This window comes from Budorcas taxicolor, chromosome 1 (genome assembly GCF_023091745.1).
Source record: "Budorcas taxicolor isolate Tak-1 chromosome 1, Takin1.1, whole genome shotgun sequence".
Taxonomy (NCBI): Eukaryota; Metazoa; Chordata; class Mammalia; order Artiodactyla; family Bovidae; genus Budorcas; species Budorcas taxicolor.
The window spans coordinates 118,275,890-118,420,068 of NC_068910.1; the positions used below are offsets into that span (position 1 = coordinate 118,275,890).

Sequence of the window (144,179 nt, forward strand, 5' to 3'; positions counted from 1 at the left end):
ATCAGGTAAAGAAAGCAACTGAAAAGTGGTTGCCCAGAAAAACATTGATTTAATGATATGAATTGCATTGACTAGTGGGTTTGTTGAGAGTGACAGAGGAAAACAGAGAGCCCAGGATCACGAGAGTGCTCTTGGGTTAAGCTGAGCCCTGAGGACAGGGAGAGTGACCACCCGCGCTGAGCGACACTTGCAGTCACCGGCATGTCGAGTGCATCTGACACCCAGAGGAGTTAGTAATTCTTTATTCCATTCATGTATTTTGAAGTTTCTTAAAGGATCTCTTTTTAAAAGACTAAGAAATATCTGTGAATAGTCACAGAATTCATGTCTTTAACATTTAATATGGGTCAGGATTCCCTGAAGGCTATTTGGGGCAATTTACTGCATGGTGCCTTAGTGTATTCTTCTGTAATTTTCTGACTTCTAGGTCTTTCCAACATCTACAAGTCAAGTCTCCTGCATTGCTGGTGGTTTCTTTACCACCGAGCCAGAATAATATACTTAATATTACTTGAAACAAAATATTAACCATATTACCAAGTATAGGTTGATCTATTTGTGTTTATTATATAAAAATCAAACATACTAGAGATACAGAGTTGTTGTTTAGTCACCAAGTTGTGTCTGACTCTTTGTGACCCCGTGGACTGTAGCCCGCCAGGCTTCTCTGTCCGGATTTTCAAGGCAAGAATACTGGACTTGGTTGCCATTTCCTCCTGCAGGAGATCTTCTCAACCCAGGAAATGAGATAAGATTTCCACGTTTCCTGCGTTGCAGGTGATTCATTACCACTGAGCCATCAGGGAAATCCAAGATATAGGGTACTTTTCATTTTAAAAGGCTGTTCAAGGTATTCACAAATAAGATTATATGTGAATAGTGCCCTTAAAATGGAAACAAATGTATAAAATTTGTGGACAACAGAATCTTGGCTTGCAGGGAGCTCTTGGGTGTGAGGGGTCTTAGATTCCTTCTGCTGCATTAGATCTCTGTATGCAAATCATTTAATCTCACATGTATAACACAAAAGACCAAATTAGGACCACTGGGCATCTTTTCTATTCACATGCTCCCTAAATGAAATTTAGAAAACTATGTATTGCCTTATACCTTTTGAATTGATTTTCAGAAATTTAAGTTATCAGTGTAAATAGTAGCAAAAGGCTTCAGTTCAGTTCAGTTCAGTTCATTTCAGTCTTTCAGTCATGTCTGACTCTTTGCAACCCCATGAATTGCAGCACACCAGGCCTCCCTGTCCATCACCAACTCCCGGAGTTCACCCAGACTCACGTCCATCGAGTCAGTGGTGCCATCCAGCCATCTCATCCTCGGTCGTCCCCTTCTCCTCCTGCCCCCAATCCCTCCCAGCATCAGGGTCTTTTCCAATGAGTCAACTCTTTGCATGAGGTGGCCAAAGGACTGGAGTTTCAGCTTTAGCATCATTCCTTCCAAAGAAATCCCAGGGTTGATCTCCTTCAGAATGGACTGGTTGGATCTCCTGGCAGTCCAAGGGACTCTCAAGAGTCTTCTCCAGCACCACAGTTTAAAAGCATCAATTCTTCGGTGCTCAGCCTTCTTCACAGTCCAACTCTCACATCCATACATGACCACAGGAAAAACCATAGCCTTGACCAGACAGACCTTAGTCGGCAAAGTAATGTCTCTGCTTTTGAATATACTATCTAGGTTGGTCATAACTTTCCTTCCAAGGAGTAAGTGTCTTTTAATTTCATGGCTGAAGTCACCATCTGCAGTGATTTTGGAACCCAAAAAAATAAAGTCTGACAGTTTCCACTGTTTCCCCATCTATCTCCCATGAAGTGATGGGACCGGATGCCATGATGTTCATTTTCTGAATGTTGAGCTTTAAGCCAACTTTTTCACTCTCCACTTTCACTTTCCTTTTTTTTTTGTCTTCAATTAAAGACATATTTTATTGATGTATGAGCTATTTTTGTTTTTTTTTTTAGACAAATAGTTCCATTTTTATTAAATGAGTATTATCTATCTCTAAAATGCTTTTTTTTAATTTATATTTTTATTTTTACTTTATTTTACTTTACAATACTGTATTGGTTTTGCCATACATTGACATGAATCCACCATGGGTGTACATGCATTCCCAAACATGAACCCCCCTCCCACCTCCCTCCCCATAACATCTCTCTGGGTCATCCCCGTGCACCAGCCCCAAGCATGCTGTATCCTGCATCGGACATAGACTGGCGATTCAATTCTTACATGATAGTATACATGTTAGAATGCCATTCTCCCAAATCATCCCACCCTCTCCCTATCCCTCTGAGTCCAAAAGTCTGTTATACACATCTGTCTTTTTTGCTGTCTTGCATACAGGGTCGTCATTGCCATCTTTCTAAATTCCATATATATGTTTTAGTATACTGTATTGGTGTTTTTCTTTCTGGCTTACTTCACTCTGTATAATCGGCTCCAGTTTCATCCATCTCATCAGAACTGATTCAAATGAATTCTTTTTAACAGCTGAGTAATACTCCATTGTGTATATGTACCACAGCTTTCTTATCCATTCATCTGCTGATGGACATCTAGTTTGTTTCCATGTCCTGGCTATTATAAACAGTGCTGCAGTGAACACTGGGGTACATGTGTCTCTTTCAATTCTGGTTTCCTTGGTGTGTATGCCCAGCAGTGGGATTGCTGGATCATAAGGTAGTTCTATTTGCAATTTTTTAAGGAATCTCCACACTGTTCTCCATAGTGGCTGTACTAGTTTGCATTCCCACCAACAGTGTAGGAGGGTTCCTTTTCTCCACACCCTCTCCAGCATTTATTGCTTGCAGATTTTTGGATCGCAGCCATTCTGACTGGTGTGAAGTGGTACCTCATTGTGGTTTTGATTTGCATTTCTCTAATAATGAGTGATGTTGAGCATCTTTTCATGTGTTTGTTAGCCATCCGTATGTCTTCTTTGGAGAAATGCCTATTTAGTTCTTTGGCCCATTTTTTGATTGGGTGGTTTATTTTTCTGGAATTGAGCTGCATAAGTTGCTTGTATAGTTTTGAGATTAGTTGTTTGTCAGTTGCTTCATTTGCTATTATTTTCTCCCATTCAGAAGGCTGTCTTTTAACCTTGCTTGTATTTTCCTTTGTTGTGCAGAAGCTTTTAATTTTAATTAGATCCCATTTGTTTATTTTTGCTTTTATTTCCAGAATTCTGGGAGGTGGATCATAGAGGATCCTGCTGTGATTTATGTCGGAGAGTGTTTTGCCTACGTTCTCCTCTAGGAGTTTTATAGTTTCTGGTCTTACATTTATATCTTTAATCCATTTTGAGTTTATTTTCGTGTGCGGTGTTAGAAAGTGATCTAGTTTCATTCTTTTACAAGTGGTTGGCCAGGTTTCCCAGGACCACTTGTTAAAGAGATTGTCTTTACTCCATTGTATATTCTTGCCTCCTTTGTCAAAGATAAGGTGTCCATATGTGTGTGGATTTATCTCTGGGCTTTCTATTTTGTTCCATTGATCTATATGTCTGTCTTTGTGCCAGTACTCCACTTTCACTTTCATCAAGAGGCTTTTTAGCTCCTCTTCACTTTCTGCCATAAGGGTGGTGTCATCTGCATATCTGAGGTTATTGATATTTCTCCTGGCAATCTTGATTCCAGCTTGTGTTTCTTCCAGTCCAGCATTTACCAGTTTAAAATAAAACACTTATTAAAAATATATGCAATGAAATCTATTTGTCTTGGCAATTTGACACCTACCACCCATTTTTAAAATGCAGAAGTAAAGCTTGTATTAATACAGTATGATTCCATTTATGTGGGCTATGTAGAGTGGTCAAATTTAAGAGACAGAAAGTAGAAGGGTAGTGGTCAGGGGCTAGTAGGAGCGGCAGATTAAAAATTGTTAATGGGGTATAGAATTTCAGTTTTGTAAGATAAAGTGTTCTGGAGACTGGTTGCATAGCAGTGTGAATGTACTTACCACTACTGAACTGTACACTTAAAGATGGTTCAAGTGGTAAATTTTATGTGATGTGTATCTTATCACAATTTTTAAATTAAAAATAGATTTTAAAGTGAAAAAAATAAAGTGAAGCTTTTATTTAATAGTGAAAAATATTACATTATTACTAGTTTCCATCCCCTTCCTCTATACAACTTTCTAAAAGACTTACCAGTAATTGGATGAAATCCATTACTTGTTTAGATGTTTCTTTTCTTGAGGTAACATTGGTCTATAACATTATATGTTTCATGTATATGACATTATAATTTCATGTATATGACATTATAATTTGACTTCTGAATATGCTACAGCATGATCACCACCAAAAGCCTATTTTTCATTCATCAACATATATTGACCCCTTTACCCATTTGCCCTTCCTCCAACACCCTTCTCCATAGGGGATCATTCTTTAACATTCCCATTATTATATAAAAAAATTACTTCCAGTAATAATTATGTAATGATCAGTAATAATCATTATTTCTTGATCAATTCTAAAGTTTTAAAACAAAACCTATTAAGAGGAGCAAATGTCAGTTTTAAAGATGCTTTAAATTCAGTATGTACTTTTGTGTGAACTAAAATTTGTAGTTACCAAAATTATTATACCTCCCAGTTTGCACTGTCTGAATTTAAATTTAAAACACAATTAAACTCAATATAATCATACAGAATAACCAAATTGATATAATTCAAGTTCTGTTTAATTTGTCTTAACAATCACCAGGCTGTCATTGCTTATTTAGATTCTACTGTTTAACTGCAGGAATACATAGAAGGATAGGAATTGTAGACACACACTCAAACTTGAAATGTTTTTTAACTGTTACAAATTGACTTTAAAAATGAAAGCATATAGCTGAGGCCTAGTATCAACACATGGGGCCAACAATGTAATTGAAAGTATTCTGAACTAACTTCCATGTAGAATACAACACTTGTTCAAAGATATGTAATAACACTGTGCTAATTTGGAGTTTACATAAATTTTATTAAAGGAACAATAATCATAACATGTTTAGCTTAACAAATTATGTGTTGAAGGAGGAGTATTTTACCACTGACTATTTAGAATTGCATGTATATGGTGATAACAGAAGCTGAGTTGACTTTTATTGAGATGTATTAGTGCTTTAAATTCTCTATAGACAATGCATCCTGCTTCTTTCCTGTGCCTCTACCTTCGATACTCATGGCTTATATTAATAGTATGAAGACACTGCCTGTAATCAGCCACCACAAGGTAGAATTTCCACTTCAGCATTCTTGGAAAATGGTCAGAAGCTGCTACACAGAGGGGATAGAAGAAAGGTTTTTGCTCCTTCAAAATCCATAGACTAAGTAGAGTATTTTAATATTTTTTTCTCCTTAGAGCTACCCTCTTCCTATGAGTGCACTCCTTTCCCAATGGCTTAAAGGTGGAGGTATATTTTTAATCTGTCTTATCTGCTTTTCCCATCTATTTAATTTTCTACTGTTTACTTATATAAAATACCAAAATCAGACTGATTATATTCTTTGTAGCCAAAGATGGAGAATCTCTATACAGTCAGCATAAACAAGACCAGGAGCTGACTATGGCTCAGATCATGAACTCTTTATTGCCAAATTCGACTTAAATTGAAGAAAGTAGGCAAAACCACTAGACCATTCAGGTATGACCTAAATCAAATCCCTTATGATTATACGGTGGAAGTGACAAATAGATTCAAGGGATTATATCTGATAGGCAGAGTGCCTGAAGAACTACGGTCAGAGGTTTCTGAAATTGTACAGGAGGCAGGGATAAAGACCGTCTCCAAGAAAAAGAAATGCAAAAAGGCAAGGTGGTTGTCTGAGGAGGGCTTACAAATAGCTGAGAAAAGAAGACAAGCTAAAGGCAATGGAGATAAGGAAAGATATACCCATCTGAATGCAGAGTTCCAAAGAATAGCCAGGAGAGATAAGAAAGCCTTCCTCAGTGATCAGTGCAAAGAAATAGAGGAAAACAATAGAATAGGAAAGACTAGAAAAAAGGAAATTAGGAAATAGGAAAGACTTCAATAAAAAAGATCTCTATCTCTTCAAGATACCAAGGAAACATTTCACGCAAAGATGGGCACAATAAAGGACAGAAACAGTATGGATCTAACAGAAGCAGAAGATATTAAGAAGAGGTGGCAAGAATACACAGAACTATACAAAAAAGATCTTCATGACCCAAATAATCACGGTGGTGTGATCACTCACCTGGACCCAGGCATCCTAGACTGCAAAGTCAAGTGAGCCTTAGCAAGTGCCACTTACGAACTAAGCTGTGGAGGTGATGGAATTCCAGCTGAGCTATTTCAAATCCTAAAAGATGATGCTGTGAAAGTGCGGCACTCAATATGCCAGCAAATTTGGAAAACTCAGCAGTGGCCACAGGACTGGCAAGATCAGTTTTCATTCCAATCCCTTAAAAAGGCAATACCAAAGAATTTCAAACTAGTGCACAATTGCACTCATCTCACATGCTAGCAAAGTAATGCTCAAATTTCTCTAAGTGAAGCTTCAAGGGTATGTGATCTGAAAACTTCCAGATGTTCAAGCTGGATTTAGAAAAGGGAGAGGAACCAGAGATCAAATGGTCAACATCTACTGGATCATTGAAAAATCAACAGAATTCCAGAAAAACATCTACTTCTGCTTCATTGACTATGCTAAAGTCTTTGACTGTGTGGATCACAACAAACTGTGTGAAACTCTTAAATAGGAAGGAATACCAGACCACCTTATCTGCCTCATGAGGAACCTGTCTGCAAGTCAAGAAGCAACAGTTATAACTGGACATGGAAAAATGGGCTGGTTCCAAGTTGGGAAACGAGTACGTCAGAGTTGTGTACTGTCACCCTGCTTATTTAACTTCTATCCAGAGTACATAATGTGAAATGACAGGCTGGATGAAGCACAAATTGGAATCAAGATTACCAGGAGAAATATCAGTAACCTTGGATATGCAGATGACACCACCCTTATGGCAGAAAGTGAAGAGGAACTAAAGAGCCTCTTGATGAAAGTAAAAGAGGTGAGTGAAAAAGTTGGCTTAAAACTCAACATTCAAGAAACTAAGATCATGGTATCCAGTCCCTTCACTTCATGGCAAATAAATGGGGAAACAATGGAAACAGTGAGAGTCTTTATTTTCTTGGGCTCCAAAATCACTGCAGGTGGTGACTGCAGCCATAAATTAAAAGACACTTGTTCCTTGGAAGATAAGCTATGACCAACCTAGACAGCATATTAAAAAGCAGAGGCATTACTTTGGTGATAAAGGCCGGTCTAGTCAAAGCTATTGTTTTTCCAGTAGTCACGTATGGATGTGAGAGTTGGACTATAAAGAAAGCTGAGCACTGAAGAAATGATGCTTTTGAACTGTGGTGTTGGAGAAGACTTTTGAGAGTCCCTTGGAGTGAAAGGAGATCCAACCTGTCAATCTTAAAGAAAATCTGTTCTGAATATTCATTGGAAGGACTGATGCTGAAGCTGAAACTCCAATACCTTGGTCACCTGATGCAAAGAACAGACTCATTGGAAAAGACCCTGATCTGGGAAAGATTGAAGGCAGGAGGAGAAGGAGACAACAAAGAATGAGATGGTTGGAAAGCTTCACTGACTCAGTGGTCATGAGTTTGAGCAAGCTCCAGGAGTTGGTGATGGACAGGGAAGCCTGATGTGCTGCAGTCCTTGGGGTCTCAAAGATTTGGACATGACAGAGCGACTGAACTGAACTTACATAAGATGAAACAGAATGTAAAGAAAAGTTGCAAAAGTTGGTAGCATAGGAGGCTGCACAGAACAGGGTCATAAATCTGAGTAAAAGTAACTGGAAAATTGGGAAAAGTAAAGGCAGGAAAGATGGTGCTGAGACAGGGTCATCTGTTATAGGTTAGGCTCAGGCACAGCACTGATTCCCTATGACTCCCCTTGCACCTGGGTGCAGGAGTTTTCAGAGTGGAATATAGAAGCCTAAAGGGATACCAAATAACCCACTGAGTTATAAGAAGTAAACAATGGAGCTTCTATGTTTATTTTATTCTCAGTCTTTAACATTTTCAGTCTGTATATGTTTTAGGGTAAAAATAATCCTACTATGTGTTTATAGTTTTAAAATGCATTTAAATGTATGCTTAATTTTTAAAAACTCATGGTGTATTTTTCAAAAAATACCAATACCAAGAGCCACAGGAAGTTTGCAGGCCTCAAGGATAAGTTTCAGCTCTGTTTTTGGCTAGAGTTGGAGAGCTCTCTGATGAGGCGTTTAAATGCTGCCGTTTCATCTTGTGAATTCATATACTTCAGATATGACATGATCAATCAGTCAAGTCAATATTAGAGATTAAAAACTGAGATGCTGGTAAAAATTGAGAGGCTGACCCACCGTGAATAGAGATTAGTCATAGATTTGCTTGCAGATAGGGCAAAATGTCCCTCAAAAATGATCTTGGAATCTGCTCAATGGTTGCAGAGATACCTGATTAAGACTGCAGAGTTCTGCATCATTAAGCAGGGGGAAAATTGGTTCTGTGAAACTTGATGAGCTGATGCCTTCAATTAGCTGTGAAACCATAAAGTTTCTCTTCTCATCAAGGTTCCAATCAAGTGCAAGTCGTCCCTAAGAAGAGAATTTGTATTCTGGAGGGCAAAAAGAATATATAAAAATATCCTAGAATGGCTGGATGGATTGATTTTTCCAAAGCTGTTGTCCCTCTGATAAAGACAACAGTATGTTTTTAGCATTATCTATCATCAAGTTAGTTGTGGCATTGCTTAGGTAACAGACTGAACTATGCAGAGAGACAGAGATACTGAGTGGAGAATAATTACAGAGAGAGTCACAGGAGAGGAAATAATGAAAGAAGAGCATCCAGGGAAGAGAATAGAGAAGAGGAATTCAAAAGAATGAAGACGAGCATGGCGGAGGCTAGAAGTGGTACAGGCACATGGATTTCCTGGAAGTAGACAGCATTTCTTGGAGTCGTTTAAAGATGACATAGGTTAAGTCTGCATGGTCAGATCCACCTTAGGACCATGCGCCATGGCAGCCATCCTAGCTCAGGGCTCTCTTCCTCACTTGTCTCTGTTTGCTGACTAGAGAGAAGTAATGGAGGATTCCAGGGCTCTGATTCAGGAAGGAGTTAGATCTAGGGGGAGACAAACAAGAGCCCCTGAAAAGAAGAGAGAGCTGTGGGAACTGCCCCTTTCCTCAGTGGAGGCAATAGGAGATAGTGGGCTGTCAAAAGGTCAAAAGGTAGGATTACTCATGCCATATTCCTACGAGTGGATGCTTATTCATTTGACTCTCCGACTGCTGATGCTGTTCTGCCAGTAAAATGGGGCTTAGGGTGAAGGTAGATTCACCATAACTCAGGAAGTTTCCTTTAATTCTTTGAAGGTGTAGGAGGAGATCAGAGCTGGTCAGGGACAAGCTAGGTGGCCTGAGTATGTCCGTGTATCTCTATCTCTCTGTCTTTAGTGATATGTATATAAAGACAGAGAAATCTACCGCAGTATTGATTCACATGCATTTTAATGACATTATTATTTTGTGCTGCGTGGTAATTGGTCATACATGATAAGGAGCTGGCATACGTGACTAACACATATGGTTTTCCAGAGCCCAATCAGGTTTATGGTTTTACTTTCTGTATATTTGGCCACCTATAATAAATGTCCATGTTGATAGCATTCCTTGATACCAGATTCTGTCTAATTCACATCATAATCACTGGCTTAATCCTAACTGATAAATCATCTTCAGGTATCCAGGAATAAAACATGGGATTGGGAAACATTTGGCTAGGATTTGACTCACTCTTTTCTTGGGATTCCTGGAGTGCTGAGATGGGTCACAGGGAGAAGGGAGCCACGTTTATAAAGGGGCCAAAGAGGTTACTGGGAGAAAAGGGATAGAGCCTCTAACAATTCACTTTCAAGTTCAAATTCTTTATAACCTTATGTCTAGAGTCATATTTTTAGGACTAAGATGATTCTTTTAACTCAAAGTTTGAGGATTCGATGACTGTGAATGAGTTCTGCTAACACAAAAGGACACCAAGATCCCAAATGAGAGCCCATTAGGAAGGAGGAGGGAGTCTAGACTGGATGACCTGGGCTCCACACCAAGGATCAGAGGCTCACAGTTGAAACTAGTTCTGGAAAAGCCTGGAATCCTCTTTGGTATTTATTGCCTGTGATTTGATAATAAGCAACTTGGGAGATTCTTGATTGGGGGTGCTAAAGCTTGAGATATAGTTTGGAGCAAAATCATGTTTCTCACTTGTTTATTCTTAGTGGTAAGACAACCTTAATGCCACAAATGAGTTTAAAGGTCTAATGATGAACACATAGTAGATCCATAAGCCTAAATAATTAGACACCAGGTATCTCTTCCCTGCCCACTTGTTTCTTTTCCCTAATGTTGATGACTTACTAGATTTTTAAGCTGCTTAAAAGCCAGAATCATTGCTTAATTCTCTATCTCCGTTACTCACGGTGTCTAGCACATGGCAGATGTCAGTAGTTGTTGGTTGGTTAGCTGAATAAGTAAGTCGATGAATTTTGGCCTAAGAACTTATTATGTATTTCTTTCTGGTTCTCCCATCCAAGTACTAACGAGGTCTGACCCTGCTTAGCTTCCAAGATCAGACGAGATCAGGCATGTTCAGGGGGGTATGGCCATAGACCCTGGTTCTATCATAAGACAATTTGAGGGCCAAGTTAGAGTCTTTCATGCTGTTGAAGTATACCAACATACATTTTGTCATTTTTTTAAAAGGACAATCACTAACTTTGGGTTGAAAAGGATCAACCCCACCATTCCTCAGATGCATGAATGGGTTGTCCAGAGTCCCTGATTTTATACCACACGTTATTTTCATCCAGCACTACAGAGGTATCTAGCAAGCAGTTTTCTTAACCTCCCCGATCCATCTCTGCTCATAAAATTAATTCTAGCTTTCTTCTTCCACCTCTCTCTGACTTTTCTCTTGAGAAAATAACTTTTTTTTTCTTTATTTTCCTTTCCCTCCCTCCCTTTTCATTTCCCTTCCTTCCATCCATCCTACTTTTCTCCCTTCCTTCTTTCTTTCTTCTCTCTGCCCCACGAATTCTGGTCTCTTTGACTAGTGAGCCATAGTTCTTGTTATCACTTTTAAACACTCACATTTATAGCTAACTACTTGTCTACAGGAAAAGAGACTAATATAATGACGATTAAGGACATTCCATTACGACATTCTTTTCCATTTTCTCTCCTAGATATTTCCAGAGGGAGAGGCAAGCAGTAGACTGAGTGGGTGAGAGAATGCCAATGGCTGATGAAAGTGAAAATTGTTTAACATTATTAATTCATAATGATATACAAATGGAAATTGCTATGAATATCAATTTTTACCTCTCAGCTTCTCCAGGGTTAAGAAAACAAGGAAAGTAAGAATTCTTTGGGATAGTTTCCTGCTGAAAACATAAAATCATTAATACATTTTCATGGGAGGTCATTTGGCAAAATATCTCAAAGCTTTAAAATATGTATTTCTTTTGACCCAGAAGTTCTACTTTATGGGCTTAATCTTTTTAAAAAATCAGAGACATGCACAAAGATTTATATTTTTAAAGTTCATTACTATTTATAGTAGTAAAAATATCTGAAATATTTAAATAAATTATAGCATGTTATATACATGAGATATTATGTACATTATGATATTATATTTAGGGTCTGTTGTCACATTATGAAAATCAGGGCACAGTATGCATTTTTTGACCCGATATAGACAGGTATAGGAAAATTCTGGGAGTGCCTTTGCTGATCAGATTAACAGTCATCCTCTTGGAATGGTGGTATTAAGGGTGATTTCAGACATTTTCTTACTTATAATTATTGATATGTTCTACTTTTTCTACAATTATAATGGTTTATTCTCTCATTATTTAAAAGGTGTCTATGACAGATGGAGGTGAAGGGGGATTCAGCCAGGCCTCTGATTTCTGTGTATAAGTGTCTTAGAGTCCATTCACTGATGGGAAACATAGCAAAGTCTATTCCCCCTTCTCCTAAATCTGACCTGACCTTGTGACTTGATTTGACCAGTGAGTATGACAGAAATAATGTTGTACAACTTTCGGGGCTAGGCCATTAGAAGCTTTGTTGCTTCCATTTTGTTCCCTTGAAGTGCTGCCATGAAACCACCACATAAGGAAGTTGGTCTAACCTACTGGGAGGAAGGAGGACTCACAAAAGAGAACCAAGGTACCTCAGCCAACAGTCAGGACCAGGTGCCAGACACCATGAAAGGCATCATGGTCTTTCCAGGCCAGTCAACTCTCCAGCTGAATGCAGGGAGGTGCCTGAGCCCAGGTGAGTCTGGCAAAAGAGCCTTCCCATCAACCCCTTAAGGTGAGAAATAAAAAATACTGTTGTTTCAAGCACCAGTTGGGGTGTTAACTCAGAAAGAGATCATGGAAACAGTGGCATAAACATTAATCTTAAAAAGGAAGTTGAGGCTGGCTACGGTTGTCCATAACTTCCTGAAAATATTACCTCGGATGTTTGTATAGAAGCTTCATGGCAGTCATGTGCAGCTTGTGTTTTGAAAGGTTGTCTGGTGATACTTGGGAATAGAATAGTATTACTTAGGAATAGTAATACTTAGGAATACTAAACAGAAAAGATAGAAAGATCTCTGTTGCCTAGTTCCTCTGATGTCTATTTGGGGAAATTTTCAAGATATCCTCCCAACACTCCACCCACTAGTGATCCACATACATTATAGAAATGAAAACTCAAGGATGAGGCCAATGAATGCCTCAGAAGTCAGCCTGAATTCAGCACCGGAGGGATAGAAATAAATACCCTCTCCAGGGCCCTTGGAGATGATCGAATTCACCCCACTGTTCAAAAGACAGCTCAGTCTAAGACTGAGACAGTAGTGGTGGCTTACTTCTGGTCACAAATAAGTGACCTCATAGGCACAGAGCTGGGAATAAACACAAGTCTCTGCTTCTCTGCATTACAGTTTATATGATAAGTAAGTAAGCGAAGTCGCTCAGTCGTGTTCGACTCTTTGCGACCACATGGACTGTAGCCTATCAGGCTCCTCTGTCCATGGGATTTTCCAGGCAAGAGTGCTGGAGTGGATTGCCATTTCCTTCTCCAGGGGATCTTCCCGACCCAGGAATCAAACCTGGGTTTCCTGCATTGCGGGCAGACGCTTTACCGTTTGAGCCACTAGGGAAGCATATATGATGTTGCCCCACTTATTCCAGACCAGTGAAATCTGAGAGGTAGGATAAAACACGTGGCCTTTGCTAATTTTAGGAACATTTCACATTTCAGTGGGATCGTAGGTCATAAAAGACGAGGGTCCAAAAAGTTATGCAGCCAAAAATATTATGCAGTCCTGTAAATATAACCATCAAATAAAATTGCAAAGGGGTTTCTTTCTCTGGATGCAAGACTGCCTGAGACCAGCAGAAAGTGAAGCTGCACAGCTTCAGTTTCACAGGTTGCGTTCCCAGCAAAGTATTTCCAAAGCCAGATGCCTGGCGATGGATGTTGTCTCTCTCCTCTCCTACTGGGTAATTGATATTTATTATAAAACTAAGCAGGAGCATGTGGGAAAAAGAATTGTGACAGCTGCTAGTTTCAATATTCAGTTTTTTCTCAGTTCATCTCCCCTAGGCATAATACTCATGGATGTCACACTCACTGACATATTCTTCTGCTATCAACTTCCGTTATCATCATTTTGTTTCTTCCATGCCAAGCCCTGCCCATTAGGTTTCAAAGCTATATCAGAAAATATAAGGACTATGAACTATTGTCCCATGCCCAAACTTGGCAGTTGTGTCTGTAGATTAGAGTCAAGGAGTTGGTTCTGCTGAGGGGCCCTCCTATTTCCTGCTTCACTTCCTCCCTGGTGTGAAGAATTTCTGGCCCAGGATTAAGGGAAGAATTTAAGCCACTGGCTCTTTCTGAAGCTTTCTGTTGCCAACCAAGACATCTGGGGTGTGACCTCAGCACTCCCTACTGGCATCAAGTTTGGCACAAAGCTCTGTGATGTCTGAGATTTCTTTACTCCTAACAGCCTTTATTTCTCACTCATCTCACTATTCTGCCAGCCAGCAAGACAACAGTTCATGCTTGCATAAATCTGGCAAGGGCCCAGGATATTTGTGTGTATTGTGGGGAAGCAGCTGTCACTCTTTGTTGGTGTGGAGCCCTTCCACTTGCTCTTTGTGGTGTCTGGCCTGGAGGTCTGGGGCTAGGGTTGGAGATCTGGGCAATATGTGAATCAAGAGCTGGCAACCTGCTAATCTAACCTAATCCTTGCTTTTGGAGAGATTTTTTTATCAGGGTCAAGGGCTCTAAATGCCATATGTATGGCATTTAGGGCAAGAGTCAGGACCCAGGAGGTCAGCAGTTTAGCAGACCCCGGGACAAAGTGAAGGGTAAAAGAATAAGACTAGGAGCAAATGAAGAAGATCTAATAATATAAAGAAGGCAAATTTTGGCAAAAGAGCTTGGCTTGTACAACATTTTGAAAAACAATTAAATCAGTTCACATTTAACCCTAGGGTATTTTATTTTCAAATCTAGACTCCCATCTCCTCTTGAAGCACCTTGTAGGTCTCCAGCCCAGGTAAGGTAAGACAATCCCATCCAGAGTTCTCTCCAACCACTTAGCTCATCCCAGAGGAAAATGCTCATTTCAGGTGTGCATTTCTCGGTCTTCATTTTCCCTTTTCTTCACAAAGCATGAGGTGGAGTACACAGGACACACATTATCCTTTCCTCTGGGTTTTCTCCTGAGGAATGGTTCATTATTTAAATAAAAGACTAGAATTTGAGAAACAGAATACTATCTGACATTCTAATGCTGCTTCTATTTCATACTATGATTTTTGCTCCCCCAAATCCTTCCTCCAAGTCACACGCTTGAGCCTGATCTTGGTGGAGAAATAATGTATGAAAGTCCACGCTTGACCTTAGTGTCACCACTGTAGGGGAAGAACCAGAACAGGTTTTCCAAACAATTTTTTAAAGGAGCCCTTTTTAAAATATCACTTACACTTCCATGATAGTGGTCAGACTTCCCGGTATCCTGTAAAAAAACTTTTTGTATTCATTTATTAAAATATTGTATTGAGAGACTATTAAGAGTCCAGGAGATGGACTGCCAACAAAATAAACACAGTCTTTGAGAGTTGGACCATAAAGAAGCCTGAGCACCAAAGAATTGATGCTTTCAAACTGTGGTGTTGGGAAAGACTCTTGAAAGGAGATCAAACCAGTCAATCTTAAATGAAGTCAGTCCTGAATATTCATTAGAAGGACTGATGCTGAAGCTCCAAAATTTTGGCCACCTGATGTGAACAGCTGACTCATTAGAAAAGACCCAGATGCTGGGAAAGACTGAAGGTAGGAGGAGAAGGGGACAACAAGAAGGGATGAGATGGTTGGATGGCATCACCAACTCAACGGGCATGAGTTTGAGAAAGCTCTGGGAGATGGTGAAGGAATGTGAAGCCTGGTATGTTGCAGTCCATGGGGTCACGAAGAGTCAGACACGACTGAGTTGACTGAACAACAACTGCCTTCACAGACATTATAGTCTAGTGCGGGATAAAAATATTAACTATCAAAGAATGACTCACAGAAATAACTACATACTCACCATTTAGGAGTCAGGATGAGGAAGTAGAGAGGAATCTCCCCTGTGGAAATGACATCTGTATGACTTGAGTAGAACTTGAGTGAACTGAGGTGGGAAGGCAAAGGCCCAGAGCAGGAAGCAGCCCCTCCCACCAAGAGATTTCCACATGGGGAAGGCCAGGCTGGGGTGGGAGGGAAAGTCACTCAAATTTAACTCACCTGGTTAGGAAACCATTGGCTGGAACTGGATTTTGCATGCCAAAGCAAAGGGCCTATTTGGTTTTTTCAAGAGTACCCAGAAAACCTACAGGACCTGCTTGAGACTTCCTCCTAACAAGGAGAAAGTGACACACAGAAAGCAGAGTTGACCGTTCACAGGAGAAAGAATAGAATTTCATGATGATTTTAGCTTGTCAATCCTGCTTCAGCTGCTGCTGCTAAGTCGCTCCAGTTGTGTCTGACTCTGTGCGACCCCATAGACGGCAGCCCATCAGGCTCCGCCGTCCCTGGGATTCTCCAGGCAAGAACACTGGAGTGGGTTGTCATTCCCTTCTACAATGCAAGAAACTGAAAAGTGAAAGTGAAGTCGCTCAGTAAGTGTCCGACTCTTTGTGACCCCACGGACTGCAGCCCACCAGGCTCCTCCGCCCATAGGATTTTCCAGGCAAGAGTACTGAAGTGGGTTGCCATTGCCTTCTCCTACTCATTCACTAAAAGAATTAGGAAAGATTCTGTTTGTTAAATATATGCGTTCAAGGAGTATTCCCTGGGTACCACACAGAGACTGGCTTAGAAAAGAGCAAGGGTGACCCTTAGGAGGATGAGTAACCTTGCAGACAGATGAAGTCTGGAGAAAGGTGACAGCAGGAGGGTGGAAAGAAGTGCAGACATATGAGATGCAAACCTAAATACATAATATTAATAACAGAAACTGCTTAGGAATTTAGTGATACCTTTAGAGTTTGTGTTTGTTATATCATTACCCCTACACATTTGACAAATACTAAAACACTTTGCAATTACACCCAAGGAGATGATGGAATTCCGGTTTAACTATTTCAAATCCTAAAAGATGATGTGGTTAAAGTGCTGCACTCAATATGACAGAAAATTTGGAAAACTCAGCAGTAGCCACAAGACTGGAAAAAGTCAGTTTTTATTCCAATCCCAAAGAAAACCAATGCCAAAGAATGTTCAAGCTACCACACATTTGCCTTCATCTCACATGCTAGCAAAGTAATGCTCAAAATTCTCCAAGATAGGCTTCAACAGTACATGAACTGTGAAATTCCAGGTGTTCAAGCTGGTTTTAGAAAAGGCAGAGGAACCAGAGATCAAATTGCCAACATCTGCCAGATCATTAAAAAAGCAAGAGGAGTTCCAGAAAAACATCTATTTCTGCTTAATTGACTATGCCAAAGCCTTTGACTGTGTGGATCACAATAAACTGTGGAAAATTCTGAAAGAGATGGGAATACCAGACCACCTGACCTGCCTTTTGAGAAACTTGTATGCAGGTCAGGAAACAACAGTTAGAACTGGACACGGAACAGCAGACTGGTTCCTAATTGGGAAAGGAGTACTTCAAGGCTGTATATTGTCACCCTGCTTATTTAACTTATATGCAGAGTACAGCATGCAAAATGCCAGACTGGATGAAGCACATGCTGGAATCAAGATTGCTGGGAAAAATGTCAATAACCTCAAATATGCAGATGACATCACCCTTATGGCAGAAAGTGAAGAAGAACTAAATAGCCTCTTGATGAAAGTGAAAGAGGAGAGTGAAAAAGTTGGCTTAACACTCACCGTTGAAAAAACTAAGATCATAGCATCAAGTCCCATCACTTCATGGCAAATAGATGGAAACAATGGAAACAATGAGAGACTTTTATTTTGGGGCTCCAAAATCATTGCAGATGGTGATTGCAGCCATCAAATTAAAAGACACATGCTCCTTGGTAGAAAAAGCTATGACAAACCTAGACAGCATATTCAAAAGCAGAGACATTACTTTGTCAACAGAGGTCATCTAATCAAAGCTATGGTTTTTCCAGTAGTCATGTATGGATGTAAGAGCTGAACTATAAAGAAAGCTGAGCACCGGAGAATTGATGGTTTTGAAGTGTGGTGTTGGAGAAGACTCTTGAGAGTCCCTTGAACTGCAAGGAGATCCAACCAGGTCCATCCTAAAGAAAACCAGTCCAGAATATTCGTCGGAAGGACTGATGGTGAAGCTGAAACTCTAGTACTTTGGCCACTGATCTGAAGAACTGACTCATTGGAAAAGACTCTGATGCTGGGAAAGATTGAAGGCAAGCGGAGAAGGGAACGACAGAGGATATGGTTGGATGGCATCACCAGCTCAATGGACATGAGTTTGAGCAAGCTCCAGGAGTTGGTGATGGACAGGAAGCCTGGCATGCTGCAGTCCATAGGGTTGCAAAGAGTCAGACATGACTGAGCAACTGAACTGAACTCAACAGAAAACATTTTGTGGCATACAGTCCCGAGGATTTTATTAGGGGCAAAGCCTGAGGAAAGAAAGCAGGGAGGTGACCAGTAGCTGGGTGAGGGTGGTGGTGGCTGTGACTTAGGATACCTCTGACACACTGATCGATTTCCCTTAGCGAATGGGGTTCTCCTTCTATTCCACTTCTGGAAGGGGAAGTCTGTGAAGGCTTTCTCATGACTGCCGCACACTTAAATAGGTGTGTTTTATTCATTCAGGCCACAGATAGACCCTGAGGTTCTAGGGAAGCCAGGATCTCGGCAGTAACTCTGAATTTCTCCTAACTTGGAATAACTCAGAGATTCAGAGGTGGGAAATAGGAAACAAGAGTAGGTATATCTCTTACCTTTCTCTTTACTTAACATCTCTACACATTCTCCTCTTGTCCTGTTAAATCCCTCTCATTACCAGTATCAGTTCAATTCAGTCGCTGAGTAGTGTCCAGCTCTTTGAAACCCCATGAACTGCAGCACACCAGGGTTCCCTGTCCATCACCAACTCCCGGAGTTCACCCAAATCAATGTCCATTGGGTCGGTGATGCCATCCAACCATCTCATCCTCTTTTGTCCATTTATCCTCCTGCCCTCAATCTTTCCCAGCATCAGGGTCTTTGCAAATGAGTCAGCTCTTTGCATCAGGTGGCCAAAGTATTGGAGTTTCAGCTTCAACATCAGTCCTTCCAATGAACACCCAGGACTGTTCTCCTTTAGGATGGACTGGTTGGATCCCCTTGCAGGCCAAGGGATTCTCAAGAGTCTTCTCCAACACCACAGTTCAAAAGCATCAATTCTTTGGTGCTCAGCTTTCTTTATAGTCCAAAACTCACATCCATACATGACCACTGGAAAAACCATAGCCTTGACAAGACAGACTTTTGTTAACAAAGTAATGTCTCTGCTTTTTAATATACTATCTAGGTTGGTCATAAATTTCCTTCCAAGGAGTAAGTGTCTTTTAATTTCATGGCTGCAATTACCATCTGCTGTGATTTTGGAGCCCAGAAAAATAAAGTCTGACACTGTTTCCACTGTTTCCCCATCTATTTGCCATGAAGTGATGGGACCAGATGCCATGATCTTCGTTTTCTGAATGTTGAGCTTTAAGCCAACTTTTTCACTCTCCTCTTTCACTTTCATCAAGAAGCTCTTTAGTTCTTCTTCACTTTCTGCCATAAGGATGGTGTCATCTGCATATCTGAGGTTACTGATATTTCTCCCGGCAATCTTGATTCCAGCTTGTGCTTCTTCCAGCCCAGCATTTCTCATGATGTACTCTGCATATAAGTTAAATAAGCAGAGTGATAATATACAGCCTTGATGTACTCCTTTCCCTATTTGGAACCAGTCTGTTGTTCCATGTCCAGTTCTAACTGTTGCTTCCTGACCTGCATACAGGTTTCTCAAGAGGCAGGTCAGGTGGTCTGGTATTCCCATCTCTCTCAGAATTTTCCACAGTTTATCGTGATTCACACTGTCAAAGGCTTTGGCATGGTCAGTTAAGCAGAAATAGATGTTTTTCTGGAACTCTCTTGCTTTTTCCATGATCCAGCAGATGTTGGCAATTTGATCTCTGGTTCCTCTGCCTTTTCTAAAACCAGCTTGAACATCTGGAAGTTCACAATTCACATATTGCTGAAGCCTGTCTTGGAGGATTTTGAGCATTATTTTACTAGCGTGTGAGATGAGCGCAATTATGTGGTAGTTTGAGCATTCTTTGGCATTGCCTTTCTTTGGGATTGGAATGAAAACTGACCTTTTCCAGTCCTGTGGCCACTGCTGAGTTTTCCAAACTTGCTGTCATATTGAGTGCAGCACTTTCACAGCATCATCTTTCAGGACTTGAAAGAGCTCCACTGGAATTCCATCACCTCCACTCGCTTTGTTCATAGTGATGCTTTCTAAGGCCCACTTGACTTCACATTCCAGGATGTCTGGCTCTAGGTGAGTGATCACATGGGTTGTGAAGATCTTTTTTGTATAGTTCTTCTGTGTATTCTTGCCACCTCTTCTTAATATCTTCTGCTTCTGTTAGGTCCCTACCATTTCTTCCCTACCATTTCTGTCCTTTATTGAGCCCGTCTTTGCATGAAATGTTCCCTTGGTATCTCTGATTTTCTTGAAGCGATCTCTATTCTCTCCCATTCTGTTGTTTTCCTCTATTTCTTTGCATTGATTGCTGAGGAAGATCCTTGCTATTCTTTGGAACTCTGTATTCAAATGGGTATATCTTTCCTTTTCTCCTTTGCTTTTCGCTTCTCTTCTTTTCACAGCTATTTGTAAGGCCTCCCCAGACAGCCATTTTGCTTTTTTGTATTTCTTTTTCTTGGGGATGGTCTTGATTCCTGTCTCCTGTACAATGTCACAAACCTCCATCCATAGTTCATCAGGCACTCTGTCTATCAGATCTAGTCCCTTAAATCTATTTCTCACTTCCATTGTATAATCATAAGGGATTTGATTTAGATCATACCTGAATGGTCTAGTGGTTTTCCCCACTTTCTTCAATTTCAGTCTGAATTTGGCCATAAGGAGTTCATGATCTGAGCCACAGTCAGCTCCCTGTCTGGTTTTTGCTAACTGTACAGAGCTTCTCCATCTTTGGCTGCAAACAAAATAATCAATCTGATTTCAGTGTTGACCATCTGGTGATGTCCATGTGTAGAGTCCTCTCTTGTGTTGAAGAGACTGTGCTATGACAATGCGTTCTCTTGGCAGAACTCTATTAGCCTTTGGCCTGCTTCATTCTGTACGCCAAGGCCAAATTTCCCTGTTACTCCAGGTGTTTCTTGACTTCCTACTTTTGCATTCCAGTCCCCTATAATGAAAAGGACATCTTTTTTGGGTGTTCGTTCTAGAAGGTCCTATAGGTTCAACTTCAGCTTCATCAGTATTACTGGTAGGGGCATAGACTTGGATTAACTTGATATTGAATGGTTTGCCTTGGAAATGAACAGAGATCATTCTGTCATTTTGGGGATTGCATCCAAGTACTGCATTTCAGACTCTTATTGACTATGATGGCTACTCCATTTCTTCTAAGGGATTCCTGCCCATGGTAGTAGATATAATGGTCATCTGAGTTAAATTCACCCATTCCAGTCCATTTTAGTTTGCTGATTCCTAGAATGTCGATGTTCGCTTTTGCCATTTTCTGTTTGACCACTTCCAATTTACCTTCATTCATGGACCTAACATTCCAGGTTCCTATGCAATATTGCTCTCACAGCATCGAACCTTGCTTCTATCACCAGTCCCATACACAACTGGGTATTGTTTTTGCTTTGGCTCCATCCCTTCATTCTTTCTGGAGTTATTTCTCCACTGATCTCCAGGAGCATATTGGGCACCTATCGACCTAGGGAGTTCATATTTCAGTAACCTATCATTTTGACTTTTCATACTGTTCATGGGGTTCTCAAGGCAAGAATACTGAAGTGGTTTGCCATTCCCTTCTCCAGTGGACCGTATTCTGTCAGACCACTCCACCACGACCCGTCTGTCTTGGGTGGCCCCACATGGCATGGCTTAGTTTCATTGAGTTAGACAAAGCTGTGGTCCATGTGATCAGATTGGCTAGTTGCCTGTGATTGTGGTTTCAGTCTGTTTGCTCTCTGATGCCCTCTCTCAGGGCCTACCCTCTTACTTGGGTTTCTCTAACCTTGGACGTGGGGTATCTCTTCACGGCTGCTCCACCAAAGTGCAGCTGCTGCTCCTTACCTTGGACGAAGGTTAGCTCCTCTTGGCCATGCTCCTGCGCCATCACAGTATGTCTTCCAGTATATCACATTCACAAAAACTTCTTCCTATGAAAACAATTTGTTTCCTAGTTTCCCATTCTCCTACATACTTTCTCATCATTCTCCTCCCGCTCTGACCATTCTCCGTGCCTAGCCAATTTCTAATCTTGCATTTCTCAGTCTCTTTCTCTGGCTGCTGAAAGTTTTGGACAAAATTTAAAGAAGAAAAAAGAACACGCTGCTTCATCTACTAAATAAATATTGAAGCTGAATAACTTCTGTTGATCTTCCTGGAGCTCTTAGTTGTTTCTTGTTGGTAAATTATGGCATGTCCCTCAAGACTGCCCTAAATTCCCTGCACTGCCTCAAATCTCAAAATAACCTTCGATTCAACCTCAAGAAATGACATCACTTCCTACTCTCCTGGCTGTGAGACAAGGGGTACTTAACTGCTTAGGATCTTTGTTTCCTCCTCACCATAATGGGGAAACAATGGTTCAAGGGCTGTGATGAGAATTAAGTGGGCTATGTTTACAAAATCACGGTGGTTTGTTAGCTATTATTATGTCCAGTAATAAATTATATTAGTGCATTATTTTTCTCCTCTAAATCAAATTTCAATAAGCTAAATATTGTTTAATAGGCTGTTGAACCTGAATGGGCTTATTTTGAACATGGAGAAACAAATTCTTTTCATTGTCAAGGCAGCTAGCTTTGTTTGAAAGATGAAGCTTCAAAATGTTATTTCATTCTAGTATGTCTCTAGGCATGAGATAATTAATAAATCACACCCAAACTCATAGTGAAATAATAACCTCATACTCAAAGACAGTCTTTTGTTTCAGAAATTATTGCTAGGACAAAATGTTCCCAGTATTTACATTCTTGCTGTGTAAACAACAGGATAATCTAGTCACGTATTTAGCTTTTAGCTCTTTCCTCCATGCTCACATATTATTTACTGCATTATTCAGTGTTGGAAATGGCAGTCATTAAGCTGATTCCTACTTCAGTTTTCCTGTCATTGCTCTAGTCACCTTAAAAATTAGCTTTTTGTCTTATACATAAGACTCCCTAATTAAAACCAGACTCTCCTCATTTGGTCTTATTCTTTCCTGCTTCTCTCAGATGAATTTCTTTATGTTTAGAGACTCCTCGTTGTCATGAGGACACAGCAGCAAACACAGGGGAAGAGAAAATATTAAACTCATGCACTGTCCTCAGTCTGCTTCCTGGGTTTGAATTTGGGTTTTACATTCAAGCTCACATGTTTAGTTCCACCCTAGGTCTCAGCTCTGCCGTCCGAAATAATGTGTTTCTGTTGATTGACGCCTTTATTAGTTTGCTCAGGCTGCCATAACAAAGTGCTTAAACAACAAGAATGATTTTCTCACAGTGTGAGGCCAGCTGTCTGTGATACAGTAATAGGAAAGGTGGGTCTCTCCTGCGGTTTCTTTCCTTGGTAGATGACCATCTTCTCCTCTGTCTTACATGTTCTTTCCTTTGGACATGTCTATGGCCTAATCTCCTCTTCTTATAAGGATGCCAGTCCCATATAGTCTAATTTTACCTTAAGTTCCTCTTTCAAAGCCCTGTGTCCAAATACAGTCACATGCTGAAGTCCTGCGGGCTGAGTACTTCAACATATGATTTCAGTCCATGAAACTTATTGGGGAAAAGCAGGAGGAAATGTGTTTTTATTAAAAATTCATAGTTACTATTGATTAGATGAGACATCCAGGCAAGCAGCTCAGTATGTAACATTTTGAAGGAGGCATCTTTTTTCATAATGCACTGTGATAAAAGTTTAATGAGGTGCTTTAATAAAAATATATAAAGATTTGTTCTGATTGCAGGAGGAGGACAGCAAAAATAGCAAACAGGCTGGATGTCCAAAGGGGTACAGTGGTTGCTTTGGGATGGAAAAATAAATTAGAATAATGCTTTATTTGCTGACATAAGCATTCTTTCACTGTTACTTCAAGAATTAGAAAATAAAATAATGAACTATTTATGCTTAATAAGTGGTGGTCTGTAAATTTCAACCCAAGTAGCTCTCGTGGCTCAGATGGTAAAGGGGTCACCTGCAATGTGGGAGACCTGGGTTCGATCCCTGGGTCGGGACGATCCCCTGGAGGAGGGCATGGCAACCCACTCCAGTATTCTTGTCTGGAGAATCCCCACGGACAGAGGAGCCTGGCGGACTACAGTCCATGGGGTCGCAGAGTCAGACATGAGGACTAAGGACAGCACAGCACAGCACTCGTACAGGGATATAAGGGGATAGGAGGGGGCAGTTAGGAGCCCCCTGTTGCAAACAGTATCCTCAAAAACTGAAAAAAGATTCCAAATTAGTTTCAAATGCTCTCACATCCTTTAATCTGTGGCACAGACTTTTCTGACTGCTTAAAAGGAACGAACACGAGCAAGACATCTGAAGGTCAGGTTCAATGTCTGCCTCCTCTCCTAGAAAAATATTTTGGTACCTCTTTTCCTCACTGGGAAATCCTCATCTTTGTATCTCTCATTTGGCCAAATATCATACAATCCTCCTGAGGATTGTCATTAAAACATTTAATTCATGTAATCACAGAATCTTCTTTTTTTTTTTCCAAGAAGGAAGGACACTGAAGATTTAGGCCAACCTTCTCCTTGATTTAAAATTATTCACAAGTAGAGTTTTCTAGGAGACCAGCTGGAGCAGTCTTATCACCCAGTCACATTTACTATTGTGTCTGTATTACAGTTCAACTTGTTCTAGAAAATCCTGGTCTGGTCACATATATTGCCCTGTATAAACCTAAGAAGCCTCTTTAACATTCACCGTAAAGACAATTTATTGTTACTTGCATTAAATAGATGTGGTTTGTATATTATGTTAGTGAATTTAAGTAAGTCACATAAATGGGTCTGCAACATGCCCAGAAGATAATTGTTACATATTTAAATAAATAGAGCATGCAGTCTTGCACTGTTCCTGTAAAAATCTCTTCATTCATAACTATTTCTGGTTACAAATACTGCATTTTTTGCAGCACCATCCAACAGATGTTTCTGGGACGATGGAAATGTCCCAAAATACCTTTACTAATACACAAATTCTGAGAAGTGAGCAAGCTTGGATATCTCATTCATTCATTCACTGAAACATTGGCTAAGAGCCCAGTGTGGCCTAGATAATGTGTCTAAGAACTGGGCATATAATGGCGAACAATATACTGTCCCTGCCTTTGAGGAGCATAAGAGCTAATAACTCAGACAAACTGGAATACCAGAAAATAATCTGTTATAGGGGCTGAGGAAATACACAGAGAGACATCTAACCCAGCTAAGTAAGGGGGGTTGGGGATTCACAACTTGCAGCATGCTTTGTACTTCAGTGAATTACTCACAGTAGGCCTGGCCTCATTCCCCACTTTAAAAAGGAGGAATCAGTCTCAAAGGGTTCTGTGATTTACCCAAGTCCACGTGAAAACTACTCAACCAGATGGATTTAGTTGAAAAATTCATATGCTTTGGACTGCTTTCTCAAAATGCCAATCAACATTTCTTCAAAGTTAATTTTTAAAGTCACCCACATTCTACTTGTCACTATAAAAATTAAAAAATTTCAAATTTCAAATTTTCAAATAAGATAAGAAGAGTGAGGCAACTACTGCAGTACTTTACATTAAATTAAACCTATGCTGCTGCTGCTAAGTCACTTCAGTCGTGTCTGACTCTGTGCCACCCCAGAGACAGCAGCCCACCAGGCTCTGCTGTCCCTGGGATCTCCAGGTAAGAACACTGGAGTGGATTGCCATTTCCTTCTCCAATGCATGAAAGTGAAAAGTGAAAGGGAAGTCGCTTAGTCTTGTCTGACTCTTTGTGACCCCATGGACTGCAGCCTACCAGGCTCCTCCAACCTATGAATGATTAATTAATGGTGCATACATAGGCATATTATTTGTAGTGGATTAAATTTTGCTTGTTATTATATCAAAAAATAGTGGATGTTATAAACTTTGTTAAAAAGCAGTACTTCAACTTAAATAATTCCACTTAACTGCTGTCCCTTCATCCTTGCACTACTGACAAGTAAGTGAGTTTTCAAGGCTCAATTCTTGAGCTTTGCAAAACTATATGATAAAATTTTATTGAAATACACATCTTTCTTCAATGACTTCCTAGAATCAGAGTGAAATTAAGCAAGAATCTAAAGGTAAATAGAAGCCACAGATAGTGAAAACAATCTTTGAATAGCAGAAATCAATTTTCTAAGGAAGGAAGGTGGGACAAAAAGGGATGGAACGTTTTTATTTTGAGCATCTATGATGTTCATAAAAGGAAAGGGAAAGGCAGCTTGTTTCATCATCTGTGGGGCCACAGGCTCAGTACTACAACAATCTAAGAATACTAGCTACATTTATTATTATCTTCCACATTCAGCCGGATGGTTCTCACTTGGGGTTACTCAAGCACTCATGGCCAGATGTTGGCATCTAACAGCTCAGCTGGGCTGATGGTCTGGAGGGCTCACGCACATTGCTAGCCATTGGCTGGGAGCTTAAATAGGACTGTTCACTGCAACAGTACGTGTTTTTCATGAGCTGGGGCTTCCTTCAGTATGGTGTCTGGATTTGTAAAAAGGGTTTCACAAGACCAAGTATTATAAGAGACTGAGGAGGAAGCTGCAATGTGTAACATCACTTCTGCCACCTTCTATTGGGAAAATAAGTAACAAAGGTCAAATCAGATTCAAGCAGAAGAAAACTGATGGGGAGTGACAAGGTCACATTACAGTAGAGCATGTGGCTGGACCAAGGAAGCAAGAGGTGCCTAGGAAGAAGACAGAGCTTGTTACATCCATCTTTGGAAAATACAAACTGTCACAGTCTTGTCTCCAGATACGACAATTCACATCACTCTTACATGTGACATATAATTACTTTCAAAGTCTCATCAGCCCCAAATCCAGACCTTGTCATTATGTCCAATGAGGGAGGATGTCTCCTCAGCTCCGGGTGCAGCTCCTTAAGCACAGCTCCTTGGGAACAGATCTCCTTTTCTAGCTACTCTACCACATCCTCCACCCCACCTCTGCCCTCCCCCCGAAGTTCAACCTAAGCCCTCTGCAGTGGCAATGCAGGTGGGGAGAAAGGCAAAATGGGACAGGCTGTTTACATTTAATACCGTCCTAAAAACACTTGTCCTCTCTGGGCCTGGCTCTTTCTCTGTGTGCACTTGGTGGGGTCTTCATGCTCCCATTCTGAGCTCCTCAGACTGCAGCTGTGACGTCTGGGCTGTCTGCTTCTTGTAGACTCACTTTGCTGGTATCTCATCGCCCTCCTAGCCAAGTCTCTTGAACAGGGGTTAAAAGGACTAGTGGCTTCCAGCCCAGTTGAATTAAATGACACTCCTTAGCTCAGGTGATTTCACCAAAATGATAAATTGATTTATTTATTTATGAACAAAGAAAAAATGTAACCCACTACTCTCCCTCCCATTTTTCCACCTCTAGTCCCATGGTAGAATGGTTTCATTGAAGGAACATTTTTTTCCCCCTGGAGAGAACACGCAGGTTGCCAGGCATCCAGGAAGTATTAATAGTTTCTCTTTGACAACAGCTCAAGTCTATAGAGCCTTACATCTCTTAAAATGAGAAGAGTTGGAGGAGTCAGTTTGGGTTTCCAAAAAGAAATGAATGTCACATTAACTGTATTGGCTTTGGTGTATGTCCAGGACTCAAAACTCTTAAAAAATTTTCTTCTGCTATTTCCCAAGTTCCTACACACCAAACCAATGTCTTCCTGATCACTGCCCTCAAGGCTGCAATATCAAAAATTAAGATCATCTCTCATTGCTTTATTCCTTCTCAAGCTCCAGGCAGAAGATTGAGGTCCGTTTATTATAGACTCAACTACTTTATTTAATGAAAGTAATACATTAGAAAAAAGTAGAACTTTAAGCTCCAAACACTAAATGAGACAAAGATGACAATTTAATTTATTAATAAAAATGTAATCAATCAAAAAGATAAAATAGTGATGAAAGTTTAGATCCTGATTAACAGAGCATAAAATACAGGAAATTTAAAAAATAATACAAATAAAAGGAAAATTGGGGAAAACAGAGTAGAAGACAAACTCCTCTACAGAGCTTAGCATTTCAAATGATAAAATAATAATGATAATGACAATAACAAGGATATAGAGGATTTGAAAAATAGTTAACCCAAGTGATTTAAAGTAGATGCCATACTTTTTGATGCCTCTCTGGTTTAAGTTATACCGTTCCATTTGGTGACAAAGCCCCTTCCTGCCTTCTCCATTTACTCATTGTAAGTCCTTTCTCAAATGCCAACTGATGCTCATTGATGTCTTGTCACCTGGATTAAGCATGGCATCTTATAAATGCCTTTGTCCTACACTTATTTCACTGCATGTTCTAGTATGACTGGTTATATTCGTGCCTGGGTTCTGGTGGATCAGAGAGGCAGCAGTAATCTCATCTCTGTATTCTCATTATTAGCACAATACATGGTGGCTGTGGTGAAAGAAAAGGTGGTAATGCAATGCGAGTACAGCCCACTTTATCAGTATAAGTGGGGGCAGCAATGGAAATAGTCTCTCCCATCTGTGAAAGCCCATTAATGGAGGTGAAGCGGAGCTGAGGGAAACCACAGTCTGTGCAGTGGCTGGCCCTTTGAGGCTGTAGCAGCCGTTACACTGAGATGATTTAATTCCTTCTCAAAACAATACACTCACCTCAAGTGCTCTATCATTTCCCACCTGTGAGGGAAATAGCATCAGAGAGAAAAGTTAAAAGCAGCTTAACAGTGGAGAACAAAGTAGATTGAAGATATTTCAAGATTGGGGTTGACAGGGAGAGGATATATATAGGCCCAACCACAAAGTAAGGTGTTATTCCCACTCCTGAGTAAAACGCGGTATCTAGACAAGCCACTCGGGCCTCTAGGCACAGGCAGCTCGGCTTTATGAGCCAGTGTGGTTTGAGGTGCACCGCCCACGCCCCTTCCCAGTCAGTCTGTGCAGCTGAGAATGAACCGGCCCAATTGCACTCCTAACTCCCTGCCCCCCGCCGGAGGAAATGGGCAGTGCGTGGCCTGTCTATGGGCGTGCTGGGCTTGGATTCTGCTCTCCGAGGACGGGGGCACTGGGAGTGGGGTTGGAAATTTGTCTCCTGAATGCTTGCTTGTCAGAACTAGCACCCTGGGTTTGGAGAAGCTTCTGAGAAGTGACTTGTCACTCTCAGCAGGCAGGAAGAAACTTCTCTACTTGTGCTTTGCCAGGTCTTCTCCAGTTCCCAGGTGTGGGCCCCCTGCTTACTTGCTGAGCTCTCTTCTCTGTCATGGTGGTGACCGATGGGAATTTCCATGAAGAAACTGATACAAAACAAGAGGAAATTAAACAGGGAGCGTGATAGCAAAAGCAAGTACAGATTGAAACTGTTTTGTTCCTGAAGGCTTTATGGAAGGCCTACTTGAGATGACCTCTTCCTAAGGTTTCTCCAAGGAGGCTTTTCAGGGAAAGCCTAATGGATCTTCTTATTGGGACAGTAAGGAGTTTGGTGGTTTGGTATAGTCACAGGTGAACGAGCTGGTGAAGAAAATATTGCTGTAGCCAAATCATATCCTGGGGAAGAGTTTGTTCTTTGTCATTCTTCTTTGTTGTGATTCTTGTATTAAAAAGCCCTGAGGTCATGTAAATAGAAATTAATCCAATACAGCAGCTCACACTGTCTGGTTGGGCAGCCAAACGGTAATTTAAAAGATTTGATAATTTAATCAGTCTCTCAATGGACCTTGTAAGAGGAAAGTCTAAAGCAAGGTGAGGATCTTCAAAAACCCTCTTTTACCATCCACCCAAGAAGTGTCTGTTTTCTTCAATTCTTTCTCTTATGCTGAACTCTCTCAACTGCCACTGACCTCCAATTCTTAGAGCAAACGTACACAACTTTAGTGTCATTTTAATTCCATGTTAGACACACCAATGAAGAATTCCCACTGGTCTTTCTCACTGTTCCCTCCTCATTACTGATTTCTTTAGAACCAAGGAGGGCCCAGAGATGACTTAAAATGCAAAAAAATCTTTGGAATCCTTAAGAATGAAAATTGAGAATGTTCATGAATTAGTCAATTGTTCATTAGTAAAATTTCTATTTTTCTGAAACTAAAAAAGAAATCTTGATGAGGAATGATACCCTAAAATGCACAATCAAGCAGCAGAATAAAATTGCCTGATATTTTTCCTCAAGTTTAGTTTTGGTGATTACTTTGGAAGGTGGGCCTTGTAAAAGAGGAGACAATCTGAGGAAGCGTTGTGCTGTAGACAAAGTTGGATTTAAAATTTTGCTTGATTATCATTGAGCTGGATGAAAATACAGACATGAATGATCACTTTATTTTTATAATTACATTTATACCAGTAATGTCTAATGTCAGATTAATTTATCATGTACTTGATGGTAAAATAACTGATGAAACTTTAGCAAGAGTTTTATCAAGCATTCCATTATTGAATGGAACGTATGTACAGAGGAGGGAAAATTGGTGCCAAATCTGTAAGAAACATGAATCCCAAAGTGGATGTTCACATGGCCACTAAATCTCTCAAATGTAGCAGCAAGACACTTTGCCTCAAAGTCTACCTTTGTATGTCCAAGAGAGGGGTAAAAACCATCAGTTTAAAAGAGGAGCATGTGTTAAGTCACTCAGTCATGCCCAACTCTTTGCGACTCTTTGGGCTGTAGCCAGCCAGCCTCCCCTGTCCATGGGATTTTCTAGGCAAGAATACTGGAACAGGTTGCCATTTCCCTCTCCAGGGAATCTTCCCAACCCAGGAATTGGACCCATGTCTCCTGTGTCTCCTGCACTGCAGGCAGATTCTTTGACCCACTGAGCCATTGGGAAAGCTCTTAAAAAAGTTAATACTTTCTAAAAAAGTATTTTGCTATAAAGATATACGTTTTCTTAGCCAGGACAAGTTGCTAGTCAGAGTTTCAAACTGAAGATTGAATTGCTATGTTTCCTTCATTAATGAAAGAAAACACCATGGCAAAGGGTAAAATAGGGAAACATGAATTTACTTACCATTTTGAGAATAAATTTGTACTCATAAATTAGCTTATTTAGCAGATTATTCTTCAGGGCTGAACCTTCAACACATAATATATGGAGTACACTGTGGATATTTATTAGCACAAGACAAATGCAAACAAGGAAATGTTTAAGAGGTGGGTAAGAATTTTGATGATAGCGAAAGGAATCACTTAGGACTCATTTCATTTATTGTTGTTGTTCACTCGCTCAGTCGTGTCTGACTCTTTGCAACCCTATGGACTGTTCTGACTCTTTGTGGTCCCACGGACTGTAGCCCACCATGCTCCTCTTGTCCATGGGATTCTCCAGGCAAGAATACTGGAGTGGGTTGCCATGCCCTCCTCCAGGGCATCTTCCCAACCCAGGGATCGAACCCTTGTCTCCTGCATAGCAGTCAGATCTTTACCGCTGAGCCACCAGGGAAACTCCAGACACAGTGTTCTTTCTCCTCAACTCATAGCTTTCAATAGCTGAACCACTGAGTGCAGCAACATTTTACTTGTGAGACAAGAAGACATGTACAAAAGTCTTGTTTTCTTCTGGCCACCTTTTTAAACATTGTTTTTGTGTTATGAAGCAAATGTCAACATATTATAAAGAGAATATACTATGATGTATCCAAGAAGCTGAAAGAAATTTCAATTAGAGTAATTCTGCTCCCAGGCCACAGGAAGAGGAAAGCAAATCCATTTCTGCCAACTTAATAACCTTTGGTCCTTTCAAGTTGCAAGTCCATTGCCAGGAGAATCAAAACTTTCATTTTGAAAAAATTTCTTAATAACAAACACGAGCAGAAAAAAATTGTAAAAACAGTACACCTAAATTAAACACATTTTATAAAAAAGCATTGACAGATATGAAAGAAAAAAGAACACTGAGGGGGGAAAACATGGAAAAAATGGAACAGAAAGATTATAATAAAAGACACACTGTGTACCCAAGAAAATTGACCCAGATTGGATAACTTAAATATACATATGTATAATATGTATGATATGTATAATAATACAAATCAGTAAAAAAATAGATAAGATGAAGAAAAGAATCTGAGAGAAGTGTAAGTCAATTACGAAGGAAAGAAAATCATATTTGTATTAATCTTCAACTGCTACATATATGTAAGTTAGCAAAGGAGCAACATTTTCAAGAAACACAAGTGGGAAAAAAAACGTAGCCAAGGAGTTTCAACTAAACTTTTCTTCAAGCATTCAAGGCTTAACATAAAAGAATCCAGGAATTACTGTACTAAGGTGCTATACTTGAAGAATCAACCAGAGGATTAACCTTATTCATTAACAAGATGACTGGGGAACCTGGCAAAGGAACTTATGGTAAGCAAAAGGTACATTTAATTATAGGTCCACATGAAACACCAACATGAGAGGAAAAGTGTAAAAGTAGTAGGTAGACTTTGAAAAATTCAACATTGTATCAAAATAACAAGGAAAAAAATGAGTGGAGAAGGGAGAGAGAAGGAGGAAGAGGAGTGATTTTACCAATTGCTACAAAAATAATAAATGAGACTCAAAGTGTATCATCTAAAAGTGGTAAAACAAAAAGTACAAACAAAAGGCATTTTGAAAAATAAAAAAACGTAGTAAAGGAATAAGTATAAATTTAAACACTAGAAAAAGAAAACTTCCTAAAACCCCAAAGATATTTTTTAAAGTACATAAACTAATCACTTAGGGAAAACATACAATAAATGTGTTGCAAAGAGTAAATATAAAAATCCAATGAAAGAATTAAACATATTGGTGATATCAATAGATCAAAACTGTTTCAATTCTCTATCAAAACAAAAAGATTATAAGACTGAAATACCAGTAAAACCCTGTGCCATATATAAAAGCTACCTTTAAAAGAAAGTGATTAAGAAAAGCTAAAAATTAAAAGATAGGCAAAGTATTACCAAGTTTTATATATTATATATATATGTATATTATATATATGTACTAATAAAGCAGTTTGAAATGCTGTGGTGGTAAAAATAGAATTCAGTCCCCAAATTTAAATGCTATACATGGATTCTTTATAATGGTGAAGGATATAGGCCGGATAACATAGCAATCATTTTTATGAAGCAGAAACAAAAGATGCCAAAAGAAACAGACAAAACCCTCATTTTTATTGTGGATAAAAGTCATATAAGATAAAATTTACCTTATTAACAAAATTTTAGGTGTACAGTATTGTTAATTATATACACATAGTTATACCACAGATCTCCAGAGCTTTTCCATCTTACATGACTGAAACTCTATACCCATTGAACAGAAACTCCTGATTTTTTTCCTCCCCGTCAGCCCCTTGCAAATATTCTACTGTCTGCTTCTAAGAGTTTAAATAGGACAATTTTCATAGAAGAAATAGAGAAAGTTATCAAAGGACAACTTCACAGATATACCAGGAGCAGACAATTTCACAGGAGGGAGTGTTCAAACCTTTCAAAGAGCAGATAATTTCAATGCTATGAACCTGTCTCCAGGTACACAGAAAAGAGGAAAAAGTAATCAAATTTCCTTTTATAAAGCAAGTATAGTTCTGACATCCAGAGTTTATACTTGATAAACTATAGCACAGACTTGATAGTTAGCATAATAAAAACTGTATTATCAATGAGTTGATAATAAACTATTATGAATAGTTGTAAAAATTGAGGAAATGGCTATTAGCAACTTGAATTTACCAGCACAGTAAAAAAAAGTCATGACCAAGTAGGATTTATCCCCAGAATATAAGGATTATTCAATATTAGAGGGAATTTGTTAATGTAATTCACCATATTAATAGACTTAAGAGAAAAGTAATTTGAATATCTCCATACATATTGAGAGATATTTGAACATAAATGGACATTCATTTCTGAGAAAAATGCTGAATAAAATAGTAATTGAGATACAGCCTTAACATGGAAAGCATATAGTTTGGTACTTAAAAGTAATCACTTTATTTAATGGAGAAACTCCAGAAGCTTCCCAATAAGATTAGTAACAAGGCAAGAATGCCCACTATTTCCATAACTATTTCACATTGTATTAGAGGCTTCTAACTAGCAATATTGTTTTTAACATGGGTGGTATGATTTTATAACCATTTTCTAAATTGTATATGTGTGTCTTGTGCATTCTTTTAAGTATCCATTTCAAACTAAAAAGGTAAAAAGTGCAACATAAGGAAGCCATCTATGTGTACATCAAAATGGGCTATTTGATGTATTAGTAATTTATGTTCATTTGTACAGTTTAGATTCGTGACTGAAGGATATAAAACCAGGCATTTTCAGCAAAATAAAAGGAAGCCTCGTAGATGCAAAACATGCAGCAGGAGATATAAAATGGTCTGTGGTCTTTTTATTGCTGGTGATAAAAATCTAAATCAGTGAAAGTTGATATATTGTCAAGAAGAAAAGCACAAACATTTTTAAGACTTAAGTATGAAATTTTCATCTGCAAAAGACAGCCAATGAAAGTTAATGCAAGTTTCAGCTCCAATATTTAAAGCATTTAGAGGTCATCACTCCTGTCCTTACCATAAAAACAAGTTGCACAAACTAAAAATCAACACCATTTCTTCGATTCATTAAAGAACTGAGTTTCCAGTGCAAAACACTGCCCTGAAATCTGGAGAGATAGGTAAATCCAACATCACAGTGAGATTTGCTTACCTAGAAGAGAGTCCTTGAAGGTATAAACTGGTAGAAATAACTTAAGTGGTAATTGTGATGAATGACTGATGGATTAGGATAAGAGTGAGTAACTCTTGGAGGTGGGGGGGGGGGGGGTCTAAGTTTTAGAGGTTAGGTTCAGTTCAGTCACTCAGTCGTGTCCGACTCTTTGTGACCCCATGACTCACTGCATGCTAGGCCTCTCTGTCTATCACCAACTCCCGGAGTTCACTCAAACTCATGTCCATCAAGTCGGTGATGCCATCCAGCCATCTCATCCTGTGTCGTCCCCTTCTCCTCCTGCCCCAATCCCTCCCAGCATCAGAGTCTTTTCCAATGAGTCAACTCTTTGCATGAGGTGGCCAAAGTATTGGAGTTTCAGCTTCAGCATCAGTCCTTCCAATGAATACCCAAGACTGATCTCCTTTAGGATGAACTGGTTGGATCTCCTTGCAGTCCAAGGGTCTCTCAAGAGTCTTCTCCAACACCACAGTTCAAAAGCATCAATTTTTTGGTTCTCAGCTTTCTTCACAGTCCAACTCTCACATCCATACATGACCACTGGAAAAACCATAGCCTTGATTAGACGGACCTTTGTTGGCAAAGTAATGTCTCTGTTTTTCAATATGCTGTCTAGGTTGGTCATAACTTTCCTTCCAAGGAGTGAGTGTCTTTTAATTTCATGGCTGCAATCACCATCTGCAGTGATATTGGAGCCCCCAAAAAAGTCTGACACCGTTTCCACTGTTTCCCCATCTATCTGACATGAAGTGATGGGACCGGATGTCATGATCTTCGTTTTCTGAATGTTGAGCTTTAAGCCAACTTCTTCACTCTCTTCTTTCACTTTCATCAAGAGCCTTTTTAGTTCCTCTTCACTTTCTGCCGTAAGGGTGTTGTCATCTGCATATCTGAGGTTATTGATATTTCTCCTGGCAGTCTTGATTCCAGCTTGTGCTTCTTCCAGCCCAGTGTTTCTCATGATGTACTCTGCATAGAAGTTAAATGAGCAGGGTGACAATATACAGCCTTGATGGACTCCTTTTCCTATTTGGAACCAGTCTCTTGTTCCATGTCCAGTTCTAACTGTTGTTTCCTGACCTGCAAATAGGTTTCTCAAGAGACAGGTCGGGTGGTCTGGTATTCCCATCTCTTTCAGAATTTTCCACAGTTTATTGTGATCCACACAGTCAAAGGCTTTGGCATAGTCAATAAAGCAGAAATCGATGTTTTCCTGGAACTCTCTTGCTTTTTCAATGATCCAGTGGATGTTGGCAATTTGATCTCTGGTTCCTCTGCCTTTTCTAAAACCAGCTTGAACATCTGGAAGTTCACGGTTTATGTATTGCTGAAGCCTGGCTTGGAGAATTTTGAGCATTACCTTACTAGCCTGTGAGATGAGTGCAATTGTGCAGTAGTCTGAGCATTCTTTAGAGGTTACCCCACCCTTTTTATCAGCTTTACCACCAGGAAACCCAACAAGTTCTCATGGTGATGGTATAAAAAAGATATTCCTTCTAGCTCTGCTTGGGGGAAGGAGAGTAATCCTTGTGAAATACATCTGCCTGAAGCCTCCCCCATAACAAAGGCTTACTTCTCACGGGGAAAGATCTTATCAGAGCTTAGCTCCAGAGCTATGGCAGAAAGGCATTCCCTTTACTCCAGCCCCATCTAGCCATCCTGCCTCACCTAAGGGAGGTGGGGAAGAGCTATGAAAGACAAAATCCTTATGAAAGTCATAGCCCAGTGACACAGACCCATGAAGAGGCTGAGATTTAGTGGGAAGGTATAAATTGCCTCAAATCCCACCCCCGCCATGAACACACATATACACCTCACCTTCTCAATTAGTGAGGTTCTAGTACAGTCACAGTACTCTTGCCTGGAAAATCCCATGGACGGGGGAGCCTAGTAGGCTGGAGTCCATGGGGTCGCTGAGTCCGGCACAACTGAGCGACTTCACTTTCACTTTTCACTTTCATGCATTGGAGAAGGAAATGGCAACCCACTCCAGTATTCTTGCCTGGAGAATCCCAGGGACAGGGGAGCCTAGTGGTCTGCCATCTATGGGGTCACACAGAGTTGGACCCGATTGAAGTGACTTAGCAGCAGCAGCAGTACAGTCACGGTGGATTAGCTCTGAAAAACCTACAGGACACTGATTCCCTCTGAAGAGGAATACTTAAGGAAGCCCAGAGTAAGATGGGAGGTAAAAATGAGAACACTAGAGAAATTTGAGGCCTCTGTGCCTATAGCTACAGCAGACATTAAACACAGCCCAACTCCTAGCCATATTCATGTAAATCCTCACACCAGAGACCTATGTATCTGACTTTCTGTTTCCAAATACAACTTATCTGGCTATCAACAAGGTGTGGCAAAAAGCAGGGAAAAACAGTCTGAAGAAGCAAATAAATCATTAGAACTCAACTTAGATATGACACAGACATTGAAATTATCAGACAAAGGGATAGCTGTGATGAATGTGTCAAGGTCTCTAATGGAAAGCATAGACAACATGCAAGAAAAGATGGATATTATAAGGAGAGAGAGAAATTCTAAGATAATCAACAAGAAATGCTAAAAAAAACTCAACATGGCTGAAAAATCAGTGTCCCTAAAGATAGGGCAAGAGAAAATCCCCAAACTGAAATGCAAAGAGGATAAAGAAAATGGAACAGAATGTAGAACTGTAAGACAGTTTTAATACAATGTGCATGTATATGCAATTGAAATACCTGAAGGAAAATAAAGGAATAACAGAAATATTTGAAATAATGTCACTGAGAACTTTCCAAAAGTGTGACAATATCAAGCCACAAATCCAGGAAGTCCAGAGAACACAAAACACAATAAATATCAAAAAAGTATGCCTAGATAGATCATCTTCAAACTGCATGGAACCAAAGTCGAAAGAAAATTCTTGAAGTCAAGCTGGGGCGGGGGGGTGGGGTGGCGGGGGAGAAAAACACCTACCTATGGAAGAACAAGGGTAAGAGCTACAGCAGATTTGTCAGAAAAGAAGCAAGCTAGAGGAAAGTGTAACGCTTAAAGTGTAGAAAGAAAAAAGCTTATCAACCTAGAATTCTATAGTGAAATTCTATGTGAAATTATCCTTCATAAGTAAAGGAGAAATGAAGTCATTCTCAGCCAAACAGAAATGAGGTGAATTCATCACCAGCCAACCTACTGTGCAAAAAATGTCAAGACTTTTTTCAGGTAAAAGGAAAATGATATAGGTCAGAAACTTAGATCTATGGTAAAGAAGAGACAAATTTTAGAGAAGGAATAAGTGTAGGTAAAGTAATTTAAAAAATAGTTGATCTAAAAAGTAACTATTTAGAGCAATAATAGTAATAGTCTATTCGGTGATTATAACATAGTGGATAAATAAATGAATGAATGTCACAAGGGATGAGGAGGAATGTTAGAAAGTTCCTGTACTAACACAAAGTGGAGTAGTTAAATTGAAGGTTGACTTGGTTAAAAATATACATGGGAAACTCTCGCTCAAACAGTAAATTTTGTTTATATAACATATAATTGGCATGCTAAGAGAGGAGAGAAACTGGAATCTTATAAAACACTGAAGCAGAGAAGACAGAAACAGAAGCTTCTAGCAACTAACAGAAAACACTTCAGAATCTGAGTCAGATTGTAGTGAGGTGGAGAAAACTAGAGTCTGTTGTACAGAGTGAAGTCAGTCAGAAGGAGAAGAACAAATATCATATATTAACATATATATATGGAATCTAGAAAAATGGCAACTGATGAACATATTTGCAGGTCAGGAATAGAGAAACAGACATAGAAAACAGACTTATGGACACAGCAGGGGAAGGAGAGGGTGGGGCGAATTGAGAGTAGCACTGAAATATATGCATTCAGTTCAGCTCAGTTCAGTCACTCAGTCGTGTCCCACTCTTTGCGACCCCATGAATCGCAGCACGCCAGGCCTCCCTGTCCATCACCAACTCTCGGAGTTCACCCAATTTCATGTCCATCAAGTCGATGATGCCATCCAGCCATCTCATCCTCTGTCGTCCCGTTCTCATCCTGTCCCCAATCCCTCCCAGCATCAGAGTCTTTTCCAAAGAGTCAACTCTTCGCATGAGGTGGCCAAAGTACTGGAGTTTCAGCTTTAGCATCATTCCTTCCAAAGAAATCCCAGGGCTGATCTCCTTCAGAATGGACTGGTTGGATCTCCTTGTAGTCCCAGGGACTCTCAAGAGTCTTCTCCAACACCACAGTTCAAAAGCATCAATTCTTTGGCTCTCAGGTTTCTTCACAGTCCAACTCTCACATCCATACATGACCACTGGAAAAACCATAGCCTTGACTAGATGGACCTTTGTTGGCAAAGTAATGTCTCTGCTTTTGAATACACTGTCTAGGTTGGTCATAACTTTTCTTCCAAGGAGTAAGCATCTTTTAATTTCATGGCTGCAATCACCATCTGCAGTGATTTTGGGCCCCCCAAAATAAAGTCTGACACTGTTTCTACTGTTTCCCTGTCTGTTTCCCATGAAGTGATGGGACCGGATGCCATAATCTTCATTTTCTGATTGCTGAGCTTTAAGCCAACATTTTCACTCTCTTCTTTCACTTTCATCAAGAGGCTTTTTAGTTCCTCTTCACTTTCTGCCATGAGGGTGGTGTCATCTGCATATCTGAGGTTACTGATATTTCTCCCAGCAATCTTGATTCCAGCTTGTGTTTCTTCCAGTCCAGCGTTTCTTATGATGTACTCTGCATATAAGTTAAATAAGCAGGGTGACAATATACAGCCTTGACGTACTCCTTTTCCTATTTGGAACCAGTCTCTTGTTCCATGTCCAGTTCTAACTGTTGCTTCCTGACATGCATACAGATTTCTCAAGAGGCATGTCAGGTGGTCTGGTATTCCCATTTCTCTCAGAATTTTCCATAGTTTATTGTGATTCACACAGTTTATTGTGATCCACACAGTCAAAGGCTTTGGCATAGTCAACAAAACAGAAATAGATGTTTTTCTGGAATTTCTTGCTTTTTCCATGATCCAGCGGATGTTGGCAATTTGATCTTTGGTTCCTCTGCCTTTTCTAAAGCCAGCTTGAACCTCAGGAAGTTCACAGTTCACGTATTGCTGAAGCCTGGCTTGGAGAATTTTGAGCATTACTTTACTAGCATGTGAGATGAGTGCAATTGTGCGGTAGTTTGAGCATTCTTTGGCATTGCCTTTCTTTGGGATTGGAATGAAAACTGACCTTTTCCGGTCCTGTGGCCACTGCTGAGTTTTCCAAATTTGCTGGCATATTGAGTGCAGCACTTTTACAGCATCATCTTTCAGGATTTGAAACAGCTCAACTGGAATTCCATCACCTCCACTAGCTTTTGTCGTAGTGATGCTTTCTAAGGCCCACTTGACTTCATATTCCAGGGTGTCTGGCTCTAGATGAGTGATCATACCATCGTGATTATCTGGGTCGTGAAGATCTTTTTTGTACCATTCTTCTGTGTATTCTTGCCGCCTCTTCTTAATATCTTCTGCTTCTGTTAGGTCCAGGCCATTTCTGTCTTTTATTGAGCCCATCTTTGCATGAAATGTTCCCTTGGTATCTCTAATTTTCTTGAAGAGATCTCTATTCTTTCCCATTCTGTTCTTTTCCTCTGTTTCTTTGCATTGATCTCTGAAGAAGGCTTTCTTATCTCTTTTTGCTATTCGTTGGAACTCTGCATTCAGATGCTTATATCTTTCCTTTTCTCCTTTGCTTTTTGCTTCTCTTCTTTTCACAGCTATTTGAAGGCCTCCTCAGACAGCCATTTGCTTTTTTGCATTTCTTTTCCATGGGGATGGTCTTGATACCTGTCTCCTGTACAATGTCATGAACCTCATTCCATAGTTCATCAGGCACTCAACCTATCAGATCTAGGCCCTTAAATCTATTTCTCACTTCCACTGTATAATCATAAGGGATTTGATTTAGGTCATACCTGAATGGTCTAGTGGTTTTCCCTACTTTCTTCAATTTAAGTCTGAATTTGGTAATAAGGAGTTCATGATCTGAGCCACAGAGAGCTCCTGGTCTTGTTTTTGCTGACTGTATAGAGCTTTTCCATCTTTGGCTGCAAAGAATATAATCAATCTGATTTCGGTGTTGACCATCTGGTGATGTCCATGTGTAGAGTCTTCTCTTGTGTTGTTGGAAGCGAGTGATTGCTATGACGAGTGCATTTTCTTGGCAAAACTCTATTAGTCTTTGCCCTGCTTCATTCTGCATTCCGAGGCCAAATTTGCCTGTTACTCCAGGTGTTTCTTGACTTCCTACTTTTGCATTCCAGTCCCCTATATAATGAAAGTTCAGTTCAGTTTAGTCGCTCAGTCATGTCCGACTCTTGCAACCCCATGAATTGCAGCACACCAGGCCTCCCTGTCCATCACCATCTCCCGGAGTTCACTCAGACTCACGTCCATCGAGTCCATGTTGCCATCCAGCCATCTCATCCTCGGTCGTCCCCTTTTCCTCCTGCCCCCAGTCCCACCCAGCATCAGAGTCTTTTCCAAAGAGTCAACTCTTCGCATGAGGTGGCCAAAGTACTGGAGTTTCAGCTTTAGCATCATTCCTTCCAAAGAAATCCCAGGGCTGATCTCCTTCAGAATGGACTGGTTGGATCTCCTTGCAGTCCAAGGTTCTATCAAGAGTCTTCTCCAACACCACAGTTCAAAAGCATCAATTCTTCGGTGCTCAGCCTTCTTCACAGTCCAACTCTCAAATCCATGCATGACCATAGCCTTGACTAGACGGATCTTAGTCAGCAAAGTAATGTCTCTGCTTTTGAATATGCTATCTAGGTTGGTCATAGCTTTTCTTCCAAGGAGTAAGCGTCTTTTAATTTCATGGCTGCAGTCACCATCTGCAGTGATTTTGCAGCACCCCCAAATAAAGTCTGACACTGTTTCTACTGTTTCCCCATTTATCTCCCATGAAGTGATGGGACCGGATGCCATGATCTTCGTTTGCTGAATGCTGAGCTGTAAGCCAACTTTTTCTCTCTCCTCTTTCACTTTCATCAAGAGGCTTTTTAGTTCCTCTTCACTTTCTGCCATGAGGGTGGTGTCATCTGCATATCTGAGGTTACTGATATTTCTCCCAGCAATCTTGATTCCAGCTTGTGTTTCTTCCAGTCTAGCGTTTCTTATGATGTACTCTGCATACAAGTTCAATAAGCAGGGTGACATTATACAGCCTTGACGTACTCCTTTTCCTATTTGGAACCAGTCTCTTGTTCCATGTCCAGTTCTAACTGTTGCTTCCTGACATGCATACAGATTTCTCAAGAGGCAGGTCAGGTGGTCTGGTATTCCCATCTCTTTCAGAATTGTCCACAGTTTATTGTGATTCACACAGCCAAAGGCTTTGGCATAGTCAATAAAGCAGAAATAGATATTCTTCTGGAACTCTCCTGCTTTTTCCATTATCCAGCGGATGCTGGCAATTTGATCTTTGGTTCCTCTGCCTTTTCTAAAGCCAACTTGAACCTCAGGAAGTTCACGGTTCACGTATTGCTGAAGCCTGGCTTGGAGAATTTTGAGCATTACTTTACTAGCATGTGAGATGAGTGCAATTGTACAGTAGTTTGAGCATTCTTTGGCATTGCCTTTCTTTGGAATTGGAATGAAAACTGACCTTTTCCAGTCCTGTGGCCACTGCTGAGTTTTCCAAATTTGCTGGCATACTGAGTGCAGCACTTTTACAGCATCATCTTTCAGGATTTGAAACAGCTCAACTGGCATTCCATCACCTCCACTAGCTTTGTTTGTAGTGATGCTTTCTAAGGCCCACTTGACTTCACGTTCCAGGATGTCTGGCTCTAGATTAGTGATCACATCATCATGATTATCTGGGTCGTGAAGATCTTTTTTGTACAGGTTTTCCGTGTAGTCTTGCCACCTCTTCTTAATATCTTCTGCTTCTGTTAAGTCCATACCATTTCTGTCCTTTATCGAGCCCATCTTGCATGAAAAGGACATCTTTTTTAGGTGTTAGTTCTAAAAGGTCTTGTAGGTCTTCATAGAACCACTGAACTTCAGCTTCTTCAGCGTTACTCGTTTGGGCATAGACTTGGATTACCGTGATATTGAATGGTTTGCCTAGGAAACGAACAGAGTTCATTCTGTCGTTTTTGAGATGCATCCAAGTACTGCATTTTGGACTCTTGTTGACGATGATGGCTACTCCATTTCTTCTGAAGGATTCCTGCCTGCAGTAGTAGATGTAATGGTCATCTGAGTTAAATTCACCCATTCCAGTCTATTTTAGTTCGCTGATTCCTGGAATGTCGATATTCACTCTTGCCATCTCTTGTTTGACCACTTCCAATATGCCTTGATTCATGGACCTGCATTCCATAGGGTCGCTAAGAGTCCAACATGACTGAGTGGCTTCACTTTCACTTTTCACTTTCATGCATTGGAGAAGGAAATGGCAACCCACTCCAGGGTTCTTGCCTGGAGAATCCCAGGGATGGGGGAGCCTTGGTGGGCTGCCGTCTATGGGGTCGCACAGAGTCAGACACGACTGAAGCGACTTAGCAGCAGCAGCAGTAGCAGCATGGACCTGACATTCCTGGTTCCTATGCAATATTGCTCTTTACAGCATCAGACCTTGCTTCTATCACCAATCTCATCCACAGCTGGGGATTGTTTTTGCTTTGGCTCCATCCCTTCATTCTTTCCAGAGTTATTTCTCCACTGATCTCCAGTAGCATATTGGGCACCTATTGACCTGGGGAGTTCCTCTTTCAGTATCCTATCATTTTGCCTTTCATACTGTTCATGGGGTTCTCAAGGCAAGAATACTGACGTGGTTTGCCATTCCCTTCTCCAGTGGACCACATTCTGTCAGACCTCTCCACCGTGACCTGCTCACCCTGGGTTACCCCACAGGCATGGCTTAGTTTCATTGAGTTAGACAAGGCTGAGGTCCTAGTGTGATTGGATTGACTAGTTTTCTGTGAGTATGGTTTCAGCATGTCTGCCCTCTGATGCTCTCTTGCAACACCTACCATCTTACTTGGGTTTCTCTTACCTTGGGCATGGGGTATCTCTTCACGGCTGCTCCAGCAAAGCACAGCCGCAGGTTCTTACCTTGGAGGAGGGGTATCTCCTCACCACCACCCTTCCTGACCTTCAATGTGGGATGGCTTCTCTAGGCCCTCCTGCGCCCACACAGCCACCACTCCTATGACGTGGGGTTGCTCCTCCCAGCCACCGCCCCTGGCCTCGGGCTCCACCCCTGGTCTCGGAAGCAGGGTGGTTCTTCTCGGCCACAGCCCCTGACCTGGCATGTAGGGTAGCTCCGCCTGGCCATTCCTGCGCCATCGCAGCCTGGCACTCTAGGCCGCTGCCCTTGACCTCAGACGTGGGGTAACTCCTCTTGGCTGCCTCCCTTCGGGCATGGGGTCCTCCCGGCTTCTGCTCCGACCTCGGACGTGGGCTAGCTCCTCTCGTCTGTGCTTGTGCGCCCGCTGCAGCCGCCTGCGCTTTGTGTGCCAAAGAAATTGAGCTAGCTAGTGGGAAGTTGCTGTATAACACAGGGAGCTCAGCCCGGTGCTCTGTAACATCCTAGAGATGGGCGATGGGATGAGAGGTGGGAGGGAGGTTTAACAGGGAGGGCGTATGTGCATACCTATGGCTGATTCATGAATGACAGAAACCAATACAACATTTTAAACCAATCAAAAATGAATTTTAAAAGTTCTAAAACTGGTTAATATTAATCCAAATATATCAATAATCATTCTAAGTGTGAATAATTTAAATGCATTAATTAGAAGCCTGTCAGGGTAGATTAAAATTAGCCAAGTATTTCTGATTTACAAGAAATCATTTCAAATATAAAAGACACTGACAGGTTAAAAGTAAAGGGATAGGAAAAAATACATCATTAACTGTGATAAGTGTAACCAGTGAAATGTAAGATGTTAATAGGGGAAATCAGGTGTGGGGCATATGGGAACTCTCTGTCCTGTCTTTATTATAAATCTGTAATTCTAAAACTAAAGAGCCCTCTTGATGAAAGTGAAAGAGGAGAGTGAAAAAGTTGGCTTAAAGCTCAACATTCAAAAAACTAAGATCATGGCATCCAGTCCTTTCACTTCATGGCAAATAGATGGGGAAACAATGGAAACAGTGAGAGACTTTATTTTTGGGGGCTCCAAAATCACTGCAGATGGTGTGCAGCCATGAAATTAAAAGATGCTTGCTCCTTGGAAAAAAAGCTATGATCAACCTAGTCAGCATATTAAAAAGCAGAGACATTACTTTGTCAACAAATGTGCATCTAGTTAAAGCTATGGTTTTTCCAGTAGTCATGTATGGATTTGACAGTTGAACTATAAAGAAAGCTGAGCACCGAAGAATTGATGCTTTTGAACTGTGGCATTGGAGAACACTCCCGAGAGTCCCTTGGACTCCAAAGAGATCCAACCAGTCCATCCTAAAGGAAATCAGTTCTGAATATTCATTCTGATGCTGAAGCTGAAACTCCAATACTTTGGCCACCTGATGCGAAGAACTGACTCCTTGCAAAAGACTCTGATGCTGGTAAAGATTGAAGGCGGGAGGAGAAGGGGATGACAGAGGATGAGATGGTTGGATGGCATCACAGACATGATGGACATGAGTTTGAGCAAGCTCCAGGAGTTGGTGATGGACAGGAAACCTGGTGTGCTGCAGTCCATGTGGTCGCAAAAAGTTGGACACAACTGAGCGACTGAATTGAAAAGTGTTCCAAAATTGCAAGTTTATTTTAAAAGGTGGATAATGAATTATTTGAATGAAAAATTAGGCAAGACAGTTCAATATAAAGTATCTTGGAATTAGAAAGAAAAGCTGCTCTGAAATGTGCATCTTAAAGATCACAGCATTTCTTTAGCTTACTCTGAATGACAAACCATAACCATATATTAGGCTAATAGAATAAATAATTCAAAAACTAGTCTTCTATAAAATCTGCTTATTGTTCACTAAGAATTGGTGTTAATTTATCCATTTATATCAGACACAACTGAGTGACTGAACTGAACTGATATGAATTTGAATTTTCAGGAGAGATTAAAAAGTCTTAAATACATGACAAACTGAGGCTTTTCATAATATTTAAGCGTAAAGTGTGGATAAGTCACTGTATAACTTAGGACTGTCTAGGTTTACCAGTTTGATTTAGCACTAATTCCATTCTGTTAGTAAATGAGCATTGAATATCTCCTATATTTGTAGAACTGTTTTAGGCATTATGGAAAATCACAAAAATGCATAAGAAATAGAGTCTGCCCTAAGAAGATTGCAGAACACAGCCTGAAGATTTTTAAACTACAACTTCTGCAACATTTACCCTTTTCTACAAATTAAGATATTTTATAACAGTAGAGTCAGAAATAAATTGGACCTTTGCCTTGCAAGGTTTTGATGGACAGTGAGTTTGTATGTTTCACTTGTAAGGGGGCCTACAGTGTTGTTTCTTCTCAACCACATGATAGGTCAATTGATATTGAGCTAGAATACTATTATTTTTTTATTTTTAAAAATTTATCAAAAAAAAAGAAAAAAAATCTGCATTTTCTTATCTGGAAACTATTTTTTTCATTTTCCTTTTGGTCAGAATTAATTCACAGTTGTTCAAATACATGAAAATTCCTTAAAAAGCTGTGAAATACAAAAATTTATCCTTGGCTGCAATTCTCAAAATAATTTATTAGCTTCTTATTTTTATCTGGATGGTTTTAAGGGCTTCAGTCTGGGCTTTTTGGTATCAAATAAAGACCTGGATTTCCAAGCAAAGCGAAATCCCTACATTATGATCTCTTCCATCCTAACAATTTTGCTTTTGTTAATAACAGGGCAATATTGAGCTTTTATATTAATAATTTGGATTAAAAGGATTATTAACTTGGATTAATATAATCACTGCTAGCAATTAATTTTGATGTTTCTAATACAAAGACTCACTGATGTAAGAAAGATGGTGGCTAATAGGAAAAATATGGATGAATATTTACTGGAATAATTTAGCAAGGAGAGGCTCTCAAGTGCGAAAATGAAAATAGCCAAAAGAGTCTTTTAAAAACAATCTTCTCCATAGTGAGAACAGGCTAAAATTGAAAAGATTTGTACTAATATACAAAATATTTCAATAAGACTAAACAAATAGCAACTGTATGCATAGCACTTATACATTCCTTCCTTTTCCCCTTTTTGTCTAGAAGTGTAGATGCTTTAAAATAATCACTTTATTATTATTTAGTAACTCTGCAATGATTCCTTGAAAATGATAAAATGATGTCAGTTAAGACTTAGTGGTGGGAAAGAGAGGGTTGGGGCAGAGTGGTAATTTCCCACAGGATATCCATCTTGCAGCTCATGGTAAAACTAACTTGAAGGGCAGGATAATGAAATCACTGCTTGCTAATCATTCTGAAGTCCATCATTTGCCATTTCCAAACAAGATGACAACTGCCAGGCAGCTTTATCTTGTAACACCAGAAACCCTTAATACTGTCACTGCAAATTTATCTGTATGTACAATTTACAGAAAGTTTCAGAAACTGATTATATTAGCCACCTTTGGATTTAGTAGCATGGAACACCAACCTTACTGCAGCAAAAAAAAAACCACCAAAAAACATGCAAATGCTTCTGGTGTATTCAGTGCTGGTGAAATCATAGGGAAAATCTCTTTTCTCAAAATGTACTTGCTATTTACCTCAGCAAATATCTAAGAAATTCTGTGTGAACATCTCTGAGTTGGACATTATAGAGCTGTAAAGATAAATAAGGTAAGTCCCTGCAAGATGTGGCCATAGCCAAAGAGAAGTGATTAAATGATTTACAGTGTCATATATTCAAGGTGGCTTCCTAGTTTGCTCAGTAGTAAAGAACCTACCTGCCAGTGCAGGAGATGTGAGAGATGTGGGTTGCCATATCCTACTGCAGGGATCTTCCCAACCCAGGGATCAAACTCACATGATCCGTGGGTTGGGAAGATCCCTGCAGTAGGATATGGCAACCCACTCCAGTATTCTTGCTTGGAGAATCCCATGGACAGAGGAGCCTGGTGGGCTACAGTCCATAAGGTCACAGTGTCAGACATGACTGAGTGACCGAGCACGCACACACACACATATTCAAAGGAGGACAATTATATTTTTGGTTTTTTCTTCACCTTATCTTCAGCTGTCGGATGAAATTTGGTCTAGCTCCTTAAATACCCAGTGACAATGGAGTGTCTGAAACTCTTCACTGCAGAGAGTGAAATCGTTCAGTCGTGTCCAACTCTTTGCTGGACAGTAGCCTACCAGGCTCCTCCATCCGTGGGATTTTCCAGGAAGAGTACTGGAGTGGATTGTCATTTTCTTCTATAGGGGATCTTCCCAACCCAGGGCTTGAACCCGGGTTTCCCACATTGCAGGCAGACGCTTTACCATCTGAGCCACCAGGGAAGCCAAGTACAATTTCACTGAGTTTCAAAAAGATCCTCCATTCCAACCTGCTTCTCCCTCTCCCTAGTTCAGACTCACAGCCACAAGAAGAAACACCCATTACTTTATCCCCACTATAGAATGCTTCAGCTACATCTAACCATGCTGAGTTCCACAGAGCAGTTTCCACTGGGGCTTTTAAGATCAATGCTGACTGTTCTTGTCCTGGGGTTAGCAAAAAAATTCTTGCTGAGTCTTTGAGGCGGTGGTTTAGGATAAGTGGGGTAGTGCATTGGGGAAATCTCAGAAGGCATCCCTTTGATTTTCAAAATCTCTTAGTCATAGTAAGATAATCATAGTCATGCTTCTGCCCAATGGACAAGTCTACTGAATCATCTTGCCCCACACAGCCCACAGGTGGTATCAGTCTACACTGGCTGGATGAATGCTGCTGCTGCTGCTCAGTCGCTTTAGTTGTGTCTGACTCTGTGTGACCCTATGGACTATAGTCCACCAGGATCCTCTGTCCATGGAATTCTCCAGGCAAGAGTACTGGAGTGGGTTGCCATGCCCTCCTCCAGGGGAAATTCCCAACCCAGGGATCAAACCCAGGTCTCCTGCACTGCAAGCAGATTTTTTACCCCTAAGCCACCAGGGAAGCCTCACTGGGTTAATACATGTGTGAATAAATAGAAAGAGCAAATAGACAACTGCTCGAGCTACAACGACAGTGTTTGTTGTTATCTTCTCTTGTATTCTAGGCTGTTTTGAGGGGAGAGGAAGCATAGCATTTCTTGTGGAAAATTTATAGTAGATGTGAAATTAAATGACTGAATGCCATTTAGCAACGATAGCTATACTAGTTACTTTTGTTTTTTTTTAATCAACAAATATTTGCTGAGTACATCCTAAGTGCAGTCACTTTCTAGGCAGTGGGGAAGCAGTGCTGAGGAAGACAGAGATGGGACCTGACTTCCTGGAGCTTGGTGTCCTGTGGAAGAAAGCAGGCAAACAAAAACATGAGCAAGACAATTTCTCTTTTAATGTGTAATGCAGGAAACAGGATATGATAGTGTAGAGTGTACCTGGGGAGATGGGTGCCCTACTTTAGTTAGAGTTGTAAAGGAAAGCTCTTCTGAATATTTAAGTTTTGAGATGAGTCATTGAAGAAAAGATGGAAGAAACTTTGTAAAGAAACATTTTACTCTCTCCAAGCAGAAAGGAGGATGAGTTTAAAGCCTAGAGGTAATTAAAAGTTTATCTTGATCAAGGGGAGGGGAAGGAAGCTAATGAGTCTCTAGAGGAAGAGTGGGCACATTTTTTCTCTAAAGGGTCTGGCAGTAAATATTTTAGGCTTTTCAGGACATGTGTTGTCTGTTAAAATTCTACTCTGTTTTATAACACAAAAGTAGCCATATATGTCCATGAGTGAGTGTGGCTGTGTTCCAGTAGAACTTTGCAAGAACAGGCAATGGGGTAGATTTGGCCTATGGGCTGTAGTTTGCTGTGGTCTGGAGGTGGTGGTGGTTTAGTCGTTAAGTTGTGTCTGACTCTTGTGACCCGAAGGACCGTATGTCCATGGGATTCTCCAGGCAAGAATACTGGAGTGGGTTGCCATTTCTGTCTCCAGGGAATATTTTTGACCGAGGAATTTAACCCAGGTCTCCTGCATGGCAGGCAGATTCTTTACCGACAGCTATGAGGGAAGCCCTGCTGTGGTCTGGACTATAGAGCAAAAGAAATGTGTTGAAATTGGAACACTGCAGAGTCCAGATTATGTGGGGCCGAGGGCATAGTAAGAAGTTGGAATTTTATCATTAGTGCAATCTAAAGCAACTGAAAGTTCCCACTAAGCAAAGGAGTGACTTTGCTTGATTTAGGATTTAAAATATTCTAGATGATGTGTAGCGAACAGACAGATCATAAAACCATCAGCGTAGAAGTAGGGACGTACTTTGTGGTGGTCTGGGTGAGAGATGGAGATGCTTGGCCTCCAGGTGCACTCATGCAGGTGTGCATGAGTTCATAGGCTTCAAATTGGGACATGAAAATGGATGAGATGTGAGGGTAAGAGGCATGTCAGGCCAGCAAGGATGAGTTCTAGGTTTCTGATTTGCTTTACGTTTCTCGGTGGTGATAGTGCTATTCTCAGAATATGGAAGACGGATAAGAAATCAGAAGTTCAGGTTCAGAAAGTTTTAGTTTGACATGTCTGTGAGACACTCTGAGTCATCCTACAGAAGAATATCTGAATAAATAACAATTGAGGGAAAATGGCCCACTGCTGACTCAGGTCAAGGAGAAAGGCAAGGCCAGTATGCAGTCATTCACACTAAGAATGGCTTTGGAGGGACTGTACCAAAGCCCTTCATGATATATATACATTACACACATATAGAGGCCAGGCTGTAAAGTTACTCAGGACCTTTGTTAAAGTAGCCACAACAATCATTACTTTCTGTCTCAAAATAGAGGGCAACCTCCTTCTCCAGTGTGGGAAGCTGCACTTCTCTTTCTGCACTGTCAATGAGCAAGCCAGCCCAGCAGTGAAAGGAGGCTGACTGCAGGCAGATAAAAATAACCATGGTAGAGAGGCACAGGATGCTAATTGTGACCAGCAAACAAAGTTTGCAAGTTAGTTGTAACCTGCAAATGCACTGCTACACATGTTTATCTTTTGGGCTTTGACCACATCCTAAAACACAGTTCAGCATATGGATTTTTCTGAGCCAGTTTGCTTACTTGAGTAATCTAGTCATAAGCAAAAGAAAAAATATGACCATGTTTTACTGTTTTTGATGAATTCATCTTCAACTGGATGTTCCAAGGAATATTACTGCAGACAATAATCCTAGAAATAGGGAGCAAGTTAATGGATCATGATGGATCAGAACCCATACTAAATAATGTTTCCCAATCCATTCCATAGTAGTAGGTGAAGTTTCAAAAGGTATTTTTTGGTCAAATATATTTAAGTAGCATAAACTTTGTTGAAGTAGGTTTATCCCTGGCAGAATACTTAATGCAAATAATTAATATCATTCATGCTAATATGCAGTGTGAAGTCTCAGAGAATCATACAGTATTTGGTGTTTTCCAACTTACTGAAAACATGTAATTTGACAAACATGCACACATGTATATCAACTATATATTTTCAAGAGTCATCATTCTAGCATATAACTTGGGTCAGTTTGGGTTATGCTTTGCTGTCAGTGGCAAAATATCCAATTTTAGCTACTGAAGTAATTAGGGGTTATTTTCTTCAAAGAGCAAGAAACCAAGAGACGGGTTTGTGGCTTTACTGAGTGGCTCACGAATGTCAGAACAAACTCAAAAATTCTCTTGACCTTTCTTTTCCTCTCAGTTGCAAAATAACTCCTGCATCTGTAAGTACCACAGCTGTGTACAAGAAAAGGAAGAAGGAATTAGGAAGAGGTAAGAGGATGCCAGCTTCGTCTGTTCCTTTTTAACAAAGAAAACAAAATATTTTTCAAAATTCCTATTGTAGACATTTCCCTGAGTCTCATTATCTTATTACCATCAGGCCCCCTGACCACAAGTAACCGCTGCAGAGGCTGGGAGGGTAGGGGTAGGCTCCGGGAAGCAGAGAACAGGATTCTCATAATTGGTTTAGATACCACTCTTATGTCACCTGACTTAAGCACATCCTGCTTCAAACAAATTAGACACAAGGAGAAGCTGGATCTTGACCGGGCAACTAATAGTGTCTGCTGCACAGACTGTGTTACCAGACAAACTCGGCTTAACTCCTTTGTCATTTTCTAATTGTGGTGAACATTATAATGTACTGCCCAGATTCCTGTTCAGGACTGATTACCCAGCTTCTGGGAGGTTTGCTAGAAGGAAAACAGGCCTCAAGCTATCAGCTCCCTTCAGGTATCTCTTCACGTGGAGAGTCACCTTACCAAGGATATACCGCTTCAAGGCCATCTTCATCAGCACAGGCTTGTCATGGCCCTGCCCTTCGTCTTTCCCTTCGCTTACCCCTCCGAGCCTCTCCATTCTCAGAACAGCTCTGAAAGGTCATCCTATCTTCAGAGCTGGGGATCCTGAAGCTTGAGACTGTATTGCCCCTTGACCTTTTCCTTTGCCCTGCTTTAGTCTCTTGTCTTCTCCAGATTCACCTGATCCCTTGTGCACTCCTGGTAAACCTGTCTATCTCAGAGCCACCTTCCTGAGAACCCAACCTGCTACAAAAACAGAAATTAGATATGCTCAAAATAGGTTCCTTTCTCTAGTTTTAAAGTTTGTTTGGAAGCTTGAATTAAAAAAAAAAATTAGTTAAAATTAAAATGTAATTTTTAAGGATGCCACACAGCACTGACATTCATTGTCACTCCAACATTGGCAAGTGTAAGAATATTTGCCATCTGTGCCAACTATTCATTTTCTCAACTGAGCAAACCCTTGATTGCATATAAATGCTTTAAAATTTATTTTTAATTGAAGGCTAATTGCTTTACAATTTTATGTTGCTTTCTGCCATACATCAACATGCATCAGCCATAAGTATACATATTTGTTATAAATTTTTTTTGGAAAATAGCTTCATTTTTCTGAATTAATTAGTGCTTGTTGTAAAAGTACAAAAGAGGTGAAAGTTTAAATAAGAAAAAAAAAATGCCTGTAATCTTAACACGTACCTGTTATTAACCTTTGAGTGATATCTGTCCAGACCTTTTAAAAGGAGCTAACAGTTGTTTCTTTGACTTTCGTTCAGTCTTAGGATTGAAGATTTGATCCATGTTCAGTCTTCCTTCCTTCCTTAACTGAAAGAATTTTTAGAAACAGGACTTGAGCAATTCTATGCTTGAAGAGGATGGGGACAAGGACTAGAGGACCAAACCATACTTCATCATTGAGAATGAGTGATCAATAACTGGTATTTGAGATGAAGCTGCAGAGACATGGGGCTAATGGCATACACATGAGAACAAAGAGATGAAGACTAAAGCTTACATGTCCCCAGAGCTGATGATTCCCTGCGCTGTTGGAGCTGTGTATTTTCAGCTACATACCTGTGACCATGTGTGTTCTGTAAACAGCATAGCTGGCACATTGCAAGCTATGATTGGGAGGTCCAAGACCACAGCTTTGTTGTATGCTGGGTTATTTCCCATTTGTTTTCTTAAAACTAAATAACCACTGGTGCTGGGTGAAGTCTGATGTGTCCTATGAGTTTAATTGTTAAGTTGAACTCTAAATAACTACAACTGGAGGAAACTGACATTTCTATTATCACACAGATAATTCAGAACTCTATTCTTACTATAAAAGATTCAACTAATACAGAGCTTCATAAACTCCATCCCTGCATTCCCCCTCTTCCCTCAGTTTTAATTGCTATTTAATTATTTTGCATATGTATATCCAGATTTTCTATTAGTTCTCAAGTCAGTTTTTAGTACTTTGTGACTTTCTAGGAATTTATCCATTTCATCCAAGTGTTAAATTTAGAGTGGAGTGTTCATCTAATTCATATTTACTGTAAGTATTGATATAATTGGATTTATATCTGCCTTTTTGCTATTTGTTTTCTTAATATCTCACTTCCTTTTGTTCTTCTATTGCTCAATTTGTGTCTTTTCTGTTAAGCAAAAACTTTTTTGATACCATTTAAATTCCTTCTGTTCATTATTTTTGCTGTATTCTTTGAGATTTTGTGTTGTGGTTAGCTGCCCTAGGGATCGAAATATTCATTTTTAACTTTCACAGTTCACTTAAAGTTAGCACTGACATAACTAAAATGTAGCATACTAGTAAAGGTCTATGTCATTTCTCCCTATTTTTCTGTGTTGACATATATATATATAAAACCTTCATATATGTACTGTAAATCTAATACAGTGTTAGAATTGACATTTTAAACAATCTTCTAACTTTAAAGAAGTTAAGGAAGAAAAACATTATACACATGTGCATATAGTTTTTATTTATTTACGTATTTCTGGAGAGCTCCATTTTTTCCTGTGGATCGGAATTACTGTCTGGGGTCATTTCCTTCAACCAGAGAACTCCCCTTGTGTTTTCAGGTCTCCTAGCAATAAATACTATTAATTTTTTTAAATCTAGAAATATATTTTGCTTTAAGGCTAATTTTACTAGGCTACTTAGTGGCGTTATTTTTTTTTTTTCTCTCAGTACTTTGAGTATGTCATTTCTTTCTTATGGCCACTATTGTTTCTTATGAGAAATTAAATAATCATATTGTAGTCCCTTTTTATATGAGTTGCTTTTCTCTTGCTCCATTCAAGACTTTTTTTTTTTTTTTTTTGGATTTTGGGAATCTGAATATGATGTGTCTGCTGCTGCTACTGCTGCTAAGTCGCTTCAGTTGTGTCTGACTTTTTGCGACCCCATAGATGGCAGCCCACCAGGCTTCCCCGTCCCTGGGATTCTCCAGGCAAGAACACTGGAGTGGGTTGCCATTTCCTTCTCCAATGCAGGAAAGTGAAAAGTGAAAGTGAAGTCGCTCAGTCGTGTCCGACTCTTCAAGACCCCACGGACTGCAGCCCTCCAGGCTCCTCCGTCCATGGGATTTTCCAGGCAAGAGTGCTGGAGTGGGGTGCCATTATCTAGTTGTGTTTTATTTGTATATCTGCCTGTGTTCATTGAGCTTCTTAGTTTTCATTGGGTCTGGAAACAAACGTTTCTCATTAAAATGGGAAGTGTACAGCCACTATATTTTCAATATAATGTCTCCTCCTTTTATGACTCCCAATACATACTTTCTTGAAATTGTTCTACAAATCTTTGAGACCATTCCTTTTTAAAAAATCTTCTACTTTTGCTATTTAAAATCTGCTGTTGAGTCTACCTAGTGAATTTTTTATTTCAGTTATTGTACTTTCCAGATCTGGAATTTTCATTTGGTTATTTCATCTGGGTTCTCAAGAGTCAATTTCTATTGACCGCATCCCCTCCCCCGCCTGCTGAATATGGCTCACACTCTTGTGTTTCTTATGTCTTGTCATGAATGTGTGAATTTTGAGACTGATGTGTTGTGGCGGTAACAGGGCAGATAGCTGTGAATTTTAGATAAAATTGGAGCAGCTGTGTATTCTACTTTTCTAAGGCTCATAGTATTGTGGGTTTCTGTTGTTTGTTTTGGTAACCTGCCTGGACTCAAACCACAGACCAGCTTCTGAAACTGAATGTATCTGGTCATTTTCTTTTAGTGTTTCTTTTTTGGGCTGCTCTGTCTACATAATTTAGTGGTCAGTCAATGATTTGAGCAGACACCTTAATTCTCCATGACTTGCACAGATGTTGCCAATTGAGGTTATGTGTGTGAAGAACACTTTCAAAGTTGCAGTCAGTTCTCAAGTCTACCTTGGTGTACATTATCAGTAGGTACATGACTTTAGTTTCTTTCATTATTGATAACATTAACTTTAATACTTACCTAAGATTATATCCGCTAGGTTTCTCTATCAATAAATTAATATTTTTCCTTTTAAGATAGTAATTTGTAGAGCTTTTGTCAAAGTTTGTAATTTCTTAAAATTTGGTCATTTACCTAGTTTAGGACATATTGACCATCTTCTCTGAATCAGTTACTAAGTTGATAGTTTCAAAATGTTGGATGTTCTACCATCGTTATTCCTTCCACTCTATTTTAAGAAACAAACTCCCCTTACTACTTATTCATCATTTATTTATTTATTTTACTTATCAACATGGGCTCATAGATTCTTTTCTTTCCTGTCTCCAAATTTTTGAAGTTAGCTTTATCAAATTATAATTTTACATAGAGTCAAAATCAGCTCAGTTCAGTTGCTCAGTTGTGTCTGACTCTTTGTGACCTCATGGACTGAAGCACTCCAGGCCTTCCTGTCCGTCACCAGCTCCAGTGTCCATTGAGTCGGTGATGCCATCCAGCCATCTATCTCATCCTCTGTTGTCCCCTTCTACTCCCGCCTTCAATCTTTACCAGCATCAGGGTCTTTTCAAATAAGTCAGTTCTTCGTATCAGGTGGCCAAAGTATTGGAGTTTCAGCTTCAACATCAGTCCTTCCAATGCATACTCAGGACTGATTTCCTTTAGGATGGACTGGTTGGATCTTCTTGAAGTCCGAGGGACTTGACACAACCGTTCCAAAACATCAATTCTTTGGTGCTCAGCTTTCTTTACAGTCCAACTCTCAAATCCGTACATGACTAATGGAAAAACTGTAGCCTTGACTAGATGGACCTTTGTTGGCAAAGTAATGTGTCTGCTTTTTAATATGCTGTCTAGGTTGGTCATAACTTCTTCCAAGAAGTAAGCATCTTTTAATTTCATGGCTGTAGTCACCATCTGCAGTGATTTTGGAGCCCCCCCAAAATAAAGTCTGTCACTGTTTCCACTATTTCTCCATCTATTTGCCTTGAAGTGATGGGACCAGATGCCATGATCTTAGTTTTCTGAATGTTGAGGTTTAAGTCAACTTTTTCTTTCCCTTCTTTCACTTTTATCAAGAGGCTCTTTAGTTCTTCTTTGCTTTCTGCCATAAGGGTGGTGTCATCTGCATATCTGAGGTTATTGATATTTTCCTGGCAATCTTGATCCCAGCTTGTGCTTCTTCCAGCCCAGTGTTTCCCATGATGTACTCTGCATACATCATGATGTACTCTCATGAGTCAAAATAGACCTCTTTAAATTTTCCCAAAAGAGTTCCCTTTTGTCCTTTTGCAGTCAATTCCTCTTTGAACTTCTAGCCCCCAAACATACTAATCTCATTTCTGTTCTTAATTTATGTCTTTTTGGTAGAAATATAAAATTTTATATATTAATTTTATATTATTAAACCATGCTACACTTTCTAATTAATTGAAGCAGATTGCTTTTGTAATTTTCATAAAATCATGTCAGTGGTGAGACCTCTTTCTTTACTTCTTGCTTTCCAATCCAGATGCATTTATTTTGCTTATTGCTTGGACTAGAACCTCTAAGTACAATGTTGAATTAAAGTGATGAGAGTATATATCCTTGCCTTATGTCTATATTAGAGGGAAAACATTCAGTAACTGACAAGGTTGACCTCCTAAATGATTAAGTGTTAGTTGCTCAGTTGTATCCAACTCTTTATGATCCCATGGACTGTATCCCAATGGCTCCTTTGTCCATGGAATTCTTCAGGTAGGAAATCTGGAGTTGGTAGCCATTCCCTTCTCCAGGATATCTTCCCAGTCCAGGGAACGAACCCAGGTCTCCCACATTGCAGGCAGATTCTTTACTGTCTGAGGCACCAGGGAAGCCCCTACTTAATGATTAAGGATGATGTAAGTTGTAGGCTTTTTTTTTTTTTTAAGTATCTTAATTCTGTTAAGGAAGCTCCCTTCTATTCCTATTTTCCTGAGAGTTTTATTTTTTAAGTCAGGAAAGCATGTTGAGATTTTTTTCAAGTAGTCTTTCTGCCTCTATTGAATGATCACATGGTTGTTTTGTTTTTTGAATTTTTTAGTCGTTAACCTGATGATTTACATTGATTTTCTAAGGTTAAACCATCTTTTGTTGCTGGAATAAATCCCACTTAGTCACCATATATTATCCTTTTAATATAATGCTGGATTAGTTTTGCTAAAATTTTAAGAACTTTCCTATGTATGTTTATGAGGAATAACTTTTCTGTCATTTTCTTTTCTTTTAGTGTCTTTATCTGATTTTGCTATCAGGTTAATACTGACAGCGTCAACATATATGCTTACTGTTTCATAGGCAGCATGTGCTATACTTACTATTCATATGTAGCATATGGTCTTCTAAGTAATTTACATGTATTTGTTAACTTTTACATTTGACATGATTTGAGACTTTACAAAACAATTACAAGAATAATACAAAGTATTCTCACACACTTTTCATTTAAATTCCTCAAATTTAACCATTTGCCATATTGGCTTTACTATCTCTCTCCCCTCCCACTGCCTTTGAATCTTTTGACTTAAAATTTTTTTCTTTTTCTTTCTTTTTTTTGAAAAAAAAAAAAAATTTTTTTTACTTTATTTTACTTTAAAATACTGTATTGGTTTTGCCATACATCAACATGAATCCACCATGGGTGTACATGTGTTCCCAATCCTGAACCCCCCTCCCACCTCCCTCCGCATTCCATCTCTCTGGATCATCCCAGTGCACCAGCCCCAATTAAACCCTGGGAACTTTTCACATATAGTTTCCTTTATTATGTACTCCCTTCCATCATTTTGGTATCATCTTGGGATACATTTTATCCTTAGTTTTGTTTACTTGTGCCAGAACCAACTTATTTTTTAGGAATTTCAGGTTATTATTTAGAAAAGGAAATGGCAACCCACTCCAGTATTCTTGCCTAGAGAATTCCATGGACAGAGGAGCCTGGAAGGCCACAGTCCTGGGATCACAAAGAGTCAGACACGACTGAGCAACTATCACTCACTCACTCAGGTTATTATTATAAGGTCAATAAAACTGCCTTGGTAAATCTAGTTAAAAATTTCAAAATTGATTGCTCTTATTTACTCTTCTGTGCTCTGGAGAATAAGTCTACTTACAAAATTGTAAAGTCTATGTGTGTCAAGAGAGATATTTGTGTGTACTTAGTTGCTCAGCTGTATCTGACTCTTTGCTACCCATGGACTGTAGCCCACCAGGGTCCTCTGCCCATGGGATTCTCCAGTCAAGAATACTGGAGTGGGGAACCATTCCATTCTCCAGGGGATCTTTCTGACCCAGAGACTGAACCCAAGTCTCCTGCAGTGCAGGCTAATTCTTTACCGTCTGTGATGCTAGGGAAGCTCCATCAGGAGAGATAGTACCTATCAAAATTAAATTCATTCTCAGCCACTTACTCACACATTTTCTCTCCAGACTTATTCTCTGTTCTTCACCTTTCTCAGACCACATGAGGCTGACCTCTATAGACTGTTTTTTGCAGGTTGCCTTCCCCGGGTTGACTGGGTTTAATGAGGAAAATGGGTGGGAGACTGAGGTTGGAGGACAGAGAACAAAATTGGGATTTTTTCCACAGATTTCCCTTTGCCTGGTCATAACTGGCACTGGCTGTTTTTCTTGGTGGGGGTGGGCATTGGGGTGTGCTAACAAAGCCATAGTCCATGCCTGGCAGCCCTTTCTTACAGCTGTATATCTCACTTGGTTCCAGTAACTGATACTCCTCTAATACCTTTAAGCCTAGGAGTTGTCACGGACTCCCTCTGTTGTTACTTGGCAAGGGCTTCACCATGTCCTGTTCTTTCCATCAGCCCTGACTGCACCTTTGTCAACAGTCACTTCATTAAAGTCATTCAACTCCTCCTTTTGAAGGTGCATATGTTTTCAGCCAGGGCTCTGACTGCCCATCATTTCTGGTTGTTCCTGTTTCTACTTTATGTTCCTACTCCCTAGGGTCCTCCAACTAGAGCTTACCTTCCCTTAGAAAGGTCCGAGTCCTAAAACTTATTTTGATCAAGATTTAATGTAATGTATGTCTTGCTTGAAGGAAGAGCCATTAGAACTAGTCTCACTGTGCAAGCTATACTGAGAATTCTAATTTTGCTACCTGTCTAGGGGCATTTGAATTTTAAGGGCCTATTCTTTTATAATCTCATGCAAAACATCTCAAAATGGAAATTTCTATAAAGATGGTAAAATTGATACTCTCCATGGCACTCCTCAAGTAAACCAGGCCCCAAATGTGGAACGAGGGCAGAAAGTAAGACCTAGTTCAACAGGAAGAAAAAGTTGCTAAAATACATACCTCAGAACAGTAGTTCTGCAAAATGTTCTTTTTTAAAAAAAGGAATGCTTCTCTTATACGACAAGTTTTGGAAACGCTGCATAATATATCCTCCTGAGAAGTGAAATTGCATATTAGCTCACTAAAATTATGAGAAGTTTTATGATAAACTGGTTTGCTTTGTTTGAGCCAGTTGTGTTTCAAATAAGAGCAACATTCCTCAGAATGCTTTAACTTTGTTAAAGGACATCACATAGAAATTTGTGCTATGGGGCAAACTGTTTTCTTCCAGAAAATATGGGTGCTTAAGCCTTTTACATGTAAGAAAATGAAAATTTCTTTCATTTCTGAATTTTTTGTATCTACTTTTATTTCAGTGTTTGATTTTCCAGTGTTTGATTTTCGGTTTTACAAGGCTATTATAAGTGTAATAAAAAGAGCTGAGAATCTTAGGCCAAATCTATGCAGCATTCTATTGCTTTTAATGTTTTTTCTTTCCATCTGAATAATTATGTTTTCTGAAGGATCTTATAGTATAAACTTGATGAAAAAATGACTCAGTATGGTTTAATCAGATGCAATTGTAACATTCTAATTAATTTCTAATTCTAAATAATTTCATATTTTAAGACAGCATAATGGGAAGCACAGAGGCCCTTTCCATTTTGTCTTTCATGAAGTTGTTTGCTTACTTTGTACTAGCTTCAGTCTTACAAAAGAATGATTTTCCAGAATACGAGGAAAAAATCACAGAGAGAGAAATTCTAATTCTATAAAACAAGGTATTTCAATGAGCCTTTAAAATAAGGAAGCATTTTTTATTCCAATTATAAAAGCAGTACATGTTATTGTAAATAATTTTAAACAATAGATCACTATGTAAAATGTCAAGTCAAAGTCCCTGATAATCCCCTGCTAATAGCTACTCTTAACATTTTGGAACTCCTTGAGAAAAACAAAACATTTTGAAACACCTTAAATATGTATGTGTATAATATACGCATGTGTATATGAAGATATAAATAAACAACTACAGTGATAGAAAGTAATTAAAAAACTAATAGATAACCATAAAATACAGATTGGAAACTGGGTCTCTTTTTACATTCTGTGACCCATTTTTCTGAGTATGGAACCTCTTGCCATTTTGACATGTTTTTTAGTTTCTTTTGGCAACAAAACCTCAATTTTGTTGGCCTTAAAGTCCTTATTTCTTGACAGGTGCCCATCAAAACCACACCTTTCCCCTAAATTTTCTACGACACATCTAATTGCTTCAATCTCGTCAGGACATTTCTTCTTTGTTTAGCTATCTTCTATACTTCATTTTGATCACCCTTCTCATTAAACAGTAGTACAGAAGCCTCATGTTTATTTATTATTTGAACATGACTCATGAAGGCAGGATTCAAATCTCTGAATGCACTAATGTATTTCATAACAAGCATATCTGTAGGTGTTTATATTCTGATAATGTCTTCATGTGCTCAGCCATCTATATTTAATGAAAAGCTATCATTTTTCCCTAGCAGATTTCAAACATCTGTGGAGCTAGCTAATGCACAGACACAGACTTTCCATATGACCTTGGACAATCTTGTTCTATCTCCTGAGTATGTAAGTCTATGACTTGGGGAACATTATAATGCAGGTCATTTTCCAGGAACCTTACAATAATTAGAAATTGTGAAGTGTTTCGGGTTTATTAGCCAAAGTCTGACAATTTTGGAAATGCCGGTCATGCAGATTATGCACAATCATGTATGTTAACTCTTTTAAGCCAGTAGGCAATCACTCAGCAGGTACCGCAGACTGCCTTTATTGACCCAAAGTCGGGGGTATACCCTTGCTCAGTTCCTGCCTGTCTCCTCTGCCCTTGTCTTTTCTAGATCTTTGCCGACTTGTGTTTTTGTGAGGCTGCAAACTTGAGACAGGTGAGCCTTAGCCATCTTCAGGCACTGTCCCACAAGCGTTTGTCTCCTTCCCTGTTGGTCTGTACTGAGAGTTACACCTCTTGAGCTACACCATGGAATTCCTACATTTTGATCTGAGTCATTATCGCTGAGTCTGACTTTCTCTGCATCCAAAGCCAACTACTGAACACCCTTCTCATTTCTAGAATTGTGCTTTATGGACCAGCCAGGATGAGGGCATCTTCGCACCTTTGTTCCCATCTTCAGCACTGTTCTTGTTCTAACAAGGGGATGTTCATACCTCAATGTCCAGTCTTGAAACTCTTTCTCCCATGTCCTCTGCATGCCCCAGTTGGTATAAATGGGAATCTATCAATACTCTGCCCCCAAGCTAAGGTCCTGCTTGGGGAATCTATACAGTTCCTTTTTGAACCTGGGCCTTCTTTCCAATCATCCTGTTTTAAGACCAAAGGGTAACCCCTCATGGCCACCTGAGCCAGCCTTCTCCTCGATTGCAGATGTCCAAACCTCTCTGGAAATCTGAGGGTCAGCTCTTCAGTCTCCATTCCTAAGTTCTCTCTAATCTTGGATGGATCCTTCTGATTTTTGTTGTTCTTTGGTCCCTACATGTACCTGAGACTTCTGTTTCCTTGAGATCTTTGTCTGTGGGCATCCAGGCCCATTTCATACAATCTGCCATCTGACTAATGGATGGCAGCTGAACAAAAAGTTCTCTGGACAAAGAAGTTTAGAAAAAGCTCTGCTAAAAAATGTTTTTCAGGTTTCCTTTTTGGTAGGATTATATCTAAGACTTTAATATACTAATATGCATCTATAGAGATGAAAATATACAATTTTTCCAAATATATTTGTTAAAGGAGTATTTTTTCCAAGGATTTCTTGAAAACCTAGAGCAAAATGTGTTCTATGAAACGTATTTTGAAAAATTTTTTTAGAAGATTAGGCTAGGGATTCCCCATGACTTCTTTCAGTTTTATCGATTCTGATTCAAAGATTAACAAGAACTTTTTGGCCAGTTCAGTGTTTCGGAAAAAAGTGATCAAGGTAGAAAAATTTGTTATGGCTTAGTTAACTCTGTCCAGGAAATAGAGAAGCACTGTATTTTATTTACTGGGAAGTTCTTTTCTGTGATGGAGCAGGGAGAAAGCAGAAAACTAACTTTCTTTTATTTATTCAATTATTGTGAGAATATTTATGGAGACTATAATGTGCTTGTCATTATTCTAGATGCTGGAGTGTTACGGACAGATAAGATCAGTGCTCTCCCTGCCCTCAGGAATCTTAAGCTAAAGCAAGTTACCTAATATCTCTGCTCTGAGTTTGTGCATCAAAAGTCCTATTTTTAATTTTATATTGTTTTAGTTCTTAAAGCTTTAAGTACATCTCTTTTTGTAATAAACTGGATTCAGGTTTGTCATTACTTTATAATTAAAGAAAAGTGGCAAAGTACATAAGCAAATATGCATAAGCACATAAGCAAATATGCAGCAGGTATATTTACACAGAAATACTTATAAACTGTATACATAGATATGACCAAGACAATTTTTTATCTAACATTAAAAATAAAATGCTATTATTGACACACACACACATATATGTATGGATTTCTCAGAGAATTATCCACAATACTCATATTAAAATAAGCAATGGTAATTGTGAAAATGCAGATTTGCACTCCAAATATTCTGATTCAGCAGGGCTAAGGAATATGCATGTTAAACTAATGCTACGTAACATACTATGCACACTAACACTTAAGGACTTCTGATACTGTGACTCCAGGATAGGAGAGAGCTGGAGCTTGTCACAGTGTGACCCTAGATTGGATAGAGAGACTCATGTTTCAGGGGCAAGGTTGGCAGGAAAGAAGGCAGGCACCCAATCTCCCAGTGGAATTAGGTACAGAAGGTACCTGATAAGTAAGTGTTCCAAAATTTCCTTTCCTCTGACATCTCAAATATAACACAATCGACAGCTGAGCATGCCTGGGGGCTTCTTACCATTTCTTCCTCAGTTTAGTGTATTTTATTTTGTCTTCATATGACCTCACTTGGGAGGAGATCCCTAGATTTTCTCCTGAGAGATGGGGAATCCTTGTTGTTGTTCAGTCGCTAAGTTGTATCCGACTCTTTGCGACCCTACGGGCTGCAGCACGCCAGGCTTCCCTGTCCTTCACTATCTCTTGGAATTTTCTCAAACTCATGCCCATTGAGTCAGTGATGCCATCCAACCATCTCATCCTGCCTAGTCTAATTTACACATTGATTTTATTATTTGTTTTAACGTTAGTTAGGTACTGATAAAAGTTCAAATGCCAGGGTACAGAGGCTTGTGGGATTTTACTTCTCACGTTTCACAAAAAAGTTTAACAGCCTACTGGTTTCAGATCAAAACTCTAGAAGCCTCCATCACCACATTTCCTGTTTGTAACTGAACAAAGTACACGCAGAAGATTTTAAGAAGAGAGAAAAAACTGAGGTACAGATAAAGTTTACTGACACTTCTAACAACAGAGCAACATTACTTAGAAAAAAAGCTTGCGGGAGTATTTTTAATTCATACACTTGCTTATGGCTACATAAGGATTTCTCATAGAAAAAAAAGCATGACAGGTAAGTGGCATTTTAAATTTTGCTCAGTTCATATGCCTAAGAATTTACATAATAATGTCTAAGCCTCTAGCAAAAAGATACTTAATAAAGGTTTGGAAAGTAATTAAGTTTACAATTATTTTAAAAGCGTGAGATAAACTTTATAATTAGAACATATTTGAAGTATATCAATGAGCATAAATTGCCTACTTTGTCTTAAAAAGTTGGATAGTATCTTATAATATAAAGCTAAATGTAGCTATTGGGTATGTGTTCCTTGATGCATGCTAAGTCGCGTCAGTCATGTCCAACTCTTTGTGATCCTACAGACTGTAGCCCACTAGACTGCTTTGTCCATGGAATTCTCCAGGCAAGAATACTCCAGGCAAGAGTGGGTAGCCATTCCCTTCTCCAGGGGAATCTTCCCGACCTGGGGATAGAACCTGGTCTCCTGCATTGCAGGCAGATTCTTTTTTGCTGAGCCACTGGGGAAGCTCCTGTTCCTTGATAATCTTCCCATTTAAAGTACTTGTTATTTTTAAAGGATCTTTCCTTGACTTTGCATATTCCTTTTCATAGTTTAATTATAAAGCAAGAAAAGCATTCTGGGATTGACATTTATGCACTGCTATATTTAAAATGAATAACCAACAAGGACCTACTGTATAGCACAGGGGACCCTGCTCAGTGTTATATAACAGCCTAATCAAGAAAGGAATTTGAAAAAGAACGGAGACACGTATATATATACCTGAATCACCTTGTTGTTCACCTGAAACTATTAATAACATTGTTAATTAACTATACTCCAATATAAAATAAAGTTAAAAAAAAGCAGGTCATAAGTAACAACATTCTAATTCCTTACACTTTAGGCATTATATTATCTTCCCAGAAATCAATTCAATCATCAACTTTCAGAGTGATGACAATTTGCAAAGGCCAGTGAAAATACGATCATCTTTGGAATGGACTATAAGCATTGAATCCACATTTATTAGCCTAATTTTTGCTCCACGTTAACTATCATTCCTCCTTTATTCTTTAATGTACTTTTAATTTCTTTAAATAAATGTTATAAGAGAAAAGTGAAAGTCTGTCAGTCCTGTCCAACTCTTTGCGATTCTATGGAATTCTCCAGGCCAGAATACTAGAGTGTACAGACTTTCCCTTCTCCAGGGGATCTTCCCAACCCAGGGATCAAACCCAGGTCTCCTGCATTGTGGGCAGATTCTTTACCAGCTGAGCCACAAGGAAAGTCCGAGAATACTGGATTGGGTAGCCTATCCCTTCTCCAGCCGATCTTCCCGACCCTGGAATCGAACCAGGGTCTCCTGCATTGCAGGCGGATTCTTTACCAACTGAGCTATCAGGGAAGCCCAATTATAAGAGAAGATATGTATAATATATGAAGTGGGAGAAGTGTGGAATACAAATGAAAAAATTTAGTTTCCATCACTTTAGAAAATATTATGTTGTATTTCCTTCCAACTTTTGCTTCTTTGTATTCTACTCAGTTTGCTTTTCATAACTAAAATAATGGTGTTTATAAAATCATGTGTTCAGTGTTTTTCACTAACATTATCACCATCTGCATCTTCATGGTATCTTCTGCTTAGCTGTTTTATGTGAATGCACAGTGACATCAGTTGAGTTATAATTTACTTAGTCATTTGTTTATTGTCTATTGTTCATGTTGCATCCAGTCTTTTTATATTTTAAATGACAGAGGGATGAACAACTTTGTAGCTTTTTCTATATTAAGGATATTTTCTTAGGAAAGATTCCTAGACATAGAATTACTGAATAAGAAGTGATGATCATTTTAAGTATCATTATTGTCAAATTGCTTTTCCAAGGTTGTTGTCAATTCACTCTCATCCTAGAAGCGTTTCTCCTTAACAAGCTGGTCTCAGTTTTATAAATCTTTACTAATTTGATAAGCACAACATGCTAGTTCAGTTCAGTTCAGTTGCTCAGTTGTGTCTGACCCTTTGCGACCCCATGAATTGCAGCACACCAGGCCTCCCTGTCCATCACCAGCTCCTGGAGAGGAACTAAAAAGCCTCTTGATGAAAGTGAAAGAGGAGAGTGAAAAAGTTGGCTTAAAGCTCAACATTCAGAAAACTAAGATCATGGCATCTGGTCCCATCACTTCATGGCAAATAGATGGGGAAACAGTGGAAACAGTGTCAGACTTTATTTTTGGGGGCTCCAAAATCACTGCAGATGGTGACTGCAGCCATGAAATTAAAAGACGCTTACTCCTTGGAAGGAAAGTTATGACTAACAACATGCTAAGCCATTGTTTAATATGTATTACTCTGATTATAATGAAAATGAACATTTTTGCATGGGTTTTAAAACTGTTTATACTTCTAGCACTTGTGAATTATCTGATTATATCTTTTGCTTTTAATTGTGTTAATAGTATTTTTAATATCAATATATATGAGCCATTTGTAGAAGATAATAGATGTTATAATATCTGTGAATTTACTTCCCAGTGTTTTGGTTGATGGATTTTAAAACTGATTAGATTATTCCACAGGGAACATAAATTGATGTGTGATTTTCACAATTCTCTTTATCTTTCCCAGGTACATGTACATATATTAGCAAAGAACGAAAACAATTGTACCAGTTTTGCTAATGCCCTGCAGAAATGAACATAGCGATACTATGAACAATTGCTATGAGCTGACAGTCATGGGGAACTTGGCAAGTGTGGGAAGGCTGAGGGCAGTGAATATGACATTCAACTATTTCCCATCAATTAATTTTAAATTTGGAGGAGATGATAAAATTTTTTCCTTAGGATTTCATAATTTAGATTTAGATTTTTCCAGTGTAATGCAGGAGCTCCTCCATTGACAATTAAGACCTAAAATTCCATAGAAGATAAAATATGTACAATATTTGCCATTAAAGCCTCATAGGTCTTAAAAGCCAAGAAACAAAATGAAACATGCTTAATTTGAAAGGAGAGACTCAGATTATAGTATTTTTTAAATTAGATAGGTGAAGTAAAGGAGAAAATAAATGTGAACACAATGGAAAAGTGAGATTATTCCTAGTTGAGCAAAAACAATGTGTGAAAAGTAAAATCCAAAGTTTGCCTTCTCTCCTACCAAAAAGGCTTGTTGGTAAAGAATCAGCCTGCAATGCAGGAGACTCCAGTTCGATTGCTGGGTCTAGAAGATCACCTGGAGGAGGTCATAGAAACCCTCTCCAGTATTCTTGCCTGGAGCATCCCCAGGGACAGAGGAGCCTAGCGAGCTACGGTCCATGAGGTCACAAAGAGTCGGACACGACAGAGCGACTAAGTACAGCACCGCACACATGGCTTGTAGTCCCTGCATCAGTAAATGTGCCAGCAGAACAGTTCCTACTGTGCTTCTGTATTCACACAATCAGGGTTTTCTGAATCAAATGGCAAAAACAACTCCTTTGGGCTGCTATTAATTTAATTTAAACAATGATTCACTCTAGTTACACATTGCTGTTTTTTGAAGGAAAAAAAGAAGATTTTCATTGTCTTTACTCAGTTTCTTTTCCCTTGAGTCTCAGTCATCTTTTGAGAGCAATGAAAGCTTGTCTTTTAGAGACTAGATAGGACTCATTTATGAATCTTTTGAACGCAGATGTTCTTTAAAAGCAGGTCCAATACAGTCATTTAATTAGATAATAATTGATAGTGATCTTAAGAACAGTTAACCCAGCAATGATTGTCACGTAAAGCTCACAACTCTAAGAAATTAATACCTACAAATTGCTAGTTAATAAATAAATACTGAATTCTTTTCCAGACATTTTTTTTCATTTAATTTTCTCAGCATTCCTGACTTAAAAAAGAAAGAAACAATTAACAGGCCTTCTTAAAACATTAAAGAAATGTACTAGTTACAGTATTTTGTTGGATGAAGTTGCACACACCTATGCCTTCTTCAGAGGCTCTTACCAAGGTGGTTCTCCCACAGGAAACAGTAAGTACATATACAAAATGGAGCAGCTAAAAGTACAGAAAAATACAGATTCATCTACAGTAGAGATTTTGGCAGGCTTCAAAATCCCAATAGGTCTTCCCAAGCTTACCAATTCTGAGTTTAATTATGAAAGAAATGACGAGTCTAATACTAGAGGAATCATAACATGCTGTCTTAAAATCTACCCTCCGTCTCACTCCCCTAGGTACGCTTTCCTCAGGTAAAATCAGTAAGTATTGGTTAAGAGGAATCATGATGTACTAGAAAGAGGGGACCTTTGTGTCACATAGATGGTTTCTGAACACCAGATTTATAGTTGGCTTAGTGCTCCAGTACTCTTGCCTGGAAAATTCCATGGACGGAGGAGCCTGATGGGCTGCAGTCCACGGGGTCACAAAGAGTTGGACACGACTGAGCGACTTCACTTTCACTTTTTCCTTTCATGCACTGGAGAAGGAAATGGAAACCCATTCCAGTGTTCTTGCCTGGAGAATCCCAGGGACGGGGGAGCCTGGTGGGCTGCCGTCTATGGGGTCGCACAGAGTCGGACATGACTGAAGCGACTTAGCAGCAGCAGCAGTGTGACAGTTGGGCTTCCTTTGTGGCTCAGCTGGTAAAGAATCCACCTGCAATGCGGGAAACCTGGATTTGATCCCTGGGTTGGGAAGATCCCCTGGAGAAGGTAATAGCTACCCACTCCAGTGTTCTGGCCTGGACAATTCCATGAAGGGTATAGTCCATGGGATTGCAAGGAGTCGGACACAACTGAGCAATTTTCACTTTCACTTTATGGTGAGGGTCAGTGATCTGCAGAAACTCACACCTTCTGCCTCTTTCCCAATACACTGTTCCAAAACAGACGTTCCAAAGCTTCATATTGCTAATGTCCCTCTTCCCATCATGGCCCCTTCCTAACATGTATCATTCACTTTTCAAATAACCTATTCATAATAGGCACATTTAAGTTTGGCAGTTTTCAATTTTTGCATTAAAAAATTTCTTATTTACTTGAAAGCCTGGGACTAGATTTGAGAATCTCTTCCAGTGATCCAGTCCATGATTCTGATGCCTTTTACTGATGGGATAATGCATATGGACAGTAGTGGCAGAGGCTGTGTAGACAGTGGCAGTGTGCAACAAAGAGTCATCAATAATGTGCCTAGTTTGCGACCAAATGATCACTGCAATAAGAAATGTTCATTCCATGAGTAGAATCCATGGAGACTGTAATATCAGAACTTTTATGTTGAACTATCATTTCAGTTCAGTCTCTCAGTCGTGTCCAACTCTTTGCAACCCCATGGACTGCAGCATGCCAGGCTTCGCTGTCCATCACCAACTCCTGGAGCTTGCTCAAACTCATGTCCATTGAGCTGGTGATGCCATCCAACCATCTCATCCTCTGTCATCCCCTTCTCCTCCTGCCTTCAATCTTTCCCAGCATCAGAGTCTTTTCCAAGGAGTCAGTTCTTCGCATCAGGTGGCCAAAGTATTGAAGTTTCAGCTTCAGCATCAGTCTTTCCAATGAATATTCAGGACTGATTTCCTTTAGGATGGACTGGTTGGATCTCCTTGCAGTTCAAGGGACTCTCAAGACACTTCTCCAACACCACAGTTCAAAAGCATCAGTTCTTTGGTGCTCAGCTTGCTTTATAGTCCAAATTTCACATCCATACATGACTACTAGAAAAACCATAGCTTTGACTAGACAGACCTTTGTTGGCAAAGTAATGTCTCTGCTTTTTAATATGCTGACTAGTTTGGTCATAGCTTTTCTTCCTAGGAGCAAACATCTTTTAATTTCACGGCTGCAGTCACCATCTGCAGTGATTTTGGAGCCCAAGAAAATAAAATCTCTCACTGTTTCCATTGTTTCCCCATCTATTTGCCATGAAGTGAAAGGACCAGATGCCATGATCTTCGTTTTCTGAATGTTGAGTTTTAAGCCAACTTATATTTAAACTAGTACAATTAGCCCCTGGTGGGTTTTCCTACTGGCTCAGCTGGTAAAGAATCTGCTTGCAATGCGGAGACCCAGGTTTGATCCGTGGGTTAGGAAGATCCCCTGGCAAAGGAAATCACAACCCACTCCAGTATTCTTGCCTAGAGAATTCCATGGACAGAGGAGGCTGGTGGGCTATAGTTCATGGGATCACAAAGAGTCAGACATCACTGAGCAACTCACAAACACACATTGGCCCCTGATAGTTGAAAGCGAGTTAGAAACTTCAGTCATAGTTTTCCTACCTGACATTGCCTCACTAATAACATCCAAAAACTTTCAGTTTTTTAACAGTATAGATAACTAAATTAATTGTGTAAGAGTACTCTTTAGAAGCTATATGAAAGTAATTACAATTAATGAATAATGGTACTAACGATTGCATTTGTCAGGCAAGAAATTTTAGGTACTTTGCACATCCACTGTTATAAGAGGCACTGTTAGTATTGAATAGACACCCACATGGACATACTGTATATGGAAAGGAACTCAGTAAGAGGAGGTACGAAGTATATGTGTGAGTCGGTATATGTGAACATCTACACAAAACTACCATTCAAGTTAAAAATCTCCACCATTTAGCTATTCAATATCTTCTCATCTCTGTGTTTTTTTGTTTTGCTTTTCAAAATAGGGCATTTATTGTTGGCAATCAAAAATTTTGAAAGATATCAAGAGTGTCATGAAATACAAAGCTTCGAAATAAAAACCTTCCTACTTTTAACTCTGATTGCATTACAAAAGAAAAATATCTTGGGAAATAGAAGGGTTACACAGGAATCATAGACTCCTAAAATCAGGGGAAAACTAGAGACCATGTGAAACAAATCTGTACATATTAGAATTTAGCCTGTTTTAAAATGTCTGTAACTGATAAAGCAAATTTACTGTCCTAGCAAATGACAAAACCCAGTCCTAAAGGGATGTACAGTGTGGTCCAAGTTCTTTCCTTGGAGTTGCTGATGTATTTCATGAAAATTATTAGGGCTTTCCTAAAGCCTTTAGTATACGTATAATCTTGTGATATTGCTTTATTTCTTTGCTGCTCAGAGCAAAATTATCTTCTTGTAAAAATTAATGGATGAAGGAAACTTCATAAGTGAAATATACTTTTGTGAATGATAAGAATTTATAGCTAGAATCAGTGGTGAATTCATGTCAATGTATGCCAAAACCAATACAGTACTGTAAAGTAAAATAAAGTTAAAAAAATAAAATAAAATAAAATAAAAAATAAAAAAAATAAAAGCAAATAGTCCCGAAAAAAAAAAAAAGAAATTAGGATTTTCTGCTTACTGCTTTGACGTACACCTTTTTCTACTCTGCTGTGTTTTATCTACACAAAGCACAACTATTTATTGAGTATATACTAAATACTAGATTCTGTGGGAAATGGAAAGGGAAAAATAGGTAAGTACAAAGGAGACTGATTTTGTTAGTTCTCCGAAGGATGATTTTATTAGTTCTCCCAAGGATGATAAATTCTAGAGATTTATTATATTTTCTATCTGTTTATTTGCTCTCTTACCCTTCCCCAAGAAAGAGAAGTATTAGTACATAGAACAGTATGCATAAATAATACATAGAATAGTACACATAAAGGAGATCCAAAGAAATCAGCACAAAGAGAAGAGGAGCAAAGGGTGCAATTAATTCACAAGAGTAGTATATAATCCTATTGCGTGTCAAATGATATACAAGGTTAGACAGACGATCAGTGACAATATTGACCAGTGACAATATTCACATGGATTATTAGAGTAAAAATTTATCCTTTCTTGAGGAGATCCTCAGCTTCTTATACATTTTGTAACATGGTCTGAGTTACAAGTAGGAAGATTTTCATTCAGAAGCTTTGTATTTCATGACATTTTTGATACCAGCGAGGTATTAAATAATGTCTTCTAGTCCATAGCATCTCTATAATTAATAAATTCAACAGCAAGTTTCATACAGTTGGTTCTTTTTCTTAAAATAAGTTTTATTTTGTCCTGATAACAAAGGCAGAAAATGTAGAAAATGGAAGAGAATAAAAAGAGCAATAAAGAGTTAATTTTTATTTTCTGACTACAACCTGAAGTATAGCTCTGTTGCTATTTTACACAGGTTATCAGCTGAGATGGAAGCAAGTCCTATATTCTCTTAAGAAATCTTGGGAACTTAACTAGGACATGTCCTGGTGTAAAAATAATCAAAGCCTCCATTCAGAGGTTGACCTAGGGGAAATCTGCAGGGAGAGTCAAAAAATCTTCCAAAATCTGTTTTGCACCTTTTAACCATGTGTATAAATGAATGATCAAATCCCTAAAATATATGACATGATGATTAGATGCAGTAATTCTAGATGGTCAGTGTGATCAGTCCAAAGAAATAGAGGAAAATAATAGAATGGGAAAGACTAGAGATCTCTTCAAGAAAATTAGAGATACCAAGGGAACATTTCATGCAAAGATGGGCACAATAAAGGACAGAAATGGTATGGACCTAGCAGAAGCAGAAGATATTAAGAAGAGGTGGCAAGAATACACAGAAGAACTGTACAAAAAAGATCTTCATCACCCAGAAAACCACGATGGTGTGATCACTCACCTAAAGCCAGACATCCTGGAATGTGAAGTCAAGTGGGCCTTAGGAAGCATCACTACAAACAAGGCTAGTGGAGGTGATGGAATTCCAGCTGAGCTATTTCAAATCCTAAAAGACGATGCGGTGAAAGTGCTGCACTCAATATACCAGCAAATTTGGAAAACTTAGCAATGATCACAGGACTTTAAAAGGTCAGGTTTCATTCCAATCCCAAAGAAAATCAATGCCAAAGAATGTTCGTTACTGCACATTTGCACTCAACTCAAATGCTAGCAAAGTAATGCTCAAAATTCTCCAAGACAGGCTTCAATGGTATATGAATGGTGAACTTCCAGATGTTCAAGCTGGATTTAGAAAAGGAAGAGGAATCAGAAATCAAATTGCCAACATCTGCTGGATCATCAAAAAAGCAGGATAATTCCAGGAAAACATCTACTTCTGCTTTACTGACTATGCCAAAGCCTTTGACTATTTGGATCACAACAAACTGTGGAAAATATTGAAAGAGATGGGAATACCAGACTACCTGACCTGCCTCCTGAGAAACCTGTTTACAGGTCAAGAAGCAACAGTTAGAACTGGACATGGAACAACAGACTGGTTCCAAATAGGAAAAGGAGTACGTCAAGGCTGTATATTGTCACCCTGCTTATTTAACTTCTATGCAGAGTACATCATGAGAACGCCATACTGGATGAAGCACAAGCTGGAATCAAGATTGCCGGGAGAAATATCAGTAACCTCAGATATGCAGATGACACCACCCTTATGGCAGAAAGTGAAGAAGAACTAAAGAGCCTCTTCATGAAAGCGAAAGAGGAGAGTGAAAAAGTTGGCTTAAAGCTGAACATTCAGAAAACTAAGATCATGGCATCCAGTCCCATAACTTCATGGCGCATAGATGGGGAAACAATGGAAGCAGTGACAGACTTTATTTTTGGGGGCTCCAAAGTCACTGCAGATGGTGACTGCAGCTGTGAAATTAAAAGACGCTTGGTCCTTGGAAGATAAGCTATGACCAACCTAGATAGTATATTAAAAAGCAGAGACATTACCTTGCCAACAAAGATCTGTCTAGTCAAAGCTATGGTTTTTCCAGTAGTCATGTATAGATGTGAGAACTGGACTATAAAGAAAGCTCAGTGCTAGAGAATTGATGCTTTTGAACTGTGGTGCTGGAGTCCAACCAGTCCATTCTAAAAAATCAGTCCTGAATATTCGTTGGAAGGACTGATGCTAAAGCTGAAACCCGAATACTTTGACCACCTGATGCGAAGAACTGACTCCTTGAAAAAGACCCTCACGCTGGCAAAGACCAAAAGCATGAGGAGAAGGGGACGACAGAGGATGAGATGGTTGGATGGCATCACCAACTCGACGGACATTAGTTTGAGTAAGCTCCGGGAGTTGGTGATGGACAGGGAAGCCTGGAGTGCTGCAATCCGCAGGATTGCAGAGTCGGACATGACTGAACGACTGAACTGAACTGAATTCTAGATGGACCATTTCTAAAGCAAGGCTCTGCTGTGCTAAGTCACTTCAGTCCTGTCTGACTTTTTATGACCCTGTTGACTGTAGCCTGCCAGACTCCTCTGTCCAGGGGATTCTCCAGGCCAGAATACTGGAGTGGGTTGCCATGCCCTCTTCCAGGGGATCTCCCTGACCCAGGGATTGAACCCGCAGCGTTTGAGACTCCTGCACTGCAGGCAGATTCTTTATCACAGAGTCACCGGGGAAGCCCAAGCAAGGCTACAAGTCACCCCTAATTTGGCCAAAGGTAAATTATTAAAATATCTATTAAATTCTGAATTGTAGGCAGTGCAGCTTTTTGGTTAATATGCTATATTCTTAGGTAAGTTATACTATACTACACTATATTGTTTTCTAGGCCCCAAATAAAAAGAAATCATAAAGAACATTTGCCAAAAACTTATTTGAGTTTTAAATGCAGGAGTTAGTCTTCCATTATTCTCTGACAATGAATAGCTAAAACAACTATTTCATGAGGCAACTCTTGGTTTATGTAGATAGAACCTTGTTGTCAGCTTATAGGAAGACATCCATTTTTCCGTTCTCATAGTAGGAAAGTGTATATTTGATACATAGAAGTAAACACATGAGTTTTTTAAGGTCAAGGTTGAGAAGAGAATGAAAGCACATCTCCATTTCATGCTTTTCAAAATGATATGTGGTCTGTGACAATTGTTTCTACTCACCCTGACTCTCGTGTTTTATGCAAGCATCCCAAGTTTATGCAAGCATATGTATCCTGGGTTGCAGTAGAGTTCACAGCTTAGCTCAGCTAATGGTATTTTCTAAATTCCTTTTTTCAGGAGATTTGAATGGACACTACTCAAACTCCTCAAAGACTGATTTTTTAAACAAGAAAATAAAATTTTACCTTTATAGTTGTGACCACCCATAAATCTAATCAGATAGCCAACTGTTAGCACTAGCTTACTTGTATCAAGTTTCCTAGGATACAACTTATAGGTAGATTTTTTTGGCAAATACAGGCTCAGGGTAAAGAGAATTAGGATGGTAAATTGATGAGTAGCTTCACCAAAGCGACAATGAGTTACTCCTTTCTCAGGGGTTCTGTTTCCTAGCTCCTGGGAAATAGGTCTTCTTCTCAGTAGTCCTAGAGACAAATGTAACAGGATTTTCAGTCTGTCTTTTCCTGGGTTGTGGATGTGTCTATATTTGATACTTGAGCAGAACCCTTCTGTTGGCCCTGCTTATTAAGTTGCCCTCTTCCCTTTACTCTTCATTTAGTCAGTAGACACATAATTAGTGAGCACCTACTTGTGCTGAATGGGATATAGAAACAATAGTAGGAGTCTTACTATTATGTGTGTTCAGTCGCTAAGTCATGTCCAACTTTTGGTGACCCTGTGGACTGCAGCACACCAGGCCCCCCTGTCCCTCACTGTCCCCTGGAGTTTGCCCAAGTTCATGTTCAGTGAACTGGTGATACCATCCAACATCTCATCCTCTGTCGACCTTCTCTCCTTTTGCCTTCAATCTTTCCCAGCATCAAGGTCTTTTTAAATGAGTCAGCTCTTCACATAAGGTGACCAAAGTAATAAGATAATAACAATAGCAATAGCTACCATTTATTGAGCATTTTATTAGTGAGAAACATCATTACACAAATCTATTTATATGAGTCTTATTAACAATAGGCGCATTGAGGAAATTGAAGTGTGAAGATAAAAGAGACTTTCTCTCCTTTGGGAAGTTCAGTCTAGCAGGGAGGAGTTTTTATACAAAAATGATTACTTTGATGTTTGTTGAAATGTAAAGGGATATATGAGATGTCACTTGGTGAGGGACAGGCAGTACTGCGTGAGTGCTTCAGAGAGAAGGCACTTTTGAAGGATGACAAGGAATTTGTCAGATGGCCAAGGAGAAAGGTATTTCAGGAAAAGAGGCAAATGTCCAGACATAAAGTACGGTCTCTATTGAAAATTGCAAGTGCTTCTGAATGATTGGAGTATCATCTATTATTGACTGTGTATAGTAGACAAGTCCTGAAAGACAGACAGAAAACTTAAAGTAATACTTTGTAGAAATAACTTTGCTGACAGAGGTCTGTTTAGTCAAAGCTAAAGTCTTTCTAGTAGTCGTGTATGGATGTGAGAGGTGAACCATAAGGGAGGCTGAGTGCTGAAGACCTGACGCTCTCAAATTGCGGCGTTGGGAGAAGACTCTTTAAAGTCCCCTTGCATAGCAAGGAGATCAAATCAGTCAATCCTAAAGGAAATCATCCCTGAATGTTCACTGGAAGGACTGATGCTGAAGCTGAAGCTCCAGTACTTTGGCTACCTAATGGGAAGAAGCCAGCTCATTGGAAAAGACCCTGATGCTGGGAAACATTGAAGGCAGGAGGAGAAGAGGGTGACAAATGATGAGATGGTTGGATAGCATCACCAGCTCAATGGACATGAACTTGGGCAAACTCCAGGAGACAGTGATGGGCTGGGAGGTCGGTGAGGCTGAAGTCCATGACCTTGCAAAGAGCCGGACATGACTTAGTGACTGAACAACAACTATGACAACACTCATGGTAAAAAAAGAAAAGGGATTCCCAGGTGGCCCAGTGGTAAAGAATCCGCCTGCAATGCAAGAGACGCGAGTTCAATCCCTGGGTCAGGAAGTTCCCCTTAGAAAGAAGTGGCAACCCACTTCAGTATTCTTGCCTGGAAATTCCATTGACAGAGGACCCTGGCATGCTACAGTCCACGGAATCACAAAGAGTTTTGAGCACACAATATGCAAAGAAAAGTGTGATGTCCTCTATGTTTAGGGCAGAGGTAGGAGCAGCCACCTTCTCCTGAAGGACCTATGTCACAGGCTCCAGAGAAAAAATAAAGGGAAAGCTTTCTCCAGAAACTCTGGAAAAGAGGAGTGTATGGGAACAGGGTGTGTAAAGATAGTAGTTGGGTTAAGAGTAGTGATTGATGGAGCGAGGATTAACACAAAGAGCCATAAAGTCAGGGCTGATTGAACTAACAGGAACAGAGGCCAAACTGACCTGAAAAGGGTCTGCTTAGTACTCTGTTTTCAAACACTGGCCATCAAGATGGCAAAATTCTTTGATCCAGTAATTCAGTTTCAGGAATTTTTACCTTAAAATAAATTAAGATTGGGTGTATAGTTTTGGTTAGAATAATCATCATAAAATTTCTTACATAAACAAAAATTAGAAGCAATTTAAATGTCTAAAAATAAAGGATTAATTAAATTATGGGAAATCCATACAATGGAATATAGGGCAGCTAAAAGAAACGAAGAAATATTTAGCTTATAGGAAAAGAAGCATGCTATATAATTACCAGGGGGAAGCAGATAACAGTATAGTCAGTATAATTAAATCATATGCCTCATGACCAAAACAGCTTCTACACAGAAAATCAGTTTGAAAGTGCATTAACCAAAGTGTTCCCAGTGACTGTCTCTTGATAGTAGGATTATAGTTGATTCTTATCCTTTTTTTGCTTATCTGAGTTTACTAATTGTTTTTAACTTTGAACATGGATGATTGTATAAGTCTGGCTTTTTTGTAGCAGTTAAAGTTCATTTATTTAAGTGTCACCAGATGGACACGACTGAGGCGACTTAGCATCAGCAGCAGCAGCAGCTACAGTGAGTGTAGAGGGCGATGATGAGAGTCTACATTTGGTTGCGTGAACAACCTAAAATGATAGTTGTGACATACTGCAATAGAAAAGACTGTGTGCAGTCAAATTGCTTTAAAATGTGGAAGAATCGAGACTGTATCTAGACTGTGGTCCTAAAGGGACATATACAAGGAAAAGAAAGGAAGAAAAATCTTTAATAATAAAAATCATTAGTTTAATCATTAATAACAGAAATCAGAAGTTAATAACCCTGTATTGTGACAGTGGCAATTAAAGCATGGGCTTCCCAGGTGGTGCAGTGGTGAAGAATCTGCCTGCCAATGTGGGAGACATGGTTTCAATCCCGGCTTGGGAAGATGGCAACCTACTCCAGTATTCTTGCCTGAGAAGTCCCATGGACAGAGGAGCCTGGTGGGCTATGGGGTTGCAAAGAGTCGGACACAACTCAGCACATACACACACACGTTATGACAGCAAAGAAAACGAGAGCCATCTGGCAAGAGAGAGCTTGCTGGTTCCATTGTTCATTACAGTTAAATCAACCACCCGAAAGGGGTTGTTATCAAAAGGAGGTGGGGAACAATTAAGCTCTGAAAGTTTGCCTTAAAAATTTGCTCTAACCCAGCAATTCTACTGCCAGGAACCTTTCTGCAGATAAGCCTGCGTACGTGGAAAATGTCCATCTAGTAGAGTTTCTTGCATTATTGTTTCTAAAAGAAAAATGTTTTTAAAAAATCAGAATGTCTGTCTTAGAGAATCGGGTATGTAATTTATATTACTGCAACACTAAGAAATTCCATATAACCACTAAAAGTAACATACTAACATGGTAGAAATCTGTCAAACACACTGGTAGGTTTTTTAAAAAGGCTCAGTTCAGGTCAGTTCAGTCGCTCAGTCGTGTCCGACTCTTTGCGACCCCATGAATTGCAGCACGCCAGGCCTGCCTGTCCATCACCAACTCCCGGAGTTCACTCAGACTCACATGCATCGAGTCGGTGATGCCATCCAGCCGTCTCATCCTCTGTCATCCCCTTCTCCTCCTGCCCCCAATCCCTCCCAGCATCAGAGTCTTTTCCAATGAGTCAACTCTTCGCATGAGGTGGCCAAAGTACTGGAGTTTCAGCTTTAGCATCATTCCTTCCAAAGAAATCCCAGGGCTGATCTTCAGAATGGACTGGTTGGATCTCCTTGCAGTCCAAGGCACTCTCAAGAGTCTTCTCCAACACCACAGTTCAAAAGCATCAATTCTTCGGCGTTCAGCTTTCTTCACAGTCCAACTCTCTCATCTATACATGACTACTGGAAAAACCACAGCCTTGACTAGACGGACCTTAGTCGGCAAAGTAATGTCTCTGATTTTCAATATGCTGTCTAGGTTGGTCATCAGTTTCCTTCCAAGGAGTAAGCGTCTTTTAATTTCATGGCTGCAGTCACCATCTGCAGTGATTTTGGAGCCCCCAAAAATAAAGTCAGGCACTGTGTCCACTGTTTCCCCATCTATTTCCCAGGAAGTGATGGGACCAGGTGCCATGATCCTCTTTCTCTGAGTGTCGTGTTAGTGTCCTGCATGCATGTGTGCTCAGTCATGTCTGACTGTTGGCAACCCCATGACAGTAGCCCACAGGCTCCTCTATTCATGGAATCTTCCGGGCAAGAATACTGGAGTGGGTTGCCATTTACTACTCCAGGGGATCCTCCTGACCCAGGGATTGAACCCACATCTCATATCTCCTTCATTGGCAGGCAGGTTCTTTACAGCTAACGCCATCTTGGAGGCCCACTGTTTATGTTTTAAAGCTGTTCATTTGCTTAGTCGTGTTCACCTCTTTGTGACCTCCTGGACTGTAGCCTGCCAGGCTTCCCTGTCGATGAGATTTCCCAGGCAAGAATATTGGAATGGGTTGCCATTTCCTTCTCCATTGTTTTTTAATAGAGGACCTTGAATGTTATTCTATATTTTGATAGTCAGACTTTTTAAAATTTGTACTCAATAAGCACTTGTTTTTCTTAAAATTAGACATAAAAATCAAACACTTCTAAAAATATATGCAGTATCATGAAATAACTAGAATTTCTAATATATTTAAGATAATTTACTATGTTATAGAATTCTATAAATATTTATGGTATTATGTGCATGATGAATAAATTAGGCCCCTCCAAATCTCAGTGTTTTAAACCAAATTAATTTGCAGAAGACTAGGAGAAGGCAATGGCACCCGACTCTAGTACTCTTGCCTGGAAAATCCCATGGACAGAGGAGCCTGGTGGGCTGCAGTCCATGAGGTTTCGAAGAGTCAGACACGACTGAGCAACTTCACTTTCACTTTTCACTTTCATGCATTGGAGAAGGAAATGGCAACCCACTCCAGTGTTCTTGCCTGGAGAATCCCAGGGACGGGGGAGCCTGGTGGACTGTCGTCTATGCGGTTGCACAGAGTCGGACACGACTGAAGTGACTTAGCAGCAGCAGCAGCAACAGCAGCAGCATGCCTAACTATGCTCATTTAAAAATAAATGATTCTGATAAATAAATAAAGCAACTCAAATACACGGAAGGCAGTTCAACAACCACTGCAAGGTCAATAACTTAAAGGAAATTAAACAATTCAAATGTCAAATCTGAGATACAAAAAATAACTGAAATAGAGAACACAAAGAACATTTGTGCTAGGGAGTCTTTATTTGATGGTTTAAAGGTAGGTTAAGGGCGTAGAACTAATTTTCCTCCTATTAAGTTTTTGCCTCTACTGTTTATTGTGTTTAACATCATGGTATTTGGATTTCTCTGAAAGCGATTAAAATGCTCTAGGGAGTCACAGAGAGAAAGAGAGTGGGAGCTATGAAGGAACATAATCTCTATTGCAATTGTTTTTTACACTGCATTTCTAATTATGTGTTTACACAATCATGTCCCCAACTAAACAGAGTTCCTTGAGGACAAAGATTCTGTTTTCTTTACCTTTGATTCCATAATATAGGGCATAGTTCCTGGCACGAAGAAATGTCTAACTGATATCGAGTGAATACACAAATATGTAGTATTATAGAATCACATGCTATTTTTCTGGGGTCAGCATTCACATGGGTATATGAAACTAAGATAATTAGTTGAATTTTATACATGTATGTAAATATATCTCATTTATATTTTATAATATATTTGTAATTAGGCTAATTATCTTAGTAGTCACTCATCTGTGTGTCAACATTGACGTAAATAACCCAGGGCGGCTGATGGTCACTGCTGCTGCTGCTGCTGCTAAGTCGCTTCAGTCGTGTCCCACTCTGTGCGACCCCATAGATGGCAGCCCACCAGGCTGCCTCATCCTCGGGTTTCTCTAGGCAAGAACACTGGAGTGGGTTGCCATTTCCTTCTCCAATGCATGAAAGGGAAAAGTGAAAGTGAAGTCTCTCAGTCGTGTCCGACTCTTCGAGACCCCATAGACTGCAGCCTACCAGGCTCCTCCGCCTATGGGATTTTCCAGGCAAGAGTACTGGAGTGGGGTGCCATTGCCTTCTCCAAGCTGATGATCAGTATCTCACAAAACCCCCTTTATAGCTCAGGAACAAAGAAAGACCTTTACAGAGGGGAAGGAGAACCATAATCAACCCACCATTACCTCTTCTTGGGGCTCCAAACAGTATGAGAAAACTCCTTCTGACTAGTCTTGACAAAACTGGTTACTCTGATTCCAGTATTATTGTTGTTATCCCAACACACAGCATCCTGTAGTACTGGGATTAATAGAAGGTAATAAGTGATTCTCCACAGTAATGAAAGCATGTATGACTACACAGAGGATTAAAAAAAGGGGATAAGTGTAGCCAATTATAATTCTGCATAATTTGAAATTCTTGATTTAGAACCGAATCTTTAGTAGCTAGACTAACAAATCGGAGAAGGCAGTGGCACCCGACTCCATTACTGTTGCCTGGAAAATCCCATGGACGGAGGAGCCTGGTGGGCTACAGTCCATGGGGCTGCTAAGAGTCGGGCTCGACTGAGCGACTTCACTTTCACTTTTCACTTTCATGCATTGGAGAAGGAAATGGCAACCCACTCCAGTGTTCTTGCCTGGAGAATCCCAGGGACAGGGGAGCCTGGTGGGCTGCCGTCTATGGGGTCGCACAGAGTCGGACACGACTGAAGCAACTTAGCAGCAGCAGCAGCAGCAGGAGCAGCAGCAGACTAACAAATGCTAGCTTATTTCTTGACGGATTTGTCCTTCGTTCTGAAAAAATACAGTGGTTTTGATTTTGGGAATACCCAGTTCCAAAAAAAATGAGTAAGCTAGTATTACTAAGCATGTGTTTGCTTTTATTTGCAGGAAGCGCTGAATGCCATTTTTCTGTCTGGGCAATTCTAGCCTTCTTGGGCTTAGCTCTGACTATATCGCTGATCTTCAACATTTTCCACTATGTGGAAAAGCAGCGACAAGGTAAGACATTGAGAAATAGCCATATGATATCTGCTTAAATGGAGACAGTGTCACTGGAAAACCTGTAGAATAAGATAACTTTATAGAATGTTATTCATACTATGTTTTTATCTATAGAAAATCTATTTGATACTTTTTTTTCACTCTGCTGCTGCTGCTGCTGCTGCTGCTAAGTCGCTTCAGTCGTGTCCGACTCTGTGTGACCCCATAGACAGCAGCCCACCAGGGTCCCCCATCCCTGGGATTCTCCAGGCAGGAACACTGGAGTGGGTTGCCATTTCCTTCTCCAATGCATGAAAGTGAAAAGTGAAAGTGAAGTCACTGAGTCATGTCCAACTCTCAGTGACCCCATGGACTGCAGCCTACCAGGCTCCTCCATCCATGGGATTTTCCAGGCAAGAGTACTGGAGTGGGATGCCATTTTCACCCTGAGGGTTTGCTTAAGCATGTATTCATGTTAGAAATGTAAACAGAGTCCCAATTTTAGCTCTTTAAGGTTCCACTCAAGTCTACTCAAGCTTCTCAGTATTATTCAGGGCCTCTAAAGTGCAGCAGGCTTCGATGGAGGATCAGAAGGGAATGGAAAAGCGATAGATTGAATCACAGTCTTGTTATCAAACACTCCCAGGGTCAGCCACCGACAGCCTCTCTTTTCAATAAACTGGGCAGAAGTTTTCACCATGTGGCTTTCACCCTCTTGTGCCATGATTGAATTAGGGTGATGCCTAGTAAGTGGCACAGCATTTGGCACACAGTAGACACTCAGCGTAGGTATGTATGTTGAATACAAGGATGGGTGGATGGAGGAATAAAGGTTCAGCTATTTCTAAGTGCTCTTAATATTCTAGAACCAAAAAACTCTTGGAAGTGGGACATTTAAGTGATAAACAGAAAATGTAAATAAAGTTTCTTTAAACAGATGAAAATAAATAAAACAAAGTTAACAAAATCGAGTTAGACACGTGTTCAAGAAAAAGTACATGAAGCTAATTTGGAACCATGGTCAGTTTCCAGGGAGTCTCCTGCATTGGCAGGCATGTTCTGTACCACTAGAGCTACCTGGGAAGCCCACTTTCAACCATGTAGTCCCTTATTTCAGCCCTATGACTGCATTGAATTATGGTGAATATTAATGTGTAGAATCACTTTTCATTAACATGATAAGATCAGGACTGGTCTAATTTTACTGATCTATTACTGCTGCCCCAAAAGTATTTGGCTGTGCTTGTCTGTTACAACACGATGTGAATAGGTTTTCCAGTTCTCATTTTTGATTGTGCGTTGGAATTTATTAATGCATGCTGCTGCTGCTGCTGCTAAGTCGCTTCAGTCGTGTCCTACTCTGTGCAACCCTTTAGACGGCAGCCCACCAGGCTCCCCCGTCCCTGGGATTCTCCAGGCAAGAACACTGGAGTGGGTTGCCATTTCCTTCTCCAATGCATGAAAGTGAAAAGTGAAAGTGAAGTTGCTCAGTCATGTCCGACTTAGCAACCCCATGGACTGCAGCCTACCAGGCTCCTCCGTCCATGGGATTTTCCAGGAAAGAGTACTGGATATTCGTACCATTTTCCCACCATACAAACTTTTTTTGGGAGTTGTTTATGATGATTAGTTGGCCATGGTTAAAAGACAGTTGCCTAAACTTAAAAAAAAAAAAAAAAGCAGGTTTTTTAAAAGACAGACTTTTTTCCCCTTATAACTGCACAATCCCTTATCACCTCCGGCATGCTATAAATGACTCTTGCCTAAAATCAGCAGAGTGGGAAAGGGCACTTAAAAAAAACAGGCAATTGTAAATTACATTAATGTACTTTAAACAGTCAATTTTGGCTCCCTCAATTGTTTTTAAAATCATGACTTTTGAAATCAAGGTGACTCTGCTACTATTTACCTGAGAGATCTTGTTAAAGTAACGTAACTTCTGAGTTTCAGATTTTGTATCTCCAAAGTGTAGGAAATACTATCTAGACCGCGGGGTTCTGTGAGAAGTACGTAGTCTCCTTAGCACAGTCCTGGGGATTTAGTAGGTGGGTCCTGCACAAGGCACAGCCCACGCCACCGTTCTGTGGCTCTGGTCCTTCCTTCCACAAATGTTTGCCAAAGTTTTACTATGGCTTCATGTTACCCCTTGTTTTATTCGGGTATAGTTGCTTTACAATGTTGTGTTGGTTTCTGCTGTGCAGTGAAGTGAGTTGGCTACGTGCTGTGCTGTGCTTAGTTGCTCAGTCATGTCCGGCTCTTTGTAACCTCATGGATTGTAGCCTGCCAGGCTCCTCTGTCCATAGGGATCCCCCAGGCAAGAATACTGGAGTGGGTAGCTATGCCCTTGTCTAGGGGATCTTCCCAACCCAGGGATCAAAGCCAGGTCTCCCTCATTGTAGGCAGATTCTTTACCAGCTGAGTGAGAATCATTTATGTGTGTACATATATCCCCTCCCTCTTGGACCTCCCATCCCTCTAGTTCAACACAGAGCGCTGAGCTGAGCTCTCTGTGCTACAGGCAGCTTCCCACGTGCAGATATGTCGATGCTACTCTGTCAGTACTTCCTACCCTCTCCCTCCCCTCCTGTGCCCACACATCCATTCTCTCTATCTGCGTATCTATTCCTGCCCTACAAATGGGTTCTTCTGTACCATTTTTGTAGTTTCCACATTACATGCTAATATGATATTGTTCTCTTCCTGACTTTCTTCATTCCGTATGACAGGTTAGGTCCATCTACATCTCTACAAATGACCTAATTTCATTCCTTTTCATGACTGAGTAATATTCCATTGTAGATGTGTACCACATCTCTTTATCCATTCCTCTGTTCAGTGAACATTTGTTTCTCTGGCTTCGTCACCCCTCCCACCATCCCAGAACTCTCCAGCTTTCATCCCAATTCCTTCCCTGTCTCTTATTTAACATGTCTGCACAATAACCTGAGTTTTAGTGATAACAGTTTGTTCAAATCACATACAGGTTCATTCTAGAGAATTTTCTGTAGGCTTCGTAGAATTCCTTCTAAATATCAACCTGCCTCAAATTTATTTATTTGAGCAGTAAAGAGCTAAAGACTTCTGGAATGTGTCCCTCTTCTGTATCCGCACCAACTCCTTCATGGTGATTTTATGCTTGCCGGTGTGAGCCCAGTGTGCCGCCCTGCTGCAGACCCTTTATCTCCCTTTCTAAGGACGGTGAGAGAGAGACCCTGGGGATGGGGAGAAACAGACACCTAGAGGGAGGGGAGTGGAGCCATGCCAGAGTATCCCAATCCTGCCACAGGCCCCTGGTGCTCAGGCTCCTCAACGCAGCAGTGCCCCATCGCTTCCAGCCAAGGACTCTGCACCCTCCCAAGGTCTGAGCCAGGTCCAGACTGTCTGGCTACTCCGGGCAGGATGAGGTTTTCGGAAGGGGAGTCCCAAGTTTCAGCACAGGGTCAAGTTTACACATGTGTGTTACCGCACACCATTATGTGCACCTTCCCATTCTCAGATACCCTCTTTCTCCCACACCTGCTCCACAATCCCTTAGACCTGCAATCTGCTAGAAATTATGGTACCACCCTCTTCCACCAGGGCTTGGGCAGGGGTTGAGTCATAGGCAGGCTCACCCTTGAGCTCATGGACCCAGGAAAAACAAAAGACTTTGTTTTGACTTTACTCGATCTTCACTCTTCAGGAGGAGCACATTACCCTGGGTCTTGCACTTTACTGGTGTGCAGATCTAAGATTAACCTTGGAACACTGTTTGTGGATGTTCTTATCCCATCTCCCCCTTTTCTCTCTGTAGCCCATTCTCAGCCACTGCGGTATTACTAATGATCACCATCCTTTCTACTTCACATGAGCAAAGAACACTATCTTTCTTTCTTATTCAGAGATTCCAAGTGGATTTGGGATTAGTCCTGCAAATTGTTTGATTCCTTGGCAGTCAACCTGAGGACTCTCCCTGACTTGTTTCTCCTGGACAGACAGACTATCAGTGATTCTATCCTATTTAGCCAGCTTTTCTGTCCCTTGGTCTGTGTACACAATGCTCCTACATCTGGCCTCATGTAACTTTTATTTCTACATCTTTGTGCTATTCTTTGCAGCTAAGAAACTTACAAGATATGACTCCACCTTGGTGAACAGTTAGTGAATAAGTTTTTCTGGTTGTATTAAATAGCTTGCAAAAGAAAATCTCTATTCCAGCAACAATGCAGTATCTACAAATTCAATCAGATAGACAAGATAAGCCTCTCCTTGATGTTTTCTGTAGCAGGCAGGGCTCCGTAGAAGCTTTGAAATGGAGTTCTCCCTTCCCCCCAAGTAAATCTTTCATTTTTATGTGATTCTTTGTCCAAATATGTTCTTTAGGAGGATCACATTTATTTCTCTTTCTAATAGGAAGGCATCCACTTTTTCCTCCTTTAAGCCTAAAAAATATTCTTTAACCTTTCTTCTATGTTTTGAGAAGGATAAACAACTGTATGGTTTGCTCATACATCAAAGTCCTATCAGTGTATCTCCTATTTGCTAGAAAATTACGGCACATATTTCACACTAAAGACATATCATAAAATTTGTATTATGGAGTTTAAGCCATGTACTCTTTGTTTCTTATTGTTCTGTATTGTACATGGAAGGGTGAACACCACAATAGGGAAAACAAAAGCAAATGTCAGCTCGCACCCTTTCAACCATGAACCTGACCACAGCGTTGATATCTGAATCACAGGAGAGGATTATGAAAACTCACCCAGCTTTTCTCAAACTGAGCCTTGCAAACATACCTGCTTTATAATAAAATAAAAAATGTGTTTTATTAAATATAACAGAAATGTTTAAGTAGCTTTTAAATCATGTCATTTATTTTCAAATAAACCAATACACTTATGACAGGGCAAGCTCTTTTCAGGAGTCTGAACTTACTGATCTTTTTCCTTTGCTATAACCTCTAAACCTTTGATTGTAGTACCCCTATTTAAAGAGATCATATTCTATCACACTTCTTATGATAAGCATTGTAAGACTAAAAGGGCATAAGTACTGATGGTCTCGCTTCAGATTATACATCTAAATTTTAAGAGTAGTGTGGTATGGTGACCTTGAACTTTTAATGTTTCCTTTCAGGGTGCTTCTTCAGTATGATTTGTTCTGATGTACCAAGCCCTTTACCCATTACTTATTTTCTTCTTCACACTGTTTTAGTTTCCTTTCTCTTTCCTTTTTCACACAAAACTTTTTGGTCTAAATCTTTGTTTTGCTTTTCTCTGCTGCTAATATATTGAACTACATTTTCCTTCTAGAGACCTATCCTTCTTACATATTACAGCAGTGTATTTTCCAGGCACCATCATTTATGCTCTAAACACCTCCAGTTGGAAAACCCACATCATCTTTACGAAGTATTAGTCAGTTTGGAGAAACATTTTTACTCCACACTTATTTCTTTTCCTTGTACTATCACTACTTTTGTTTAGTTTTAATCTTTTCTTTGAATTTACTGCTCAGTTGATGACAATCTTCTTCCTAAAAGAAGATTTCATCTCAAATCAGGATTTATTTATAAGTCTTCAAAATAGCATTTAAATTATATTCTATCAGCTACTTTTCAGCTAATCCATTTCATCTGAAAACTTCCCAAATTCATTAAATGTGACTTGTTACAGGATGTGGACTTAGAATGTCTGATATTGATAACCAACTTTGTCATTTTCTAAAATGTTTTTATATAAATCACCTCATTTATCTCCCACATCTACTCCATGATTTAGGCATTATTAACCCTACTGATACATCAAGAATGAGTTCTACAATGATTTGCTTTTTCTTCTGCAATGAAATACATTGAAGAGCTGGTACCCAAATCCAGTTCTGATTCTTAACCCTGAAGACATCAAGCTACAGTTTGACTAAATTCTTGTGTATGCACTTTAATTTCAGACAAATTTGAATAATAATGGCCTGAGTATAAACATGTACTTCATATAAAAAGAAATCGATCCATACTTTATATCTTCCAGTTAACAATTTTCTAGTCTATATTAACTAATTTTTATTCCTATGCCTATTGAACTTATTCACATTTTCTCAAGCTTTCTCATTTTGTTGGGCTTCCAGCTTGTGGGTACTGTGCAGCAGTAGACTTCTCCGGGCTTCTCCCAGCATCCGTGTTACATTCATATTCGCAAGACTAATCTGAAGGTACATCTTTCAGATACAGTCCATGGTAAGACATTTACTGTGGGCTAAAGATGCATATTTGTGACAGATCCCAAATAGGTTACATTCACCACTTCTGGTCGCATAGCTGCTTGATGTTTGTGATTTGCAAAAAATTCCCACATTTGGTCTTTCACAGAATTCTTCCAAATATATTGCCGTGTGGCATGTCTAGTTTACCCTCCAAATGGTGATTTTAATAATTTGAAACATTATTGAATAATATTTCTTTAACATTTAATGACCTCTCTGGATAATAACTTTGTCATACATAAATCTAACTAAAAATAATTTTGGTAGTTGTTTGGTGACTTGTTCAATTATTTGGAAATGTTAGTTAGTTTACTACCAACATACAGTTGTCTCTGAGTCACTGTCAGATAGATAATACTAGGTTCACTTTCATATGACAGCCTTTGTAAGATTTTGATTTTGATTTTGATTTAATGCCAGATTAATAACATGCAATCAAAATATAATAAATATCACATTATATATATCTATCCAGTTAAAAGAAATTTTATTGATGATCATATAATACAGGTTTATTTTTATCTTAATTATTAAAATTGAACTCTGAATTTCTCTTAATTTCTGCCAGTTATTGCCTTTCTAAAATTTTCTTGAAACTTTTACCATTTTTGAATATATATATCTAATTTAAAGTAAACGTATTGCTTTTCATTTGCCTTTGAACCACCACATCTGATTTTCAACAGTGGGTACTTTGAGATTTCACACATAATTTTTTCTTGAATTTATAATCTTACATCAAATCTCTGGTCCAACTTGGTTTTGCAGACCTGCTTACTGTTTTGTTTAAAAGCTATTCTACTGTTTTGATTAACTTTAGAGACTGCATTGTCAACCTTTTCTGAATTTCCTCTCCTAGAACCCTTTTCTCTTCTTACCTCTCTATTTGTACCATGTGGATGAAATGGAATCATAAACAAAGGAAGTTCCTGAACACCTTTTTTATGTGATTGTCACACACCAAGAAAAGTTAACTGAGCACTCCAAAATTAGATAAGTTAAATAGAAGTGTCTTCTAGGGACTTTTTTGTTTGTTTGTTTTTTGATAAGGAAGAAAAGCCTATTCAAATCTGCAAGGGCAAAGAGGGCAATTTGTCAGTAAGAAGCAGAGGTGTTTCGTGGAACCTGAAGGCAGAAAAGTACAGCTGTGCCCCACAACAGACTGGAACCACAGAATAGACAGGCACAGGGTTCCCCTGGTCTCAGCTTGGTGTTTTCCATGCATAAAGTGGCCACTCACTTGAGCTCTGCGTAGTTTCCAAGCTGTACTATGTTTGCATTCCAGATTACCAAGAGAGAATGTGATTAGCCCAAATCAGAGGATATCTTTACCCCTAAGTGAAAGTTAAGTGGCTTGATTAAAGATGTTAACTGACATTGAGACTAAGCTCCTCTCAGAACATGCTCTAAAAGGTTTAACACATGTCAAATTTTCTCTTAATTTGTCTATTTTGAATATCTTTCAGAAAAAATATGCGCATACTCTGATGACTACTTTCCCAGGTACGTAGAAAATAAGTGATGGATTATGATTCCCAAATAATATGGAAAGTAACTAGTGTTATATTGCTTTATAAGTTTGACTTAGGAATGTTTCACTTGGGTTAAAACAAAAAATGAGTTTTAATTACTTTTACTTCCATCTGAAGATTAGTAGTTATAACATCATCTACCCTAGTTATTTACTGTCCCTGAGTCAATGAGAGAGCTGGATGAAGGACAAAAAAACTAATCTGGTATCTACAGAATCATCGTTAATTTTGGAAGAAGATATCCTAGATTAAGATTCAGTTCAGACTGTAAGAATGTAGAATAATTAAATATAGAATTGTGTGGCTCTTAAGAATTCAAGGTGGAAGGAAATCTGGCAATATCTAATACAATTTAATACATGTATTCACATACACAAGAATGCTTTGTGCTGTGCCATTTTAAGGGTATTGCCAATAAATAACTCTAAATAATATACAGTTATAGATGTAACATACCTTAATCTCTTATATTTATTAAGCAAGTTGCAGATAAATTTGTGCAATACTTTTTTAAGAAAAGTTTTATGATGTCACAGTAAAGAAGTTTCATTTTCTTAGACAGTATATTCTGACCCAAGTGTATCATTAAATTGGAAATTTCTCTTTTGGGACAAAAAAATCTAAATATAGAAAGTTTTCTAGAGGATTCTTTAAGACCTTTTTGAAATGGTAAACTGAAAGGTTGAAAATGCCTTTCAAAAACATAAAGCTTTCTCATTAGTATAGGGTAACACTGTAAACTTTTATTGTCCTCTGAAAAGGTCCTTAGCCCTGGGATTTCTTTGGAAGGAATGATGCTGAAGCTGAAACTCCAGTACTTTGGCCACCTCATGCGAAGAGTTGACTCATTGGAAAAGACTCTGATGCTGAGAGGGATTGGGGGCAGGAGGAGAAGGGGACGACAGAGGATGAGATGGCTGGATGGCATCACTGACTCAATGGATGTGAGTCTGAGTGAACTCTGGGAGTTGGTGTTGGACAGGGAGGCCTGGTGTGCTGCGATTCATGGGGTCGCAAAGAGTCAGACATGACTGAGCGACTGAACTGAACTGAAAAAGGTCCTTTAAAAAATTATTCTCCTTGTGGAAATGTCTGGAAGATTCAGATCTGGGCTACAGGCAGACCCACACAATAAAGAAAATTTATATTTCATGATTATTTTTAACATTACATTTTACAACATGAGATAATTTAAGTCATTAGTTCATATCAAGAGTGATTTGCTGATTCAGTTACAACAAAAAAATGTGACAAAAAGAATCCTACATAGCCATGCAGAACTTAATCTGACAATTGATTTTATACTCTTTACTTGAAAGGTAGTTAAGATGCATTGTTATAGAAAGTAATATGATACAATCATTCTACCAAAGACGGGACTGGTGGTTTTTGAATTAGGATGATAAGAAATCAGAAAGGAAAATTGGTAAAATACCCATCTCAAAACAAGCAAGCTCTTGGCTGCAGGGAAAATTCAGAAAAAAGGCTGATTCTTTTATAACATTCATTCTTTCAATAAATATTCATTTAACAAATAAGCATTTGTTAGACAAGAGAGATACAAAGATGAAAATATGTGGATCCCTCCAAAAAGGATTTAATAATCTGTTATCAACTGTAATAAATCTCCATTTGGGCAGAATTTGAATATACAATGCAGATTGTATCTATAAAGAGGCTATCTTATTAATTCACAAGTTTATGTATATACTTCACAGCTTGTCTATTTCTCTGATTATGTAGTTTGGAAGCCAAAGTCACCTTTATAGGAGAGCATGGAGGCTTCAGGGAAAAAACAAAAAACAAATGAACTATCTCCTGTCTTTAATATTAAGACATTAATATTAAAACAGCAAGTGGAAATAAGGGCTATCTTTCTTTCAGTTCAGTTGCTCAGTCGTGTCTGACTCTTTGCGACCCCACGGACTGTAACACGCCTGGCTTCCCTGTCCCTCACCAACACCCAGAGCTTGTTCAGACTCATGCCCATTGAGTTGGTGATGCCATCCAACCATCTCATCCTCTGCCCCCTTCTCCTCCCGCCTTCAGTCTTTCCCAGCATCAATCAGGGTCTTCTCCAATGAGTCAGTTCTTCACATCAGGTGGCCAAAGTATTGGAATTTCAGCTTCAGCATCAATCCTTCCAATGAATATGCAGGACTGGTTGGATCTCCTTGCAGTCCAAGGGACTCTCAACAGTCTTCTCCAATACCACAGTTCAGAAGCATCATTTCTTTGGCCCTCAGCTCTCTTTATAGTCCAAGTCTCACAGCCATACATGACTACTGAAAAAACCATAGCTTTGACTAGACAGACCTTTGTTGACAAAGTAATGTCTCTGTTTTTTAATATGCTGTCTAGGTTGGTCATAACTTTTCTTCCAAGGAGCAAGTGTCTTAATTTCATGGCTGTAGTCATCATGTAGAGTGATTTTGGAGCCCCCCAAAATAAAGGCTGTCACTGTTCCCATTGTTTCCCCATCTATTTGCCATGAGGTGATGGGACCAGATGCCATGATCTTAATTTTCTGAATGTTGAGTTTTAAGCCAACTTTTTCACTCTCCTCTTTGATTTTCATCAAGAGGCTCTTAGGTAGGATTTAGGTAGGTATCTTTCTTAGGTAGGGCTAGAACCGTGGATGTTTCCACAGTTCCTTACATGGTCTGAGGCCAGGAGAAGGGAGGCAAGCTCACCCCACCCTGGGTTCCCTGCTGCCCTGTCTCCCTGCTCCTTCTCAGCACTGGTTTAGGTGGGAAGCTATGCTGGAGGGGAAAGAAATTTGCCTCTCTGATCTTCTGCTCCTGGATTAGTAAGTCAGGAACATGATCACTTAAAGGACAGGAAAGTGTCTACATCTAATAGAAAGTTAAATACCCGCTTCCTGTTATTTATCCCAGGGTACTTTATTTTTCCTTTAAACATAATTCTGCACAATTCTTGTCTTATGATCTGTGTTAAGGGGATAATGCAGTGAGAATAACATGGGTTTGACATCCAAACAGTTCTGGATTTTAGTCAACTCTTGCAATTACTAGGTTTGTAATCTTGGGGAAATGAGCATTTCTAAAGTTGAATCATAACATAATACTACACTTGCAGAGAGTAGCTGGTTAAAAAAAAAAAAAAAAGCTGACTACTTTATAGGTCTAAATTAAGGTCTAAGAAAATACCCACCCATTTGGATTATTCAGTTCAGTTCAGTTCAGTCACTCAGTCGTGTCCGACTCTTTGCGACCCCATGAATCACAGCACGCCAGGCCTCCCTGTCCATCATCAACTCCTGGAGTTCACTTAGACTCACGTCCATCGAGTCCGTGATGCCATCCAGCCATCTCATCCTCGGTCGTCCCCTTCTCCTCCTGCCCCCAATCCCTCCCAGCATCAGAGTCTTTTCCAATGAGTCAACTCTTCGCATGAGGTGGCCAAAGTACTGGAGTTTCAGCTTCAGCATCATTCCTTCCAAAGAAATCCCAGGGCTGATCTCCTTCAGAATGGACTGGTTGGATCTCCTTGCAGTCCAAGGGACTCTCAAGAGTCTTCTCCAACACCACAGTTCAAAAGCATATTTACCCCTTAATTAAAGAAAGCAGTTCAGATAATTAGGAAAGCAGTTCAGATTTACATTAAGCTTTTTATAGCTCAGTTTTCAGAGTCTCTCTCAAGGACTTAGGACAAATTTCCAGCAACTTTTGCATGGTCTCCTCCTGCATGGCATTGAAAGGTGCTTTTATCACAAAACGTATCTCATCTCAGTTATTCTTCTACCTAAAATGATCTCTTGGATTTCTAGAGCTCTGCAGGTTGAGGACCCCGCTTCACTTCCCCTCTTTGCTGAATATACTGACCTGGTGCCCTGGAACAGACTTCAGTCTCAGCTGTCATCTCCACCTGTTCCCAGGGTTGAACATCCTAATGATAGTGGAACTCTTGGGTAGCCTTCCCTAGCATCAGATTTCCAAGTAGATACACAGAATAGGCCCTCACTATGATCACTGCTGCATTTGGAACCAAAACATCTCCATGTTCTCCAGCCTTCTGTTTGTTTTAATGTACAAGTAATCATAATCCAAACTCCAATCCTGTGTGAATGCAAGAAGTCACATCCCTTGCCCAAATCTTTGTGAGAATCTCCCAAAATAGACTTACAGGTTTCAAAAATCTCCTTCTTGATTGTCTTTGGGGCATGCCTAGCTCTATGTCACTGCTCTAGGTTTCTTTCCCATCTCTTTATAGTTCTTCAAGATAGCAGAACTTTCCAGCTTCCCTTCTCTCAAACTTTGAGAAAAAAAAAAAAAACAAAACACTTTTTAAGTGTCCTTTAAGTGCTCCAAAGCATTGGTGATACAGGCTTCTGTTTGACTTTATCTAAAATAAAAAGTGGGCATTATTAGAAGAGCACTTGAATACTGATCAAAATAAAAATTTAGTATTAGATGTCATATCTCTGAGACCCTATTAAAATATCTCCTCATAGGAAACACTACTGGTTCTTAGCTAACCCTAGCCGTACAAAAATTGCTAGGGTTTATGTTTTTCTCTTGGATCAAGTGTCTGTCTTTGATGTTTACTCATGCCACGTTCAGGAAACCTATACTCATGGTACAGTCCCTATCAAAGTAAAAATTTATTGAGGATATACAGAGGAACACATTGCTGCAGCAACTTCCCCTTTTCTCTCTTGCATCTTTTTTTTTTTTTTTTGGTCTCTTTGGTCTGATTCCCATCAGTATATAAAGAGACAGTAACACCTTACATCTTTAAGAAAAGAAAGACCCTCTTTATAGCAGGTTGTGTGCAGTCACCTCTTCATTGTTCTGTACTCTTTACAGGAAAACTTGGAAGTTCCATGTACATTCTGTCCATATTTGCTAGCTTCTCTTCCTCTTCTTTCTTGAAGCTACTCTATTCAATTCTCTGTCCTCCATAGTCCACTGACTCAGCTCTTGTCAGGGTCACCAGTGAAATATGTGTGGCAAATCTTAGTCTCCCCTGTGATCCATCTGCAGCATGACACATTGTCATTCTCTCCTTCTTGTGTGCGCGCTAAGTTGCTTTAGTCATGTCTGATTCTGTGCGACTCTATGGACTGGAGCCCACCAGGCTCCTCTGTCCATGCGATTCTCCAGGGAAGAAAACTGGAGTGAGTTGCCATGCCCTCCTCTAGGGGATCTTCCTGACCCAGGGATTGAACCCACACCTCTTAGGTATCCTGCACTGACAGGCGGGTTTACCACTAGTGCCAATTTTGAGACACTTGCTCATCCAGGCTCTGAGGCCCACCTCCATTTTAGCTTTCCTCCTCAATTACCTGGAGCTCCTTTTCCTTTGCTGGCTCCTGAACCATAGATGACAGAGTGCCCAGGGCTCATCTAGTGAACCCCTTCTCTATCTACACTCATGTCATTAGTAATTTCATCCTCTCTCATGGCTTTAAGTAACATTTATACACTGGGCAAAGCCCAAACTTTTATTTGCCTGTTCAGAAAAAGTGAAGTCAGTCATGTTCGACTCTTTGCGACCCCATGGACTGTAGCCTAGCAGGACCTCCATCCATGGGATTTTCCAGGCAAGAGTACTGGAGTGGGTTGCCATTTCCTTTTCCAGGGGATCTTCCTGACCTAAGGATTGAACCTGGGTCTCCCACATTGTAGGCAGACGCTTTACCATCTGAGCCACCAGGGAAGACTTTCAAATAAATATCTATTAAACAAATAAAGTTAAGCAAAACCAATGTCTGACAGACCCCTAAGCTTACTCTTTGCTCAATCTTTCAACTTTCCAGACCCTTAAAATAGTTTTATTTAGTTTTCCAGAAGTGTTTTTCATTTTTATTTGGATGTTGAAACCCACATTTATGTCTTAGAATTTGGAGGCTGAAAAGAACAACATAGGGAATAATTTAATATTTCTGTTTTTTAAATCAGGAAATTTAAACTTCAGGAATTTATGTTCAAATTCACCCAGGCAAAAGTAATGATTAAAAAAAATTGAACTCACTTATTTAATCTTAAATAATAAAGTAAGAGGCATTTTCTTTAAAAGGACTTCACAATAAAAATGATAAAATATGAATAAGAACTTTAAAAATAGAGACTAGAGAAAATTTATGTGAAAGTGGAAAATCTGAACCGTTAAGATTGAAAGCAAAAGAAGAGGGCAGCAGAGGATGAGATGGTTGGATGGTTGGATGAGATGGTTGATCACTGACTCAATGGACATGAGTTTCAGCAAACTCTGGGAGATGGTGAAGGAGAGGAAAGCCTGGCATGCTGCAGTCCATGGTGTTACAAAGAGCTGGGCATGACTCAGTGACTGAACAACACAATCACAATATTGTTTTAAATTTTGATGTGTCAGTAAATGTGCTAATTGGTTAGAGGATCATTTCAGACATGTTGAGAACAATAGAGAACCTGATCTGGCCCAAAACTCAGAGGTGCACTAGCCTCTGGGCATATTTATTAATTTACTCTAAATAGTAATGTCTTCAACATAAACACTGCCAAACATTTGTGCTTGAAGTTTATTAGATATTTGCAATAGGCTGGAGCTATTTGGCATTGCCAAGTAAAAATATATTTATTAATTTATTGGTTAGACTGCTTCTTTATAATAGATTATTTGTGATGATTAATCATTTGAGACCTGCCTGCAGACACAGGCCACTGCATTATAAATCACGTCCTATTTTCTTCATAGGGAATGAAATGATGTTCATTTTTTGGACATGATTTATCATTTGCAGGTTGTATCTGCTATTCATGTGTGCTGGGAAAATGGATGGATTGTCTTATTAAAAATTCCTCACCTTTTGCTATTTTATTCTCTGCATAGCCAGAGAAAAACCATTAGCAGGGACTTAACTTTGTATCCCGATATAGTGAATTACCAATAGACAGAAAGGGTATGGACGAGTTTCTTTGTTATCAAATAAGGCAAATACATACCAGCAACTGGACTTTTCAAATAATATCATACAGGTATCATTTGATCTTTTTTTAAGGATGCATTCTTGATATTTAAGTATACTGTCTTCTTTCAGAAGCATGGGACTAATATAGGTGATATGCCTTGTGATTAGAGTTTTTCCCTTTGATGCAATTCCCTCCAGCGCTTGGTGATATATAATCTCAAAGTTAAAGCAGTTGCTGCTATTTGATGAAATGCCACTCACTGCCTAAAATGTTCTTCTGTTGCCAGCCTGCTATTGTTAAAGCTTGTCACCAGGGCCCTTGTCACTGCCTGCGACAATAGTAGTTGTCTACTGTAATCCTAATAGGATTATTCAGATGAAGCAATAAGGAAATTTAATCAGACATCAAGAGCAAATAATATTTAGAACTTTAGGGCCAGACTTGCATTATAATCCTATCACTGTCAGTTACTATGTGTCTTTTGGCAATTTGCCTCTATAGCTTGAAAATTCCTTATGTGCACAAAGGGGGAGTTTTGATAAATGAATCCCGTAGGGTTGTCCTGTGGGTTGAATGAGCACCGGCATAAAGAAAAGCTTTGACGTTTGCTATTTATTGCTGATATTACACATAAGGTTAGGGAAAATATGTTAATCTATCTGAAAAGTGGGAAATAATATTTCTGTAGAATTTCCCTGGGTTTTTTATATAATGTATGTAAAACAGCACAGTATTTGGATGTAATAGGTAATCAATCACTTTATTGCATCTGCCAGCCTAAGTCTACAATATTTCTCTGGCCTCTTATTTTTTAATCACTCTATATTTAGTAAACAGTGTTAGGGTCAGAGTGATATTCTTAGCAAGCAAACAGGAAGTACAGTGTATAGCTTCAGTTCAGTTCAGTTCAGTCACTCAGTCATGTCCAACTCTGCAACCCCATGAATCGCAGCACGCCAGGCGTCCCAGTCCATCACCAACTCCCGGAGTTCACTCAGACTCATGTCCATCGAGTCCGTGATGCCATCCAGCCATCTCATCCTCGGTCGTCCCCTTCTCCTCCTGCCCCCAATCCCTCCCAGCACGAGGGTCTTTTCCAATGAGTCAACTCTTCGCATGAGGTGGCCAAAGTACTGGAGTTTCAGCGTTAGCATCATTCCTTCCAATGAACACCCAGGACTGATCTCCTTTAGGATGGACTGGTTGGATCTCCTTGCAGTCCAAGGGACTCTCAAGAGTCTTCTCCAACACCACACTTCAAAAGCATCAATTCTTCGGCGCTCAGCTTTCTTCACAGTCCAACACTCACACCCATGCATGACCACAGGGAAAACCATAGCCTTGACTAGACAGACCTTTGTTGGCAAAGTAATATTTCTGCTTTTGAATATGCTATCTAGGTTGGTCATAACTTTTCTTCCAAGGAGTAAGCGTCTTTTAATTTCATGGCTGCAGTCACCATCTGCAGTGATTTTGTTTAGTGCACAGATAATCTAGGTTCTAGTCCCGGCTCTGCCATTTTCTGGCTCTGTGACCTTCAGCATATTATATAACCAATCTGTGCCTCAGGTTCCTCATCTATAAGGTGGGAATGCTATAGTGCCTGTCTGGTTAAATTATTGTGAGAAATATAAAAGAATGAATACATATAATGCACTTCAAGTAACTCCTGATACACAGTAAATGTTAAATAAGTATTTGCTATTATTTACTAAAAGAAGATCCAGAATATACTTTTCAAATTCATACATACACACATGCATGCACACTTGTATTTACTGACTCACTTGCATATCTACCTTAGGTGGTCAAGGCTGGATAAGAATGTGCAATAATTTACTCAATACTGAAAATACCTGAGAAATTAGATATGAACTATGTAGATTCTAACAAGGCAAATTATTTCCTTCTTATAGGGAAGATGAGTATGATCTCGAAGACACACCAATTTATGGTAACGTAGATAATGTGGCCTTAGGTAAGTTTTATTTTTCCAAAAATTAAATTTACCTATAAATCAATTACCCCCACATAATTTCACAAATAATTTGAGGTAGCTTATTTTTTGTCACAATCATATTTAAATATTTCAATGGTAACCATATATTTGAGTATATTTAGCATATCATTTATTACGTATTTTCAAAGCTGCATATTGTAAGCTGTATTGCAACATTCAGTGTGAATCAACATCCTGTTTTGCTATATTCTCTTTATTTCACTCTAGTTTGTAGTGAGAATACCGGAAGACTCAATTACCATGAATTCTGACACACACAGATTTCTATGAAATAAAGCTATTTCTAGAACAGAAGATTGCCCAGGGGAACAGTGCTTTATGCTCTGTATACAAAAGCGTATCTACAGTGAATAATTTGGAAAAAAGAACAGATTCTCTGGTTTCCTTTGTTTTAACTGGTTCTTTTAAAGTAGCGAATATAGGGTTACACTGATGACAAGCAGGGAAAGAGAAGAGCCAAACCATCAATGAGTGATGGGTTATACACTTTTTGTTCTTTTGTAATAAGTACTCTTCAATTCCCAGCATCCTTTATTCCTTGAAACGTTCTACTCCCCCACAGCTAAAAAACCCCTAAATGTCTCAAAACAAACAGCTGTGATCTGATCCCAGCCCTCTGATGAGAGAAGCCGTCAGACAAGGGCTACCAATTATTTCTATCCCTGCCCTGTAAGCACTTAATTCACGATTGGTGGAGGGTGGGTTGCTGCTGCTGCTAAGTCACTTCAGTCATGTCCAACTCTGCGTGACCCCATAGACGGCAGCCCACCAGGCTCCCCCGTCCCTGGGATTCTCCAGGCAAGAACACTGGAGTGGGTTGCCATTTCCTTCTCCAATGCATGAAAGTGAAAAGTGAAAGTGAAGTCGCTCAGTCGTGTCCGACCCTCAGCGACCCCATGGACTGCAGCCCTCCAGGCTCCTCTGTCCATGGGATTTTCCAGGCAGGAGTACTGGAGTGGGTAGGTGGGGTTAACTCCTGTTGACTGACGTCTCAAACAGATTCCCAGTAATGAATTACATTTATCTGAATATCTATATATCAAGACAGTAAGAAATCTCCTAAAGTTAAACACATGAGAATTTTATAGAAGTCAAGAATTTAAATAATCTTTGTCTCTCCCCACCCCCTGCCACCATTGTAAAGCATCTTTTAATCCTCTGCTCTCTGCGGAATCAAAACTATTTTTCAGGAATAGACTATTAAAGAATTTTTCTTCCTGTTTCCCTTTGCAGAATTGTGGTGCCCACTTATACTATTTGAAGATTTTATTTCTTTTGTGTCCTGGTAGCTCAAAGCCTACCATATCTGCAGGCTTCATGAGCAGTGAGCACAGGTGCATTCTGACTTAGTAATTCCACAGTAGGACTTAGGAACCTCCTATTTAACAAGCCTCCTGGGTGATTCTAATGCATATTTCCCATGGTTTACGCTTTGAGAAACATTACGGGCCAGTTCTCTACACTGCTTTTCAGAAAGGGTTGGAGCATTACAAAGTACCTTGTATTATAAACACATCTTTTCATCTATGGGGTCAAATTGGTGCAATCAACATTTCTGCAGTGTTACTCTCCATCCTACAAGTCATTAACTCTCCTTCCTCTCCCTTTTAAATAGAGTAGCTGGGGAAAGAAAGGTATGGATGACTCAGTAAGCATCCCCCACAGAAGGAAATAGGTTCATGCCTGCTGGCTGGTGGACATGGCCAAACCTCCCCAACAACTTAGTATCAGCCTTATATTCCCCACTGTATACCCCTCAAAACAGCCTGGATGAACTGTCCTGTCACTGATATGTGGGACAACAAACATAATCTAAAATATATTTTTTCAAAAATAGTATAGGGTTAAAAAGGCCTCTGAGTAAAATATCTTTCTTATGGAAAAAATTACCAAATTTTGGTCATCAATATATGTGCTCCGTGCTTTATGCCACCTGCACCATTTGTAATCATACTTAAATAGAAGGGCGCAGGCAAGCCTTTAACTCATAGGATCTCTGTAACATATAAATGGTAGTTTGAGCAGAGACTGTCATGTCCTGCGATGGTATAAAAAGAATAATAGCCAAGTGACCATCTTTTGTCTAGATGTTAATACTGTGGGGCAACAGGCTTCTCCACAGTCTGATCTGTAGAGAGCAGTTTGTACCTCCTTACCTTTGCACCGCCACAAAAATAGACTAATCAAGTGACTCCCAAGGGTTTCACATTTATGGCTAAGTGTTGTTTGGGCCATGTATTACGATTTGTGCCAGCATTTTTTAATTTTCCCATTGTAAACCTCTTTTCAACTCCCCAGAACCAGTGGATGAAAACTGCTATGAACAGATGAAAGCACGACCAGACAGATCTGTGAACAAACTGCAAGACGCCCCACCTTCGCAGGTAAGTTTTATTTCCTGTATCAAGGGCCAGATGCAGCCTGGGTCATGGCACATCTCCCTGTTTCAAGAGCATAAAGGCAGCATATTCTGATAAACATCAGAAGCAGCCTGTTAGAAATTTTGCATTCTGAACTGCTGTCAAATTCTAGCACCTAAGCTGTAATGAAAAACTCAGAAGGCAGATAAATAGTTTTCAGAGCCACACTTAAAGAGTCAAAATTGTGTACAACTACAAACGCAGTAGATTTCAAGGGAAAAGTGGATTCTCTTCCTAAATAATTAAGCTTTTTTTCTTTCAGAGCAAAAAAAGTTACATGTATCAAAGAAATAATTATAAAAAGTGACACATACAGGATGCTCAGAAGACCTACATGTCAGGAATGGATGGTGGATGGGGAGAGAAAGATCTTAGTGAAAAGAAATTAGCTATAAAAGAACATACTTCTGTTTTGTAAGGAAAATGAGTGTAAATTTAATACAAGCTCTATGGCTATTGTCTTATGGCAAGATTTACACACGGCTTTTTGGGGATAGGCAGGACTAAAGCATAAGCAGAAATAGAAAAAGCCAAGAAGAAATGAGTAGTTTATACTTTTCCTACCCACATCAGTTCAGCCTCCTCAGACATGGCACTACTGTTCACAGTTCTTAGCATATTTGTGGTTGAAGTGTTATAAATTTCAGTTATAATGGTTATTTCTTCTCTTTCCCTATCGCATCCCTTTTTTTTATGTGCTTTCATGCTATTTCCTAGAAACAGGCATAGGGCCAGCATTTCCTATGTACTCGTTATACATCAGACTTGTCTTATGTGCTTTATAGGTATTAGCATTTTAGATTCCTATGAGGGAGGCAGCATGATTATTCCCATTTGACAGAGATGATATAAAACTTGCCCTAGAGACTCAGAAACCAAGTAGGGAAACAGAATCCAAAGTTAATCCCACTTGACAGAAAACATTTTCCTCCCAATGATGGGTCAAAACTTGGAAACTTCCCATTAAGATAGAATTTCCTTTTTTTATAGGAGCCTTCTAAAAATCAAATTCTTAAAAAATTTTTAATGAAAACAAGATGTGGTGAGATTTAAGCAGAATGTAAAGTAACTCTCTCATGGGCAAATCTGCCATGTGACATTCAATTAATTGTTGAATGTATTTTAGATAAAAGGTATGAAAAAACTGCTTGTTATAATATGATTTGCAAAATTCATGATAATAAAAAGAAAACCTTTTGAGAAAGGTTAAAATATAACTATACCACTGGAAATGCAGTGATCCACAGCACCCTAGTTATAATAGAACTGAGACTTCTGTTGCTGTTTGAATAGAAGTTGCTGTTTAATACATGTAAATTAAATAGGTCAGCCTTATTTATGCTGCATCTGGTTTATACTCAAGAGGAAATTGTGCAGAGCCTTAAAGTGTCTTTAAAAGTCTGTTATTTTATAAATTATATATTTAAAGACACTTCTAAGGGAAGTAGTCTTTATCCTTCTCACAAATTTAATTGCACAAATTAGAAGTAATCTCTAGTTTTAAATTAATTTTTATTGGAGTATAGTTGATCTACAATGCTGTGTTTGTTTCAGGTGTACATCAGAGTGAATCGGCTATATATGTATATTCACTCTTTTATAGATTCTATTCCCATATGGGTCATTACAGAGTATTGGGTTGAGTTCCCTGTACTATACAGTAGGTTCTTATTAGCTATCTATTTTACATATAGTAAACAGTGTGCATAGATCAATCCCAGTTTCCTAATTTATCCCACCAGAAGCAATCTCCTTATATTTGCTCAATTCCATTTTGTTAGAGGGGTTCCCTAGAAGCTCAGTTGGTAAAGAATCCATCTGCAATGCAGGAGACAGTGGTTCAATTCCTCGGTGGAGATTTCCACTGGAGAAGGAATAGGCTACCCACTCCAGTATTCTTGGGCTTCCCTGCTGGCTCAGCTAGTAATGAATCCACCTGCAATGTGGGAGACCTGGGTTCGATCCCTGGATTGGGAAGATCCCCTAGAGACGGGAACAGCTACCCACTCTGGTATTCTGGCCTGGAGAATTCTATGAACTGTATAGTCCATGGGGTCACAATGACAATTATCATCAAAACACTGCCCAGTTAGCTACCATGGTACTCAGTTACTTTGGTCAGTTACAAAAGTGTGAAGAATCCATAATGCAATGCGAAAAAAGCTTGATGGATCAAATACTGGAAACAGGAAAAAGCTCCTTGTCCTTTGAAAATGATGTGTACAGTTCAAAAGTTGCAATTTCAGTCTCTAAGTCTGCTATTAACAAGGAAGAGTTGACTGGGAAACTTAGTGACAAAATGGGTTCATGAGAGTCCCCTAAAAAATTTTAGGGACATGAATGTGAACTTATTTTTCTCTTATCCTCACATCAAAACCTCACCCATCCCTCCTTTCCCTCCATGTCAGAAGCATCCTCTCCCCTTTCCAAAGCCAATAGTCCTACTTGGGCTCTTGACTATTTCTTCTACTTCTTTCAAGATCTTGCACCTTCAATTTATTTGCCTCCATTTCTTTAAATGAATGAAGTATTATTGACTTACAAATATACCCAAATCTCTGCAATATTTAAAAACACAAAACAACAAAACTTTTACTTCAACCTGTTTTTGTCTCTAATTCCTAAAGTGGTTTTTACTTTTCTCCAGTTTCTGTTTATATTCACAGATACATATATTTTTTATCCCTGTCTATATATTTCCTGGGCCTCCCAAGTGACTCAGTGGTAAAGAATTCGCCTGCCAATGCAGGAGACAGGAGACACAGGTTTGATCCCTGGGTCAGGAAGATCCCCTGGAGGATGAAATGGTGATTCACTCCAGTATTCTTGCCTGGAAAATTCTATGCACGGGGAGCCTGGTGGACTATAATCCATGGGGTTGCAAAGAGTCAGACACAACTGAACATGCATGAGCATGCAATGCACGTGTATTTTCCACCCATCGATTCAACTGAAACAATACTTGGTAAATCACAAATGACCATTACACGTACAATTTGTGGTCTTTTCTCAAGACTCACATTCGTTGAACTCTGCAGGACTTGATAAATGTTGACCAGTTGTGGACCAGAAAAACATTTGGAATACTTTCAGTAATAAGTATAAAAACTCAATTCAAGCTATATCATAAAAGGGAAATCACTGGCTCATTTAACTGAGATATGAGGGTATCTTATTTTTGAAATGATTAAATATGAGGGCTCCTCCATTTCTTCTCCCTAGTTCTTTGTTCAGTTCAGTTCAGTTCAGTTCAGTTCAGTCGCTCAGTTGTGTCCGACTCTTTGCGACCCCATGAATTGCAGCACGCCAGGCCTGCCTGTCCATCACCAACTCCCGGAGTTCACTCAAACTCATGTCCATCGAATCAGTGTTGCCATCCAGCCATCTCATCCTCTGTCGTCCCTTTTCCTCCTGCCCTCAATCCCTCCCAGCATCAGAGTCTTTTCCAATAAGTCAACTTCTTTGTTACTGACTTTATTCTCTTCTATTACCAACGGGCTCTTCCATTGAGGCTGGGAAAGCCACAGGAGACCCAGATTTTCTTTCTCCCAAATCCAGGGAAAGATATCTTTTCTATTTCTGCACCTGTACCTCAGTCCCCGAAAGGCCATGTAACTGGCTCTGCTGAAGTCGTATGCCTACTCTTGGCCCAGCTTCTGTTGGCAGGAGGATGGGTAGTCTAATTGGTTCCAGCCTGGGTCGAATGCTTATTCCTGTGCTGAGATGGAATACAGCATTGTAATTGACAGGCTCTCCAGGACCAGATAGAGGAAGGAAATTTCCTAAAACAAAGTGGAGAATTTATTAAAGAAAGAGAATAGAATAAAGTGGTAGATAGTCAAAAAATTTACCCACCCCTCTCTATTACTGAATGCCCTTTGGTTATTTTGCTAACTTCACTGACATATTCTCTAGGCAAAGGCAAACCAGCTTTTAAAACATGAGTTATGTTAAGAAAGCAGTGAAATGTCCAGTTTCCTTGAAATACAGAGTTTATGTAGGAGAGTACTGGGAATCAAATAGAAAGTGTGAATTATGAGCATAGGAAACCTTGAATGTTATGCTATAAAATTCAGACTCTAGGCTAAAGTTTTGGGGCCAGGATGGTAAAATATAAAAGTTATGCCTTAGGAAGATAATTTGAAAATAGTATATGGGCTAACTGGCAGAGTATAGAGATGCGATGGCAATGATACCCATTACCTATCTACAATTATCCAGAAATTATTTTAGAAATGAAGTCAGACCAAAGATACCAGAGAGGCTATAAATAGAACCATTCCCCTGCCTGGTAGAGGAGATAAGACTTTTTAACTTTTAGCATAAAACAAGTGCCAACAGGGAGAAGCTAATCCATGCATCGGGGGGTTGTTAATCCAAATGTTGCTTCTTTACCCAAAACCCCACAAATTGATATAAGTTTGGCTTACGCTGAATGGTAAACTTTATTTTTGTTTAGTCAATGGCTGTTCTAAAGTTTTAGCCTACAGCTCCATAATACCACCATACCTTGGACCTTATCTTGGTTCGAAAACCAGGTTTGAACTGTGCAGTCTACGTAAACATTGGTTTTTTTCACTAGATGCATCCTACAGAGCTATACAGCAAGGGGTTAGTTGAATTTGTGGGTGCAGAACTGTGGATATGGAGGGCAGACTATAAAATTATATGTAATATTAAATTACATATAAATTATATGTATATTTAACCTGCTCAAGGGGTTGGCATCCCTCACTCCCACCTTGTTCAAGGGTCAAATGTAAATTACCTCCATTTGCTAATAACATTGTAAGATGCATGTTAAGTCACAGCAGTCATGTCCAGCTCATTGCAATTCTATGCATTGTAGCCCTCCAGGCTCCTCTATCCATGGAATTCTCCTGGCAAGAATACTGGAATGGGTTGCCCTCCTCCAGGGGAACTTCCCACCCAACATCCTAAGATAGGTACTCTCATTTGATAGCAAGAGGTTAAAAATATTGATAGTTAAAAAAAAACAAAACAAAAACAAAAAACTGCCCAAGGTCCCGTGATTAGAATGTCACAGCTGGAATTCAATCTTAAAACTTTCAAACACCAAATTCAAGATCTTGTCTTCCGGCTTATTGCTTTCTGCAAGTTTCTCTAGTCTCCTGCCCTTCTTAACCTAGTGCTGACCCAGCTTTAGGCCAGAGAGGACCGCCAGGCTCTCTTGGATGCAAATGAATCCAAGATGAACCTAAATGAGCTCAGAGAGGATCTGAGGACAGGTAGGCAGAAGGAAGTAATAGGGGAAAATGGGAAATGCAACTCTCGCCAAATGCTGGTCATATAAATGGTTGTTGGTTGTTTAGTTGCCAAGCCATGTCCAACCATTGCAAGCCCAGGGACTGTAGCCTGCCAGGTTCCTCTGTCCATGGGATTTCCCAGGCAAGAATACTGGAGTGGGTTTCTCCAGGGGATCTTCCCAACCCAGAAATCAAAGCTGGGTCTCCTGCATTGCAAGTATCTTCTTTACTGACCGAGCCATTAGGGAAGCCCCAGTCATACAAATAAACCCTGTTAACCTTGTACTTCTGAGTCTCAAATGTAGAGAAAGTAGAGACTTTTGTGGGTATCAAATAACCAGTTATTAAACATATGTAAAGCATATCTGATTGGTTATATTCCTTCCTGTCATGCTTTGTTCCCAGTTTAACAAATCAGAATATTGTTACTTGGTAGGTGAAATACAGGGCAGGCACTCCCTGAGGTGAATGCAGGGGGAGAAACTGGTTTAAAAAATCCATCTAAAAAGTTCATGTGTATTCTGAGTATAAGAAAAATAATTGTTTTCTTTTAAGCATTTTCCACTCCAAAATCTTGAATTTACTATTTGCAGTTATCACTCTAATCGACAAATTTGGCAAATAAGGCCATGAAGACCAGAAAACACACTTGTGTGTTTTTGGTAGGCTCTAGAGTTTCCCAGAGGTCAAAGTTGAAAGAATGGCTAACAGTGAAAACTTACCATGCCTTTCTGTTTTAGGAAACTGAAGTAAGGTTGTGCTATACCTCATTAGATCACAACAACGAGGGGAAGCGAAGAAAGCCCAAGAAACAGAAAACTCATTTGTCAGACAAGGAGGAAGAGGGGCAGATCCATGCAATGGATATCAGCCTTTCTAAGACCACTTTGGTGGACAGTTTCCCACCAGAAAGCGAGGAAATAGAGGAAAACATTCACGATGATCCCATCAGGCTGTTTGGATTGATCCGTGCACAGAAAGAAGGTTTACACTCACTCGACTATGATCTAGCTCAGTGAACTGGCTCTTACTGGACGTGTTTGTCAAAGAAATGAAGACCCATCTGACACAGCATGACTTGTCATGGTGATGATCTGACCATCCGTTGGTGCGATGGTCGCTTACCTTTTATCTAGAGGTTATGTTATGCACGCCAAATGGAATACCATACAAGTTAGCTATTTAGTTATTTGAATTCACTTAAAAAACACCTATGTAGTAAAATATAAATAAAATCAAGTTTGCAGATTGATCCTGATAGAAGCCATAACTTCAAAACAATATTCGGTGACATAAACCTCCCCCGAAAAAAGGTTTTAAGTATATGTTCTTGATCATGTTGAAAGAAGTCAATATATTTTTTTAAAGTTCTCCTTTCTGAATGTGAAATACCCCATAATTGGAGAAATTTTCTGATTGAAAGGCATAGGAGGCATTTAAACTTATTTCTAAAAGGATAAGCTTCTTAATATTTTCCACAAATGGAAATTTTAGTTCTAGAAATTATAAAATTAATACATACTCCTTATAACAATAAATAGTATGAAAAATAATTTAGATATTTTACTAGCCAGAGATAATTGCCATGATCAACTTTCTGTATATTCTTTTAGATATTTTTCTCAGCATGACCATACATATACCCATATATAGGCCCACTAGTTTTTGAATTTACTAAAAAGGGGAATGATGATTGTACACATATTATTTAAACTTTTTTCACTTAATATATCATAAATTTCTTTCCACTGTTATTTTTAACTACAACTAACTATAGTTAATACTTTTAATTTAATGACTGCATAGTATTTCATTGATGATTGTACCAAAACTTCAATAATTTTGAAGTACATTTAGCTCATTTCCAATCTTTTTTTTTTTTGCTTTTACAAATAACATTTTAATGAGAATCCATCTTTGCACATGTTTGGTACTTGTCTGACTTCTTGTGGCTAAATGTCTAGGAAAAGGATTGCTGCTTTAAAAGGTGTGCATTGTGTAAGTCTCTATAGATTATATTTCTGAAAGGCTAAGAGTTAGGTCAAAGTGTGTGCCCTGTTTAAATGCTAATAAGTGCTCTTAAATTGCTCTCCAAAATTTTTTTTCTAAAATGCTTTCTATCTCGCTCCATTTGGAGTAGACAATTGGGTCGAAATCACTGAACAAAAACATTATACTTGACAGCTATTGCTCCTGCCCTCTGACCAGAGCTTAGAAGATTTTAGTGACTCTTCAATTATCTGTGGAGCTCCCATGGCTGTTGATATCATAAGTTATACAATGATGATGGAAACAGGCTCTGCACCCATTGAACTAGACTAGGATAGAAGATGAGTATTAGGTTAAAGAGAAGTGTAGCTATTAGTAAAAAAAAAAATACTATTAAGAGAAACGAATGAGAGACAATAATAGTGAGAGGGCATCTCTGAAGGAAATCTTAATTCTGAGAACTGAACAATGAGAAGGAACCACCCACATAAAATGAGGAAGAAAGAGCACATTTTGTGTAAAACTTCTATCCCTATTTGGAAGTGCTTACTTCTATCAATAATTATTTTCCATTATGAATCTGTAGAAAAATAAATGATGATCATAAAATATTTTAAGTTGTCCACAATGCCATAGAAAAGACAAAAAATATTAATATCTAAGCTCAGAAGTCAGGTTTCTGATTCCAAAGAACCGAAATGAAATTAATAATACATATTGATTTTGTGTTTAATGTTTAATTTAAAATAAAATTTTGGCTATCATGTTTATGTTGTTACATGTTTGTATATTACCATAGTTCAATAAAAATAAAGTTAGATTGTGATTACAGCAGCTATTTTTTCCTATAACTATTCCACAGGATTCACTTGTATTATTTACCTGGCATCTAGAAATATTTGAATTTTTTGCCTCTGGTTTATATCATTTGAATTCTAAAATATTTTGAGGTTTTGTGTACCAGATATATCTGATGCACATTAGGAAGATTTTTAGCTACAAATTTAAATTCTTTAATAAATATAAGGCTCTTTAAGTTACCTATTTCTTATTGTGTGATCTTGGTGAATGTGTCTTTTGAGGAATTTGTTAAATTTATCAGCATTAAGTTGTTCAGATACTCTCTATTATTCTTTTAATATCTGTAGAATTTGTAGTGACTTTTCTTTTATACTGATAATTTGTTTATTTTTACCCATCTAGAGGTTTGTTAATTTTGATTCCCTGAAAAAGTTATTGTTCAATTTCCTATTGTTTTTACATTTTCTGTTTCATTGACTTACCCTCTGATCTATATTATATCCTTTCTTCTGCCTATTTTATGTTTCATTTTTCTTTTTTAAAAAAACATTTTAAGGTGGAAACTGAGGTCATTAATATAAAACTTTTCTTATCTAAAGTAGTCAGTCTCATAAATTTTCCCCTTTCTAAAATATTGTTTTGCTATATCCCACAAATTTTGATGTTTTCATACTCATTTATTTCAAATACTTTCAATTTCCCTTTTGATTTCTTAAGCAATGGGTTACTTATAAATGTATTTTATAGTTTTTCCAGATATTTCTGTTGTTGACTCCTAAATTAATTCTATTGTGGTCATAGAACATATGACTTGAATCTTTTTATATTTATTGTGGCTTTACTGTCAGAATACAGTCTATCTTGGTGGGTAACAGTGTGTACTTGAAAAATGTATGTTCTATTGATAGAGTGTTCTGTAAGTGTCAGTTAGGTCAATTTGGTTGACAGAGTTATTCAAGTCTTCCAGGTGGCACTAGTGGTGAAGAATGGCCTGGCCAATACAGAAGACACAGGAGCTGTGGGTTCAATCTCTGGGTCAGGAAGGTCCCCTGGAGGAGGCCCTGGCATCCCACTCCAGTATACTTGCTGGGAGAATCCTGTGGACAGAGGAGCCTGGTGGGCTACAGACTGTCGGGTGGCAAACAGTTGGGCACAACTGAAGTGGATGAGCATGCAGACACATGCATAGCCTCACTGATCTTGCCCATGTGTTCTATCCGATACTGAGAGGAGATTGTTGAAACCTGACTGTGTTTGTACTTTTGTCTATTTCTCTGTACTAGTCTGTCAGTTATCACTTCATGCTTTTTAAAGCTCTATCATTATTAGGGCATACACGTTCAGAGCATTATTTGAGATGAATTTAATCTTTATCATTATGATATAACCATCTTCATCCTTGGTAGTATTGTTTTCTCTGCAATCTACTGTGTCTAGTATTAATATTGTTATTTTAGCTCTTTTGATTAATGTTAACATGATATCTTTTTATATCTTTTCAACCTAGTTATATCTTTTATGCTTAAAGTGCACTTTTTGTGGGCCAGATATAGTTTTGCTTTTTTAAAAAAATCCAGTCTGAAAATCTATCATTTAATTGGGGTGTTTATTTTCATTTAGTGCAGTTATTGATATTATTGGGTTCAAAGCAACACTGTTAATATGTTTATTTGTCTCATCTGTTCTTGTTTTCTTTTTATGACAGCTTCTAGATTATATCAGTATTTTATGATTCCATTTTATTTTCATGGCTGGATTATTAGTTATAAATCTGTTATTTTAGTATTACATATCATTATAAACTTTCACATTTCAGCTGAAAAAATGTAAAGAAAACAGAGAACATTTTGACTCAAAAACCAGATGAATTCCACAGTCTTAAGATTTTCACTGAAAATGTCTTAAGGTTCCAAAAAGTTCAACTCAAATCTCAAGAGTAGGAGAAGTAACTCATTTTCCTCTGGTATTAAAGGATTTCTTTCTAGCAGATTAAAGGCAGTATGATTAGTTTTGACATATACTTAAATCTCTGAGGTTTTGCCTTCATTTGATGAAAAGAATTGATAACTTATATTAAGACAGAGAAAAACAAGAACATTAAAATCAACAGAAGATAATAAGACAAATTCAACAGATGCACTAGTAATGATGCTTGTGTTCCTTTAACCTCTTCGAAGAAGCCATCCTGCCTACTCACAGCTTCTACTAAGTTATGGCTGACTGTATCTGAAGTGGGTACCTGAATCAAGATAGCTGTCTCATCTATAGATTGGTGTAGAAGATGCACTATCAGTGGGGGCAGAGCCAACAGGATGCTATTAAAGAGAATTTGGTGCTTGATAAACAAGGCACAATTGCAAGGGGACAGAAACTAAGAGTAAACACAAGAAGATTGTTGCTAGAGAATGGAATTCAAGACTCTGATCAATCAGAAAATCATAACAACTCTTATTTATTAAGAACTTACTAAGTGCAAGACACTGGGCTAAGTACTTACCTGCATATCTAATTTAATCACGTAACACCCTAAGAGATGGATGCTGTTATAATCTTACATATGAGAAAACCAAGGCTGATAAAGATTAACTTGCCCATTATTTCACAAATATAGATTCAGAATTTAAATAGCAGTCCAAGTGCAGAGCTGTATAAGTTGAGAAATTGATCCCTTCAGGTGGTTAAAAGCACCTTAGGCCCAAGTTGTGGATTGTCCTTGGTGAAGTGAAGCAGCTCAGTCGTGTCCGACTCTTAGCGACCCCATGGACTGCAGCATACCAGGCTCCCCCATCCATGGGGTTCTCCAGGCAAGAGTACTGGAGTGGGGTGCCATTCTCCGATAATCATCTCTACTTTAAATATATTGGGTTTCTCATATTTAAAAGTAAAAAAGGTTAACTAAGACAAATTGAAGAAAAAGTATTAGAAATGTTGAAAAATAGTAAAAATCTATTGTAGTTTTCACCAACTAAGAACGTCTCTAATTTAGGATGAATCTAAATATAAATCCATGTAAATGAGAGTTTGTGGCTTTTAATAAACACCAAGACATCTGCCACTACAGTTTCATATTAAAGTGTTTTCACAGGCAAGCATTTTATTAATGCCACTTGCTTTTAAATGCCTTCCCTTTAACAGTCTTCTATCCCAATTTTAGGGGAAAGAGAGGTCATCACTTTAGTGACTTTGGATGCTAAAGTCATATTCACACCTATAAAAGACAAAACCCAAAACAAACTTGCAAAAAAGTTTTCAGTGTTACAGGCAACACCTGGTTTTGTGCCCAGTTTTGTCTAATATTGAACATGGGTGTGGAAAGCTATCTCATTTAGAAATTTTTATTTAAACTAAAATGGAAAGAATGGAATAAGTGTTTCAGTCATTACTATCTTTGGCCACTTCTGATATAATTAACTCTCTTAACAAGTCAGTATCCATCACCAAACTTGAGAATTAGACATTTGGTTTGGTTTACATCTAAACTGATTGAGACAGTAGATTAAAAAACTGGTCCAAGTGTTGAGTAATAAAAATATACCATTAGCATTTTAACTTGAGAAGGCAATGGCACCCCAGTACTCCTGTACTCCTGCCTGGAAAATCCCATGGATGGAGGAGCCTGGTGGGGTCCAGTCCATGGGGTCCAAGTGTTGAGTAATAAAAATGTACCATTAGCATTTTAACTTGAGAAGGCAATGGCACCCCAGTACTCCTGTACTCCAGTACTCCTGCCTGAAAATCCCATGGATGGAGGAGCCTGGTGGGCTCCAGTCCATGGGGTCGCTAGAGTTGGACACGGCTGTGTAACTTCACTTTCACTTTTCACTTTCATGTATTGGAGAAGGAAATGGCAACCCACTCCAGTTTTCTTGCCTGGAGAATCCCAGGGACGGGGGAGGCTGGTGGGCTGCTGTCCATGGAGTCACACAGAGTTGGACACGACTGAAGCAACTTAGCAGCAGCAGCATTTTAACTGAAAATGTATAAACATCTTTTATTAAACGTTTGATGTAGGCCCAAGGCCATTTCTTAAGAAAGTCTATGATGGGAGTTTCATGCTATCTTTCTTATATAAATCTCACTATCCATAAAATAATGTCTATAGCCCCAGTTTTAGTTTCTTTAAAGTGAAATAAGAAACATCTGTGATGAAATCAAAGTGCAGAATTCCTCTAGACCTTTTCTTCCAAGATTTTTATGGGAACTTTACCCACATCTAAATTGGCAGCAATTTTTAAGCAAGTCACATTTTTTTCTTTGCTAAACAGTAAGCTTATTTATCATTCAGAAAGTTCTAGCCATACTCATATATCATTAGGACACATAATAGTTGTCTTGTGTAATTACAATAACAAGTATAGCTAGCAAGTTTATAAGACAAACACCACTGACTCTTGCAGGTCAGGAAGCAACAGTTAGAACTGGACATGGAACAACAGACTGGTTCCAAATAGGAAAAGGAGTACGTCAAGGTTGTATATTGTCACCCTGCTTATTTAACTTATATGCAGAGTACATCATGAGAAATGCTGGACTAGAGGAAGCACAAGCTGGAATCAAGATTGCCAGGAGAAATCTCAATAACCTCAGATATGCAGATGACATCACCCTTATGGCAGAAAGTGAAGAAGAACTAAAGGGCTTCTTGATGAAAGTGAAAGAGGAGAGTGAAAAAGTTGGCTTAAAACTCAACATTCAGAAAACTGAGATCATGGCATCCAGTCCCATCACTTCATGGCAAATAGATAGGGAAACAGTAGAAACAGTGCCTGACTTTATTTTTCTGGGCTCCAAAATCACTGCAGATGGTGACTGCAGCCATGAACACACTTACTCCTTGAAAGGAAAGTTATGACCAACCTAGATAGCATATTAAAAAGCAGAGACATTACTTTGTCAACAAAGGTTCATCTAGTCAAGGCTATGGTTTTTCCAGTGGTCATGTATGGATGTGAGAGTTGGACTGTCAAGAAAGCTGAGTGCAGAAGAATTGATACTTTTGAACTGTGGTGTTGGAGAAGACTCTTGAGAGTCCTTTGGACTGCAAGGAGATCCAACCAGTCCATCCTAAAGGAAATCAATCCTGGGTGTTCATTAGAAAGACTGATGTTAAAGCTGAAACCCCAATAGGTTGGCCACCTGATGTGGAGAGCTGACTCATTGGAAAAGACCCTGATGCTGGGAGGGATTGGGGGCAGGAGGAGAAGGGGATGACAGAGGATGAGATGGTTAGATGGCATCACCAACTCAATGGACATGAGTTTGGGTAAACTGTGGGAGTTCGTGATGGACAGGGAGGTCTGGCGTGCTGCGGTTCATGGGGTCGCAGAGTCGGACATGACTGAGTGACTGAACTGAACTAAACTGACTCTTGGGAAGTCTACAACCCTCGTGGTGGGACAAATTTCAGCTGACTGTAAGTGTTATATAGGCTGTTATCACAGAAGCAATAGCAGCATCTGCAAATCTACCAACAGAAAAATTAATTTCTGAACTAAGCATTATTGTGTTTTTGTATTCAAAAGAACAGAGGGAATACTATTGAGTCAGCAGAGGCAAACTGCCCATAGTCCTCTAGTTTTCATAATCCCATTTGTTCTTTCTCAATACAGAATCTTGATTTTTAAACTGGTGACCAAGTTGGCCTTAGGGCTTTCCAGTTTGCTCAGTGGTAAAAGAATCTGCCTGCCAAAGCAGGAGACACAGGTTTGATTGCCTGGGACAGAAAGATCCGCTGGAGGAGGAAATGGCTACCCATCCCAGTGTTCTTGCCTGGAGAATTCCATGGACAGAGCCTGGTGGGCTACAATCCAGGGGGTTGCAAAGAGTTGGACACAGCTGAGCGCACATGCAAACAGGATTTAACACACCATATCATTTATATGTGGAATCTAAAATATGATACAAATAAATTTACAAAACCGATCATAGACACAGAAAACAAACTTATGGTTACCAAAAGGGAAATGGGATGGGGGTGGTATAATTTGAAGTTAACAACTGTATAGCACAGGGAACTATCTAATAACCTATAATAAACCATAATGGAAAATATGAAAAAGCATGCATAAATATGTATATATATATTTATTTACATATGTATGTATATATAAAACTGAATCACTTTGCTGTACACCAGAAATTAACACAATGTTGTAGGTCAACTATACTTCAATTAAAAAGATGTGATGGATGATTTTGAACAGCCATGTTAGGTCACAGGATGGATGCCACAGGCTAAGGATGGCAGCCACAGGCTAAGGATTGCAGAGAAACAACAGGAAGCATGTAAGCCTCTAACACATGCAGCATCACTCCAACCTTGGGCCACCTATATCCAGCTTTCTTAATGTGAGAGAAATTTATTTTACTTAAGCCATTGCTATTTTGAGTTTTCTGTTTACTTCCAGGTGGGCCTTATCTAAGTCATGTATCCACAAATACATTGGTTTCACTTTTTACCTAACTTTTCTCCAAGAAGAAATATGAAATGCTAAAATTTTGTCCTTTAGGGTGCAGGGAAGTTTGTAAAATGAGATCCATTGACATACATCCATGATTAGTATCTGTTTTATACTACTCAGAATAATCTTAGAGATCATAGAAAAGCGACATTTTAGGAAGAAAAATGCATATTGAAATTCCTCACATATGCATAAGCTCGTTTCTTCTCCTTTTAAATTTAGCCTATTACATATGATTTTGAAGACTACACTTGCATACCTTTATTGGTTATTACAAGTTCAGAGGAAACAAAAGAACTGTGCCTTAAGGAGATCACTGAAAATTCAGCAAGACATTTACAGACATTTTAAATAGATATTAAAACAACCAATTTTAAAAGATCAACAATTATCTCTTAACTGATTATACTTCATTCACTCTAAATATTCCTATAAAATTGTTAGGACAATAACACTTGCTGTATTTTTAATTACCGAGTTGGTATCAGTTTGACCTAATTCAGTCAGTTTAGCTGGCTCTGAAAGACAAGGTTCCAGCAAAGATGTAAATCAAGTGGCCTGCAGAGTTCAACTCTGATACAGGTCAGAGCAAGCAATGGAGATGTGAGGTGATCAGATTCTAACAAGAAGGGAGGCAGGTCTGCAGCCTCTTGCAGGGCACTTAGGCAGGCGAATTTCCTTCTTCCTCCAGCCAGGAGTTCTGCAGTGTCCTCTGCTCTATAGCTTTGGAACTTTAATCATCCTAAAGAGAGGAATACCTTTTCCTGGACCTGTTGACATCGTCCTGTCAATTTTGTCGTTCTTGCATACTTTGCACTCAATGAGGAACGACACATTTCTCATTTGCAGAATCAGAATGTGGAAGATTAATGCTATATGCATCCTCTCTCACTGTTTATAAATACAATCCCATTCATCTCTTATTCCATTTTTGCAAGTAAAAATGAGGTCGCAGGCCTGCTTTTTACTTTTTATGCTAAGTAATGAGGTTTACAAAGACTCGCATTAAAAAAGTAGAAGTCTTCACAATTAACAAGAGTCTTAAAGAAATGATGTCCCTTCTCTCCTGAAGTTACAGAAAGAGAGCTTTGTATATCATAAAACAAATTCAAATAGTCTGATTTGATAAAGTATTAAATAGAGGGTATTCACAAGAATATCAATCGCGTTTCCTGTGCAACAAGGGGATTTGTGAATATTCATAACTGTTCTATTAATATAAATTTGTCCTTGGGAGCAGCATATAAAGATAAGATTCTTGTAAGACTTTGAAGACTTTAGAGATTGTTGCCATGCCCTGTAATAATAATAACCAAAAGAAATTTGCAGTTCTGATTAGTTATTTTACCCAAACTGATAGTATTATAACTGTCTTCTCAGTGTTTTTTAAGATTGTATTAGGTTGGTGCAAAAGTAATTGTGGTTTTGCATTGTTGAACTTTGCAATGATATTGGAATACATCCTTAAATAAATGTGGTTATGTTATACATCATTTTAATGCCCATTTCTCACTTTGTTTTTTTGCTAATGACTTATTACTTGCTATTTATTCTAGACTATAGAAATGATGTTAGACAAAAAACAAATCTGAGCAATTTTCTTATTTGAATTCAAAATGGTTTGCAAAGCAGCAGAGACAAATTGCAACATCATCAACAACAACATCAACATCAACAACAATTGGCTCTGCAACTGCAAATGAATATACAGTGCAGTGGTGGTTCACGAAGTTTGTAAAGGAAATGAGAGCTTAAAGATGAGGAGCATAGTGGCTGGCCATTGGAAGTTAACAGTGACCAACTTAGAGGATCATCGGAGCTGATCCTTTTAGAACTACATGAGAAGTTGCTGAAGAACTCAACGTTGACCACTCTACAGTTGTTCAGCATTTGAAGCAAATTGGAAAGGTGAAAAAGCTCAATAAATGGGTGTCTCATGAGCAAATTTAAAAAATTGTCATTTTGAAGTGTCTTCTCTTATTCTATGCAAGAACAATGAATCATTTCTCAGTTGGATTTTGATGTGTGACAAAGTGTATTTTATACATCAACAAACAATGAGCAGCTCACTTCTCAAAGCCAAACTTGTGCCAAGAAAATATCATGGTCACTGTTTGGTGGTCTGCTGCCGGTCTGACCTACTACAGCTTTCTGAATCCTGGTGAAATCGTTATATCTGAGAAGTATGCTCAGCAAATTAATGAAATGCACTGAAAACTGTAATGCCTGAAGCCAGCATTGGTCAACAGAAAGGACCCAATTATTTTCCATGACAACGCCCAACCACAGGTTACACAACCAATTGCTTCAAAAGTTTTGAATTGAAGAATTGTGCACAAAGAATTGAAGCAATTGCACAATTGCTTCAAAAGTTGAACAAATTGGGTTACGCCTCATCTACCATATTCACTTGACCTCTTGCCAACCAAGTACCACTTCAAGTATCTTGACAACTCTTTGTAGGGAAAATGCTTCTACAACCAGCAGGAGGCACAAAATGCTTTCCAAGGGTTCAGCAAATCCTGAAGCATGCATTTTTACGCTACAGGAATATACAGACATTTCTTTTTGGCAAAAATGTTGATTGCAATGGTCCTTATTTTTATTAGTAAAGATGTATTTGAGCCTAGTTGTGATTTAAAATTCACGTCCAAAACTTCAATTATTTTTGTAACAACCTAAGAAATACTTGTCATATTAATAAGTCACATCAGGAAATAATCACTAGCATTTTCCAATTTTGTCATAATCATGATCAAAAAACCTAAAGCCAATGACTGCAATTTTTCTTGTTTTAACTAGGAGATTGAATCCACTAACTTATGAGGAATAATATTTTACAAATATTTTGAGAATGGAGGAATAATCCACCTATAACTGTCCTACAAGTAATATATCCAAAAAAAAAAAAAGGATACAAAAGTTGAAAATAAAGATCAAAAACAGATATAATAAGCAAATAACATAAAATGTATTGATAGTTACAATAGTGTTAGGCAAAACAGACATGACAACAGAAAGCAATAATAAAGCACAGCAATTGGTAAACTTAACATTTAGTAAGAATATATAGTGTTTCTAATTTGTGTGAAGAAAGCTGAGCACTGAAGAATTGATGCTTTTGAACTGTGGTGTTGGAGAAGACTCTTCAGAGTACTTTGGACTGCAAGGAGATCCAACCACTCCATCCTAAAGGAGATCAGTCCTGAGTGTTCATTGGAAGGACTGATGTTGAAACTGAAACTCCAGTACTCTGGCTACCTGATGTGAAGGGCTGACTCGTTCGAAAAGACCCTGTTGTTGGGAAAGATTGAAGGCAGGAGAAGAAGGGGATGACAGAGGATGAGATGGCTGGATGGCATCACCGACTCGATGGATGTGAGTTTGAGTGAACTCCAGGAGTTGATGATGGACAGGGAGGCCTGGTGCGCTGCAGTTCATGGGGTCACAAAGAGTCAAACACGACTGAGCGACTGAACTGAACTGAACTTAATATCATAAAGCCAAAATTTACAGAACCAAAAAGAGAAAGTATAAAAGTAAGACTCTGAGGAGGAAATTTTCCCTCTACTCTTACTGGTTCTTTTGGCTGGTGTAATAATTGAAAGAAGACAGATTAATAGGAGAAAAGTCAATTTAGCTTTGTAACTATGGGGTCCCCCCAACACCTGAGACTCAGAGAAGGTACCAAAGCAAAGAAGGAAGCGTTCATACATTTTAGACAAAGAAACAGTAAATTCGTGAGGAACTGACAAGACAAAGAAGCTTAGGTCTGAGTACTAATTAGTGAAGAATCTAACAGAATTTGTTTACACAGCCTTCTCAGCCCTAATTCCCTGTCTCTGGTGATAAGGATGTCTCTCTACATCCTGCTACAGGGAGGCTACCTTTCTCATGGGAGATTTATCTCCTACTTTCAGGGAAACAAAGGAAGGGGACAAAGAGGGTCAGAGTGTCCTTCTGGCACTGGCTGTTTCTTAAATAACTTTAAAATAATCAATATACCACTTTGGCATATTTTGTCATGCCCTGCCCTGAGCCACATCAACTTAAACACAATTTTCTCTGTAATTTATGGATTAATACACAAAGAAATCAATAAGGATTTGGAAGATGTAGAAAATATTGTTAATATTGACTTAATGAAAAACTTATAAGCTGCTGTGCTCTGGCAAACTGTTACGCTGTGAAAGGGTTACAACTTGGTCCACATCTTAAGTCTCTCTGCCCTATGAGTGCTGAAGTAGGTGTCCTGAGCCTCTCAGACCAGTCTCATCTGACCTCAAGTAACCTCACTCATTTATGCTACTAATACATGATATGAAAACATCTGAGGGACTGAGACAGTGGGCTTTTATAGAAAACTATATTCAGTAACCAGATATTTTCAGGAACACATAGAACAGTTACGAAAATTATTGACCACATTCTAAGCCATAAACTAAGCCTTGGTATATGTCAAAAAAGCAGAATTACAGACACATTCTTTGACAATTAAGAAAAAAGTTGTTTTGTTAAAAAATAAGTTTAAAAAGTAAGCAAATTTGGAAATGATAAACACATTTTTAAATATCCCATGGATAAAAGAATAATGAAAGTTAAAACTGAGAGGTAAAGCTGAACTATGATTCCACCTACTTCTGGGTTGTTTTAATTGATACTTAGAAGGAAATGTAGTTTTAAAAGCTCATGTTAAAAAATAGGGTGAAAACCAAGCATTAAATATCAACTGTAAAATGCTGGCGATAAACAAGAGTCTAAATAGAGAAGTAAACAAAGAGCAAGAATTCATTAGGAAAAGATATAGAATTTGCAAAGCCAAAATTGATTCTTTGATAAGGTATAATGGCAATACTTTCAAGCTTCTATATCAGTGATCTGCAACTGAGAGCAATTTTGCTTTCCTCATCTTCCAACCCTTCCCCAGGGAACATCTGGCGAAGACTGAAGACAAACTGTGATTGGAAATACAACCTGGGGTGGGGTGTGTCACTGGAATGTGGTGGGTAGAGTCCAAAGATGATGCTAAAAATCCTGCATGTGGGCTTCCCTGGTGGCTCATTGTTAAAGAATCCGCCTGACAATGCAGGAAACACAGGTTCAATCCCTGATCCGAAAGAGTCTCACATGCCACACAGCTAAACCAGTGTGCCACAACTATTGAGCCTGGGCTCTAGAGTCCAAACTGCAGCTACTGAGGTTCATGTCTCAAGCCCCAACTACTGCTACAACCACTGAAGCTCAAGTGCCTGAAGAACCTAAGCCACCCCATTTTGCTAAAAAAAGACTCCATTTTAGAGTTCTGAGGAAAGAATCTTTGGAAATCCCTTGACCTCACCCCACCACCTGCGAGCCAATCAGATCCCAGATCAGGATCTCCTGACTTTACTTTCAGGACTTATGACCAGCCCGGGAAATTCGAATTAAGCCCGGGAAATGGGAATCAATCCGAATCCATGGCCAGCCCGGGAAATGAAAACCAATCAGAACCCAACACCTAACCCTTCCACAGAAGGTAACCAATTAGATGTCTCCCAACCCGGAAACTCCCGTTTTTCGAATTTTTCGCGTGAGAATACCCTATGTAAGCAATGCAACCCAGAGTTCGGGGCTCCTCTCCTTAGCTGCTGCGTTGGTAACGGTGGGAGCCCCAGCTCCAGCTTGGTAATAGAAACTCTCTTGCTTTTGCATCGGATACCGGCTCCCTGGTGGTCACCGGGAGATTTCGCGACTCGGGCATAACACCTACAGCCCATGCTCTACCACAGGAGAAGCTACTGCAGTGCGAACCCTGCACACGGCAACAAGAGTAGCCCCACTCACCGAAAACTAGAGAAAAGCCTGTGCAGCAGTGAAGACCCAGCACAGCCAATACATTAAAAAATATATTTTTTTAAAATCCTGCAATGCACAGGACAGCTCCTATTAACAAAGAATCATTGACCCAAAAGGTCAAAGTTGAGAAATCCTATTCAGTTAAATGGATTAAGTATAGGGAGAAGCCATAATACACAATATTAGGAATGAAAAGGGGCTCATGTCCACAAATATAGAATAATATTAAGATAATTAGAATCTTAACATTGGTGACATAAGATGAAGGGGTAGGGGGATGTATGCTCATCTTCTCCTGTGAGAACTCCAAAACTACAGCTCGCTGCTGAACAGCTGTCGAGTGGAGAATATTGGATCCCACCAACAAAAGATACCCCACATCCAGGGGCAAAGGAGAAGCCCCAGCAAGATGGTAGGAGGGGCAAAATCACATTTAGAATCAAACCCCTTATCTGCCAGAGATGCTCAGAGGGCTCAAACAAACTTTGTGTGCACCAGGACCCAGAGACCCCACAGAGACTGAGCCAGACTGTGTTTCAGTGTCTTCTGCGAAGGTATGGGTAAGCGGTAGCCTGCCGCAGGGGCAGGGGCAGGGGCAGGGGCTCAGGGCGCAGCAGACCAGGGTATGGCACAAGCCCCCTTGAAGGAGGTTGCCATTAACTGCACTATAGGGCTGCCAGAACTTACACAGGACTGGGGAAACAGATGCTTAGAGGGCACAACTAGAATCTTGTGCACACCACGACCCAGGAGAAGGGAGCAGTGACCACACAAGAGACTGAACCAGACGTGCCCGTGAGAGTCAGGAGTCTCCGGCAGAGGTTGACAGTGGCCAGCTGCAGGGTCAAGGGCTCTGAGAACAGCAGTGCCTGCATGGAACCTTTTGAAGGAAGTCTCCATTATCTCGCTTACCTTCACCATAGTTTGGCCTCAGGTCAAATAACAGGGAGGGAACACAGCCCCACCCATCAACAGAAAATTGGATTAAAGATTCACTGAGCTTGAAAGATGATGCTGTGAAAGTGCTGTACTCAATATGCCAGCAAACTTGGAAAACTCAGCAGTGGCCACAGGACTGGAAAAGGTCAGTTTTCATTCCAATTCCAAAGAAAGGCAATGCCAAAGAATGCTCAAACTACCGCACAATTGCACTCATCTCACATGCTAGTAAAGTAATGCTCAAAATTCTCTTCAGCAATATGTGAACCGTGAACTCCCTGATGTTCAAGCTGGTGTTAGAAAAGGCAGAGGAACCAGAGATCAAATTGCCAGCATCCGCTGGATCATGGAAAAAGCAAGAGAGTTCCAGAAAAACATCTATTTCTGCTTTATTGACTATGCCAAAGCCTTTGACTGTGTGGATCACAATAAACTGTGGAAAATTCTGAAAGAGATGGGAATACCAGACCACCTGACCTGCCTCTTGAGAAACCTATATGCAGGTCAGGAAGCAATAGTTAGAACTGGACATGGAACAACAGACTGGTTCCAAATAGGAAAAGGAGTACGTCAAGGCTGTATATTGTCACCCTGCTTATTGAACTTATATGCAGAGTACATCATCAGAAACGCTGGACTGGAAGAAACACAAGCTGGAATCAAGATTGCCTGGTGAAATCTCAATAACCTCAGATATGCAGATGACACCACCCTTAGGGCAGAAAGTGAAGAGGAGCTAAAGAGCCTCTTGATGAAAGTGAAAGAGGAGAGTGAAAAAGTTGGCTTAAAGCTCAACATTCAGAAAACGAAGATCATGGCATCTGGTCCCATCACTTCATGGGAAATAGATGGCGAAACAGTGGAAACAGTGTCAGACTTTATTTTTGGGGGGCTCCAAAATCACTGCAGATGGTGACTGCAGCCATGAAATTAAAAGACACTTACTCCTTGGAAGAAAAGTTATGACCAACCTAGATAGTATATTCAAAAGCAGAGATAATACTTTGCCGACTAAGGTCCATCTAGTCAAGGCTATGGTTTTTCCTGTGGTCATGTATGGATGTGAGAGTTGGACTGTGAATAAGGCTGAGTGCCGAAGAATTGATGCTTTTGAACTGTGGTATTGGAGAAGACTCTTGAGAGTCCCTTGGACTGCAAGAAGATCCAACCAGTCCATTCTGAAGGAGATCAGCCCTGGATGTTCTTTGGAAGGAATGATGCTGAAGCTGAAACTCCAGTACTTTGGCCACCTCATGCGGAGAGTTGACTCATTGGAAAAGACTCTGATGCTGGGAGGGATTGGGGGCAGGAGGAGAAGGGGACAATCAAGGATGAGATAGCTGAATGGTATCACGGACTCGATGGACGTGAGTCTGAGTGAACTCCGGGAGATGGTGATGGACAGGGAGGCCTGGTGTGCTGCGATTCATGGGGTCACAAAGAATTGGACATGCCTGAGCAACTGAACTGAACTGAGCATGGACCCACCCACCAGAACAAGACCCTGTTTCCCCCTCAGTCAGTCTCTCCAATCAGGAAGCTTCCATAAACCCCTCATCCATTAGAGGGCAGACAGAATGAAAACTACAATCACAGAAAACTAAACAAACTGATCACATGGACCACAGGCTTGTCTAACTCAATGAAACTATGAGCCATGCCATAAGGCCACCCAAGATGGTGGTCATGGTGGAGATTCCTGACAAAATGTGGTCCACTAGAGAAGGGAATGGCAAACTGCTTCAGTATTCTTGCCTTGAGAAACCCCATGAACAGTAAGAAAAGGCAAAAAGACAGGACATTGAAAGATGAAATACCCAGGTCAGTAGGTGCCCAATATGCTACTGGAGAAGAGGGGAGAAATAACTCCAGAAAGAATGAAGAGACGGAGCCAAAGCAAAAGCAACACCCAGTTATGGCTGTGACTGGTGATGGAAGTAAAGTCCAATGCTGTAAAGAGCAATGTTGCATAGGAACCTAGAATGTTAGGTCCATGAATCAAGGCAAATTGGAAGTGGTCAAACAGGAGATGGCAAGAGTGAACATTGACAGTTTAGGAATCAGTGAACTAAAATGTACTGGGATGGGTGAATTTAACTCAGACCACAGTTATGTCTACTACTGTGGGCATAAGAATCCCTTAGAAGAAATACAGTAACCATCATAGCAAACAAAAGACTCTTGGATGCAATCTCAAAAATGACAGAATGATTTCTGTTCATTTCCAAGGCAAACCACTCAATAGCACAGTAATCCAAGTCTATGCCCCAAACAGTAATGCTGAAGAAGCTGAAGTTGTATGGTCTAACACCCAAAAAAAGATGTCCTTTTCATTATAGTGGACTGGAATGCAAAAGCAGGATATCAAGAGATACCTGGAGTAACAGGCAAATTTGGCCTTGGAGTACAAAACGAAGCAGGTCCAAGGCTAACAGAGTTTGCCAAGAGAACACACTGGTCATAGAAAACACTCTCTTCCAACAAAAGAAGAGAAGATTCTACATATGGACATCACCAGGTGGTCAATACTGCAACCAGATTGATTCTATTCTTTGCAGTCAAAGATGGAGAAGCTCTATACAGTCAGCAAAAAACAAGACCCGGAGCTAGCTGTGGCTCAGATCATGAACTCCTTATTGCCAAATCCAGACTTAAATTGAAGAAAGAAAGGAAAAGCACTAGACCATTCAGGTATGACCTAAATCAAATCCCTTATGATTATACAGTGGAAGTGAGAAATAGATTGAAGGGGTTAGATCTGATAGACAGAGTGCCTGAAGAACTATGGACAGAGGATTCGTGACATTGTACAAGAGGCAGAGATAAAGACCATCCCCAAGAAAAAGAAATGCAAAAATGCCAAATGGTTGTCTGAGGAGGCCTTAAAAATACCCAAGAAAAAAAGACAAGCTAAAGGTGAAGAAGAAAAGGAAAGATATACCCATTTGAATGCAGAGTTCCAAAGAATAGCAAGGAGAGATAAGAAAGCCTTCCTCAGCGATCAATGCAAAGAAATAGAGGAAAACAATAGAATGGGAAAGACTAGAGATCTGTTCAAGAAAATTAGAGATACCAAGGGAACATTTCATGCAAAGATGGGCACAATAAAGGACAGAAATTGTAGGGACCTAACAGAAGCAGAAGAAGCAGAAGAGGTGGCAAGAGTACACAGAAGAACTATATAAAAAAGATCTTCATGACCCAGATAACCACAATGGTGTGATCAATCACCTAGAGTGAGACATTCTGGAATGCTAAGTCAAGTGGGCCTTAGGAAGCATCACTATGAACAAAGCTAGTGGAGGTAATGGAATTTCCACTGAGCCGTTTCAAATCCTAAAAGATGCTGGGAAAGTGATACACTGAATATGCCAGCAAATTTGGAAACTCAGCAGTGACCACAGGACTGGAAAAGGTCAGTTTTCATTCCAATCCCAAAGAAAGGCAATGCCAAAGAATCTTCAAGTTCAGTTCAGTTGCTCAGTTGTGTCAGACTGTTTGTGAACCCATGGACTGCAGCACGTCAGGCTTCCCTGTCCACCACCAACTCCTGGAGCCTACTCAAACTCATGTCCATTGTGTCAGTGATGCCATCCAACCATCTCATCCTCTGGCATCCCCTTTTCCTCTCGCCTTCAATCTTTCCCAGTATCAGGGTCTTTTCCAATGAGTCAGCTTTCATATCAGGTGGCCAAAGGATTGGAGTTTCAGCTTTAGCATCAGTACTTCCAATGAATACTCAGGACTGATTTCCTTTACAATGAACTGGTTGGATCTCCTTGAAGAGCAACAGACTCTCAAGAGTCTTCTCCAACACCACAGTTCAAACTACCACACAATTGCACTCACCTCACATGCTAGCAAAGTAATGCTCAAAATTCTCCAAGCCAGGCTTCAACAGTATGTGAACCATGAACTTCCAGGTGTTCAAGCTGGATTTAGAAAAGGCAGAGGAACCAGAGATCAAGCTGCCAACATCTGCTGGATCATCGAAAAAGCAAGAAAGTCCAGAAAAACATTTACTTCTTCTTTATTGACTATGCCAAAGCCTTTGACATGCATATCACAACAAACAGTGGAAAATTCTGAAAGAGATGGGAATACCAGACCACCTTACCTGCCTCCTGAGAAACCTGTATGCAGGTCAAGAAACAACAGTTAGAACTGGACATGGAACGACAGACTGGTTTAAAATCGGGAAAGGAGTACATCAAGGCTGTATATTGTCACTCTTCTTATTTAACTTATATGCAGAGTATATCATGCAAATTGCCTGGCTGGATGAAGCACAAGCTGGAATCAGGATGGCTAGGAGAAATATCAATAACCTCAGATATGCAGATGACACCACCCTTATGGCAGAAAGGAAAGAAGTACTAAAGAGGCTCTTGATGAAAGTGAAAGAGGAGAGTGGAAAAAATTGGCTCAAAACTCAACATTCAGAAAACTAAAATCATGGAATCTTGTCCTTTCACTTCATGGCAAATAGATATGGAAAGTGTCAGACTTTATTTTTTGGGCTCCAAATTCACTGCAGATGGTGACTGCAGCCATGAAATTGAAAGACGCTTGCTCCCTGGAGGAAGAGTTATGACCCACCTAGATAGCATAGTAAAAAGCAGAGACATTACTTTGCCAAAAAAGGTCCATCTAATCAAAGCCATGGTTTTTCCAGTAGTCATGTATGGATGTAAGAGTGGGACTATAAAGAAAGCTGAGCACCGAAGAATTGATGCTTTTGAACTGTGGTGTTGGAGAAGACTCTTGAGAGTCCGTTAGACTGCTAGAAGATCCAACCAGTCCATCCTAAAGGAAATCAGTCCTGAATATTCATTGGAAGGACTGATGCTGAAGCTAAAACCTCAATACTCTGGGCACCTGATGCGAAGAATTGACTTGTTTGAAAAGACCCTGATGCTGGGAAGGATTGAAGGCAGGAGGAGAAGGGGACGACAGAGGATGAGACTTTTGGATGGCATCACCAGCTCGATGCACATGAGTTTGAGTAAGCTCTGGGAGTTGGTGATGGACAGGGAAGCCTGGTGTGCTGCAGTTCATGGGGTCACAAAGAGTAGGACACGACTGAGCCAGTGAACTGAACTGAATTAGAATCTTACTAACAAATGTATACAGAAATGAATAGACATTTAGACAAAATGCATAAATTTCTAGAAAAATACAAATTTACCAAAACTAAAGAAAAGAAGAGAAAAACTAAAATTTTCTAAAACTGTTACAAAATTTGGCTCAATACTTTACAATCTTCCAGGTGGAAACAGATCTTCTCCTGTATCTATGCTAGTTGCTCAGTCGTGTCTGAGTCTTTGTGATCCCATGGACTGTAGCCCACCTGGCTCCTCTGTCCATGATATTCCTCGAGCAAGAATATTAGAGTGGGTAGCCATTCCCTGCTCCAGGGGATCTTCCTGACCCAAAAATCAAACTCGGGTCCCCCATATTGCAGCCAGATTCTTTACCATCTGAGGCATCAGGGAAGCCCAGGCACTCTCCTCCTCTACTGGTAAAGAATATAATACAGTACACAATGGAGGGCAATTTGGCAATAAATTTAAAAATTACGAATTCATTTGCTCTTTGCTATAGCACCCCCATTTTAAAGCATTCATTCTACAGGTACATTAGGACATATTAGGATACCTTTGAAATTATATTTCTACACAAAATTTATTGCAGTATTTGCAATAGTAAAATTCTGAAAGCAATATGAATCTTTTAAGTGAATTCTGATATAGTCACTAAATGGAATATTATGCAACTATAAAGAATGAAGACACATTGTGCGTTGATATAAAAAGCTTTCAGGGTATAGGTTAAATTTTTTTTTTTTAAGTCTGCAATAGTGTATAATGTATGCTGCCTTTTGTGTAAGTCAGTCAAGGCTGGAGGAATAAAAATATGCATATTTTACATTTACTTATATTTGTATAAATAGAGATTTATTAGTGTTAGTTGCTCAGTCATGTCCTATTGTTTTGTGAACCCATGGGCTGGAGTCTGTCAGGCTCCTCTGTCCATGGAATTCTCTAGGCAAGAATACTGGAGTGGGTTGCCATTTCCTACTCCAGGGGATCTTCCTGACCCATGGCCTGAACCTCGTCTCCCACATTGCAGGCCGATTCTTTACTGTTTGAGCCACAGTGTAATTCCATGCAAATTCCAACAGGCTCTTTTGTGAAAGTTGAAGGCTGATTCTAATATTTATATAGAAATGTAGATGCCAAATAATAGTAGTCAAAATGTTTTTGAAGGAGAATAAAGATGGGGAGATAAGTTGTTGCTGGGACATGAAGCACACCAAAAAATGAGGCGGGTGGTCAAGGAGGAGGAAGGAAGGAAGGAGAGAGAGAGAGAGGAGAAAAAGACAGAGGGCTTTTGCAGGCATGTGGGAGATGGCGGGTTTTAGGGGGTATGTTCAAAGGGCAGATATATGTGTCTTCCTTACTCTTGGGGCCCCATATTTGGTGTTGGCTGTAAAATGTCCCTGGAAGCAGGCTCTGAATCAGACACACTTGAGAGTGGTGTTAAAGATTTCTGAGACAGAACAGAGAGAGGACTCCTATGAGAAACAGGTCAACAGCCGCAGGCAGCAGGAGCAAAGATGGTAGCAGGACCTCTTGTTCAGACGATATGAAAGATTCCCTCTAGAGAAGTAGAGAGGTTTCCAAAAACACTCCAGACTGAATTTCGCACAATTTTAACAACTGAAGGAATGCAGCCAGAATTAATTTGATTCTCACAATAAAAGCAATTTAACTTTTGTTTCAGAGTCTGATCTACTCAGACGCACCAACCCAAATGAACAGGGTTTCTCTTGCAGAAATAAATCACAGCACTGCAGCCAGAGAAAAGGCAGAAAGGCAAAAATATGGAGCACAACTTCTTTCAAGGCTTTTATTTAATAATTGTCCTTGCCTCAGATGGCCCCGACAGTAAGTGTACTAAATGCTAACAAAGCAATATCATAAAATTGACTTTTTAAATGTTAACATTTTTGTGCCCGGATTATTTTATTGGTTGCTGCTTATTAATATAAAGCTGTACAAAGGTGATACAAATTTCTGTCTTGAAAATTTTATTGGCCTTACTTTCTAAGTAGGATAATTAAACAACAATAATTGGGCAAATGAAGATGAAAAAAGCATGATAATCACTTGTCATTCTAATGTCATCAGAAGATAATTCATGTAAGCTCAGACATGCTACTATTTAATCTACCTCCTTTCAATTTGGGTAATGTTGCATTCTAATCAGGGTAATTAAAGTTTACTCAATTATAAAGGAGTATTCCATAAGGTAGGAGAGCAGAAGCAGATATTTGTATGTGCATTTTGCTTAATAGCACCTTCTTATGTGTCACTGACAAAAGGCAAACTCTGAGTCTACTTTCAAAATCAATTGGTTGTTGAGTGAAAAGTAAATAAATGTTTGCTTAATAATCAGTATCTTGTGTTCAATAAGGAAAAGGAAAAGATTCTGAAGTGAAAACAAAAGTCTCTTAAAATTTGAAACTAGCCCCATTTTTCCAAAACTAAAATATACTCATTAAATCATTCCATTGGTTCTTTGGGCTTTAATAATTTTATCATGATTTATTCATAATAGCTTTTTCCTTTCATCATTAGGTATGACAGTAGGGAAGAAACCCACCAAACAGCATACCAACCAACAGCTGTTGGAGGTGATAGAAATTTCCTGGGAAAGAAAATATGTTTAATATTTTTTTCATCTTTTTGTTGTGTTTTGAAAGCTGCTTGTCACAGCACAGTTTGTATATGCAGTGTTTTCATATTGCATAAAATGTGAGATATTTTACACTGAGCCTAATTATGCCCTGTGTGTTGGAAACAATTTTTGCCGGAGTAGAGCCAGAAAAGAATTCTTAACCAAAAATTCCAAATACACACTGACTCCAGACTGCCATCCCATACCTATCATGCTTCTCAGCACTTAGTTCTGACATTTCTACTTTATTTATGTATGCTTCCAAAGAGCTCAGAGAGCTCAAAATCACTGTAGTGGAGCCATAAGATCTGAAACATGGCACCGCCCTCCCCCAGTAACTCTCAAGGGTTTTATGGGATCCCTCCAGGATATACTGCAAAGCAAAGAGTGTTGTCACTTTTCTGACAATGCATAAACTCAAGAGGAAAGCCTTCTTCTGTTTTGTATTGAAATTCAATTTCCTTTCAAAAATAAAAGTTGAGTTAAACTATTTGTTATTTCTTGCGCATGGATTCTTAAGTTCTTCAAGGGGCAAAGTCCTCTACCAGACAGAATGTCGAAGAGGTCAGAGAGCTCTTTGATAAATGCAGAATCATAATCTGGTTTTCTTTTCTCTAATGTGTGGGCTAACCTGTACACAGGTATAATAGTCAAGGAAAGAATTTAAGGATTTTAAAATTTGTACAAATTTTTGTAAATTGACAAAGTGGTTCAGCATATGAAAAAAGAATCTACTCCTCTCTGGGCCTCTGCCTTGCCTGCTTGCTGCTTTTGAGAGAACTGCCCAATGCAATTTATCCAGCTGAAGTGGTCACATACTATACCACTTGACCCACAACTGACCCAAGGGTAGGCCCTGGCCACTAACCTATAATGTGATCTGTTATAAGGATTCTTTCAAGCTAAGGTGTGATGACAATATCACTGGACTGAAGTCAATCTTGTTATTCTTTCAGGCTTGTAATTACTGAAAAAAATTTGTAGTGGGTCTAGAATGAGACAGATATTAAGAAACAAAGGGAGGATCTGAGAGACACAGTGGTGGAATATTAGAACATGGATCTATATATAAGTGCTCTAAAGGAAGGTTGACTAGAATTCCTTTTGTATCACCAGAGCTCCCATCAATTGGACCATTAGAGCAATTTGCTGTGTCATGAAGATATTTGTCTCACTGGAACTTGGACACATAGGTCTTTTATTCATTAAGCAGCTATTTAACAAGCACTTAGTATATGCTAGACACTGTTCATAATGTGGACAACGCAGCAGTTAAATAGCAGACAAGACACCCCATGTCTCTCATGGGGCTTATATTTTATGGGGGAGAGGCAGAGAATAAGCAAATTAGTAAATAGTCTGATTATTAGAAGGAAAACTGCAGAGAAAATAGAGCAAAAAGAGGAATGTAACGGTGAGAGGAAGTGATGGGTAGTTACAGTTTTAAGTGTGGTAGTCAAGAAAGGCCTAAGAAGGTGACATCTGGGATTTGCAGGAGATGAAAGAGCTACTCATGAGGAGAGCTGGGGCAAGAATGTTCCCAATGAAAGAAACTGTGTCCAACATGTGAGCAGTCTAGCTGTGATGGCCACTGTGGCAGCAACAGAGTGAATAAGGGGAGACCAGGAGGAAAGGAGTCAGAGGTAAATGGAGGGGGAGGGAAGGAGAATGCATGGGACCATATAGGCCATTGGAATTTGTCTTTGGTGACAGGGAACCCTTGAAAGATTTTGAGCACAGTGATTAGTCTCTGTTTTAACAGAGTCTCCCCAGTTGCTATATTAGATTTAATAGTAGGCAGTCAAGTAACCTTGAGATAACTGCAATAGTTCTGGTGGGAGATGAGGGTTTGAGCCACAGTGGTAGCAGCAATGAAGAGTTCTTAGATTCTGTGTGTGTATTTTGTGAGTGTTCATGTTCCTTTCTGAGTTTTTTAGATCTATGTATGAAACTCAAGAAAGCATTTGTTGAATGAAAATACACTAATTGAAAAAAAATGACATCTGCTTCCAGGAAGATGGAATATAAATAATTTTCCTATTTCTCCCACTAAGTACAATTAAAACCCCTGAGCATTATATAAGATGAACAGAAGAACTTGAGAGACTGAGGGAAGCTGCAAACCAGCTAGAAACCTAGCATCCAAGAAACAGAGTAATGAGTTCTCTGGGTTTTCTTTTTATCTCATATGTCCCATGTTACTGATCAGTTGCCAAGTTGTGTTCAACTCTTTGCTACCCCATGGACTTCAACAATCCAGGCCTTCCTGTTCCTCACCATCTCCCAGAATTTGCCTATTTGGAACTAAAGAAGCCAAGCAACCTGAAAATGCCAATGAGCTCAAACAAAAAAGCTTACTCTCTATAGCTAAAGGGCCAGGAAAGAGGCCACCTAACAAAACAAAAAACTTTTAGATAATAACTTCTCAGCTCCAGTCAAATACCATAGAGAAAACTGCAGCCCCACCTCCAATCATGCAAGTGAAGACTCAGAGAGATGCCTAGACTTCCACACTCTTGATGCTGTAAGAGATATTCCCAAATCCCTACTAGGGTGGTGTCAAAGAAGCCAGTAGAGACCCAGGATTTTCATCCCCCTTCCACCCACTACACTGTGAGGTCTCCATCCTGCAGTGTCAGTGGAAGTCATATGGAGAACCTGGACTTCCACCTTTCATCCAGCCATTTTAAGGGAGCCCTTCTCATCACTTGGTAGAGGCAAGGACATCAGAGGAGGCTTAGCGGAGAGTCAGGACCCTCAGCATTGCCCAGCAGTAATGAGACCACTCAAATAAACAAGACAATCAGTAGGTGCCAACAGTGAGATGACAGGTGTTACAGTGAAAAGATTTTGAACAGCCATGATTTTAAAAAAGTAGATCAATGGAACAAAATAGAAAGCCCAGAGATAAATCCACACACATATGGACACCTTATCTTTGACAAAGGAGGCAAGAATATACAATGGAGTAAAGACAATCTCTTTAACAAGTGGTGCTGGGAAAACTGGTCAACCACTTGTAAAAGAATGAAACTAGATCACTTTCTAACACCGCACATGAAAATAAACTCAAAATGGATTAAAGATATAAATGTAAGACCAGAAACTATAAAAGTCCTAGAGGAGAACATAGGCAAAACACTCTCCGACATAAATCACAGCAGGATCCTCTATGATCCACCTCCCAGAATTCTGGAAATAAAAGCAAAAATAAACAAATGGGATCTAATTAAAATTAAAAGCTTCTGCACAACAAAGGAAAATATAAGGTGAAAAGACAGCCTTCTGAATGGGAGAAAATAATAGCAAATGAAGCAACTGACAAACAACTAATCTCAAAAATATACAAGCAACTTATGCAGCTCAATTCCAGAAAAATAAACGACCCAATCAAAAAGTGGGCCAAAGAACTAAATAGACATTTCTCCAAAGAAGACATACGGATGGCTAACAAACACATGGAATGATGCTCAACATCACTCATTATTAGAGAAATGAAAATCAAAACCACAATGAGGTACCACTTCACACCAGTCAGAATGTCTGCGATCCAAAAATCTGCAAGCAATAAATGCTGGAGAGGGTGTGGAGAAAAGGGAACCCTCCTACACTGTTGGTGGGAATGCAAACTAGTACACCCACTATGGAGAACAGTGTGGAGATTCCTTAAAAAATTGCAAATAGAACTGCCTTATGACCCAGCAATCCCACTGCTGGGCATACACACCGAGGAAACCAGAATTGAAAGAGACACATGTACCCCAATGTTCATCGCAGCACTGTTTATAATAGCCAGGACATGGAAGCAACCTAGATGTCCATCAGCAGATGAATGGATAAGAAAGCTGTGGTACATATACACAATGGAGTATTACTCAGCCACTAAAAAGAATACATTTGAATCAGTTCTGATGAGATGGATGAAACTGGAGCCGATTATACAGAGTGAAGGAAGCCAGAAAGAAAAACACCAATACAGTATACTAACACACATATATGGAATTTAGAAAGATGGCAATGATGACCCTGTACGCAAGATAGGAAAAAAAGACACAGATGTGTATAGCAGACTTTTGGACTCAGAGGCAGAGGGAGAGGGTGGGATGATTTGGGAGAATGGCATTGAAACATGTATACTATCATGTAAGAATTGAACCGCCAGTCTATGTCCGATGCAGGATACAGCATGCTTGGGGCTGGTGCACGGGGATGACCCAGAGAGATGTTATGGGGAGGGAGGTGGGAGGGGGGTTCATGTTTGGGAACGCATGTACACCTGTGGTAGATTCATGTCAATGTATGGCAAAACCAATACAGTATTGTAAAGTAAAATAAAGTAAAAATAAAAATTAAAAAAAATTAAAAAACTTCAGCGAGAAATTATGAGCATGCTTAAAGCAAATGAAAACACAGTCTTAGCAAAAAAATAGAAGACAAAGAACCAAAGAGAAATTTTAGAATTGAGAAATACAAACCTTAAATTGAAACCTCAGCAGATGGGCTCAACAGTCGAATGGATAGAACAGGAAAAAGAATCAGTGAACTAAAGACTGAAGAATAGAAATTACCCAGTACTTTTTGAACAAAAAATAGAAAATAAATGAAAAAAATAGAGTATCAGGGATCTGTAGGATTATAACAGAGTCTAACATTAATATCATTGGTGTTTCCATGGAAAAGGAGGAAAAAGGCAGAGCTGAAAAAGTACTTGAAGAAAATTTCCCAAATTTAGCAAGACACAAATCTACATGATCAAAAAATGCACCAACCCCTAAACAGGATAAACCCAAAGACATTCATGTCATTATTGTGTGTTGAATTTTGTCAAATGTCTTCTCTTCATCAATGATACAATCTTGTGATTATATGATCTTTTTTCTTTAGTCCCTTAACAAGATGAATTATATTGATTTATTTTTGAACACTGGACAAACGTCACCCCTGAAGTAAATTATGCTTGTTCATGGTTTATCATTTTTTTACTATGTTGCCAAACTCTATTGGTTAATACTTTACCAAGGTTTTTCTTTCTATGTTCATGAGGAAAATAAAGACCTCTGCAATATTTTTAGATATGAAAAAGTATGTTCTAAAATTTATACAAAACTAAATATTTCTACAGCTATTAATATATTTGGAACAATTTTGGAAAAGATGAAGGGATTGCAATCAGTTTACTTAATTTCAAGACATATAAGTTACTCAAAATAGACTCACATATAGGGAACCCAAAATATATCCAACTATTTTTTGGACAAAGTTGTAAAAGCAATTCAGTACAGGAAACACAGCCATTTCAATTAAACATGCCAGAGCAAACAGACAGCTATAGGCACAAAGACGAGCTTTGACTCAAATCTCATCGTATGTAAAATTAATTCAAAACAGATAAGACTTAAATGTTAAATACTATAAACCATTAGAAAAAAAAATCATAGGAGAAAATGTTTAGGCTATAGAGTTAGTCAAAGAATTCTTCAATGACACCAAAAGTACTGATCATAAAAGGAAAAATTGATAAATTAGTTTTATCTAATTAAAAACTTTGGACTATGAAAGATCCTATTAAAAAGAAATAGTCTACAAAGTGTTTGTAAAATACACATGACAAAAAATGAGTATCTAGAATATATAAAGCTCAAAAGTCAACTATTAAAAAAAAAAATCCAGTTGGAAAATAGGCAGAAGACATCCCACTAAATAGGATATACAGATGACAAATAAGCACATGAAAAGATGTTTAATCATTAACCATTAGGGAAATGCAAAACTGTAAGGAAGTCAGTCCTCTCACAGGACTATTGCTTTGTCCCTTAAAGCAGTAACTGACATTGCTTTGTATTCCTCCTGGTGGGTGATAAGGAGTGGGGTCTCCTCTGTATTCCAGGCACGACATTTTGGTCGCTGCCGCCTCTGGCAGGGCACAGTGATGCTGTTGCTAGTGATTTTAGGGCTTTGTTATTTAACTTATTCACGGGGCCAGGCTCGGTCCTTACCAGGGCTGCACCACTCCCTCCATGCCTTAGACCTGCTGTAGACCGTGTTTAGACCTCAGCGTCCGAGTCTGGGCCAGCCTCTTGGGCACAGCCCCGGGAAGACGGGAGACTGAAGGATGGAGCCTTGCTCCTCCTGGGCCTCTTGGGGAGGGGCATGTGCCCAGGTGACTGGGCTGGGGCGTGTCAGGAGGGGCTGTTTTTCATTGCCTGTTTTCTCCTTTTGGTGTAATGTTTTACAAATCCTTTGGCCAGAGAACTAATATCCTAACTGCTTTAAATAAATTCATATATCTACTCCATTAGAAAAGGGAAAAAATATAATAAGATATTACTACATATCAGAATGGCTTAATAAAAAATAGTGGTGATCTACACACTGGTGAGAATGTGGGAAAACTGGATTATTCACATGTTGCTGGAGGGAATGTAAAATGGAACAGCTACTCTGGAAAACAATAAGGCAACTCCTTTAAAAACAAAACAAAACAAAACTAAGGCAATTACTGAATGAACCAACAATCGCTTTTGGATATTTATCCTAGAAGTGAAGTGAAGTCGCTCAGTAGTGTCTGACTCTTTGTGACCCCGTGGACTGTAGCCCACCATGCTCCTCCGTCCATGGGATTCTCCAGGCAAGAATACTGGAGTGGGTTGCCATTTCCTTCCCCAGGGGATCTTCCCGACCCAGGGACTGAACCCAGTCTCCCGCATTGCAGGCAGACGCTTTAACCTCTGAGCCACCAGGGAAGCTCATTTATCCTAGAATTATATGTAAATGTTTATAGCTAGCAGCTTTATTACATAATCTTTAAGAAGAAACAACTCAGATGGTTAAACAAATTGTAGTATGTCCATACTCCAGAATGTATGTACTCATTCTCTTCAGTACTCTCTGACTCTTTGCAACCCCATGGACTGTAGCCTGCTAGGTTCCTCTGTCCATGGGATTTCCCAGGCAAGAATACTGGAGTGGGTTGTCATTTCCTTCTCCAGGAGATCTTCCTGACCCAGGGATCAAACCTGGGTCTTCTGCATTGCGGGCAGATTCTTTATCACTGAGCCACCAGTATAGTCCTCAGCAATACAAAGGAAACTATTGACACACACAACAACCTGAATGCATCTCCAGAGAATTATGCTGAGCTTAAAAAGCCAGCTCAAAAGTGTTACATATACGGTTTCATTTGTATTATTCTTGAAATACCAAATTTAAAGAAATGAATGTTGGTGGTTACTGGAGTTTGGGGGGATGGGGGGATGGAGGGAGGAGGAAAGAAGATGGGGCTATGAAAGTGCAAGCTGAGCGATCCCGTGGTCAGGCAAACATTCTGTACCTTGACTGTCGTGTCAGTGTTTTGGTGTGATATTACACTACAGTTGTACAAGATGTTACCATTAAGGAAACTGAGTAATGGTACAGAAAAAGTTGCATTTTTTTTTCTTATAACTGCATGTGAATCTATAATTATCTAGAAATAAAAGTTGAACCGAAAACAAGTTGCTATGTGAAAATCAATATGGAAACATTAAATATGGTATCCAATCTGATTCCAAGGTTTGAGAAGTTACAAGTAGTGACTGATTAGTTTAAAATAAAATGAAAATATTTATTTCCAGAGAATTTTATTTTCTTCCAGATAACATTAATAGCAAATCTACATAATTTCACCTCCTTGTATTTTACAGCAATTCAACCACACATCCTTCAAAGAAACAGGGAAAGTCAATGACATAACCCCCTTCCAAGATCTCAAAAGCTATTCTGAAAGTGTAATGAAAACCCTTCACATCCACTGAATAACTGAATTACCATTGTTTGTAAAATGCTGAGTTGAATTGTCCTTGCTTTCTTTCACAGTGTTTCTCAAGACTTGCAGTTTTATATTCCTAATGTAATTTATTTGGTTAATAACTCCTACTGGCATGGAAGCTCAAAGAAGGCATGGTCCACATCTGGTTTTATGTCCTCTTATCTCTGTAGTCTCTCTGAGTCCAACAGGCAAGGCGTCTACAATAGATATTTTATGACTTAAACAAACTAATGAATATCTCTTTCTGTTTCTGCCCATTTCATCAATTCTACTCTCCTAGCAGCAAACAGCCTCATGGACTTATCTTTCTATCTGGAGAATTCACTGGACAGTAGGCTCAGTGGCGGCTGTGGTTAGATAAATGTAGATGCACCTTCATTTCAGCTCATACATTTAAGGGATATCCAGCCCTACCTGGGGTGATGGCTGCTGCTCCTGCCTTCTAAAGAAGTGGCTGAAAAAAATGAAACAAAAGGAATGTGTAGAAAAGGGAAGCCTCATGCACTGTTGATGGGATTGTAAACTAGTACAGCCACTATGAGAAACAGTATAGAGGTTCCTCAAAAATTAAAAATACTGTATAATTCAGCATTCAATTCTGTGTGTTTGCTTATAATAAAAAACTCATTTGAAAAGATATATACACCCCAATGTTCATTGCTGTATTATTAACAATAACTAAGATAAGCAAGCAACCTGTGTCTGTTGATATAAATAAAAAATATGTGTGTGTATATATATATATACACATATACATACATACATGCATATACATACACACACAGCTGATCCTAGAACAACATGAGGGTTAAGGGTGCTGACCCTAACTTCAGTTGTCCCTCAGTATTCTTGGTTCTATATCCACAATGGCATCCCACTCCAGTACTCTTGCCTGGAAAACCCCATGGATGGAGGAGCCTGGTAGGCTGCGGTCCATGGGGTCGCTACGAGTCAGACACGACTGAGCGACTTCCCTTTCACTTTTCACTTTCATGCATTGGAGAAGGCAATGGCAACCCACTCCAGCGCTCTTGCCTGGAGAATCCCAGGGACGGCAGAGCCTGGTGGGCTGCCATCTATGGGTTTGCACAGAGTCAGACACGACTGAAGCGACTTAGCAGCAGCAGTCAACCATAGATTGTGTAGTACTGAAGTATGCATTTAGCAATGAAAAAAGTGTATAAGTGGATTTGCACAGTTCTAACCCATATCGTTCAAGGATCCATAGTACAATGGAGTATTACCCAGCCATTAAGAAAAGAAATCTTGCCATTTGTGATAACATGGTAGATCAAGAGGGTTTTATACTAAGTGAAATAAGTCAAAGACAAATGTCATATGATTTCACTTAAGCAGAATCTAAAAAAACAAAACAAAAAAACAGACTCACAGATACAGAGAACAAATAGGGGCTTCCCAGAGGGAACGGTGGTGGGGGTGTGGGAGAAATAGGTGAAGGAGAGTAAGAGGCACAGACCTTCAGTTATAAAATAGATAAGCCACGAGGATGCAATTATTAATGCAACAAGGAATGTGGTCAATAATACTGTAACAATTTCATGTGGAATAGATGTTTACTAGACATGTGGTGATCATTTTGTAATGTAAAATGTATACAGCAATTTGACATCTGAAATTAACATAATATTGTACATCAATTACATAAATAAAGGGAAAAAAACCTTGGTTTTCACTCAGTTGAGAATAATATACTTGTGCATAATCTCTTTGAGTCCTAGCTCACGTTAGACTTGGTTAGGAACTTTTTCTTTGAGCTATGTGACCATTGGTCTGGTTTTCCTCATGCCTTCTTCAGTCAAAAGTTCATCCTAACAAATCCTAACAAATTGGAGAAAAATAATTAATTTTCTACTATAGTATCTGCATTTTAATGTTTCATGAACCAAAATAAATCACACATTTTTAAATTACTTGATGTGACCTTAGCATTTTAATCTCTTCACTCAGTATAAAAAGGTATAACTAGCTGTTATCACACTAGTTTTGTTGAAATATATTTCTGCCTTGGAAGAATGTAGTTGGAAAATACTGAATAATTTTCAAATTAGGAAACAAGCTGAGAGTGTGTATTTAATGGATAGTCTTAGTCTACGTAGAAAAAAATACATTTCCTAACTTGAATCAGAACAGAGGGCAGTGTAGAGAGCTACTAATTTTCATTTGTATAGACACCAATTATTTTACACCAAGAGGTCACTGCATTAACCATGTTATGTTAATTATGTTGGACATTCAATGGTACTGCACGAATTTCACATTTTTCACAACAGGGACTCAGAGGGGTTGCCTAGAGAGAAACAGCAATTTAGAGCTTATGTAGGTATTGCATTTCCAATGCAACTATCTTGATTCTCTGTCTACTCTCCAGCTCCCTGTTTTCCCTTACTTCCAAAAACACTCTTTCCTACTACTGGTTATAACTTTGTTCACCTTTCCTAGCCCATCTCATATTAAATTGGAGGATGGATTTCAAAATGATGCAATGCAGTTAAGTCCCCCAAATTCATGGCTGGATCACAGACTACCTTTATAGATTACTTCGGGAAAAATCCAAGTAACAATATTTTGAATTCAAACTACCTTACTTTCAACAGTGTCTTTTCACTGAACAAATTGCCATATATTCTTTATGAAAATTTAATAAATTTTTTGCTAAGCATAAGTATAAACCAAAGAAGTCTCTCCCCCAAATGAACAGTACTGGAAAAAAATTAAAGTGATCAGTGCTTCAGGTGGTGATTTTATGTCTTTAACTCTTTTTTGTGGAATTGAATTATTTGCAGAAGAGTTTTCCATATCTAAACTTGTATGGATTCTTGATAATGCAACTGATCTGGATGTCTGCATCTTACATAAAATATCTGCCTCATTTTTTGTTACTCAGTTCCAAATAAGCTACTTTTAACTTTCTTTAAGCCATCTTCCTGTAAACATATATCTTATTCCTGAGTTTATCTACTTTAATTATAACTAGAAAATTAAGCTTGGATTGGCTTGACAGTAAACTGTTCTTATTCAAATTGCCATCACTTACCAGGCTTAATTTTTTGTGTGACCAATATACAAGATAATCATTCAAAATCATGCCAACAAAACATCTACTATCATCTTTCTAAAGAAACAAATGGTCAGAATAATATTGCCTGAATATTGTGCCTGGTAGGTTTCTAAAACTGCTGTTGGAAAGAAATCATATGGAGAAAGCATTACTAGTTATAAAAATGTAATCAAGAATTTGTTTAGGACTACTTTAAATGTTCAAATTAACATATCTGATTTCTGTGAAAAATGATATATTTCAGTAATATTTTGTGTAACCTTGTGGGCTACATCTGAAGGGAAATTATACGTCAAAGGATTTATAATGACATCCAAAGATATGTTATATTTTGGATAGGAAATATGAAAAAGAGTAGAGTTTTGTTATATCAACTATGAGAGGATTCTGCCATTTCACCCTTTAATAGGCAGAATTCTTAACAAGATACTCTGTAAATAATACAAAGCAACGTAAATGACATTTGGAAATTTTTTTCCACCATTTTCCTTTTCCAACCTCTCTGCAATATTCAATTCAAACCCTGGGAAAAACTGTTTACCTATAGATTCACATTGTTCATTGAGTGAGGTCTTGGTGACTCCATAGGATAATCATCACCATAGCCTGTGATTAGCCTTAAGGAAAAAAAAACTACACACATTTACCCATCTATTACATTCTATTCCATTTCATTTTTTCCAGCAAAACAGGCACTGAAGTCAAAGAGGGGAAGGAAACATTTAAAGATAAAGAGAGAAGAAAAGAGATAAAAAGTGAAGAAAGACATGCCGAGTCAGTGGCCTCAGGTTTAGCTTCACGTATAAGTATGAACTTTTTGTTTATTCATTCAGGAACTATTTTGCAACTACTGACATTTGCCAGCTGAGTGATAACCCTGAGGGTAGAATGGGGGAAATCAATAATTATACAAACGAGTATAAATCAATGACTCTGAAAAAAGACAAACAAGGAATCTTGTTAGGGAATTTGGGGACATTTACTCAAGGATGTATCATTTGAAATGCTGAAGGAGAGTAGTACTGGATAAATAGGGGGGAAAAAAAAAAAGAACAGCATCTTTTCTGAGAGAAGTCACAACAAAGTAAAGGCTGTGTAAGTCAAGGGGAAGCATGGTCTGAAGTGAAGCTGAAACATGACCAAAGTCCCAGTATGGAGAAAGCACAGAGGCAGAACAGTGTGAACTGTGAACTGAGGCTCACAGACAAAGCCAGAAAAAGCAGAGCGTCATAAAGCCTCATATGAATGACCTGTGGAGCTTTTGAATTCCAGTGATGGATAAATTACCTCCATTACACACTGGCCAACTGGGCTTGGAATTCTTTTCACTGGACAATAAGGAATACTGATAAAGAGCTGATCGCCCATACTGCTAATCAGGAAGCAGAGATCTGGAGCAGGAATTTAGATGGTAGAAAAGCCACACAAAACAGCGTGGTTCCAAAAAGTCAATTTTCCATCTCTGTGCTGGTGTTGGGATCTGCCCTCGGGTCATTAAAGTGGTGAACAGATCTGATTATCTGAAGAGAGATCTAGAGAAAAGTGATAATACTGAAGTGACTGGTTGGTTTCTCCGAAGTAATTTGGAAAGTTATATACAGACAGATTTCAGAACATTACAACAAATAACTCCCTAATAGAGTGACCCAAAGGCTGGGTGGGCTTTCAAGGAGGAAGCCTGTTGCCATGCATGAGATGTAGAGACTTGACAGATGGATCAGATGCTTGAAGCTGATATGGTAGGTTGGTATGCAGTAGCTGATCAGTTTTACCACTATGAGGTTTTTTTTTAAATTATGCTATGAACATTTATTCTGTTTAATGGACAACATTTGTTGTCTCAGTAGGTGGGAAACAGAATAGAAAAATGACCTTTGTTTGCCAAAAGTCAAGGCAAAAAACCATGAAGGACTCAGACCATAAAATTTTTGTCCTAAACAAAATTTTGGGTATATTTGAATATATATGAGGAGCCAGGTTACACTGTTTACTATTAAAGATTCTTTAGAAAGAACTTAAGATGAAACAAAGTTAGAAATTGAGGATGTCTAAAAATTATCTTTGCCTATTTCAGGTACCTGATCCCTGCCTCTAACCTGGTCCAAATACAACTCAAACCATGTCAAGGAAGGGGAAAGCAAGAGCAGGGTAACTCTCTGACACCAAGCCTCCTCCTTCAATTCTTGAGTAGAATTCTTGAAGATGCAAGGCCCATAATTCCAAGGAGCAGTAAAGAAGACACTTCCTATGGCCCAAAGTGAGATGAGTATAGTATAACACATTTACTGCTCCCATGAAGCACTTAAGCATGGCAAAGAATCTTCTGTGGGGACAAAAGTATGTAATTGGGTGAACCAATAGAGTTCACCAAGACCAAAAAGGCAAGGGCATCAGCACATGCAATTCATTTGTACTAATTAGTTACTACAGGCATCCATTTTGATTGTGCCTGTGACATTTTATTTTAAATGTTTCTAATGTATTTATAATTATCCTTGATCGCTACAGAAGTCAGTTGGACATACGGCAACACAAACCAGATTCCACCCTCCAATACATCAGTGTCACCAGCAAAGCCCATTAACAAATCCT

General features: G+C 39.3%; 1 protein-coding gene across 1 annotated transcript; it reads left to right on the forward strand.

The window, feature by feature from the left end:
- The first annotated feature begins 8,928 nt into the window (after positions 1–8,928).
- On the forward strand, positions 8,929–107,952 carry LOC128052390 (T-cell receptor-associated transmembrane adapter 1). Its single transcript, XM_052644942.1, has 6 exons — positions 8,929–8,947; positions 82,445–82,555; positions 90,247–90,283; positions 99,143–99,204; positions 101,545–101,630; positions 107,674–107,952. Exons 1-6 carry the CDS (start codon positions 8,929–8,931, stop codon positions 107,950–107,952), a joined length of 594 nt encoding a protein of 197 aa, XP_052500902.1.
- Positions 107,953–144,179: the final 36,227 nt, after the last annotated feature.

Bases quoted from the DNA above. Each gene is read 5' to 3' on its own strand.
- LOC128052390 (XM_052644942.1), top strand. The intron at 82,556-90,246 runs GTAAGACATTGA...AATATCTTTCAG, and splicing joins TGTGGAAAAGCAGCGACAAG to AAAAAATATGCGCATACTCT. The intron at 99,205-101,544 runs GTAAGTTTTATT...TCAACTCCCCAG, and splicing joins CGTAGATAATGTGGCCTTAG to AACCAGTGGATGAAAACTGC.